Source organism: Salvelinus alpinus, chromosome 13 (assembly GCF_045679555.1).
Source record: "Salvelinus alpinus chromosome 13, SLU_Salpinus.1, whole genome shotgun sequence".
Taxonomy (NCBI): Eukaryota; Metazoa; Chordata; class Actinopteri; order Salmoniformes; family Salmonidae; genus Salvelinus; species Salvelinus alpinus.
The window spans coordinates 14,578,210-14,722,388 of NC_092098.1; the positions used below are offsets into that span (position 1 = coordinate 14,578,210).

The following is a 144,179-nucleotide window of genomic DNA, read 5'->3' on the forward strand; positions in this document are numbered from 1 at the left end:
AAACAATTCTATTTTTGTTTCATCAGACCAGAGGACATTTCTCCAAAAAGTACGATCTTTGTCCCAATGTGCAGTTGCAAACCGTAGTCTGGCTTTTTTATGGAGGTTTGGGAGCAGTGGCTTCTTCCTTGCTGAGCGGCCTTTCAGGTTATGTCGATATAGGACTCGTTTTACTGTGGACTTACATACTTTTGTACCTGTTTTCTCCAGCATCTTCACAAGGTCCTTTGCTGTTGTTCTGGGATTGATTTGAACTTTTCACACCGAAGTACGTTCATCTCTAGGAGACAGAACACATCTCCTTCCTGAGCGGTATGATGGCTGCGTGGTCCCATGGTGTTTATACTTGCGTACTATTGTTTGTACAGATGAACGTGGTACCTTCAGGCGTTTGGAAATTGCTCCCAAGGATGAACCAGACTTGTGGAGGTCTACACATTTTTTTCTGAGGTCTTGGCTGATTTATTTTAGTTTCTTGTGATGTCAAGCAAAGAGGCTTTGAGTTTGAAGGTAGGTTTTGAAATACATCCACAGGTACACCTCCAATTGACTCAAATTATGTCAATTAACCTATCGATAGCTTCTAAATCCATGACATCATTTTCTGGAATTTTCCAAGCTGTTTAAAGGCACAGTCAACTTAGTGTATATAAACTTCTGACCCAGTGGAATTGTGATACAGTGAATTATAAGTGAACTAATCTATCTGTAAACAATTGTTGGAGAAATTACTTGTGTCATGCACAAAGTAGATGTCCTAACCGACTTGCCAAAACTGTCACGTTCTGACCATAGTTCTTTTGTGTTTTCTTTGTTTTAGTGTTGGTCAGGACGTGAGCTGGGTGGGCATTCTATGTTGTGTGTCTAGTTTGTCCTTTTCTATGTATGGCCTGATATGGTTCTCAATCAGAGGAAGGTGTTAGTCATTGTCTCTGATTGGGAACCATATTTAGGTAGCTTTTTTTGTGTTGGGGTTGGAGGGTGGTTGTTTTCTGTCTTTGTGTTCTCTGCACCAGATAGGACTGTTTCGGTTTTGCCACGTTTGTTATTTTGTATTTGTGTAGTGTTCACGTTTTTCGTCTTTTATTAAACATGTTGAACACGAACTACGCTGCGTCTTGGTCCGATCCCTGCTACACCTCCTCTTCAGACGAAGAGGAGGAAGGCTGCCGTTACAAAAACTGTGGTTTGTTAACAAGGAATTTGTGGAGTGTTTGAAAAACAAGTTTTAATGACTCCAACCTAAGTGTATGTAAACATCCAACTTCAACTGTATATATACAGTGGGGAGAACAAGTATTTGATACACTGCCGATTTTGCAGGTTTTCCTACTTACAAAGCATGTAGAGGTCTGTCATTTTTATCATAGGTACACTTCAACTGTGAGAGACGGAATCTAAAACAAAAATCCAGAAAATCACATTGTATGATTTTTAAGTAATTAATTTGCATTTTATTGCATGACATAAGTATTTGATCACCTACCAACCAGTAAGAATTCCGGCTCTCACAGACCTGTTAGTTTTTCTTTAAGAAGCCCTCCTGTTCTCCACTCATTACCTGTATTAACTGCACCTGTTTGAACTCGTTACCTGTATAAAAGACACCTGTCCACACACTCAATCAAACAGACTCCAACCTCTCCACAATGGCCAAGACCAGAGAGCTGTGTAAGGACATCAGGGATAAATTGTAGACCTGTACAAGGCTGGGATGGGCTACAGGACAATAGCCAAGCAGCTTGGTGAGAAGGCAACAACTGTTGGCACAATTATTAGAAAATGGAAGAAGTTCAAGATGACGGTCAATCACCCTCGGTCTGGGGCTCCATGCAAGATCTCACCTCGTGGGGCATCAATGATCATGAGGAATGTGAGGGATCAGCCCAGAACTACACAGCAGGACCTGGTCAATGACCTGAAGAGAGCTGGGACCACAGTCTCAAAGAAAACCATTAGTAACACACTACGCCGTCATGGATTAAAATCCTGCAGCGCACGCAAGGTCCCCCTGCTCAAGCCAGCGCATGTCCAGGCCCGTCTGAAGTTTGCCAATGACCATCTGGATGATCCAGAGGAGGAATGGGAGAAGGTCATGTGGTCTGATGAGACAAAAATAGAGCTTTTTGCTCTAAACTCCACTCGCCGTGTTTGGAGGAATAGAAGGATGAGTACAACCCCAAGAACACCATCCCAACCGTGAAGCATGGAGGTGGAAACATCATTCTTTGGGGATGCTTTTCTGCAAAGGGGACAGGACGACTGCACCGTATTGAGGGGAGGATGGATGGGGCCATGTATCGCGAGATCTTGACCAACAACCTCCTTCCCTCAGTAAGAGCATTGAAGATGGGTCGTGGCTGGGTCTTCCAGCATGACAACAACCCGAAACACACAGCCAGGGCAACTAAGGAGTGGCTCCGTAAGAAGCATCTCAAGGTCCTGGAGTGGCCTAGCCAGTCTCCAGACCTGAACCCAATAGAAAATCTTTGGAGGGAGCCGAAAGTCCGTATTGCCCAGCGACAGCCCCGAAACCTGAAGGATCTGGAGAAGGTCTGTATGAAGGAGTGGGCCAAAATCCCTGCTGCAGTGTGTGCAAACCTGGTCAAGAACTACAGGAAACGTATGATCTCTGTAATTGCAAACTAAGGTTTCTGTACCAAATATTCAGTTCTGCTTTTCTGATGTATCAAATACTTATGTCATGCAATAAAATGCAAATTAATTACTTAAAAATCATACAATGTGATTTTCTGGATTTTTGTTTTAGATTCCTTCTCTCACAGTTGAAGTGTACCTATGATAAAAATTACAGACCTCTACATGCTTTGTAAGTAGGAAAACCTGCAAAATTGTCAGTGTATCAAATACTTGTTCTCCCCACTGTATATATACACTGCTCAAAAAAATTAAGGGAACACTTAAACAACACAATGTAACTCCAAGTCAATCACACTTCTGTGAAATTAAACTGTCCACTTAGGAAGCAACACTGATTGACAATACATTTCACATGCTGTTGTGCAAATGGAATAGACAACAGGTGGAAATTATAGGCAATTAGCAAGACACCCCCAATAAAGGAGTGGTTCTGCAGGTGGTGACCACAGACCACTTCTCAGTTCCTATGCTTCCTGGCTGATGTTTTGGTCACTTTTGAATGCTGGCGGTGGTTTCACTCTAGTGGTAGCATGAGACGGAGTCTACAACCCACACAAGTGGCTCAGGTAGTGCAGCTCATCCAGGATGGCACATCAATGCGAGCTGTGGCAAGAAAGTCAGCGTAGTGTCCAGAGCATGGAGGCGCTACCAGGAGACAGGCCAGTACATCAGGAGACGTGGAGGAGGCCGTAGGAGGGCAACAACCCAGCAGCAGGACCGCTACCTCCGCCTTTGAGCAGGAGGAGCACTGCCAGAGCCCTGCAAAATGACCTCCAGCAGGCCACAAATGTGCATGTGTCTGCTCAAACGGTCAGAAACAGACTCCATGAGGGTGGTATGAGGGCCCGACGTCCACAGGTGGGGGTTGTGCTTACAGCCCAACACCGTGCAGGACGTTTGGCATTTGCCAGAGGACACCAAGATTGGCAAATTCGCCACTGACGCCCTGTGCTCTTCACAGATGAAAGCAGGTTCACACTGAGCACGTGACAGACGTGACAGAGTCTGTAGACGCCGTGGAGAACGTTCTGCTGCCTGCAACATCCTCCAGCATGACCGGTTTGGTGGTGGGTCAGTCATGGTGTGGGGTGGCATTTCTTTGCGGGGCCGCACAGCCCTCCATGTGCTCGCCAGAGGTAGCCTGACTGCCATTAGGTACCGAGATGAGATCCTCAGACCCCTTGTGAGACCATATGCTGGTGCGGTTGGCCCTGGGTTCCTCCTAATGCAAGACAATGCTAGACATCATGTGGCTGGAGTGTGTCAGCAGTTTCTGCAAGAGGAAGGCATTGATGCTATGGACTGGCCCGCCCGTTCCCCAGACCTGAATCCAATTGAGCACATCTGGGACATCATGTCTCGCTCCATCCACCAACGCCACGTTGCACCACAGACTGTCCAGGAGTTGGCGGATGCTTTAGTCCAGGTCTGGGAGGAGATGCCTCAGGAGACCATCCGCCACCTCATCAGGAGCATGCTCAGGCGTTGTAGGGAGGTCATACAGGCACGTGGAGGCCACACACACTACTGAGCCTCATTTTGACTTGTTTTAAGGACATTACATCAAAGTTGGATCAGCCTGTAGTGTGGTTTTCCACTTTAATTTTGAGTGTGACACCAAATCCAGACTTCCATGGGTTGATAAATTTGATTTCCATTGATAATTTTTGTGTGATTTTGTTGTCAGCACATTCAACTATGTAAAAAAAAAAAGTATTTAATAAGAATATTTCATTCATTCAGATCTAGGATGTGTTATTTTAGTGTTCCCTTAATTTTTTTGAGCAGTGTGTATATATATATATATATATATATATATATATAAATGAAATATCACATTTACATAAATATTCAGACCCTTTACTCAGTTCTTTGTTGAAGCCCATTTGGCAGCAGTTACAGCCTGGAGTCTTCTTGGGTATTACGCTAAAAGCTTGGTATACCTGTATTTGGCGAGTTTCTTCCATTCTTCTCGGCAGATTCTCTCAAGCTCTGTCAGATTGAGTGGGGAGCATTGCTGCACACCTATTTTCAGGTCTTTCCAGAGATGTTCAATCTGGTTCAAGTCCGGTCTCTGGCTGGGCCACTCAAGGACATTCAGAGACTTGTCCCGAAGCTACTCCTGCATTGTCTTGGCTGAGTGTTTAGGGTCGTTGTCCTGTTGCAAGGTGAACCTTCGCCCCAATCTGAGGTTCAGAGCACTCTGGAGCAGTTTTTCATCAAGGATTTCTCTATACTTTACCATCTTTGCCTCGATCCTGACTAGTCTCATAGTCCCTGCCTCTGAAAAATATCTCCACAGCATGATGCTGCCACCACCATGCTTCACCGTAGGGATGGTGCCAGGTTTCCTCCAGATGTGATGCTTGGCATTCAGACCAAAGAGTTCAACCTTGATTTGATCAGACCAGAAATTCTTGATTCTCATGGTCAGAGAGTCTTTAGTTGGCTTTTGTCAAAATCCAAGAGGGCTGTCTTTTACTGAGCAGTGGCTTCCGTCTGGCCACTCTACCATAAAGGCCTGATTGGTGGAGTGCTGCTGAGATGGCTGTCCTTCTGTAAGGTTCTCCCATCTCTACAGAGGAACTCTAGAGCTCTGTTAGAGTGACCATCAGGTTCTTGGTCACCTCCCTGACCAAGGTCCTTCTCCCCCGATTGCTTAGTTTGTCCGTGCTGCCAGCTCTAGGAAAAGTCTTGGTGGTTCAAAACTTCTTCAATTTAAGAATGATGGAGGCCACTGTGTTCTTGGGAACCTTCAATGCTGCAGATATGTGTTGGTACCCTTCCCCAGATCTGTGCCTCGACACAATTCTGTCTCGGAGCTCTACAAACAATTCCTTCCAGCTCATGGCTTGGTTTTTGCTCTGACATGCACTGTCAACTGTGGGACCTTATATAGACAGGCGGGAGACTTTCCAAATCATGTTCAATCAATTGAATTTACCACAGCTGCACTCCAATTAAGTTGTAGAAACATCTGAAGGATGATCATTGGAAACAGGATGCATCTGAGCTGTCACGCCCTGACCATAGTAAGCTGTTTTTCGTTGTCTCTGATTGGGGATCATATTTAGGTAGCCATTTCCCTTTTGTGTTTGTGGGATCTTTACTATGTTTAGTTGCCTGTCTGCACTATTTTGTATAGCTTCACGTTTCGTTTGTGCTTTATTGTTTTGTTTTGGTGAGTTTTTAGTTTATTAAAAATATGGTGAACTCTACTCACGCTGCGCCTTGGTCTACTCTTTTCAACGATCGTGACATGAGCTCAATTTCGAGTCTCATAGCACAGGGTCTAAATACTTAGGTAAATAAGGTATTTCTGTTTTTAAATTTGAATACATTTGCAAACATTTCTAAAAACCTGTTTTCACTTTGTCATTATGGGGTTTTGTGTGTAGATTGCTGAGGAAATTATTTAATTTAATCTATTTTAGAATAAGGCTGTAACGTAACAAAATGTGGAAAAAGTCAAAGGGTCTGAATACTTTCTGAAGGCACCGTATGTGTCTCTCCTTCTCGAGATGTCTTCACCACCAGCCAATCATTAGAGGCTTGGAGTAACACATGCAAATGTTTAAAGAAGAATAGTGTGAGAGCCACAGGCATTGTTGAAGACCTGCATCTTGGCGACGTGTCACTTTTGACCCCTCAGGTGTGTGTGGGCGGGAGCTCCGCCGTGATTGGCTACGGGCTGCTGTGCGTTTGAGTGGCAGCCCCTAATGAGAACCCTGGAGAGGTAACCCGACAGCTGTTTGTTTGCAGCTAATGAGAGACTGGAGGAGGAGTGTGGATCAGAGAGGGGAACTCTCTGATAAAGGCTACCTTTACCAGGGCTGGAAAGAGGGGAAATAATGTTTCCTCTAGAGGAAGATGTTCGGGGCTCTCCTTTGTGTCAGAGCAGTATGTTTGAGTCATTGCTCCTGGGCCATTGCTTATGCTCAGCAGCTGCTGTCGGGGTTGGGGGGTGGGACATGGAGGCTGGTTCGTGGAGAGGGACATGGTGTTCCCAGTTGAGTAATGATGATTTATAGCCCAAAGCTATGCCATGTTATATAACTAAACCCACCTGCATCTTCTAATTGATGACACACATTATTAGGAGTTTGTGAGGTGCAGCACTGCAATGCCTTGGTCAATAAGCTGTTGCTAGATGCCTGTTCACAGAGGCCACTGATGTCCACCCCCTTAATCAAATGGGGAATAGGATACACATGAGTAGGCAACTATAGATATACTTCGGCAACAAATCATCACATCAAATAAAGATTTCACGTTTACAGTAGCCTACAGTACAGTAGCCTAGCCTATTATTTCAGACGTGATGTCAGACTGGTATATTAATTTTTTACAGTGACAGAGACGTTTCCCTCTGTAAACTAGTCGCCTGAGGGTGGCGCCAAAAGAGCAAATAGTGCCCCTTGTGCTTTCCTCTGTTGAATTGGATTCCATTACAATCAAACTAATGCCAAAATATGATACATTGAATATATCAACAACTAAATAATCACATATGTGAGTAAATGGTTTTAGAAGTTTGTGAGAAAAAAAATCATGAGGTTAGGGTACTGACACATTAAATCACACCTGAAACCTATCCATAGAAACTCCCATCGGGAGATCGACTAACACATTTGTGTATGAGCTCAAGTAGCCTAAAATCAATATTAATTTCAGTCACCCTCTGTTTTATCATAAATTGTTGAAGTCCCACCATTATGATTTAGGTAGTAAATCCGTGTTTACGTCTCAAGGGTTCAGCCTGTGGCATCCAGTGATGTGGATGAGAAGTTGCTGAGGCTGAGACAGAGAGCGGAGTTCGGTGGAGCCCCACCTCCTACCACGCTCTTATGCGCGGTCTGGAGAGCAGAGCAAGTGCTGAAAAATTATCCTCACTTGATTTCTCATAACAAATACGTGCTTCGTTTACTCTACGCGGTGACATATTCCGTTTTGTGATTAAGACACGTGTGACATTTGAAATACTTTTAAAAAATATCGTTAAATCTGTATTTCGTGGTGTGTGGGTTTTACGCACGACATTCGCAACGCTTGAGAAACTTGGACTAAAGGGATAGATAGATAGATAGATAGGTTGAAGATGAGTGCATATCTTCGCTAAGGTGCAGTTGCAACATGATTTTAGAGTAGAGAAAAGCAATTGAACGTCGTGGCCAGAAGCATAGAGTTCATGACTATTGGTTATTATCTGTAAAAACGAAATAAATTAATTCTAGCCTGATTTGTGTTCTTTTTCGCGGTCAGAAAAATAGCGTTTTTTTTGACAGTGGTATAGAATGGAAGGCTGCACAATGACATGGGAATGGATTCATCGAATTTGAAGGTAAAGTTATCAATGGTACTAATGGATTTGCTCTCAACTGGTGATTTTTTCGTCGTCGTGATACAGTATTTGGATTGATTCATTGATACTGAGGTTTGAGGGTTCTTTACCTGCCTCTGGGACGACAGAAGGAAAAACCACGAGACAATCGCACCCTAAGAAGTCTTTGGCAAAGGTAAATTAAATATATTGACATACAACCAGAATAATGCTTTCCAAGATAAAAGCATGTGCAGTATGTCATGTTTAAAAGTCAGACGTTTCTTATTAAAGGTTAATTGCCTCTTTCTAAATAGGAAAGTATGTCTGGTGATAAGATATTTTGTTGCTGTATGTATACTTTCTAATACAATATACAGTCAGTCATTAAATATAGCCTAGTGTACATTTAAACACATTTAAAAGATGGGTCATTCAAACCACTCCCCAATAGTTCGTTTTCCTGCGAATCCGATTAACCAGGTGCAATAGCTTGAATCGGACACTTGTTTGACTAAAAGCCCTTAAACGTCTGGAGTCGTCACTCTCTCTTTCTCTATCTCACTCTCTCCCTCCCCGCAGTGAAAGCAAGAGATGCTCTTATCGACCAACTATGCATACTGACCAGCCATACAGGCTATATTCGTTTAGCATCGTCCATCAATATTGCGTTCCCACTTCCCACATATTAAACGTAATTTTGACAGTCTACATGCCTCCAGACGCAGCTCTTCAGTGCGTATATACATTTTTCAGAGACTGAGCGCATTTCTTTAGTGATACACGCATATGCTTTATCCATACCCTCCCAAATATTGACAAGCAGTACACATGGGCAGAGTATGGATAAATATTGCTCCTCATGGTGATTAGTATTATTGTTGTCTTGTCATAAAAAGTAACTATGCATCTAACTTCATATAGATTATTAGAGATTACTGAGAGGCAAGGGAGCAGTATGTTATGCAGTCTATTGGCTTGCTACTCAAATCAATATGAAGTGTATAGACTAGCTCTTCTGGAGATAGATTCTCAGACTAAACAATGGCAGACACGTTGTTGGGTTCCCTTTTCAAGAATTGTGTTTTAATAATTATATTTGTGTGTTTATTGGTGAGCTGCTTCTTGTATGTTTTAGAGTCTGCATAAAGTGATGTGTTTCTGCACATATTAGATGTTAAGCATGGGTATGGCTTGAAGCTAAGGCCAGTGCTTGGGAAGGGATTTTCATCTTGGGCCATTCACACACATTGATTCAATCAGACCGCCATGTCTCTGATGTGCAATCTTCAGACATTGATTTATCAAATTACTTCCAATTTCCATCCATTCCCAAAAACATCACTCAACTACAATGCATATTTCTAAGGTAGACAGTTAAAGTATGTTTGAAACACTTTGCGGGATGAAGGCCTACTGTATGTACACATGCTTATTCATGACTTAACTCAAGCTTTCAATGCATGATATACACAAGCCTTTGAGCTACATTCACATTCTCAAATTCAGCTCTGTGTGTTTGTGACAAAGTGATTTCAACCCTTATACTTCTACGGTAACAAGGTGATTTAAAGAGACATGTATTGCCATATGGCATGAACCCAAGGAATGAAACCATTAGTGGCAGAGCAATATAGGCCTACTGTACTGTGTTTGAAATGGAATCATTGTGAGACAGAGGAATGATGAGTCAGTTAATGATGCATTGCTGCTGAGGCTTATCCCAGAACCTGTTGCAGTCTGATGACCATGATCTGTCAGTGACCAGGCTGTGGGGAAGAGAAAAGGTCACTGCCACCAGGAAGGCTGATGTCACCAGGATGCCTTGTAAAAGCTGTTGATAAAAGCTGCTCGTGCTGCAGCTGATAATGAAAATGGCGGACAAACATCAGGATTAGATCATTCTTATGTCTATAATTGTTCAATGCATGCCAAAGGTTATATTCTCTATGGCATTTTGATGAATGGAGAGCCATGATTCTAGAGCACTTCAACACACGGAATCCCTGGGCTGCAATTATGACCCAGTAATGGCTAGTGCTATGGTTCTTCATACATCTGGACTGGGTTCTTCATACTAGAATGGACATTAACCTTCTTATGATGGTTCAAAGGTCAGCCATGTTGGTCTGGGAGTTGGTCAACCATGGGTTGCCAGTGCTGTAATAAGATATTGTGTAAAACAATGAATGTGAAGAATGCATCTGCAATGTACATGTATGTATGTTAGCTAGCCAGCCAGTTTTAGAGGAATGATTCCAGAATGTAAAAAAATTTACTGCCAATATACCAACATTCCATTCAAATAATGCAGTCAATCCACAGCCATATACTGGCTCAAATCAGTACATGTAAGGACAAGTTGTAAATGCAACAACAAGTACTGATATTGTATCATATAATAGCACTCACAGCTTTCCAAGAAAACACAATCTGAGACATTTATGGTCTGTTTGTATATATTTTTGAAGCTATTTATACAGAAAATGTGTATAAAACCCATATTAGCTGTATTTATAGTTATATGGCTATGTTAGGTGCACAATAATTCAATTAGACAATTTCTGATACATCACATGCCTTACTTTAATTTTCCTTCATATGTAAAGCAGGAAATGCATCAGCTATGCCTCTACTGCCATTCATTTCAATAAGACTGCTTTTGGACTTCTCACTGACCATGATGGCTGCTATTTCGCCCCATTGTGGAACTTTGAGGGTTTATGACATATCCCCTCTAGTAATTTAATAGGATCTCTATGGAGTAGTTGATATTCTTCTTCACATATTTTGTCTCACTCAATATGATAGCAATCCAATGTTGTGCATATTCTGAACTCTTGGATTATGTTTTATTAATGTTTACTTAGAAATATGCTGGAACTGCATGAGTAATTTAATATCACAATTACATCAGAATTATTATTATTATATTATTTTTGGGGGTGAATATAGCACAAGCCATTGACCTCATTACTCGTTCTGGCTTTTCCAAAATTCCAGTGCTGTTGAACTCACCCTCTGTTGAGGAGATACACACAACGTGCAGTGCTGCAGCCCTCAAAAGCACACGTTATTACAGTCCAGGTTGAGTTGTAATTGTGTATCTGCTCTTATCCGTTACCTGAAAGTATACGGACTCTTATCTCAAATGGAAACTGGGCTTAGACTCTTCAGTGGAGTAGTCCACTCATAGGTATGAATAAGCTATGTTTGTTACTCTGTGTATTGCTTCTGGAATTGAGGCTTCCATAGACTCTTATCTGAGGATGAATGTATGACTATAGTCTGAGTTGTGTGTGTGTGTGTGTACCTGATCTGGAGACTGTTGAAAGAATATTGTTGTAATTATCTCCTTGGAAGTGATTATGTGATCACTTCTAATGAGTGTTTGGAGTCTCTTATCTAGAGGAAAGTGTGGTTATGGCTTTATTAAGGAGACATTTTAAAGAACCTCTGAGAGACATTCATTCACTGTATGGAGACTCCTGAAGGGCCATATGACACTTATTGGGAGTGAGTTTTATATGATTAGCCTAACTGAGTGAGTGGTATCTTTTTTTCCCTTTAGTATTTAGGATCTCTTGGGGTCTGTTTTAGATACTGTATGTCATCTGAGAAGCTTTTGAATTGTTTTCACGCAAGTCAGTACAGTACTGCAGTCCAATGCTGCTTTCATCATGCTCCTTTGTAAAGCAACAATTTCAAAGGAGATATTGTTATGGATCATTGCTGTTGAACTTGATGACTGTCTTCCTCATCAATGGTGGACATGGAGGATGAGGGTGATAATGTGCTCTGGGTTAACTAGCTGTCATTGTGTCAATACGTTTATTTGTCTCCATATGTTTGTCACCACAAGCTCATCACATTAACAGGTCTATAGGCTGGAAAAGTAATGTATTCTCTGATCTCCTCCAATTTAGTTTATTTATAAAATCTTAATAGATGGCAACATGTTTAGTTTCTATGTAGCTGTAGTCTTAGGTTTTCAAAAAAACGGTGCTTTATGATGTACTCTTTAAACATGCTTTTACTTCACATGCTATCATTCAAGCCACATCGACTGGAGGCTGCCCTGCAAATGTAAAAAGGACACATCAATAACTAAGCAATTAGTGCATCAATAACGTGCACTTCCAATCTTAACGGATTCAAAGGAATTGGATTTCTAATTGGAATTCTAGACATGCTCATGTTTTGCTGTTTAGTTTTAACATGTATTTGATTTGCTCTGCTTTGGAACATTGTTGCATGCAAAGAGGAGCAGAAAAATACTGGCTTACGGCCAAAAATATATGCAGCTATAGGATCGCTAAATTTGTTCACGCATGCTTTTTGACACACACACGCACACACTCACCCACATACTGTACACACACTTTTTCTATTCTTGTGGGGTCACAGAGTAACATTTATTTCCATTAAAAATCCTATTTTCCCTAAACCTAACCCTAACCCCTAATTCTAACCCAACCGCTAAGGTTAAAGCCTTGTTCTTGTGGGGATGTGGGAAATGTCTCCATGAGGAAGAATTTTCCTTGTTTTACTATCCTTATGGGGACTTTTGGGGATTTCAGGTCGAGACCCCCCCCCCCCCCACACACACACACACACACTCACAAAAAATGTCCTCTCACTGTCAACTGCGTTTATTTTCAGCAAACTTAACATGTGTAAATATTTGTATGAATATAACAAGATTCAACAACTGATACATAAACTGAATAAGTTCCACAGACATGTGACTAACAGAAATTGAATAATGTGTCCCTGAACAAACAGGGGTTCAAAATCAAAAGTAACAGTCAGTATCTGGCGTGGCCACCAGCTGCATTAAGTACTGCAGTGCATCTCCTCCTCATGGACTGCACCAGATTTGCCAGTTCTTGCTGTGAGATGTTACCTCACTCTTCCAAGGCACCTGCAAGTTCCCGGACATTTCTGGGGGGAATGGCCCTAGCTGTCACACTCCGATCTAACAGGTCCCAGACGTCCTCAATGGGATTGAGATCCGGGCTCTTTGCTGGCCATGGCAAAACACTGACATTCCTGTCTTGCAGGAAATCACGCACAGAACGAGCAGTATGGTTGGTGGCATTGTCATGCTGGAGGGTCATGTCAGGATGAGCCTGCAGGAAGGGTACCACATGAGGGAGGAGGATGTCTTCCCTGTAACCCACAGCGTTGAGATTGCCTGCAATGACAACAAGCTCAGTCCAATGATGCTGTGACACACCGCCCCAGACCATGATGGACCCTCCACCTCCAAATCGATCCCGCTCCAGAGTACACGCCTCGGTGTAACGCTCATTCCTTCGACGATAAACGCAAATCCGACCATCACCCTTGGTAAGACAAAACCGCGACTCGTCAGTGAAGATCACTTTTTGCCAGTCCTGTCTGGTCCAGCGACGGCTGGGTTTGTGCCCATAGGCGACGTTGTTGCCGGTGATGTCTGGTGAGGACCTGCCTTACAACAGACCTACAAGCCATCAGCCCAGCCTCTCTCAGCCTATTGCGGACAGTCTGAGCACTGATGGAGGGTGTGTGTTCCTGGTGTAACTCGCCAGTTGTTGTTGCCATCCTGACCTGTCCCGCAGGTGTGAAGTTCAGATGTACCGATCCTGTGCAGGTGTTGTTACACGTGGTGCCACTGCGAGGACGATCAGCTGTCCGTCCTGTCTCCCTGTAGCGCTGTCTTAGGCAACTCACAGTACGGATATTGCAATTTATTGCCCTGGCCACATCTGCAGTCCTCATGCCTCCTTGCAGCATGCCTAAGGCACGTTCACGCAGATGAGCACGGACCCTGGGAATCTTTCTTTTTATGTTTTTCAGAGTCAGTAGAAAGGCCTCTTTAGTGTCCTAAGTTTTCAGAACTGTGACCTTAATTGCCTACCGTCTGTAAGCTGTTAGTGTCTTAACGACCGTTCCACAGGTGCATGTTCATTCATTGTTTATGGTTCATTGAACAAGCATGGGAAACAGTGTTTAAACCCTTTACAATGAAGATCTGTGAAGTTATTTGGATTTTTACGAATTATCTTTGAAAGACAGGGTACTGAAAAAGGGACGTTTCTTTTTTTGCTGAGTTTACATACTAACATACAATAGCAGTCAAACGTTTGGTCACACCTACTCATTCAAGGGTTTTTCTTTAATTTGTACTATTTTCTACATTGTACAATAATAGTGAAGACATCAAAACTATGAAATAACACATATGGAATCATGTAGTAATCCAAAAAAATCGATTTTAGATTCTTCAAAGTAGCCACCCTTTGCTTTGATGACAACTTTGCACACGCTTCGCAATCTCTCAACCAGCTTCACCTGGAATGCTTTTCCAACAGTCTTGAAGGAGTTCCCACATATGCTGAGCACTTGTTGGCTGCTTTTCCTTCACCCTGCGGTCCAACTCATCCCAAACCATCTAAATTGCGTTGAGGTCGGGTGATTGTGGCGGCCAAGTAATCTGATGCAGCACTCCATCACTCTCATTCTTGGTCAAATAACCCCTACACAGCCTGGAGGTGTGTTTAGGGTCATTGTCCTGTTGAAAAACAAATGATAGTCCCACTAAACACAAACTAGATGGGATGGCATATCGCTGCAGAATGCTGTGGTAGCCATGCTGGTTAAGTGTGCCTTGAATTCTAAATAAATCACAAACCGTGTACCCAGCAAAGCACCCCCACATCATAACACCTCTTCCTCCATGCTTCACGGTGGGATCCACACAAGCGGAGATAATCCGTTCACCTACTCTGCATCTCACAAAGGCACGGCGGTTGGAACCAAACATTTCTAATTTGGACTCATTTCACTGAAGGGCAGATTTCCACTGGTCTAATGTCCATTGCTCGTGTTTCTTGACCCAAACAAGTCTCTTTTTCTCATTGGTTTCCTTTAGTATTGGTTTCTTTGCAGCAATTCAACCATGAAGGCCTGATTCACGCAGTGTCCTCTGAACAGTTGATGTTGAGATGTGTCTGTTACTTGAACTCTGTGAAGCATTTATTTGGGCAGCAATCTGAGGTGCAGTTAACTTTAATGAATTTATCCTCTGCAGCAGAGGCAGCTCTGTCTTCCTTTCCTGTGTCGGTCCTCATGAGAGCCAGTTTCATCATAGTGCTTAATGTTTTTTTTTACTGCACTTGAAGAAACGTTCAAAGTTCTTTACATTTCCCAGAATGACTGACTTTCACGTCTTACAGTAATGCTGGACTGTCATTTCTCTTTGCTTATTTGAGCTGTTCTTGCCATAATCTGGACTTGGTCTTTTACCAAATAGGGCTTTCTTCTGTATACCACCCCTACCTTGTCACAACACAACTGATTGGCTCAAATGCATTAATAAGGAAAGACATTCCACATTCCATTAACTTTTAACAAGGCACACCTTTTAATTGAAATGCATTCCATGTGACCACCTCATGAAGCTGGTTGAGAGAATGCCAAGAGTGTGAAAATCTGTCATCAAGGCAAAGGGTGGCTACTTTGAAGAATGTAAAATCTATAATCTATTTTAATTTGTTCAACACTTTTTTTGTTACTACATGCATTATTTCATAGTTTTGATGTCTTCACCATTATTGTACAATGTAGAAAATTGTAAAAATTAATAAAAACCGTTGAATGAGTAAGTGTGTTCAAACTTTTGACTGGTGCTGTGCATACATACATACATACATACATACATACATACATACATACATACATACATACATACATACATACATACATACATACATACATACTGTCACGTTCTGACCTTAGTTCCTTTTTTATGTCTTTATTTTAGTTTGGTCAGAGCGTGAGTTGGGGTGGGCATTCTATGTTGTTTTTCTATGTTTTGTTCTGTTGTTCTATTTCTATGTGTTTGGCCTAGTATGGTTCTCAATCAGAGGCAGGTGTCAGTTATTGTCTCTGATTGAGAGCCATATTTAGGTACCCTGTTTTCCTTTGTGTTTTGTGGGTGGTTGTTTCCTGTGTCTGTACCATACGGGACTGTTTCGATTTTCGTTTGTTCATTCACGTTGTTATTTTGTATTTTTGTAGTGTTCAGTTTTATATATTAAAATGGGAACTTACCACGCTGCACATTGGTCCGATATCTCTTACTCTTCCTCAGAAGAAGAGGAAAGTCGTTACACATACATACATACATACATACATACATACATACATACATACATACATCAGCATGCAAAGGCTATAAGGAAGTGTGCTGGAGCACTACAACTATTTAAACCACCCCAATGAACTGTCTCATCCTCTCAAGTTACAGCGAGAACTCTTCTCACACATTAAATAATTAAAGTCTAAAATCATTTGCAGTCTGAAAAATAGTGAATTCTTTTGCTTGGGGAATATGGATCAAAGCAGACGCTAAACTAGCGGGTAGTGATTAATGGGGTGGCGTAGCAGGTTAGAAATCAAACATGAACATTACAGTGTGTAAATTAGCCCATAACAGCAGAGTCGGATGGAGATCTCATCTGCTCAAAAGTAAAGCTGTATTTTCTGATAAGGCGTAGGCCAGGTTACAGATCAGCAACATGTTCAACATGAAGCCAAACACTGGTGTGCTGCTGCCTCTGGGAGACTCTGGGTGCTGCAGCTGGAGCCTTAGGTGGGTCAGACCTCTCTAGTATTAGATCAGTCAGATGATGCATTTTCAGTCTTGTCTTTATATCATATCGTCAAGGTTTCGTAACATACTGTATGGTTTGTTCAACAGTGTTTTTTTTGTGGTGTTGCATCCACAAGCTGCTTCTATACACATTTAATGATGTCTAGGAGGCTCAACCTTGAACCATGGCACTGTACTAGGTCTTTGAGGCTCTGCATTGGATTATACAGCTCCCGTAATGCACACTGGGCCTCTCTCACTTTATCTTCTGTGTAACTCTGTCTGGAAATCAATTCTTTAAAAAATATATATATTCATCGTAGCGCTTAAACAAGTTTTCAATACTGGCTGTTGCCGTTTTGAATATCCTCAGCACTGTGCTGAAGATTTGTTTTAGTGAATGAAAACAGTTACAAACTGCTGCAAAAGCTCAATTTGGTTTTAATTAATGTGGCAAAAATAAGGAGGGGAAATCACCCAACATGCCGGACTGTTGTTACACGATTCCACATTTAGATGAATGACATTATCATCCCTATTTGTTAAATTGTTCCTTTCAAAATAGAAGATTGGGTGCTCATTGCTTTATAAATTCCCTGTAAGTCACTAAGTCGGTGGAGAAAATCTCCACCATCTGAACCATTGCTTTTCAAGCATGGCAAAACTGGTCCTTGGGAGAAACATGTTATGCTCATTGTTCATGTTTCCTGGGTTTTGTCCTGTTGACAGGGGAAAGATAATCCTTGCTCTCTTAACAAGGATATTATCTATTCCACTGTGGAGAGCTTGTTTTTGGTAAATATGCCACATATGATGAATCGTTCCTTGTATTGTCATTGCAGAAGAAACATTATTTTCACATACCTGGGAGAATACATTTTTTTCACTTACGTTAAAATCCCTAGAATTATAAAACATCTTAATTAAACACCAACGAATATACTATATATATATATAGTATCAACAGTTTCCCGTGTGTATCAAGAATAGTCCACCACCCAAAGGACACCCAGCCAACTTGACACAACTGTGGGAAGCATTGGAGTTTAAATGGGCCAGCATCACTGTGGAATGCTTTTGACACCTTGTAGAGTCCATGCCACGATGAATTGAGGCTGTTCTGAGGGCAAAAGGGCGGGGAGTGCAACTCAATATTCCAAAAATGTTCTTAATGTTTTGTACACTCAGTGTATATATACATACTGTATGTATAACTATGGCTGTTGATTAACTATGTTGTTTCAGAGCACATTCAACATAACCGATAAACCTTAAGCCCAAGTATAGTTTTTCATCTTTAATGTGTTATTTTTTTATTTTATTTTTTTTGCTGGCAGGTAATCTGGTGACGGACTTCATGGAACTGCACTTGGGAGCAGTTCTGTTGTGGGTCCTGGTGTTGGACTGCTGTGGTTGGGCTGAGGCTGGTATCCTCTACCGGGTCCAGGAGGAGCAGCCTCCCAGCACGCTGATAGGCAGCCTGGCATCAGACCAGGGCCTGCCAGACTCTGGTCACTTGTACAAGCTGGAGGTGGGCTCTCCGTACCTACGTGTGGATGGGAAGACAGGGGACATCTTCACCACAGAGATCCCCATAGACAGGGAGACACTGAGGGACTGCCGCAGTATTGTCAGGGGCAAGCCCTGCTTCCTGGAGTTCGAAGTGTCCGTCACAGACCTAATCCACAACCAGAGCCCCAGGCTCATTGAGGGCCGCATCGAGGTCCAGGACATCAACGACAACACGCCGCAGTTCCCCTCCCCCGTGCTCACCATCTCTGTCCCAGAAAACACCCACTTGGGCGCTCTGTTCTCCATCCCCCTGGCCACAGACAGGGACTCGGAGAGGAACGGGGTGGCCGACTACGCCCTCACCGCTGGGCCAGACGCGGCGACGCTCTTCGGCCTGCAGGTGGCGGAAGACAGGGGGGAGAAGCTGCCCCAGCTCATCGTCCTGGGCAGTCTGGACCGGGAGCTCAAGGATTCGTATGACCTGACAATCAAAGCTGTGGACGGAGGTAACCCCCAGCGCTATAGCAGTGCCTTGCTGAGAGTGGTGGTTGCTGATGCTAACGACAATGCTCCGAAGTTTGAGAAGGCCACGTACGAGGCAGAGGTTTCAGAAAACAGCCCTGTGGGACACTCTGTTTTGCAGGTAAAACATGATTTTAATATTGCAGAGTGATCAATGTGTTGTGTACGCTACTGTATAGATTGGATACAACTTTGACCGTGAGAAGACTAAGTGTTTTATATCCACAACTCATTAGGGTCCAACATGCGATGCTGGGTTTCTAGATTTTTACCATGATGAAATGCCTGAATGAAGTTACTGAATTTGCAATTTCACAGTGTAGTCTTATTGAACTGCTGCCAAAAGCAGCAAAGCTTGGCCAATTTATTGAACGTTTTTTGAACAATTAGCCCACTCACTAAAGTTTCTTCCCGAGCGGGTATTTTGGTTGACAGTTTTTAAGTCAAATAAACCCTCAGTGTACATTTATTTTCATTACACATGTGTCTCTCTGAAGCTAGGATGGTGTGTTTTCATATTATGGCAAGATATGTTTATAATATGCACATTTAGACTCCCTTGCTTATTGGCCTCTTGCTGTAAACTAACTTCAATGACATCGGGCTGTAAACCTAAACCCCTTACCCATACCTCCATATGCTAACATAATCCCTGAATTCTTACCCTGATCCCAACCTCTAACCTAATCCCTTGTCTCTGATTGCAGGTGAAAGCCAATGACTCAGACATGGGCCCCAATGGAGAGATAGAATATACGCTACACCAGGCATTAGATCCAGTGCCAAAACTCCTGAGAATTGATCGCTCCAATGGCATCATCTATGTCAAAGGGCCCTTGGATCGGGAAGAAATCAGCGATTTGACATTCTACGTAGTGGCCAGAGACAAAGGTCCCCAACCCAAAAGCTCCAAGACCTTTGTGACAATCCAGGTGACTGACCAGAACGACAATTCCCCTGCTGTGGAGATCCGTGGGATCGGTCTGGTGACCCACAGTGACGGGGTGGCCAACATATCAGAGGACATGCCAGTGGGCACGGCGGTGGCCCTCGTCCAGGTGTCTGACAGGGATGAGGGGGAGAATGCAGTGGTCACCTGTGTGGTGGCGGGGGACGTGCCCTTCCAACTGCGCCCGGCTAGTGACTCGTCCACTAACAAGAGGAAGTACTTTCTGCAGACTACAACCCCCTTGGACTATGAGAGGGTCAGGGAATACCGTGTGGAGATTGTGGCTGTTGACTCTGGCAACCCAGCTCTTTCCAGTACTAACTCATTGAAGGTGCAGGTGACTGATGTTAACGACAACTCCCCAGTGTTTTCCCCAACCCTGTTTGAGGTTGCGTTTGCAGAGGAGAACCAGCCAGGGGACAAGGTTGTGGACGTGGTTGCCACGGACGCTGATAGCGGAACTAACGCCGAGCTGGTCTACAGCATCGTAGCAGACACATCTACCAGGGGCCTGTTTGAGATTGACCCCAATTCAGGAGAGGTGAGGGCACGGAGCTCACTGGACAGAGAGCATAAAGAACGCTATGAGTTCCGGGTCACTGCGTCCGATAAAGGTTCTCCCAGTCACAGAGGAACAGCCACGGTCGTGGTCAAGGTGCTTGACCGCAATGACAACGACCCCAAGTTTATGCTAAGTGGCTACAGCTTCTCTGTTCTGGAGAACATGCCCCCACTCAGTGCCGTTGGCATGGTGACTGTGCTGGATATGGATCAGGGAGAGAATGCCAGAGTGCAGCTCTCTGTGGAGCCAGACGGAGGGAAGTTTGTGATTCAGAATGGAACAGGAACCATCCTGTCCAGCATCTCCTTTGACCGGGAGAAGGAGAGCAGCTACACCTTCCGTCTGAAGGCTGTAGACGGGGGAGAGCCTCCCAGGTCCTCCTATGTAGGCGTTACCATCAATGTCCTGGATGAAAATGACAATGATCCTGTGGTCACCAAGCCCTCCAACTCCTCCTTCAGACTCCTGTCCCCTCTAGCTGCCCCAGAAAGCCGTGTGGAGCTAGTGGAGGCTGAAGACCTGGACACTGGGCCCAATGCAGAAATGGTCTTCAGCATCACTGGAGGAAACCCTTATGAACTCTTCAGCATCTCCTCCACTACTGGGGAAATCACCCTGGCCAAGGAGCTGACCCGGAAACATGGTGGGCTCCATCGCCTGGTGGTGAGGGTGAGTGATGTGGGCAAACCCGCACGCCACGCCACTGCCATGGTGCACATCTACGTCAATGAGACGATTGCTAACGTCAGCCTGGTGGAAGCACTGGTGGGACACAGTCTCTACACCCCTCTGGAGACAGACATTGCTGGTGACCCTGACTACGGCCTGGCAGCCCAGCGCAGTAATATTGTGTACGGAAGCCTGGCGGGAGTGGCGGGTGTTGTCATGGTGATCGTAGTGGTGGTGTTTATCCGCCACCGCATTCAGCGGGAGACGAAGAGCGGCTACCAGGCTGGCAAGAAGGAGAACAAGGACCTTTACGCCCCCAAGCAAGGGCCAAAGAATGGCAAAGGCAAGAGGGGCAGGAAAGGAAAGCCCTCCAAGTCCCCTAAGCCCTTGGGAGAGGAGGAGGAGGTCAGTCTCCAGAAGAGTCTCAAGTTCAACCTGGATGGGGTCAACGACAGCCCCAGGATCCACCTGCCCCTGACATACCCCCCAGGCAGCCCTGACCTTGGCAGACACTACCGCTCCAACTCTCCCCTACCATCCATCCAGCTGCAGGCCCAGTCTCCCTCGGCCTCCCAGAAGCACCAGGCAGTCCAGGACCTCCCTGCAACCAATACCTTCGTAGGGACTGGAGGAGACGACAATTCAACAGGCTCAGACCAGTACTCGGATTATAGCTACAAGGCCAGCCAGCCAAAGTACAACAGCAAGCAGGTAAGAGCCAGAGCTTCGAAAGCGAAACAATTATTTGTTTAAATTGCCTGTGACAAAGGTAGGAGGTGGTGTGTTGTTAGTGGAGTGGCTGTGATATTTAAGGCTATGGATGGGGGCCATTAACGTTGGAAATTCCACCCCAAAAATAATCAAGCAGCCGTTTCAGAATGTTGTTGGCTACCTGCTTTTTATTGCCTGATTTACACACACAATCAGTAACTAAAAAAGGCTTTAGTAATTAGGAAAACTTCCATCCACTTGGAGGGAGAAAGGGCACATGGGAGTAATAAGAAACAGCTTTTGGACTCCTCTTTTACCGGGGTGGAGACGAGTCTGCCTCTCCTTCTCCCCCCTCTTCCCCCTCTTCCCATGGATTCATTAATCTAGCTGGTGAACGGAGGAGGTGAGGAAGAGGGCGAGGTTCATGTCTGAGTGACTTACTCTTACACTTCTGCTTGATCTCACACCCTGTGGTCCATACAGGTCACATGCTCTTATCTTCTCACTGCACTGCACTCCACTTCACTTGGCTTGGCTCTGACCCTTCTACCATTGCCATGGAAACAGAAATATTAATAGTCTCAGAGAGGATTAGAATGCAAAAATAAATTAGGGAGAGTATGTCTGCATGTCTCTGTGCATATATGTGTGCTTGCTTGAATGACTGATTGTGTGCCCTTGTGTGTGTGTGTGTATCTACAAGTGTCTATTAGCTTAACCTGACCTGCGCGGTACAATATGTTCAAGAAATTATCCTATTCTTCAGGAGAAATGGGTGACTGGGCTCTGAATATGTGTGGGACACTTTGAGGATAAGGAAGCTTATCTCCAGCACCCAGTCAGTCACCACTGGTTGGCTAGTGCCTGGTGGGTAATTTCAGCAGATGTTGTCTGACAGCTTGGACAATTGCGAGCCCCTGTGGGTTAAGAGAGTCAGTAGTGTGTACAGTCACCACTGTCTCAGTGATGGACAGCATATACGAGCAAAGTGACAATGAACTGTAGCCCTGCAGTGGGTTTGCATGTTTGGGTCTATGTGAGTAAGTCTGTATTTCCAGGTGGGCTTTGTGTTTGGGTTGTATTTGAGGATATAAATGTCTAATCTAGCTATATGCTACTGCTAGTGTCTGTGTTGTGTGCACCTGTGCATCAAGCTAGCCTCCTCACCTCTCTCTGTTTGTGTTTCTCTGCATGAGTGTGTAAAGTGTTTCAAAACATGTGTGAGTTGATAGAAAGGTGCCGCAAAAACACGGACAGATGTTAAAACTCATGTGACATACCTCAGCAGATGTTACCTCATGTATGGCATCCCCTCTCCCATCAGGAAGAACAGATTGACCAAAATAAATAATAAAGTTGCTGCCTATTGGAGTGACAGATGTGGAGTGGAGAGCTTACTCTAGTCAACCATGCTGGTCTAAACAATGACTCACATTTTCAGTGGGGATGTGTTCAGGTGTCTGTGACTAGAACTGAGCTTCCCAACGATTCTTGGCAGTGCTGAATGTAAACACACTGGTGCTACCATTCGCTGTCAGCACATATTCATATCTCTGGCAGTTTCACCTCTTCTCTTTTTAGACCTAGCTCCAATAACTGGATGTAGGAGGGTGTTTCTCAAAATGCATACTGCCATGCTCTGAGCATGAAAATTGGAGCACGGGAGTGTCGTAGTATGTCCAAATCAAAGTACAGTATGCGAAACGGAGCACGGCTAGCACTTCTCTAATGCGTACTACATATTTTGCAGCATGCATCAATTCAAGCTTCAACAGAAAGTATGCACAGAAAAATGATGCAACCAAGTAAAAAATGCCGGACATTATTTGAGCTGAAGTGAGAGACTTCGGAATGATATGTTGCCTATTCACATCTCATATGATGCCTGACTACAATATTTTATCTTGATACATTATCTTGATACCTGCCTACAATAGCTATGGACTTGTGTAAATTGCAAGCCCATAGTAAGTCAATAGGGCGAACTGACTAGCTACTACTGTTAGCTAGCCAAATAGCCACAAAGAATTATTAGCTAGCTAGCTAGCCACAAAGAATCTACCCATTCATTTTAGGTCCTGTTTGCCTGTTAAACTATATGGTTAGCTACATTATTATGATTCACATATAGCTAGCTGATAGTTAAACTTTTGCTTTGTGTATATCTTGTTTCGTTTCTATTGCGATTGTCCTGGCTGGAAGAAGGTTCAGTGAATGGGTAAGTCCATAGTAAATCAATAGCGCTAACTGGCTAGCTAGCTAGCCACTAAGAATTGGCAGCTAGCTACCCACGAATAATGTACATCTAACTTGCATAACATAAGTTTTAGGTAATTTGTGACGGTTAACTAGTTGGCTAGCTAGATTATTACGATTCACATAGAGCTAGCAGATAATTATGAAGTAAAATATTTGCTTTGTTATATGTTGTTTTTTCTCGATTGTTGCCATTGTCCTGGCTGGAAGAAGGTTCAGTGAATGGGGAGATGCAGCGAGAGGTAGGGAGAGTGTGAGTGCTTTACAAATGTAATGTTTTATGCATTCTTCACACTCTTATCCTCACAAGAACGTACTCAAGAGAACATCCTTGGAGAATGCACTTACAGCATGGGAATGTGGAGCAGGGTAGTATGCATATTGAAAAACACCCTTAGTGTACAAAACATTAGGAACGTAGACTGACCAGGTGAATCCAGGTGAAAGCTATGATCCCTTATTGATGTCACTTGTTAAATCCACTTCAATCAATGTAGATGAAGGGGAGGAGACAGGTTAAAGAAGGATTTTGAAGCCTTAAGAGAATTGAGACAGTTTCCCGTGTGTATGAAGAATGGTCCACCACCTAAAGGACATACAGCCAACTTGACACACTTGTGGGAAGCATTGGAGTCAACATGGGCGAGCATCTCTGTGGAACGCTTCCGATACCTTGTAGAGTCCATGCCCCGACAAATTGAGGCTGTTCTGAGGGAAAAAGGGGGTGCAACTCAATATTAGGAAGGTGTTCCTAATGTTTGTACAATCAGTGTATTAGGATCAAGTAAACAACCACTTAATTTCCCAGTGGCGTGATCTGGTCTGGACAGAGCTGTGTGAAGCCTATGGCTGTGTCCCAATCCAAAGGCAGCTGCCTACCTGCCTCCAAAGACCTTAGTAGGTAGGACTTTTCCAGTAGGTAACTGTTATTTGGGGCAGCATCACGTGACAACGCATTCACATTCCACCGAGTGCCAGACATTTAGTTACATTGTAGTCACTGTAGCACCGTGAGCAACTAGTGCTAGCAATTCAGTGAACAACTATCCCAAAATGGAAATATCTGACACAAATAACAAGATAACAAGATAACAAGTAACAGAATTGATCTCCTCAGTACCTGTTCATGAATTAAGTTGACACCGACCAGAATAATTAGCCTACAGTATAGGGTCCTCCTCTAGCATATTGCTTGGTCTGCAGTTCCATCTTTGTGGAATGTGGACATGACAGGTAGGGTTGTATGCATGATACAAACTACAGTTTTTTGAGATAGCTAAGCTATTTTACTGACTATTTAAGAATGATTAATAGTATAGTAGTGTTTCACTATGAAGCTAATACTGCGTTAGAGCTGCTAATGTTTTATTCTAATGAGTAGGCTTGCATTGTGATTCCTAAACTATCACACCCGCACATATTATTAAATGACTCTGAGCTCAAGATAACATGATTTTATATTTGTTGATAACTAATATTGCAAGGTGATATGATGCAATCTAACTAGATTAGATGGCTACTTCATCCTAATGTTAGCTAAATGGATTGAATACCCCAAAAATATACTGGCATGTGATAAAGGATAACATGTCCAATATAACTTTATAAATGTATATCTAACAGTAATATACAGTGCGTTTGGAAAGTATTCAGACCCTTGACTTTTTCCACGTTTCGTTGCATTACAGCCTTATTGGAAAATTGATTCGATTGTTTTTCCCCCTCACCAATCTACAAAAAATACCCCATAATAACAAAGCATTTTTTTTTTAGAAATGCTTGCAAATATATAAAAAATATAAAACTGAAGTATCACATTTACATACGTTTTCAGACCCTTTACTCAGTACTTTGTTGAAGCACCTTTGGCAGCGATTACAGCCTCGACTCTTCATGGGTATGATACCACAAGCTTGCCACACCTGTATTTGGGGAGTTTCTTCTATTCTTCTCTGCAGATCCTTGCAAGCTCTGTCAGGTTGGATGGGGACCGTCGCTGCACATTCGGAGACTTTTCCCGAAGCCACTCCTGCATTGTCATGGCTGTGTGCTTAGGGTTGTTGTCCTGTTGGAAGGTGAACCGTCGCCCCAGTCTGAGGTCCTGAGCTCTCTGGTGCAGGTTTTCATCAAGGATCTCTGTATTTTGCTCCGTTCATCTTTCCCTCAATCATGACTAGTCTCCCAGTCCTTGCCTCTGAAAAACATCCCCACAGCATGATGCTGCAACCACCATGCTTCACTGTAGGGATGGTGCCAGGTTTCCTCCAGACGTGGCGCTTGGCATTCAGGTCAAAGAGTTCAATCTTGGTTTCATCAGACCAGACAATGTTGTTTCTCATGGTCTGAGAGTCTTTAGGTGCATTTTGGCAAACTCCAAGCGGGCTGTCATGTTCCTTTTACTGACAAGTGGCTTCCATCTGGCCACTCTGCCATAAAGGCCTGATTGGTGGAGTGCTGCAGAGATGGTTTTCCTTCTGGAAGGTTCTGCCATCTGCACAGAGGAACTCAGGAGCTCTGTCAGAGTGACCATCATGTTCTTGGTCACCTCCCTGACCAAGCCCTTCTGCCCTGATTGCTCAGTTTGGCCGGGAGGCCAGCTCTAGGAAGAGTCTTGGCGGTTCCAAACTTTTTCTGTTTAAGAATGATGGAGTTCAATGTGTTCTTGGGGACCTTCAATGCTGCAGAAATGTTTTGGTACTCTTCCCCAGATCTGTGTCTCCGACACGATCCTGTCTCAGAGCTCTACGCACAATTCCTTCGACCTCATAGCTTGGTTTTTGCTCCGACATGCACTGTCAATTGTGGGGACATTATATAGACAGGTGTGTGCCTTTCCAAATCATGTCCAATCAAATGAATTTACCCCAGGTAGACTCCAATGAAGTTGTAGAAACAAATCAAGGTAAATGTAAACAGTCTAATGTAAACAGGATGCACCTGAGCTCAATTTCGATTCTCATAGCAAAGAGTCTGAATACTTATGAATATGAAGTATTTCTGTTTTTATGTTTAATACATTTGGAAAATTTTCAAAAAACTTATTTTCACTTTGTCATTATTGGGTATTGTGTGTAGATTGATGAGGATTTTATATTTATTTAATCCGTTTAAGAATAAGTTTGTAACGTAAACAAAATATGGATAAAGTCAAGGGGTCTGAATACTTTCCGAATGCACAGTATATTCAATTAAATGGATGCAGCATTGTAATATTATTGATGTCTTTCTCTTGCAGAGGATTAGTCAGATGAACTGCAGTCACCAGATGCCCGAGACTAAAAACATGTGGAGACATCAGCACTTGTCATTTTGAATAACTGTTAACATTTGTATTGTTTTTTCTGTATCTGTGCATGAGTCGTTAAAACACATGCCATTGTACAAAATAATCAATTCCCAAGTGAGGGACATCAATGAGATTAACTTCCAACATACATAAGCTTGTTCAATACACGAGGGCACATTTTGTCAGGACAACCATGGGTTTTTGTTTTTATAGACAGGCCAGGAGTTTACAGGTTTTTGTTTTTAGAGACAGACGAGGAGTTTTCAGGTTTTTGTTCCATCCCTAGCCCTTCACTAACCTATATCAACTAATTGTGGTCTACATTGAAAACTTGCACACGGTGCATTCCCCTGGGACAGAAAGTGACATCTGTATTTTAGAATGCAAAAGTTACAATTTCCTGACAAATCTGCATGATTAACCATAACATGGGTGAATCTATTTATCTCTAACATTGTGATGTTGCACACTCCTGAATAATATCATTGGATATGGTGATTATCCTGGTGGCCGGGAGGTTCCCGACAAGTTATTTACATCTGTAGGGTGTCAGGGTGGGATGTCCTTCAAACCCGGAACAAGCAGAGACGAGAGGGGAGAAATGAACCTCACTGCTCAAATATCAGTGCTGATTTAAGTTGCTGAAGCCATACCTACCTTTATTAATGTGCAATCGTTTTGGTAACAGTTTTCCATATTTTTAAGCTTGATCAAGTTGTTTACACTACGAGTAGAATAACTTAGCCTCTAATGTAAACTAGTAACACCAAACCCAATGGTGCAACAAAATAGGGGAAGGGAAAGTGACAAGAGAAAGTTAGCTAACGTTAGGTAAACAGACACTGTATGCAGCTTGCTAGCAAGCTAGCAAAACAGAGTCATCAACGGAATGCACAAATTATTTGGCTGGCTAACAAGCCTAGATTGAACGGAACACAGATGGCTGCATTTCCTATAGTTTTCATCAGATGTTGTTAATAAAATGTCTTATCTCCAAACGAGTCGGGCAGAAACGTTTTCTCCTGCCAAGCCATTGCAATGTGGTGCCCACTTTAGTCCCTGAAAACAGATGGGAAAAAACTATTTGCAGCATGTCTTTAGCTGGCTAGCAAGTTCACCAATTCATTATTTAAAATCTCCAGGTCTTCACAATTGACGCAATGCTGAATCTATGATTAGGCCTAGTTAGTTTACATGTTCATCTCTAAACAACCGATAAACAGGACGAAATCGACTACTAACTAGCTATCGCGTCCGGCGTGTTGGCAATACTAGCTTTTTCAAGCAGAAATTTGCTTCTTGCAACACAAACTCAAGAAAGTTCTGGGACACTGTAAAGTCCATGGAGAATAAGAACACCTCCTCCCAGCTGCCCACTGCACTGAGGACAGGAAACACTGTCACCACCGATAAATCCACTATAATTGAGAATTTCAATAAGCATTTTTCTATGGCTGGCCATGCTTTCCACCTGGCTACCCCTACCCCGGTCAACAGCACTGCACCCCCCACAGCAACTCGCCCAAGCCTTCCCTATTTCTCCTTCTCCCAAATCCAGTCAGCTGATGTTCTGAAAGAGCTGCAAAATCTGGACCCCTACAAATCAGCCGGGCTAGACAAGCTGGACCCTTTCTTTCTAAAATTATCTGCCAAAATTGTTGCAACCCCTATTACTAGCCTGTTCAACCTCTCTTCGTGTCGTCTGAGATTCCCAAAGATTGGAAAGCAGCTGCAGTCATCCCCCTCTTCAAAGGGGGGACACTCTTGACCCAAACTGCTACAGACCTATATCTATCCTACCCTGCCTTTCTAAGGTCTTCGAAAGCGAAGTTAACAAACAGATTACCGACCATTTCGAATCCCACCATAACTTCTCCGCTATGCAATCTGGTTTTAGAGCTGGTCATGGGTGCACCTCAGCCACCCTCAAGGTCCTAAACGATATCCTAACCGCCATCGATAAGAAACAATACTGTGCAGCCGTATTCATTGACCTGGCCAAGGCTTTCGACTCTGTTAATCACCATATCCTCATCGGCAGACTCGATAGCCTTGGTTTCTCAAATGATTGCCTCGCATGGTTCACCAAATACTTCTCTGATAGAGTTCAGTGTGTCAAATCGGAGGGCCTGTTGTCCGGGCCTCTGGCAGTCTCTATGGGGGTGCCACAGGGTTCAATTCTTGGACCGACTCTCTTCTCTGTATACATCAATGATGTCGCTCTTGCTGCTGGTGATTCTTTGATCCACCTCTACGCAGACGACACCATTCTGTATACTTCTGGCCCTTCTTTGGACACTGTGTTAACAACCCTCCAGACGAGCTTCAATGCCATACAACTCTCCTTCTGTGGCCTCCAATTGCTCTTAAATACAAGTAAAACTAAATGCATGCTCTTCAACCGATCGCTGCCTGCAGCTGCCCGCCCGTCCAACATCACTGCTCGGGACGGTTCTGACTTAGAATATGTGGACAACTACAAATACCTAGGTGTCTGGTTAGACTGTAAACTCTCCTTCCAGACTCACATCAAACATCTCCAATCCAAAGTTAAATCTAGAATTGGCTTCCTATTTCGCAAAACAAAGCATCCTTCACTCATGCTGCCAAACATACCCTTGTAAAACTGACCATCCTACCGATCCTCGACTTCGGCGATGGCATTTACAAAATAGCCTCCAATACCCTACTCAATAAATTGGATGCAGTCTATCACAGTGCCATCCGTTTTGTCACCAAAGCCCCATATACTACCCACCACTGCGACCTGTACGCTCTCGTTGGCTGGCCCTCGCTTCATACTCGTCGCCAAACCCACTGGCTCCAGGTCATCTACAAGTCTCTGCTAGGTAACGTCCCCCCTTATCTCAGCTCGCTGGTCACCATAGCAGCACCCACCTGTTGCACACTCTCCAGCAGGTATATCTCTCTGGTCACCACCAAAACCAATTCTTCCTTTGGCCGCCGCTCCTTCCAGTTCTCTGCTGCCAATGACTGGAATGAACTACAAAAATCTCTGAAACTGGAAACACTTACATCCCTCACTAGCTTTAAGCACCAGCTGTCAGAGCAGCTCACAGATTACTGCACCTGTACATAGCCTATCTATAATTTAGCCCTAACATCTACCTCTCCCCCTACTGTATTTATTTATTTTGCTCCTTTGCACCCCACTATTTTTATCTTTACTATGCACATTCTTCCACTGCAAATCTACCATTCCAGTGTTTTACTTGCTATATTATATTTACTTCGCCACCATGGCCTTTTTTTTGCCTTTACCTCCCTTATCTCACCTCATTTGCTCACATTGTATATACTTATTTTTTCTACTGTATTATTGACTGTATGTTTGTTTTATTCCATGTGTAACTCTGTGTTGTTGTATGTGTCGAACTGCTTTGCTTTATCTTGGCCAGGTCGCAGTTGTAAATGAGAACTTGTTCTCAACTTGCCTACCTGGTTAAATAAAGGTGAAATAAAATCTAATAATAATACAATTTTAAAAAAGGGCTGATAAACACCAGTTGATAAACATCATATGAAAGTGATCTGTTGATCATTTTAACAAAATGTTGGTGTTAAATAAACGTTATACTTACATTAAGTTATTCCTTATTCTTCTGAGAAATGTTTTCCCAAGTGGGCACAACATTTGGGGAATTTTGGGATGCTGCCTTCAAAATCGCCCCAATGAAGGCACCTTAGAAGGCAGCATTTTAAGTTACTTTAGGATTGGTACATGCCCATTTTGATGTCCTGCCTAGAAATGCTGCCTCAAAGGGCAGCATTCTTGTCGATTGGGACACAACCTATACAGCTTACGTGTGTTTGTGTTTGTGTAAGTGATTGAGCTTGACGTTAAGGCATGGTGGGGTCACGAGGTTGGGTTCAGGGATGCATTTATAGGTTTTCCCAACGTGTTCTCCCTCACTCCGAATGTTTGAAATTACATGACGGTTGCCGGGGAGACCATTAGCTTACATTGAGCCCAGTGTTGATAATTAGCCCATTCAGGCCAAAGATTGGACACCTTTTTACATAGCATTTTAATGATGTGTCCCTCCTCCTTAGGAGAGAAAGAACCAGTGTGAGAGATATTAGCACACAGTGAAAGATCAAGGGAAAGGCCTTCCCAGTTCATTTTTAAGTGGGCGTGATGAGCGCTTGTGAAGCCGTAAATCTGTACTTAAATTAAATCCACACAATTAAAATGCCTTATTAGTCAGAGATAGCTGAGTGTTGTCCCCCTGTGGGGCTCCGCCTTCATCTCAGCACTGCAGTGGGCAGCTAGCTAACTCCATCTCCAGCCAACCTGAAGGATTCTCACAGAGGATTCAGGGCTAGCCTTAATTAACCCTACTTCATTGTTCAACTGGCCATACACTGGATGAACTCTAGGCATCCCTGTGAGCTGGGATTAACCCAATTTGGGTTCGCTATCTGAGAGGTGTAGAGAAGCATTTCAGGGGGCGAGGCCACAAGCAGAATCTCCTCATCTCCACAGATGGTTTACAACACGGTCATGCCTAATACTCAATTTCTTGCTTTCTTCCTGAGACCTCAGAAACCCTCAGATCAGAGCACATCCATGATGTATTTAACTGCAGTCGTTCTCTCGTTCTCTTCTGCTCCCTCGCTTCCTCTCTGTTTTTCTCCCCCCTCCTCTAACTATTTCTCTCTTGATCCATCCATCTGGAAGTCACCCTTATCAGACACATAGTCACACACCCACGCTCAGACACATGGTGCAGATACATCTTCTACTATCTGATTCAAAACATTCTACCAGACACTTCCCACACATCCTCTGTAGCAGAACTTAGTCAGGGAACAACGTAGAATTAGGAGGAAGTATTTGGTAGCAGACCAAGACCCGCCTTCACCCTGAGGGGAACAACAGCAATTATCTGCAAATATTTTGTTCGTAGATACTGGAGAGACATGTCCCACTGAGGGAAATTCACCATGTAATGACTAATTCTAATACACCTGGAGCTACAGCAAGCCTCCCACTGGGGTGATAGAGTCAACACAGTGAGGACAAGGAAGACAGCCGAGAAGCAAACAACTTCAATTAGCACACTGGCTCTAATGAAAGTGGGGGTCTTTGAACCAGGACAAAGGGATTGATTTCATTGGCATAGGATTTTTAGACAGAGTAGTCTAGGTTTGCCATCTGAGATTGCCAGGCCTGGCCTTGCATTAAGGGATTAGCAAGCGTGCAACCTCTCTGAGATGGACTTGTCTGGGCTGGCTGGACTCTGAGACGGTATGTTGGGTGTGAACGGTGAGAATGTAAAGTGAAATCACAGTGCACTCTGTGCTGCCGCTGTGTTGAAGTGGGCAATTTAAAGCTAACTTTCCCTTGATTACCTGTTAAAAGAGATTACAGCTGGAGACCAAGGAGACTCTCGGGGCACATTCAATCCAAACCAAACCCACAGGCTAGCTAGAGCAAACCTACAGATGGGTTGCCATATTAACTTATATATGGCACCTGTACACAGGAAAAAGGAAGACGATAATGATCTTCAAGCCCAACATGCTCCCCTATAACATGATTCTGGCAATAGCACTAATGTATTCATATCTGTGATGCAATAGAATTCTATATCCTTTTCCCCCAACCATAACCTCTGTTGATTTTATCAAATTATCTGACTTGCTTGTTGATGCATTTGGAAAATAATTGGCAAATAATATTAGAAAGTGACACTCCCAGCATCTATCTGAACCCAATGGAAAGCTGAGCCTTTGGTTCCCTATGTTCTCTTCTCACTTCTCTGCAGACAGAGATGCTTTCTGCAGGCTGCCCATGGTCAGATTCCCACTTTTATGTAAACATTTAATGAGAAGCTTCTTTAGGTAAAGCTGTGTGGAGGCTCAGCTCCCTGATGGCATTGCCTTTAGCTCAGATATTTTATCACCACACATCCCAGCCTCCTTACCTTCTGCCAGGCAGATTAGTGCTTTTATCAATAAGCAGCTTACTGCCAAAGCGTCCCTCAATAATGTGCCATGGTATTTTCTCTCCTGCTGCTATAACTCTGAGGCTCCTCTCTCTTCCCCATCTCCCTCTCTCTCTCCCTATGTCTTCCCCTCTCTTGCACTCTTTCTCCTCTCTCTCATTTTCTCTCTCATTTTCCCACTTTCTCTAACTGTGACTATTGTTAACTATCCTCTCATCTGTAAGTGTGAGCAGTGTGAAATCTGCCTGTGTGTAGTTAAGCAGGGTTTGGCTAATTGTCAAAGATTGTTGTTTTCTGAAGGCCATATAACTATCATGTTTATTTATAGGGCGGCACACAATTGGCCCAGCATCATCCGGGTTTGGCCAGGGTAGGCCGACATTGTAAATAAGAATTTGTTCTTAACTGACTTGCCTTGTTAAATAAAAGTAAAAAAATGTAATACAAATTTAGTCAGAGTAATCACTCCCACCTATCCAGTGTGGGAATTGATTAAGATAAAAACCCAGACTAGACTGTCTCTAACCAAGCATTGGGATGGTCAAACCAATGGAAATGTACAGAACCTCCAGAATGTTTAACATTGCAGAGGTGTTTAGTCCCTGAGAGAGAGAGAGAGAGTGAGAGAGAGAAAGAGACAAAGAGTATATTATCTACTTCACTTGCTTTGGAAATGTTAACATATGTTTCCCATGCCAATAAAGCCCCTTGCATTGAAATGAATTGAGATAGTCTACAGGTCAGATAAGGAACCCAGACAGAGCCTGGGAGAGTCAGTAGGAGAACAACAACAGACTCATCAACAGACAACAGACCCATAACCACATTAGAGGTCCTGTATAGAGCACCCAAAAAATCCATTAGGAAAGTATACACCTTTAATGCTACTTAGCCACAGAGTTGCCCAGTTACACAGATTCAATCAAGTTTATTTATTTAATTGTAGATTAAAATGTCATGTTTTGCATAATACCCAAGTCAGCCAAAGGCCACATTTCATTGGAAATCTTTAGACCCAATAGATTTTTATCTGTTCTGCTGTGGTTACACGAGGCTCATTTCAATACATCATTATTAGAAGGATAATTCCAATTTACACAATGTTTCAGTAAGTTAACAGAGACATGGATGTCAGCAATACTTGTTGTGAAGTTGATTTTATCGGTAACCGTTATGCACTGATTCATTTTTTCATGTGTTTACGGTGTTTCTATCTCTGAATGTGTAAGATGGCGCCGGAGCAGAAGGCAGACGGCAGACGTTTTACGTGCCCCCAACCGATTGTGTTTTTTTGTTTGTTTTTCTGCGTTGTTTGTAACTTCTTTTTTTACTTTTTTTGTACATAATGTTGCCGCTACTGTCTCTTATGACCGAAAATAACTTCTAGACATCAGGATTGCGATTACTCACCACGGACTAGCAGAATCCTTTTTCTTCTTCACGACTCTGATAAGCCTGAGGCGGAGGATATATGGCTCCCTCGGGAACAAGCCCCGACCCCAGTGATCTGTGTGAAGAGGAGACGGAGAAAGAGAAGCCGGAGAGCGGGCTGCCTTCTGAGAAGTCGGAGGCGATCGAATAAACCCCCTTTGGACAATTGGACAATAAAATGGACGAGTTACTGGGAAGATTAAACTACAAATGGGATATTAAAAACTGTAACATCTTATGCTTCACGGAGTCATGGCTGAAAGACGACAATATCAACATACAGCTGACTGGCTATACGATGTACCGGCAGGATAGAACAGCGGCGTCTGGTAAGACAAGGGGCGGCAGTCTATGTATTTTTGTAAACAACAGCTGGTGCACAATATCTAAGGAAGTCTCGAGCTATTGCTCGCCTGAGGTAAAGTTTCTCATGATAAGCTGCAGACCATACTACCTACCGAGAAAATTTTCATCTATATTCTTTGTAGCTGTATACATACCACCACAGTCAGAGGCTGGCACTAAGTTAGCATTGAATGAGCTGTATTCCGCCATGAGCAAACAAGAAAACGCTCACCAAGACGCAGCGCTCCTAGTAGCCGGGGACTTCAATGCAGGGAAACTTAAATCAGTCTTACCAAATTTCTATCAGCATGTTAAATGTGCAACCAGAGGGAAAATAACTCTGGATCACCTATACTCCACACACAGAGATGCATACAAAGCTCTCCCTCACAACTCCATTTGGCAAATCTGACCATAATTCCATCCTCCTGAATCCTGCTTACAAGCAAAAATTAAAGCAGGAAGCACCAGTGACTAGATCAATAAAAAAATGGTCAGATGAAGCAGATGCTAAGCTACAGGACTGTTTTGCAAGCACAGACTGGAATATGTTCCAGGATTCCTCCAATGACACTGAGAAGTACACCACATCTGTCATTGGCTTCATCAATAAGTGCTTCGATGATGTCGTCGATTACGTACATACCCCAACCAGATGTCATGGATTACAGACAGCATCCGCACTGAGCTAAAGGCTAGAGCGGCCGCTTTCAAGGAGTGGGACTCTAACCCAGAAGCTTATAAGAAATCTTGCTATGCCCTCCGACGAACCATCAAACAGGCAAAGCGTCAATACAGGTCTAAGATCGAGTCATACTACACCGGTTCTGACGTTCGTCGAATGTGGCAGGGCCTGCAAACCATTACAGACTACAAAGGGAAGCACAGCCAAGAGCTGCCCAATGACACAAGCCTACTGTACGAGCTAAACTACTTCTATGCTCGCTTCGAGGCGAATAACACTGAAACATGCATGAGAGCACCAGCTGTACCGGAAGACTGTGTGATCACGCTCTCCGCAGCCGATGTGAGTAAGACCTTTAGACAGGTCAAAACTCATAAGGCCGCAGGTACAGACGGATTACCAGGACGTGTACAGCGAGCATGTGCTGACCAACTGGCAAGTGTCTTCACTGACATTTTCAAACTCTCCCTGTCCGAGTCTGTAATATCAACATGTTTTAAGCAGACCAACATAGTGCCTGTGCCCAAGAACACTAAGGTAACCTGGCTAAATTACTACCGACCTGTAGCACTCATGTCTGTAGCCATGAAGTGCTTTGAAAGGCTGGTCATGGCTCACATCAACACCATCATCCCAGAAACCCTAGACCCACTCCAATTTGCGTACCGCCCCAACAGATCCCCAGATGATGCAGTCTTTATTGCACTCCACGCTGCCCTGGACAAAAGGAGCACCTATGTGAGAATGCTATTCATTGACTACAGCTCAACGTTCAATACCATAGTGCCCTTTAAGCTCATCAATAAGCTAAGGACCCTGGGACTAAACACCTCCCTCTGCAACTGGATCCTGGACTTTCTGACGGGCTGCCCCCAGGTTGTAAGGGTAGGTAACAACACATCCGACACGCTGATTCTCAATACAGGGGCCCCTCAGGGGTGTGTGCTCAGCCCCCTCCTGTACTTCCTGTTCACTCATGACTGCACGGCCAGGCACGACTCCAAAACCATCATTAAATTTGCCGATGACAAAACAGTGGCAGGCCTGATCACCGAAAACAACGAGACAGCCTATAGGGAGGAGGTCAGAGACCTGGCCGTGTGGTGCCAGGACAACAACCTCTCCCTCAACGTGATATAGACAAAGGAGATGATTGTCGACTACAGGAAAAAGAGGATCGAGCACGCCCCCATTCTCAACGACAGGGCTGCAGTGGAGCAGGTTGAGAGCTTCAAGTTCCTTGGTGTCCACATCACCAACAAACTAACATGGTCCAAGCACACCATGACATTTGTGAAGCGGGCACGACAAGACCTATTCCCCCTCAGGAGACTGAAAATATTTGGCATGGGTCCTCAGATCCCTAGTCATAGACTGTTCCGGAGCGCCAAGTCTAGGTCCAAGAAGTTTCTGAACAGCTTCTCCTGAACATCTAGTCAAATGGCTACCCGGACTATTTGCATTGGCCACCCCCCCTCCCCTCTCCACACCACTGCCACTCTGTTGTCATCTATGCGTAGTCACTTTAATTAACTCTACCTATACAGTGGGGCAAAAAAGTATTTAGTCAGCCACCAATTGTGCAAGTTCTCCCACTTAAAAAGATGAGAGAGGCCTGTAATTTTCATCATAGGTACACTTCAACTATGACAGACAAAATGAGAAAACAAAATCCAGAAAATCACATTGTAGGATTTTTTATGAATTTATTTGCAAATTATGGTGGAAAATAAGTATACGTAGTTGATCACATGTTCTTCATTAAGGCTGATTGGCTTACCTGAGGTCTCGGCTTTGCAGCAAGTGCTGTTTTATAAGGTTACTGTAGTAAAACATCATGTAACCAACAAAAAGGCACAAACAATTCCCAACATAAAAATTTCATGACATGAATAATGTAGAACAGAATGGAGCAGAAATAGTGTATTGTGTGCCTGTCCTGAAGTTTATCCCACTAAACTGCACTCCAACACACAGCACCTCCTCTAGCACCTCCTCTAGCACCTTCTCTATAGCATAATGTCTAGGGAACACTGTATGCAGATGTGAGGGTCTCCCAAAAAAGGTGCTATCTAGAACCTAAAAGGGTTCTTCAGCTGTCCCCATAGCAGAACCCTTTGAAGAACCCTGTTTGGTTCCAGGTAGAATCCTTTTGGGTTCCATGTAGAACCCTCTGTGGAAAGGGTTCTACATGGAACACAAAAGGAACTAAAACGTTTTCTACCTGGAACCAAAAAGGGTTCTCGTATGGGGACATTCGAAGAACCCTTTTGTGATTAGTGCAATGCTGATTACGTTTTTATGTGTTTGACCCAAATCTTTAATAAGAGGCCGACGTGTTTAAGGCAGAGAGTGGGAATTTCTAAATCCAAAATAAAGTCACAGCTGATTCCCCTGACTTGGCCGTAAATTATTGTTTCCTAGTGTATTGCTGTGGATAATAATCCACTTTTCAAAATCCCCTAAAAGCCCTGGAAAAAACACTCTGAAATAAGTTATTGCATAATTCCATTTCCCCTGCTGACCAATGCTAGCTGACATGAGAAGTGATCATTACTCTCTGTGTCTTCACCACACTAGAGACCAAGGATATTAGAATATTTCATGAATATTGAACCCTGCTGGCTCTTGGGTTGCTCCAAAAAGATGTTCACTGCTGTTTCATGTTGGCACTGAAGAAGAACATGGCTTAATTGCATAAATCTCTGAAAATGGGATGAGGGGAGAACTCAGCATTTATGACAATGGGAATTGTTCTGATGGCTCGGCCTGCCAGTATCAGAGTCATACACAGCTTTGTTGAACTCAATATGTTCCAGCATAACAGATGAAAAGAAGCCTTGGAATAGATGAAGACAAAACCTTGCATTCTCAGCTTTAATGGCCTATGTGACCAGGCTTTTAATTGTGTTTTTTAGTCAAAAGGAGAGTTTATTGTGCATACTGAATAGTTCTCTGAGCCATGTTAATGTACTGCGATCTCTTCAGGTTTACGATGCAGGACTGTGGATCTGAATGTACTTAATGGTTTAGTCTATGGCGAAAAATAATGATCAGCTCATGCTTTAGGTGTAGGCCTGTAGGGCATGCAGGTGTCATTTCCTTATTAACCTTCTGAAGAAAACTGTCTGTTGATTAATTGGTATGCAGCAGAATTATGATTATATTGGGGAATAGTGATTTACTGTAGGTGTGTGTCACGCCCTGACCATAGAGAGCTTTTTATTCTCTATGTTGGTTAGGTCGGGGTGTGACTAGGGTGGGTCATCTAGGTGTTTATATGTCTATGTTGGCCTGTTATGGTTCCCAATCAGAGGCAGCTGTTTATCGTTATCTCTGATTGGGGATCACATTTAGGCAGCCATTTCCCCTTTGTGCTTTGTGGGATCTTGTCTATGTATAGTTGCCTGTGAGCATTATTCTAGCGTCACATTTCGTTTGTTCGTTTTGTTGTTTTGTTCGTTGAAGTTTTCTATTCCAAAATAAAGGATGGAAACATACCACGCTGCATCTTGGTCTACTCCTTTCGACGAGCGTGACAGTGTGATAGATAGCTAGTACCTGAAGTCTTTAACATTTCTCAATGTTAAAGATTTTCCTCAATGTTATAGTTTCATCTCAATATCATGTTTGGAAATATTTTTGATACAATATAAAGTACTTTTGTGTTATTAATACATTCCTTCTGTACACCAAATGGAGCGCTTTCCACTGTATTGACATTCCAAACCATTGCCTGCTCAGAAGTTTGTGCTTTTCCTTTTTCTCAGAAGAGATTTGTGCGTCAGTGAACCAAAGCCTACTGAGAGATTATTATTTTCATAGTGGTTTTACAAGATTATCTCCAACATTAAGAGTGTTTAAACACATAGGGCAAATGGAGAGGGATAAAAACAGAGATGGAGTGGGTTTGTGTATGTGAGAGAGGTGGACGAAGCACCAGTGATAATTATCTGTCTAAAAGCACTTGTCTGGATGATGAATTCCAATTAAAGTGCTTTAAAACAAGCAAGAAATTTTGATAAATTGTATGTGAGGCGATAAGGAGATTTAGTGAGTGAATGGGAGAGAGAGGCATGAGAGGGGTAATTTGCCGTAGTGTCTCTGTGTGTCGTAGTGTCTCCTCTCCCACTGTAGGACTAGCTCTAGACTGCAGGAGGCTGACCACTATGGAAGACCCAACCATTAGACATCACAGACACATAACCTCTGATAATGCTCATACTATAAATCATAATAAAAATACTACCGTAGTTGTTTACTTTCTCAGCAGATGTCTTTATCCAGAGTGGCTGGATAACATATCTCTGGGTTTTTCATATTACACAGTTGAGTGCATTCCGCCAGGGCCAGTTCCAGGCATAAGCGACATAAGCAGTCGCTTAGGGCCCCCGGCCACTAGGGGCCCCCTGACCCCAAAAAATGATAAATTAAGATATACTGTATAAATGTTTAGGTACTCAGTCAGGGTCTCAACTTATTATTTTGAGTAAGAATAGTAGAATAGCCCAGGGGCCCTGACCTCCAGTGGGCACAATTTGCTTTTGTTAGTCATTCTCACTCATATATCATATTAACATGGCAAAATGGGAGAATTTCAGGGAATTAGCCGTAAAAAAAAAAACAGATTTTTTTTTATCTCTGCCCCATGGCAAAATGAGTAGAATGGCAGGAGGCATTTTTCTCTCCACCGTCAAGAAGGGGGCCACAAAAATGATTTGCCGCGAGGTGGGGGACCCCCAACCAAATCTCGCTTAGGGCCCCCAAAAGGCTCGAGCCGGCCCTGCACTTCACAGACAATTAAGGTTAATTACCCTCCCTGAAGAATACACAGCAGTGTCCCCAACTGGGGATTAAACCTGCAGCCTCCAGGTCATAAGTCTGGTTGCCACTACGCAATGCTTCCTGAGCCAAATAGGTTTTTTTCTGTTTTGAAAGAGAGGTTTTCACTGAGGAGGCAGACTGCACCATTCATTACATGGAGGTGGTCGCAGTGGACACACAGCCAATAAATGAGTTTGTCCAATTCTGCCTGCGATGCATCCAGGAGTGCTACATCAGCGTCCACTCTGCTCCCGGACAAGGGATACATACAGGGAGGAGGGAAGAGGGGTCCAGGGGTCCTATGGGCAAGCATAACCGCTGTGTTTTTCCAGCATATTAGCTACCACTTCACTAAATCAAAATGTCCACTCATCCTCTCCAACCGCCATTGTAAGAATTAATATGATTATATGAATGTACTTTATTACCTAGCACATAACACACTCCATTATGATAATTCTGCAAATTATCTCTTTACATTTGTATTCTAAATAAGATTTCAATAGCATTAACATCCTTTCATCTATTAGCTGTAGAGTATTTTATACAGACAAGGGCTTTATACATAGAACGAGGCTAAACAGACTAGGGCTTTATACATGGAACGAGGCTAAACAGACTAGGGCTTTATACATGGAACGAGACTAAACAGACTAGGGCTTTATACATGGAACGAGACTAAACAAACTAGGGCTTTATACATGGAACGAGGCTAATCAAACTAGGGCTTTATACATGGAACGAGGCTAATCAAACTAGGGCTTTATACATGGAACAAGGCTAAACAGACTAGGGCTTTATACATAGAACGAGGCTAAACAAACTAGGGCTTTATACATGGAACGAGGCTAAACAAACTAGGGCTTTATACATAGAACGAGGCTAAACAAACTAGGGCTTTATACATAGAACGAGGCTAAACAAACTAGGGCTTTATACATGGAACGAGGCTAAACAAACTAGGGCTTTATACATGGAACGAGGCTAATCAAACTAGGGCTTTATACATGGAACGAGGCTAATCAAACTAGGGCTTTATACATGGAACAAGGCTAAACAGACTAGGGCTTTATACATAGAACGAGGCTAAACAAACTAGGGCTTTATACATAGAACGAGGCTAAACAAACTAGGGCTTTATACATGGAACGAGGCTAAACAAACTAGGGCTTTATACATAGAACGAGGCTAAACAAACTAGGGCTTTATACATGGAACGAGGCTAAACAGACTAGGGCTTTATACATAGAACAAGGCTAAACAGACTAGGGCTTTATACATGGAACGAGGCTAAACAAACTAGGGCTTTATACATGGAACGAGGCTAAACAAACTAGGGCTTTATACATAGAACGAGGCTAAACAGACTAGGGCTTTATACATAGAACAAGGCTAAACAGACTAGGGCTTTATACATGGAACGAGGCTAAACAAACTAGGGCTTTATACATAGAACGAGGCTAAACAAACTAGGGCTTTATACATGGAACGAGGCTAAACAGACTAGGGCTTTATACATGGAACGAGGCTAAACAGACTAGGGCTTTATACATAGAACGAGGCTAAACAGACTAGGGCTTTATACATAGAACAAGGCTAAACAAACTAGGGCTTTATACATGGAACGGGGCTAAACAGACTAGGGCTTTATACATGGAACGAGGCTAAACAGACTAGGGCTTTATACATGGAACGAGTTGGCAGAAGGATGAGTGGGGGAGGTGGGTGGTGGGGGGATGGGTGAATGAAGTGGGGGCGGATGGTGGATGTAGGGGGGGGGTCATGGGGAAGGGCCTGTCCTCGCTCTTATGAAGGAGAAGCAAACCGATCTGACAGTGACAAATGAACCATCTCCTCTCCCCCCAGCCTCATCCCTCTCAAACTCCCCCATATCGCCCTTATACTCTTTCTTTCTTGCTTGCTTTCTCTTTCTTTCTTTTCCTCTCCCTCCCTCAGTCTCCTCCTGCCTTACTTTCACCTCTCCACCTTTTTCTCTGCCTTACATCCACCTGTCCTACATTTTCTACCTTCTTTCCACTTTTCTCTTGCTTTTATTCTCTTGCTCTTGCTTCTGCTCTTACCCTCTATCTCTCTTTCTTTAAGCTTCTCTCTCTCTCCTCTAGCTTGCTCACATTCTCCCTTGTCCTTCCTTGCTGTCTAAGCACAGGAAGCTATTACCATAGAAAAGGTCTCTGTACATAATAATATTTTGTTGACGTTCATTTCTGCACACAAAAAAAGCTTATGATTCAAGCTTGCCTAATATCAGAGCCACTAATACGACATTTAAATACCATAGACTGCCTAGGGATGTATCAACATTTGTATTGCCTTTGAACAGTATGGTCACAGTCTAGTGTTATTTAACTGAAGTGATGAGGAAGCGATACACTGAGTGTACAAAACATTAGGAACACCTGCTCTTGTCATGATGTAAACTGACTAGGTAAATCCAGGTGAAAGTTATGATCCCTTATTGGTGTCACCTGTTAAATCCACGTCAATCAGTGTAGATGAAGGGGAGAAGACAGATTAAAAAATCATTTTAAGTCTTGAGACAAATGTGTGCCATTCAGAGGGTGAATGGGCAAGACAAAAGATTTCAGTGCCTTTGAACGGGGTATGGTAGTAGGTGCCAGACGCACCGGTTTGAGTATGTCAAGAACTGGGACGCGGCTAGCTAACTGGAACGCGGCTAATCAAGAATGGTCAACCACCCTAAGGACATCCAGCCAACTTGACACAACTGTGGGAAACATTGGAGTCAACATGGGCCAACATCCCTGTGGAACACTTTTGACACCTTGTAGAGTCCATGCACCGTTGAATGAAATCTGTTCTGTGGGCAAACGGGGATGCAATTCATTATTGGGAAGGTGTTCCTAATGTTTTGTACACACAGTGGTTTGTTGAGCTTTAATGATCATCCTGCTTTTCGAATATACTTTCTTTGCATGAGTGTTTAAATGGGATGCCACGCAAAGATAATTCATTGCTTGGCTTCCTTTGTTGTTGTTTTTCCCCCAGTCCTGTTTAGAGGTCGACCGATTAATCGACATGGCCGATTAATTAGGGCCGATTTCAAGTTTTCATAACAATCGGTAATCTGCCTTTTTGGACGCTGATTTTGGCCGATTACATTGAAATCCACGAGGAGACTGCGTGGCAGGCTGACCACCTGTTACGCGAGTGCAGCGTCAAAAGGACCTTGTGGCTGCAAGGACCCAAGGTAAGTTGCTAGCTAGCATTACACTTATCTTATAAAAAACAATCAATCTTCACATAATCAGTAGTTAACTACACATGGTTGATGATATTACTAGGTTAACTAGCTTGTTCTGCGTTGCATATAATCAATGCAGTGCCTCTTAATTTATCATCGAATCACAGCCTACTTCAACTTCGCCAAAAAGGTGATGATTTAATAAAAGCACATTCGCGAAAAAAGCACAATCGTTGCAGTAATGTACCTAACCATAAACATCAATGCCTTTCTTAAAATCAATACATAAGTATATATTTTTAAACCTGCATATGTAGTTAAAATAAATTCATGTTAGCAGGCAATATTAACTAGGGAAATTGTGTCACTTCTCTTGCGTTCAGTGCAAGCAGAGACAGGGTATATGCAGCAGTTTGGGCCGCCTGGCTCGTTGCGAACTGTTGAAAGGACATTTATTCCTAACAAAGACCGTAATTAATTTGCCTTAATTTTACAAAATTATGACATAACATTAAAGGTTGTGCAATGTAACAGTAATATTTAGACTTAGGGTTGCCACCCGTTCTTTAAAATATGGAACGGTTCCATATTTCACGGAAAGAATAAACGTTTTGTTTTCAAAATGATAGTTTCTGGATTTTACCATATTAATGAACAAAGGCTTGTATTTCTGTGTGTTTATTATATTATAATTAACTATTTGATTTGATATTGATATTGATAGAGCAGTCTGACTGAGCGGTGGTAGGCAGCAGCAGGCTCATAAGCATTCATGCAAACAGCAGCTCTTAGCAATGCTTCAAGCACAGTGCTGTTTATGACTTCAAGCCTATAAACTCCCGAGATTAGGCTGGCTATTCTAAAGTGCCTATAAAAACACCCAATAGTCAAAGGTATATGCAATACAAGTGGTATAGAGAGACATAGTCCTAAAATTCCTATAATAACTACAACCTAAAACTTCTTACCTGGGAATACCAGCTTTCATATGTTCCCATGTTCTGAGCAAGGAACTTAAACGGTAGCTTTTTTACATGGTACATATTGCAATTTTACTTTCTTCTTGTCACACCCTGGCCTTAGTATTCTTTGTTTTCTTTATTATTTTAGTTAGGTCAGGGTGTGACATGGGGAATGTATGTGTTTTTGTAGTGTCTAGGGTGGTTCTATGGTTTAGGGGGTTAAATAGAGTAGATGGGTTTGTGTTTAATATAGGTGTCTAGCTGTGTCTATGGTTGCCTGAATGGTTCTCAATCAGAGACAGATGTCATTAATTGTCTCTGATTGGGAGCCATATTTTAGGCAGCCATAGGCACTAGGTTAATGTGGGTAATTGTCTATATTGTACGTTTGTAGCCTGTGTGTGCACTTACGTCATTAGCTTCACGATTCGTTTGTTGTTTTGTTTCAGTTTGTTATAGTGTTTGTTGCGTGTTTTTTTTCCCTTTCTCTACAATAAAAGAGAATGTATTTTGCACACGCTGCGCCTTGGTCCACTTTCTCTCAGCAAGACGATCGTGACACTTCTCCAACACTGTGTTTTTGCATTATTTAAACCATATTGAACACGTTTCATTATTTATTTGAGACTAAATAGATTTTATTTATGTATTATATTAAGTTAAAATAAGTGTTCATTTTTCATTCAGTATTGTTGTAATTGTCATTTATTGCATATTTATATATATATATAAATATATATATATATATATATATATATATATATATATATATATATATATATAAAAATCAGCCGATTGGTCCTTCAATAATCGGTATCGGTATCGGCGTTGAAAAAACATAATCGGTCGACCTCTAGTCCTGTTATTCTATGTATTGGCCTGAAGCCTGATAAGAGAGAGAGAGGAGCAGAGCCACCGTGATACCCTTCCCAGATCCATCATGTCCATGCTAATACAGTAGCCCCACTCTGCTGAAGACTACACATTGGTTTGCAATAGTAAGAGGACTATAAAAGGCAATACTCAATATTAACAACACAGTAGAGCAGTTACGGTACAGCCTACACAAAGCCTACACATTCTTGTTAATAAATGGAATACAGCACACAGGCAACTGACAGTATATTATATTGCAAATTGTAGGGCCTATACAGCAGTAGTATACAGTGCAGTCCATACAAGATGAATGCAAATCTATCAGAATCGCCAGAGAAAATATTGAATATATAAAGAAATTGGGATAACAAATTGTGTATATAAATCAACATATGGTCAAGACCACATGGATTATACAGACGGATTCGGACAAATATGTAGCTTTATCGGACCATTTCCTCTCTGCTGGCAAACTATGGAGTGTCATTAAGAAAATGGTCCGCTGTGAGTAATGGGAGGCATGATAAATAACACAAATATCACACAAATATTGTTAATCAATTCTGGGGCAATTTAGCATTGTTATTGCAGGGCTGATAAATTATTTTGTTCATACCTAAGAAATAGAAAATAAACCATATTTTCTTCCTACTTTCTACATTGCACAGTCAATATTGCACAGCGCTAAATTGATTTATTTCTTGGACTGTGTTTTTAGTATTTGCAATTTGCAACCGTTTCCATATAAACTAACATTATATTGACATGCCTACCGATTTAGAAAATCTGATTGTATCTCTCGCCTATCCCTTTTTGATAAATGTCAACGTAAACAAAGCACTCCCGTGGGATTTTTTTTCTCTCAACAAAATGATTATCAGAACTGCAGGAGCTCTCCCCAGGACGGATTCTCTCTGATTTACAGCCATATGAAATGGCACCTGGGATTTGACAAGTATTATATGAAGCAGCCAATCCCCTTTGGAGATTTCCACTGAGCCGCAACATTTGTCTGCTATTGTTCTACTGATAGAATTATGCCCTTCCGGGTGACCCGTGTCATTGTGTGATAAAGCTAATTATTATCCACGGAGATGATTGTCGCCCTCTGTTGATACATGACTGGAGGCCTCATTATGCTGTTTAGCTGTTGGCACAAAAACTGTGTTACAAGTCAACAGGGTTCATATCTCTCATTCATACAGATCACAGGACGGTTCAATTGTCGTTTTTCACCTTGGCAGAGTTTCACCCTGGGTTTAGTCACACTGTTCGCTTACCCCTCCCTCCGGATTTGACTAGGGGAAAGTTAAATTGCCATGTTGTGTGAATGGAGTAATCAGTGAAGCTAGTTTCCACAGCTGCATAAAGTACGGGTTATCAAAACTATTGTCATCAAAATGTACCTACTGTGTTGGACAGCCGAATAGGCACACGTTCATACTGTAGCTATTGCACATGAGTTTAGAAAGTTAAGAGTGTGCTATTGAATTTTACAACACATGGTTAGGTCTTCGAAGTGTTCCATCTGTACGTCGATATTGGTATCAACAGCGAATCCCAGCTGGGGCTGAAGGCGGAATGCACTTCTAGTTCCTTAATTCCGCCATTGTCTTGGCAGCACAGCCGGGGGGTTCAAATGCATGTGTACTTCCCATGTCCTGCATTCTGCCATTGCCATGGTAGCACAGCTGGAGATCAAATGGGTCTGCTGGGCTCCTGTCCTGGATTCCAGCTGCTCCGAGGTTTACTAACACAGTTGGAGTGGGGACTGTATCTACTGTAAGGCCTGCGGTCCTGCACCCTGGCATCTCCATGGCTGCACAGCAGGAGCACTAAGGCATCTTATGCTAGGATGCACTGCTTCCATTATTCTACTATTATCACAGTTTTCTGTGCTCATACAACGGCATCATTGTCAAGTAAGAGACATTTGAAAAACCATCTCAGAAATGTACTGTGTGCCCATATAGTCAGTCTTGGTTCTGTTCCCAATCAATGTGTATCTGAGGCTATAACTAGAAATACTTACCATACACCTTACCTACTGACCTAGAACCGGTGGCGATTTTAGCATGTCAATATTGGTGGGGAAAACTACCCAACATTTTTTTATATGCATGCCAGCCAAGCCACTACACAACACAATACTAAACAATACATTAATTGCACTATAACTGTGACGAGCAGTTAAGACATTAATGAGCGTTTTTTGCGGACGTAGTCAATATAACAGAATTCAGAACATGGGCCATTCTTACAGTATTCTCCCTGTACACAAAGTCAGAACCGAAGGATAAATAAAGGGGCAAATAAGCAGACAATGAAAGCTCTTAAAATATTTGATGATTACTGTAATGAACACGAGGAGAGACAGGGTCCAGGCAAAAGGTCTGGGTCCAGGCAGAAGGTCATACACAGGGAGTCCAAAAGGGTAACAGAACAGGCAGGGAAAAGGCTAGTAACATCGTCAGGGAGTTCAGGCAATAGGTAGATAACAGGAAATCCTCTCCTCTGAGTAGTTGATGTTGAGATGTGTCTGTTACATTTATTTGGGCTGCAATTTCTGAGGTGCAATTAACTCTAATGAATTTATCCTCTGCAGCAGAGGAAACTCTGGATCTTCCTTTTCTGTGGTGGTCCTCATGAGAGCCAAATTCATCATACTTCTTGATGGTTTTTGCGACTGCACTTGAAGAAACGTTCAAAGTTCTTGACATTTTCCGGATTGACTGACCTTCATGTCTTAAATGTCGTTTCTCTTTGCTTATTTGAGCTGTTCTTGCTATAATATGGAATGGTCTTTTACCCACTAGGGCTACCTTGTCACAACACAACTGATTGGCTCAAACAGGAAAGAAATTCCACAAATTAACTTTTATCAGGGCACACCTGTTAATTGAAATGCATATTGCATGCCAAGAGTGTGCAAAGCTGTCATGAAGGCAAAGGGGGGCTACTTTGAAGAATCTCTAATATATATTTTGATTTGTTTAACACTTCATTTGGTTACTACATGATTCCATATGTGTTATTTCATAATTTTGATGTCTTCACTATTATTCTACAATGTAGAAAATAGTAAAAATGAAGAAAACCCTTAAATGAGTAGATGTGTCCAAACTTTTGACTGGTATATATTTATTTTAGCTAAACAGGTGGGTTCTGCCCCGCCTGCCCTGAATGACGGGTCGCCACTGCCTATAACTTTTCAGGAAGAATGTGTGAACTGCCCATGAAAGCAACTTATTTCCACAAAAGAAGCAGCATTATCAGAAAACGTCTCCGACTTAACACCAGATAATGGATACGGCTTCAATTAGCTTCAATATATCAGTGTTGTCCCACATTTAGTCAATTCTGTCAACAAGCCCAACAGCTACTCCCAACAGGTTATCTGTGTGTTTTCAGGCTGTCTTGAAACCATGTCCCCCTGATATCGATCAATCAGCTTAATCAAATGTTGTTTTTGTAGAGATCTTTAACACACTAATTTGTCACACAGAAGAAGCCTTAATGGAAAGATTCAGAACCATGATCCCCCACATGCCTGCCTGTGGTTTCTTTGACTGCTTCTGAAGCATCTTATTCATCACAGTCAATCTCATTGTTTGCTGTCACTTCTCCCGGTGGCAAAAACGACTGTGCTAACAATGACTGTTAACTTAAGTGATTTAATATTGATGTTGGCCTTTATCCATGAACGCAAATAGGAGATACACTACCATTCAAAGTTTGGGGTCCCTTAGAAATGTCCTTGTTTTTGAAAGAAAAGGACATTTTTTGTCCATTAAAATAACATCAAATTGATCAGAAATACAGTGTAGACATTGTTAATGTTGTAAATTACTATTGTAGCTAGAAACAGCAGATATTTTATGGAATATCTACATAGGCGTACAGAAGCCCATTATCAGCAACCATCACTCCTGTGCTCCAATGGCACGTTGTGTTAGCTAATCCAAGTTTATCATTTTAAAAGACTAATTGGTCATTAGAAAACACGTTTGCAATTATGTTAGCGCAGCTGAAAACTGTTGTGCTAATTAAAGAAGCAATAAAACTGGCCTTCTTTTGACTAGTTGAGTATCTGAAGCATCAGAATTTGTGGGTTTGATTACAGGCTCAAAATGGCCAGAAACAAAGGACTTTCTTCTGAAACTCGTCAGTCTATTCTTGTTCTGAGAAATGAAGGCTATTCCATGTGAGAAATTGCCAAGAAACTGAAGATCTCATACAACGCTGTGTACTACTCCCTTCACAGAACAGCTCAAACTGGCTCTAACCAGAGTAGAAAGAGGAGTGGGAGGCCCCGGTGCACAACTGAGGAAGAGGACAAGTACATTAGAGTGTCTAGTTTGAGAAACAGACGCCTCACAAGTCCTCAACTGACAGCTTCATTAAATAGTACCCGTAAAACACCCGTCAACGTCAACATTGAAGAGGTGACTCCAGGATGCTGGCCTTCTAGACCTCACTACACCTATGTAGATATTCCATACGAAATCCCACGTTTCCAGCTACGATAGTCATTTACACATTATCAATGTCTACACTGTATTTCTGATCAATTTGATGTTATTTTAATGGCCAAAAAATATGCTTTTCTTTCAAAAACAAGGAAATTCTAAGTGACCCCAAACTTTTGAACGGTAGTGTATGCTGACCAGGGTTTACACACTAGCTCTGAATGATATATTGCTGTCATATCGGAACAATTCCAGTGTCAAATAATGACATTTTCCCCCAGACAGTTTATTCTGTACTTATTACATAACATGAACTGTGTGTAGAAACCCAAATCTGACAGATTAGTATTGCACACACAGATTTGTGTGTTTGAGGGAGCCTATGTATTTGACAGGGTGGGTCCCAGAGTGTGTTTGACAGAGTGTGTGTGTTTGATAAGGTTTCTGTGTGAGTTTGATAAGCCCGTGTTTTTAATCCCAGCCCTGTGAGTGTGTGATAAGCCAGTGCTTTTGATTATTGCTCTTCATAAAGCCTGTGTCTTTGATCAAGGTTCTCTGTGAATTGGTTAAAACTGTATATTTGATCCTCACTCTGTTTAATTGTCTTAAAGCCTATGTACTGTATTAGGCCACCTCCCTGCCTATAGTGTATCTGTAATCATGGCATCGTGCGTGTGGGTGTGTGTGTTGGTTTAGCCTGTTCATTTAGTTCATGTTCTTTGTGCGTTTGTATTTGACAAAGCCACATTCCGTCTGCCTGCGCGAGCACACATGACCCGTGAATCTGATAATGGCTTTTGGTTTTAGTCATTAAGTTTTTTGTTTTGATACAATCTGTGTATCTGATAACGTCTCAGTGTGTGTCTAGGACTCTGTGCACATTTGATACAGCCTGAATATTTGATTGTAGCTATTTATGCACTGCTTGATTACGGTTCTGTGACTATGTGCTATTTATTTTTCCAGCTGAGGGCTTGTTTGTGTCTCTCAGCCTGTGTGATCTGCTGTTGGCCACGGTCACTGACTCAGAAACAATTACCTATGGGGGACCCTGATGACTTGAACATAATTCAATTAATTCTTCTTGATTTCACTGGTAATAATGCTTACCAGACAGTAGGGGTTATGGTTGCTTGGAAAGCTACCTCCAGAGAGCCCCAGTGAATGCTACAACTTTTCCCTTTAAAGGGCAACTTCACCTCTAGCTCAGCTGCGGCAGACCATTCCGAGAGAGACCGAGAAGGGAATGTGTGGTATTACTTAATCGAAAGAGATGGACATGTACAGTATTTTGAAAATTAGACTTTATATATTTTTAAGGGTATTCATAGCTCTAGACTTTCTCAACTAGTGGCACTGGTGCTACCGATTCTTTTTTCAGTTGATAGCACCAGCACATGCTTTGGTCTCACCAATTTTTTACAACAGCGCGGCGAGAATGACCTGCCTGTGTCCCATAACGTGCCTGCATTCCATACAGAACCAGGCTAATAATGACTAGCCATCTTTTACATTAGCATGCCCTTGTGTTCTAACATTGATTTGGATAGATTTACTCAGGGTTCAATGTTAACTTTTTATCTCACTGGCAGTTTATAAATTGGGGTGTATGTTTTCTCTCTATCTTCAGCTAGTAATAGGCTACATTTGATTATTAATGAATTATGTATTAAAAAGCGGTTTGATATTTATTTTTTAAATGTAACCTTCATTTAACTAGGCAAGTCAGATAACAACAAAGTCTTATTTACAATGGCGGCCTACCCTGGCCAAACCCAGACGACACTGGGACAATTATGCGCCACCCTATGGGATTCCCAATCACAGGCAGATGTGATACAGCCTGGATTTGAACCAGGGACTGTATTGATGCCTCTTGCACTGAGATGCAGTGCCTTAGACCGCTGCGTCACTCTGGAGCCCAATTTGATTCAGCAATGTAAGACATTACTCTATTCTTTAGAATTGCATTGCATTAATTGGATACATTTTTGTTTCTAAAGTAGGCCTGTCAATTAAAGATGTTTTTTACATTTCAGAATTGGACATTGCCCCTTTAAGACAGACTTTTCAAAAGAGATATTGAAACCCCAGATTTTCTAAAACCAGAGTTGAAACATCACCAGACTTCCCGTGAACGCTTGCGAAGAAGATCAAGCAGACCTGACCGGGGTTTGAGAGAAGTGCAAAATTCTTCCTTAGTTGTTCATTTTCTCAAAATCTAGAGGCACAACCTAGATTTGAGCCAATGTCTTCAGTAGTTGAACATGTTACTACTCCAACCTCTTCAAAGTGAAAAACTGACAAGTTAAAATTTTTGTCAAGACAACTTTAAATCGAAGGAGTGCCTTTGATTTGATGGGCTGCAAATGCACAGCTCGGCGCGAGACAACCATTAGACCTGATGACGTGTTTCTGCACATGAGCTTAGCTAGCCAACATCACCATGACATCGCCTACAAGCGTGATTGGGATTTCTATTGGTGAAGCAGTTTCTGCCTATCTTCATACTGTACTGTCTTTGTCGATATGTCTACAATAGACTTGCCAAGACTTGCTAGGTGTCTTTTTGTAGACTATCTATAGTAGCCACTATACCTTTTTTCCAGTGACATGTAAGACACATGAGATGGTGATTAAAAAATAAAGCTATTTCATCTAACATCCCTGCTGAAAATACCCCAGCATAGACCAGTATAAATGTCAAGCTGGTCCATGCTGGTCTATGCTGGTTAGTGCTGGTCGGTTGTTGGTCAAGCTGGTTTGACCAGCATGGTATAGCTGGTCTGACCAATATGGTCTAGCTCGTTATGCTGGCAGACCAGCCTTCGTTATGTTTTGCTGGTGACCAGCTGTCATTGTGTTTTCGATAGTGACCAGTGTTTGCTGTGTTTTTGCTGGTGACCAGCCTTCACTGTGTTTTGGACACCGGTGTCCAGCATAAGTTAAAACAAAACCAGCATCAAGTCACATTATGCTAGCTTGCAAAGTGATGTTTAATTCCTATTGGAATCCAGCCAGAGTAGACTCCCACATTCTGCATTCAGAATTACTGCCAGGGTTATACTGATGTGCAGTTCGTCAATGATGCATCATTTTTGAACAACTCTTTTTACTGACTCGAGTCACATTATGCTAGCTTGCAAAGTGATGTTTAATTATTTTTATTTTGAGTGACTCGTTCAAAATAGGTATTCGTTTGACCTGCTGGTGTTGGCCGCAAGTCCTACAGCAAGATTAATACATACTCCTCTGGCTCAACGGCTCCAGAGCTATCCACCGACCACTAACTGTCTGTCATATGCATACATTAAAATAGACCATGACCATAGAGAAGAGAAAGACATGTTTAGATTTGAGATTTGAGAGATGGCGTGTCAAGTGGAGATGAGAGTGAGAAGAGTTGGATTACAGTGTAGAATGCAAAACGAAATAAGAAAGGTAAAGTGGTAGTGGAATCGAGTAAATCGAAGCCTATTTCAGATTATTTTTTGGTCAAAGTAAGGGTTTTGAATCGATGTTGTTGCCTGGGAGGTCCAATTGAAGTGTCTATAAAATTGTTGAATGTGTTGGATGAGCTGCCATCGATGAGAGTAACGATAAGTGGATTTATTTGAGATTTTTGGGGTATCTATGCGCCTCAAGAAGATATCGGATTGGAATGTGTTGTGTGTGTGGATCTTCGAAGCAGGGCGCCTATCAAGGATGTTATCTCTGGGGTGGCGCTAGAAGTAAAAGCAAAGGATATATGACTGAAGGAATGGGATGCTTTTTGTATTTATTTTCCGTATTTTGTATGATGTCGGGTTCCCTCCCCTCTCCCCAAATTGTTTTTTTTTCTTCTTCAATCCCCCGCACAGTAGGTGGCAGCAATACACCAATAGGTGTAGTCTGCCATAAAACCTTAAAGAAGAAGAAGAAGAAGAAGAAGGTGGAGCCAGCAGATCTTTTGGTTGGTGGCCTTTACACTGGTGATAGTGACCCCACTTCCTCCTTCTATTGAGAGTACTTTTCCTGAAACCAACCAGCTTTCTCTTGTCTCAATATAAACGCAACATGCAACAATTTCAACGATTTTACTGAGTTACAGTTCATATAAGGAAATCAGTCATTGAAATGATTTCATTAGGCCCTAATCTATGGATTTCACAAGACTAGGCAGGGGCGCAGCCATGGGTGGGCCTGGGAGCCAATACAATTCTCTTCTCAATATTATTTCAGCTCATGAAACATGGGACCAGCACTTTACATGTTGCGTTTATATTTTTGTTCAGTAAACATAGCCAGCACTGCCCATCCCCCATCGAAATGCTTGGACCCCAGCTTGGCTAGTTGCTCTTCAGCGAGTGGACTTGTTTTGGTGGAAGACTCATTCGAGCAGGCAAGGAATGGCCTTAATTATGCATTTGAGCAAGCAAGGGATTTTGCTCGACATTACTTGTAAGTAACAATATAGGATATTTGTATTGATTATTGATATAGCTAGAATATGTAGTTATTGCTATAATGTTAGTTACATACTGTGTTCAGGTTTTATAGAATGCCACTGTAGCCTGTGTAGCTAGTAGTTTAGCCTAAAGAAAGGGCTGAAGTGGTAATGTAAGGCAAATTTTAATGCGAAAAAATGATTAGGTACGTCATCCCTTCTAAGAAAATGGATCGCTCCTACAGACAGTAAGTAATGTGGACATGGCTTGCTATATAAAGCAGGCATACAGGCATCAAGGCATTCAGTTACTGTTTGATTGAAAATGTTATAATGGGCAAAATGAGTGACCTAAGCAACTTTGAGCGTGTTATGATCGTCGGTGCCAGGTGTGCCAGATCCGGCATCTCAGAATTGGCTGCCTTCCTGGGCTTTTCATGCACAACACTGTCTAAGGTTTACCGAGAATGGTGAGACAAACAAAACACATCCAATCAGCGCCTGTGGGAGAAAACAGCTCATTGAAGAGAGAGGTTGAAGGAGAAGAGTCGTGCAAGCTAATTGCCGGGCCACAAACAGACTAATAGTGGTGTGCAGAAGTACATCTTGGAACACACAACTTGTTGATCCTTGTCATGGATTGGCTATTACAGCAGACCACCACACCGAGTTCCACTCCTATTAGCTAAAAACAAGAAGAAGTGGCTGCTGTGGGCACACAAAAACCAACACTGGACAATTGAGGAGTGGAAAAACATTGCCTGGAACATGTCAGTGAGTTCAGTTTACTTGAGTGGCCTGCGCAGTCCCCAGACCTCAACCTAGTAGAGCATATTTCATATAAGATTGAACGGGCTGTTCACGTCATGAATGTACTCCTGTTCAATCTGCAGCAACTGTGTGATGCCACCGAGTCAGCATGGACCAACATCCCTGTGGAATGTTTCTGACCCCTTATAGAGGTGCCCCAAAGGATGCAGGCTGATCTGGAGGAAAGGGGGGTCCAAACCGGTACTATATGGTGTACTTAATAAACTGGTCGGTGAGTGTATATTATAGAACACTATGCGTCTGTTTATGATATTGCTTTGTCATTGAAAATGTATAACTTTTGTCGCTAGAGAAACTTGAATCAGAGATGCTAGTCCACCCAGGGACTCAACTAGTGTCAATGGAAAATTAAATGGAAAATTGTCACGTTCTAAGCTACAGGGAGTAATTGAATTTTGAGTCAAACGTGGGTATCTTGTTTTTCTATTTAGCCTAGCTTGCACAAGTTGAGGCTTCTTCTATCGACTATTTTCCATTTCATGCTCAGTTAATAAGCAATAAAAACAATGTAAATCACTAAAGAACACGTTTTTGAAGTTAATTATTAGTATTTTGGCCTGTTCAATGTGGATTCTTCAGTAGCATAACCAGTTTTGAAACGTATTTTATTGGAAACATGTTGTTGTTATGTTACAGTATCTGTAATGTTACAGTATCTGTAATGTTACAGTATCTGTTATGTTACAGTATCTGTAATGTTACAGTATCTGTTATGTTACAGTATCTGTTATGTTACAGTATCTGTAATGTTACAGTATCTGCAATGTTACAGTATCTGTTATGTTACAGTATATGTTATGTTACAGTATCTGTTATGTTACAGTATCTGTAATGTTACAGTATCTGTAATGTTACAGTATCTGTTATGTTACAGTATCTGTTATGTTACAGTATCTGTAATGTTACAGTATCTGTAATGTTACAGTATCTGTTATGTTACAGTATCTGTAATGTTACAGTATCTGTAATGTTAGAGTATCTGCCTTAGCTGCAACTTTCATGGAGTGGGACACTAATCCAGACGCTTATAAGAAATCCCGCTATGCTCTCAAATGAACCATCAAACAAGCAAAGCGTCAATACAGGATTAAGATTGAATTCTACTACACTGGCCCTGACGCTCGTCGGATGTGGCAGGGCTTGGAAACTATTACGGACTTGTCACGATCGTTAGAATAACTGGACCAAAGCGCAGCGTGATCTGGGTTCCACATCTTTTTATTTCTAGGTGAAATTCACAGCAAAACAAAATAATAAATCTCAAAACGAAAAGTGAAGCTAACAATAGTGCTAACAGGCAACTATCCATAGTCAAGATCTCACAAAGTACAAAGGGGAAATGGCTGCCTAAATATGATCCCCAAGCAGAGACAACGATAAACAGTTGCCTCTGATTGGGGACCATACCAGGCCAACATAGATGTATAAATCACCTAGATAACCCACCCTAGTCACACCCCGACCTAACACACATAGAGAATAAAAAGCTCTCTATGGTCAGGGCGTGACAGGACTACAAAAGGAAACCCAGACACGAGCCGTCCAGTGACGCAAGACTACCAGACGAGCTAAATGCCTTTTATGCTCGCTTCAAGTCAAGCAACACTGAAGCATGCATGAGAGCACCAGCTGTTCTGGATGACTGTGGATAAACGCTCTCGGTAGCCGATGTGAGCAAGACCTTTAAACAGGTCAACATTCACAAAGCCGCGGTGTCAGATGGGTTACCAGGATGTGTACTCAAATCATGCGCCGACAAGCTGGCAAGTGTCTTCACTGACATGTTCAACCTCTCCCTGACAAAGTCTGTAATACCTACATGTCTCAAGCAGACCACCATAGTGCCTGTGCCCAAGGACGCGATGGTAACCTGCCTAAATGTTTACCGACCCGTAGCACTCACGTCGGTAGCCATGTAGTGCTTTGAAAGGCTGGTCATGGCTCACATCAACAGCATCCTCCCGGATACCATAGACCCATTCCAATTTGCATACCGCCCCAACAGATCCACAGATGACGCAATCTCGATCACACTCCACACTGCCCTTTCCCACCTGGACAAAAGGAACACCTATGTGAGCATGCTGTTCATAGACTACAGCTTAGCATTCAACACCATAGTACCCATGACGTTCATCAATAAGCTATGGACCCTGGGACTAAACACCTCCCTCTGTAACTGGATACTGGACTTTCTGATGGGCCGCCACCCAGGCGGTAAGGGTAGGCAACAACACGTCTGCCACGCTGATCCTCAACACGGGTGCCCCTTGGGTGGGTGCTTAGTCCCCTCCTGTACTCCCTGTTCACCCACGATTGCGTGGTCAAACACGACTCCAACACCATCATTAAGTTTGCTGATGACACAACAGTGGTAGGCCTGATCACCGACAACGATGAGACAGCCTATAGGGAGGAGGTCAGAGAACTGGCAGTGTCAATGTGAGCAAGACAAAGGAGTTGATCGTGGACTACATGAAAAGGTGGGCCGAACAGGCCCCCATTAACATCGACGGGGCTGGGTGGAGCGGGTCGAGAGTTTCAAGTTCCTTGGTGTCCACATCACCAACAAACTATTATGGTCCAAACACACCAAGACAGTCGTGAAGAGGGCACAACAAAACCTTTTCCCCCTCAGGAGACTGAAAATATTTGGCATGGGTCCTCAGATCCTCAAAATGTTCTACAGCTGCACAATCGAGAGCATCCTGACCAGTTGCATCACCGCCTGGTATGGCAACTGCTCAGCATCTGACCGTAAGGTGCTACAGACTCTAGTCACTCAAGTCATGGACTGTTTTCTCTGCTACCGCACAGCAAGCGGTACTGGAGCGCCAAATCTAGGACCAAAAGGCTCCTTAACAGCTTCTACCCCCAAGCCATAAGACTGCTGAACAATTAATCAACTGGCCACCGGACTATTTACATTGACACCCCCCCTCCATTTGTTTTGTACACTGCTGCTACTCGCTGTTTATTATCTATGCATAGTCACTTCACCCATACCTACATGTACAAATTACCTCAACTAACCTGTTCCCCCGCACACTGACTGTGTATAGCCTCGTTATTGTTATTTTGTTTTACTTTTTATAATTTTTTACTTTAGTTTATTTAGTAAATATTTTCTTAACTCTTCTTGAACTGCACTGTTGGTTAAGGGCTTGTAAGTAAGCATTTCCCGGTAAGGTCTACACTTGTTGTATTCTGTGCATGTGACAAATTTGATTTGATTAGGGCTGGCTAATGCTACCACACATTAATGAATGTGTTTATGGCTATTTTTGTTCTATTGAATATTGTTACTTTTTTTCTATTTTACTTCAGGAATGATGTTGAGCCCTGCTCTGATGTAACATTTCTCCTGTATGAAACAATTGGTCAGTCACTCTCCCCCATCCTCACCTACAGGTACTCCTGGCTGGCTGAATTAGTGTTGTATAGCCTGTAGTTGTATTGCCTATTTGAGCCAATGCAAACATAGCACTATTTAGGATATTTAGTTTATTCAAATGATATACTGACTCGCTTTTGAACAAAATCCTGAACATGGTACACAGGAAGCCTGTTTATAGTGTCTGTATGCCATCTTTAAAAAAAAATAATTCTGAATTCACATTGTGAGTGAATAAAAGTTCACATTTTGGAATATCCCCAGTTAGGCTGCATTCCTATAGGAATTAGACATCACTTTGCAAGCCAGCATAATGTGACTTGATGCTGGTTTAGTTGGTGACCAGCATATGTATCCAAAACACAGCGAAGGCTGGGTCACTAGGGCTGTTGCAGTAACCGCATTACCGCCATACTGGCAGTCATGACCGCAGTAAAATTCTACGTGACCGCTGAGTCACAGTAATCTCCTTTTATGCACTCTGGACATGCATTGGTAGTAGCCAACTAACTAATGATCTGATGGCCTGGTACTCAAGGCTCTATTGTCCTTCTTACCACTCTGACATCAATGCAATCGAAAATCATATCAAACACTCAAACACAGTATCGTTCTTTTAAAACTCACCTCACTGTGATTGATCAATTTGAAGAAAGTAGTTCAACAACAGGTTGAAACTGAGTGGAAAACATGGTCATTGTTGATGTTGTTTCAAAGCCTAACAACGAAATGGACAGTACATTATAAGGTGATGATTAACACATATTAGAGCTTATGCATAGGCCTATTAATGAGCCCAAGCCCCCCCAAAAAACGACATTAGAATATTGATTGTGCCATTCGTTATACAATACTGTCACGATCGTCTTGCTGAGAGAAAGTGGACCAAAATACATTCTTTTATTGTAGAGAAAGGAAAAAAACACGCAACAAACACTATAACAAACTGAAACAAAACAACAAACGAATCGTGAAGCTAATGACGTAAGTGCACACACAGGCTACAAACGTACAACATAGACAATTACCCACATTAACCTAGTGCCTATGTCTGCCTTAAATATGGCTCCCAATCAGAGACAATTAATGACATCTGTCTCTGATTGAGAACCATTCAGGCAACCATAGACACAGCTAGACACCTATACTAAACACAAACCCATCTACTCTATTTAACCCCCTAAACCATACAACCACCCTAGACACTACAAAAACACATACATTCCCCATGTCACACCCTGACCTAACTAAAATAATAAAGAAAACAAAGAATACTAAGGCCAGGGTGTGACAGTACCCCCTCCCCCCAAAGGTGCGGACTCCGGCCGCAGAACCTGAAACAGAAGGGGAGGGTCCGGGGTGGCCCCCATCATGGCGGCGGCTCGGGCGCGGGACGAAGCCCCCACTCCACCATTGTCAATACCCGCTTTGGTGGCGCCTCTGGAGCGGCGACCCTTGTAGCAAGTCCCGGACTGAAGACCATCCCAGAGGGCGCCACCGGACTGAGGGGTAGCTCCGGACTGAGGGGTAGCTCCGGACTGAGGGGTAGCTCCGGACTGAGGGGTAGCTCCGGACTGAGGGGTAGCTCCGGACTGGAAGGGCAGCTCATGACTGGAGGGCAGCTCATGACTGGAAGGCAGATCTGGCTGCTCATGGCTGGCTGACGGATCTGGCTGCTCATGGCTGGCTGACGGATCTGGCTGCTCATGGCTGGCTGACGGATCTGGCTGCTCATGGCTGGCTGACGGATCTGTCTGCTCATGGCTGGCTGACGGATCTGGCTGCTCATGGCTGGCTGACGGATCTGGCTGCTCATGGCTGGCTGACGGATCTGGCTGCTCATGGCTGGCTGACGGATCTGGCTGCTCATGGCTGGCTGACGGATCTGGCTGCTCATGGCTGGCTGACGGATCTGGCTGCTCATGGCTGGCTGACGGATCTGGCTGCTCCTGGCTGGCTGGCGGCTCTGGCGGATCCTGGCTGGTTGGCGGCTCTGGCGGATCCTGGCTGGTTGGCGGCTCTGGCGGATCCTGGCTGGTTGGCGGCTCTGGCGGATCCTGGCTGGTTGGCGGCTCTGGCGGATCCTGGCTGGTTGGCGGCTCTGGCGGATCCTGGCTGGTTGGCGGCTCTGGCGGATCCTGGCTGACTGGCGGCTCTGGCGGCTCCTGGCTGACTGGCGGCTCTGGCGGCTCCTGGCTGACTGGCGGCTCTAGCGGCTCCTGGCTGACTGGCGGCTCTAGCGGCTCCTGGCTGACTGGCGGCTCTGACGGCTCGGGACAGACGGGCGGCTCTAATGGCTCGGGACAGACGGATGGCTCAGATGGCGCTGGGCAGACGGATGGCTCAGATGGCGCTGGGCAGACGGATGGCTCAGATGGCGCTGGGCAGACGGATGGCTCAGATGGCGCTGGGCAGACGGATGGCTCAGATGGCGCTGGGCAGACGGATGGCTCAGATGGCGCTGGGCAGACGGATGGCTCAGATGGCGCTGGGCAGACGGGCAGCTCTGACGGCGCTTGGCAGACGGGCAGCTCTGACGGCGCTTGGCAGACGGGCAGCTCTGACGGTGCTTGGCAGACGGGCAGCTCTGACGGTGCTTGGCAGACGGGCAGTTCTGGCCGGCTGAGGCGCACTGTTTGCCTGGTGCGTGGTGCCGGAACTGGAGGTACCGGGCTAAGGACACGCACCTTCAGGCTAGTGCGGGGAGAAGGAACAGGGCATACTGGACCCTGGAGACGCACATTAGGCCTAGTGCGTGGTGCCGGCACTGGTGGTACCGGGCTGGGGACACGCATCTCAGGGCTAGTGCGGGGAGCAGCAACAGGACGCACAGGACTCTGGGGACACACAGGAGGCTTGGTGCGTGGTGTAGGCACTGGTGGTAATGGGCTGGAGACACGCACCATAGGGCTAGTGCGTGGAGGAGGAACAGGGCTCTGGAGACGCACAGGAAGCCTGGTGCGTGGTGTAGGCACTGGTGGTACTGGGCTGGGGCGGGGAGGTGGCGCCGGAAATACCGGACCGTGCAGGCGTACTGGCTCCCTTGAGCACTGAGCCTGCCCAACCTTACCTGGTTGTATGCTCCCCGTCGCCCGACCAGTGCGGGGAGGTGGAATAACCCGCACCGGGCTATGTAGGCGAACCGGGGACACCATGCGTAAGTTTGGTGCCATGTATGCCGGCCCGAGGAGACGCACTGGAGACCAGACGCGTTGAGCCGGCTTCACACTCCCTTTTAGCCCCCCCCCCCCCCCCCCCCCAATAATTTTTTGGGGTTGACTCACAGGCTTCCTACCGCGTCGTCGTGCTGCCTCCATTCGCCGGTATCCCTCCTCGCACTGCGCCAGAGAATCCCAGGCGGGCTCCGGCACTCGCCCTGGGTCGAATGCCCACCTGTCGATCTCCTCCCACGTAGTGTAGCCCAGATCCTGCTCCCATTGCCATAAATCCTGTTGCCGCTTTACACGCTGCTTGTTCCGGGTTTGGTGGGTAATTCTGTCACGATCGTCTTGCTGAGAGAAAGTGGACCAAGGCGCAGCGTGTGCAAAATACATTCTCTTTTATTGTAGAGAAAGGAAAAAAACACGCAACAAACACTATAACAAACTGAAACAAAACAACAAACGAATCGTGAAGCTAATGACGTAAGTGCACACACAGGCTACAAACGTACAACATAGACAATTACCCACATTAACCTAGTGCCTATGGCTGCCTTAAATATGGCTCCCAATCAGAGACAATTAATGACATCTGTCTCTGATTGAGAACCATTCAGGCAACCATAGACACAGCTAGACACCTATACTAAACACAAACCCATCTACTCTATTTAACCCCCTAAACCATACAACCACCCTAGACACTACAAAAACACATACATTCCCCATGTCACACCCTGACCTAACTAAAATAATAAAGAAAACAAAGAATACTAAGGCCAGGGTGTGACAAATACATATCCTACCGCATATTACACAATGCAGAAAATACATTTAAAAAAATGATTTAAGATGTTTTTAATTGGTCTAGCCTATATTCCAAAATTAAACAAACTCTAGTAATCACCTTTGAGTGTGGACTGTATTATGATGCATACTGGATGGACTGGTTACCTTATGCTACGCTCCAAACTTTCTATCCATGAGTCCAGGAGAGAACGCATAGGCCTAGGTGATGCTGTTGGCTCATTGATGGTGCAGGGCGGCTTACAGAGTTCGCCTACAATAGAGAATTCATATTTAATTTTGAATAGCCTAGTCTTAGAGAATTTGTTTATAATTTCCTAATTAACAGGGAGACACATTAGGCTACCTGTAGCTACAGAATATCTCACCACTGTGCGTTTCCATCTCCTCCCCTCTCTCCATTACTTTCTCAAGCACACAGAGAGTGGAGCTGTCAACAGTTTAATTACATAGGTTTTGTTGTGAAAACATGTTTCTTTCGATGTTCCCAAACAGATTTCACTTGGTTTCCAAAATCAAGCACTTGGTAGCTTCAGGAACAGGGTTGGGGAGTCCATGGCATACAGAGTTTGGACAGAGTATCACCTGTTACGCAGCGAGAGGCTGAATGCTCCTCAAACACTGGTTGGTGTGTGGAGTGAAACAACCAGAGTAGCCTTCCACTCGCTATTCGAATGCATATAACCTGTATTTTTTCCCCTGCCCCTGTTCCTGCCCATTTGATATTGGCCTGTTCTAAATCTAAACTATTTTAACATTTTAGTAAAGAAAATATTAAATTGAGAATAGTCTGATGGGCGATAATATGACCACTTAAAGAGAGAACAGTGTGTGTAGCCTGAGGCTTTGTGTGCAACTTTCTCAAATCATCAATAGCCTGTAGTTGGATCACGCAGCCCATGTATGTTTTGATTTCTAAGACATTCTAAGGTGTGTTTCAGTCACAACTAAAGTTTCCAAATAACTCCAAATCTAGCGTAGCCTATAGGACCTGTTTCAAGTGATCACTTTTACGCTCAACATAGCTTTCAGATGCTCACTCGCTCCGGAATGGGAATAATAAAGTTCAATTATATTCTTCTTTCTATTTTTTTCTTTTTTTTTTACCTTCATTTAACTAGGCAAGTCAGTTAAGAACAAATTCCTATTTTAAATGACAGCCTAGGAACAGTGGGTTAACTGCCTTATCCAGGGGCAGGATGACAGTTTTTTACCTTGTCGGCTCAGGGATTTGACCCAGCAACCTTTCGGTTATTGGCTTTATGCTCTAACCACTTGGCTACCTGCCGCACTATAAAATCATATCATACAAAATAATGACAAGGGACTAATATCTTGTCTGCTAAATGAACAAGCCTACAGCCTATGGCATGCCACATAGCCAGATAAAATACAGTAATACAGACTCCCCATCCCGGATCCGGGATATTTGTCATCAGAAACGCTGACTAGCATAGCGTAGCCTAGCGCGAACGGTATATAATAAAATAGAATTTCATGAAATCACAAGTGCAATATTGCAAAACACAGCTTAGCCTTTTGTTAATCCATCTGTCGTCTCAGATTTTGAAATTATGCTTTACAGCGCAAGCAATACTTGCATTTGTGTAAATTTATCGATCGCTCGACAAAACAATAAGAACACTTAGCGTCAGGTAACTTGGTCACGAAAATCAGAAAAGCAATCAAATTAATCGTTTACCTTTGATGATCTTCGGATGGTTTCACTCACGAGACTCCCAGTTAGACAGCAAATGTTCCTTTTGTTCCATAAAGATATTTTTTATATCCAAATACCTCCGTTTGTTTGCTGCGTTATGCCCAGGAATCCACCGGAAAGAGCGTTTGCGACAACGCCGAGAAAAAAAAATCCAAATTATATCCATAATGTCCACAGAAACATGTCAAACGTTGTTTATAATCCATCTTCAGGGTGTTTTTCAAATATCTATTCGATAATATATCAACCGGGACAGTTGGCTTTTCACTAGGACCGAGAGAAACAATGGCTGCCTTTCACTTTTGCGCAAAAATCACTCGGAGAGCCCCCACCTATCCACTTACGCAATGTGCCCTTTCACGCTCATTCTTCAAAATAAAACCTGAAACTATGTCTAAAGGCTGTTGACACCTTAGGGAAGACATAGAAAAAGAAGTCTGGTTGATATCCCTTTCAATGGGCAATAGGTATGCATGGGAACAGAGAGGTCTCAAAAACAGGGCCACTTCCTGGTTGGATTTTCCTCAGGTTTTAGCCTGCAATACCAGTTATGTTTAACTCACAGACAAAAAAATTACAGTTTTGGAAACTTCAGAGTGTTTTCTATCCTAATCTGACTATTATATGCATATTCTAGTTTCGGGGGCTGAGAAATAGGCAGTTTCAAATGGGTATGCCTTTTTAGCCAAAAGCGAAAACTGCGCCCCCTAGTCTTAAGATGTTTTAACTTAATTGATTAATCTATCAGTAAATGTAAAGTCCTACAACAACTTTACAGCTATAGGCCTATAAAGGCTACTTGATGTAGGCCTATTCACTCAAAATGGTGCACTCCGCTTGGCTCCGCTCTGCTGGCGCATCAAAACCATACTACATAGACACTCTGGTTGCTTTCAACTCAATATTGAGATGTAAGAAGTACATTATACGGTATATACACAGAACGCTGTGACTATTCTCTCTGTAACTAGAGCAACAGTAATTTAAGAACTATATTTTTCACGCAATTGCATTTTGAGCAACGATCATGTGGTTGTGTTTATTAGAATGCACCTCTCTCTCCTCCGTGGGCACAGTGGGTAGAGGGAGTGGCTCGCTCACACAGCAGCCGACAGCGAAACAGGGACAGGCAGATACTTTCATGTGGTTTATTTTTGGTCAATTGCACATTACTGTTTGAATAAATCATGATAATAAAAAAATAAGCAATTTGTGAACCACAAAAACTAATGTGACCAGCTACATATTTTTTCCACTGGCACACTAGCGGCCAATAAAACATTGGTGTCGCACTGCCAAGTCCAAGTGTTGTAAATGCAAGTGTTTTGGTTGCAGTTTTAAGGCCTGGATTGTGTGAAAGGATTGAGAAGAACCACCATGTAGAGTGGGGGGAAGATGGAGACAGACATGGCCATGTGGAGCAGTGGACCTACTGTAGTTTTTCACCTGAGGGTTGAGGTCAGTTAAAGGTAGAAGGATGGAAGTCAGAGGACAGCGCGAGGAGGCGAGAAGCATCGTGACTGGGAAGGTGCAGAAGTGCATCCCTTGTGTCTGAAATGGAGGGGTTGCTAGGATACAGGGGAACAAGAGAGGGGGGTGCTTTCTCAGAGCATACAGAGAGACTGTGTGAATTATATGTTAGGCAGACTAGGGCAAATGATTGCAGAATACTTTAGCCTAGGATTGTATCAGTGGAGACTCCTCGGAGGAGGAAGGGGAGGACCATCTATTTATAAAAATATAAATAGTTAAACGTAAAAAAGTTATCATTTTTATATAATACTATGCTACATATATTCACATCACCAAATAATTTTTTAAAACACACTGTTTTGCAATAAAGGTCTACAGTAGCCTCAGCAGCAATCTGTAGGGTAGCACCATGGTGTAGCCGGAGGACAGCTAGCTTCTGTCCTCCTCTGGGTATATTGACTTCAATACAAAACCTAGGAGGCTCATGGTTCTCACCTCCTTCCATAGACTTTCACAGTAATTATGACAACTTCCGGAGGACGTCCTCTAACCTATCAGAGCTCTTGCAGCATGAACTGACATGTTGTCCACCCAATCAAAGAATCAGAGAATGAATCTAGTACTGAAAGTATAAGCTACAGCTAGCTAGCACTGCAGTGCATACAATTATGTGTGTAGTTGACTCAGAGAGTGAAATACAATAGTTTAACAGTTTTGAACATTAAGCAGAAGCAAAAGGGAGAGAGAGAGAGAGAGAGAGAGAGAGAGAGAGAGAGCTAGCTAGCTATATTTGGTTGTATATTTTAAACTTTCACTTAGCAAATGCAGCTAGCTAGTTTAGGCTACTCAAACCCCCAACTCAAACAGAGAGGGATGCTATGTTAGCTATCTGGCTATTGCTATCTAACACTGGAACTCTTCCAAGTAAAAAGTACGCTTTTGGTTTTATTAATTTATTGCCAGCGGTGCCCGCTCGTGTAACTGCTAAACTGTTTTCTGACTGTACACTGTACTGCATGATTGTAGTGTGTTTACTAAAGCATTAGTTTAAAACAATTTGCCTGGTCACAGGCAGCTGACGTGTTGTGCACTAAAGTCCGCAAGCGAAGGGAAAAGGTGACAGGAGGAGAGCTCGTAGATAGTTGTGAGAAGGAATGATATATACAACGAGCAAAGTGATCATGCTGTTTTTATGTGTCTGCTTTGAAAATGAACTGTTTGCGTGTGATCAGGGGTATATTCATTCCGCCGATTCTGTTGAAAAACATTTGTTAAACGGAAGAAAACGGAACAAAACCGGGATAAACGTACCAGAATTTGGAACTGTTATATCAGCTAGATGCAGGCAAGGCACTGTCTATCACCTTGTTTACTAAAACTTATCTCGACCTGTGCATCTACGTTGTAAACTTTAATTCATAGGCTCGGATGTATCAACCTCATGATGGGTACATGGAGAATTTGAGTATCATGTAGTAGCCTAAACTTATTGATGTTACATTGAGCTGGGTGAAGGGAATATGAATGACAGTCATCCAATATGCTGTAATAGAAATAAGGTCATGCTCATTAAAAAAATATGCCTAGAGTAACACACAGGGTTTTGGGCTATATAGTACTGGTGCATCATGGGAGCTGAAACAGACATCAGATTTCCATGAGCCTCTCCCTATCTCACGGGCGAATTGAACCCGACACACTAGAACACACTAGGATGGTATCAAAAGTAGAAAATCATTACACACCACCTTAGCAGCTCTGTGCATGCATAATTTAAGGGGAAGATGTATCAGTAATTGGCAGGGCTTAAACATCTTGAGCTGAGGTAATTGAACAGTCTCCCCTCTAATGGAAGCATGTCGGACATGGTCTTCCACCCATCAGACAGTGAGTGACAGAGAGCCAAGGAGAGAGGAAGGGGGGGGGGGGGTTGAGAGAGGGAAAGGAGAATAAATACAATTTCCTCTTATTATTCACTGGTCCTTGTAGCTGTGTAGATGAAAATGTCATGATGAGCAGGAGCTGGGTCATGTTGCTCGGCTGTCTAGCTACTGTGGCTTATTCCACTCCTTTTCTTCAGTATTCATCTTAATGATAAACCCGCTGTTAAAAGCTCCCGAGCAGTATTATTGGGGTTTCTGCTATGATCTTAACCCCCTTGACTATTACAGCAGCACCGTTAGTTCTAGTATTTTATGCATCCTCCCATCTTCTTTTCTGCCCTAACAGTGTAACCGTGCCTGCCTGCCTCAGCCGAGCAGTCATGTATTAACACTAGATGGGTGCTGTGCATTTCCAGTGAGGATTAATGAACGAGAAATAGCTTTCAAGATATAACAAAGTGGGGTAGTGTCTCGAAGAAAATCTTATGGCGTTGCTACCCTTTTCAACCACTCAGAAACGCTGTTGATTGGAGTCACATGGAGAGTTAAAGGGGAATAGGAGAGAGTCGTTGTTGGTCCCTTACTAATAATAATTTGGTGGGTGCTTATATTTGTCCTATTTGTGTTTTGACAATGTTTATTTTGCATATCCCAACACTCCAGTGGGGTCACGGCCAGGATCTGCCATTATTAATGACGATCCTAGAACAATTAGGGGTAAGTGCCTTGCTAAAGTGAACATAAACATATATCTCATCCTTGTCAGCTCAGGGATTGGGAACTAGCGACCTTTTGATTATTGGCCCAACGGTTCGACTACTAGGTTACCTGTTACCCTTGTTGAGGATGGTCCCATTGCACCTCTACTCTAATGCAGGCCGGGGCTGTCCAGTCCATTCATGAATCACTGGGGCAGGGAGGGAAGCGCAGGAGAAAACCACCAGCTCTCATAAATAAAGCAGGAAGCTGCTAGCGCCTGCCACTGAGTCACCCAGCCCAGCACTGCTCCGTCTCCCTTACATAACCGGGGGAAAAATAAAGCCTGCAAACCTACCGCAGAGACCAGAGAAAACCTGCCACCACTGCATTCAGTCCAAAAATGAACCACTCTCCCACTGTTTCTTTCCACCTGGGAGTTACCCGCTCTATATCCGCCAAATGCTGCACAATGAGGAGAAATTCTCACTTTATTCATGAAAGGATGGGGGAGTTAGTATAATGAAATGTTAAAGTACATTTCATTTCTTCCTATTGATTTAAGATGGTCATCTGGATTTGGGTTTAGCTATTGATTTGAGATGTTAGGGATGGGATGGTTATCTAGTGCAGAGAAATCGTTATATGTAATGTCTATATTGGATTTCAGCACACCCTCATGGGGACACTCCAGACACCCTCACATCAAAATGCCACTAAAATGCCAGCAGGGATATGGAGGCATTTTTCACAGACTCTACACTCTTAGAAAAAATGGTTCCTAAAGGGTTCTTAGGCTGTCCCCATAGGAGAACCCTTTAGGAAAAAAAGGGTTGTTCAAATGGTTGTCCTATGGGAACAGCCGAAGAACCCTTTTAGGTTCTAGATATCACCTTTTTTTCTAAGAGTGTACCAACGTTTAAAAAAAAAAATTGTCAGGATTGCTCGAGTGGTTCTTCATTATCGCCAGCAAATATCACCGTTCTCCGCTGAGCCACACCAGTAGATCTGCTTTCACTCTTAGAATGTCAGCTAGCAGTACAATGGCAGGAAATCAAATGTAGATTAAAATGAAATGATTTAAAACAAGCCGAATGTTTGTGCAGTTTTTTTCTAGTATTGTCACACGTAGTGGAGTTGGAACAGAAACTTTATTTCAATAGTGGGAACAACATCCTCTATATTTGATAGTGTATCAAAGCACTGCCACACTAGCTGACTTGGGATGTGTTCCTCTCTTTCTTTTCATTATTTATTTCCATCCTGACAAGTTAATGTGGGGCCCTTTGATATGAACTCTTGCAGCGTGTTAGGAGTCTTCTCGTATGTCTGCCTTATGTGTTTATGGTGAAGGCAGATGTCAGGCTGATACGTAGAAAACACTTCTAGAAATGTCACACTGACTGGTTTCATCCTTAAGTAGGATTCTTCTGGAAGAGAAGATTGTGGTCTATGAAAAAGTTCTGTAGTTTTAATGAAAACAGAAGAATCTTGTCAATAAACCCAACCGACCTTCCTCTAGTGATACCTCAGTTGCACTCTGTGTGTGTGTGTGTGCGTGTGTGGACGCACGCGTGTGTGGATGTCTTCGCCCACACAGTTATTGTGGGTGGTGAGACACACCCTGCTGTGTAACAATGTCAAATTTGTTTCTTTCTGTTTCTACCAATAAAAGTGGAGCTCTGTCACTTTTATTACAACTGATGTGCATTTTTCACATTATACTGGTATTGTACTGTACATCCACATCCTACTTCCCTATGTCCTCACTGTGTAGCCTAACATAGCTGTAACAGACAATAATACTTTATGATATGGCAACAATCCATACAATTAATACAGAACTGAAATCACACATGGACTCTTGCAAACACACACACACACACACACACACACACACACACACACACACACACACACACACACACACACACACACACACACACACACACACACACACACACACACACACACACACACACACACACACACACACACACACACACACACACACACACACACACACACACACACTATCCCTTCCAGAAATCCATATCATCCTCACATTTTGAGGCACTTTTGTGTCAGTTGGGTGGATTCCAAAGAGTCTCAGAATGATATCCAAGCTTCTATTTCCATCTCCATAAAAATGCAATGGCAGCCTAAATGACTGAGGAGATTTATGAGGAATCCAAGCAGCCGTAGTTCAGTTAAATTGGCTCTTGTTGTTCTACGGGTATCAAAACTGGTGCTGTTATTGAGAGTGAGTGCAGTGCAGGCCCGTGAATCAGGCCCTGTTAGTTTGCATTGACACCCACCCTATAGTCTGTGACTGACTGACATAGGAAACACATCAATCTATACTGAACAAAAATATAAACGCAACATGCAACAATTTCAAAGATTTTACTGAGTTACAGTTCATAGAAGGAAATTAGTAATTTGAAATACCATTATTATGCCCTAATTTATGGATTGCACATGACTAGGCATGGGTGCAGCCATGGGTGGGCCTTGGAGGGCGTAGGCCCACCAACTTGGGAGCCAGGCCCACCGACCCGCGAGCCAGGCCCAGCCAATCAGAATACATTTTTCCCCACAAAAGGGCTTTATTACAGACATACATCCTGGGCTCTTTTGTTTCAGCTCATGAAACACCGGACCAACACTTTACATGTTGCGTTGATATTTTTGTTCAGTATACTTGGCTGCAGTGGACAGTTAAGAAATCAGGTCCTGTCAATGTGCTGATGGACAGGGTCTAACACCATGGTCTTTATTTACGTGACTCCTCTGCTCTGCTGTGGTTGGCTGGCTGCATGATGCTCCTGGAAATGTGATTTTAAAGCCTCTTCTATCCGCTTTTTAGGATTTGCAGTATAGCGGATCACATCCATTTGAGTCTCGCCACGCTTAAGCTATCAGCAGCCCAATGGGATGCCCCTAACACAGACAGCCCTCCCCTTTTCACTCTGACATCATTTAGACTGGCGTAATACTCCCCGGATACCTTTCAAACACCTAAATCCATCTGCTAAGTGTCTTACCGTCGAAACGTCTGAACTGCTGGTTTAAGTTAATGAAATGTCCTAGTGTAAAAAAGATGAGACAGACGTTGCATCTCTGTCCTTGCAGCCTAACAGGCTATTTCACGGATTACCTGCTCACTCTGAAAATGATCAGGTAATTGGAGATAACACCACTCCAGTCTCCAGATAGTAGCATGTCAATGCTAATATTAAGTTGGCATAATAATTGGGCTTCAGATTGTCAAGGCACATTTAGGACTTCATAGCATCCAAGTTGTATTTTCTAATGCACATGAGAAAATGTAACCAAATGGAGACTTGGGAGAATAGGACTTTTTTATAAATCCATTTGATATGAAAAACAGCTCATAGACATTGATGATGTTTGAACGGTGTGAGGCAGGGACAAGATTATAGTTCCTGTGTGGTTGATAGGCATCAAAGTGAAGGCTAAAGACAGCGTCTTTTTGTTGCTTAATTCATGCGGCCACAGCAAGCATACAACACCCTGTCTAAAATCCAATAGTTAAATCCAATAGCATAATGAAAGCATTGTAAATGTGAAGGGGGAAGGGGGCACTTAAACCCAGTATTTATAGGGTAACAGGCCATGGAGTTGCCATGGTAATTATAAAGCATTTCAATGCTGTTGATATACTAATGAGTGTCCATTTCATTAGGGTTGGATCCAATAGGCCACCTGCTCTCTCCATTCACTGGCCTGTTTTCAGAAGAGGCCTTGTTCACTGCTGCTTTACAAATGGTTAAAAGAAAAGCAGCCTAATTGCACAGGGCACACTGCAATTTAACTAATTCAGTGTATGTTGATTTGAACGTTTTGATGGATGGTGAAATGACCTTTCCAAGAACTGATTACAGATATACCACTAGCGCAGGGTATTCATAAAGGACATCGTTCTAAATAACCACTATACAAATAGGATGTAGCATTCCTACAATAAGGAGGTGTTGATCAATGCATGTGTGTATTGATTGTTATGTCTCTGGAGTCTACATAAAGCCCTTCGCCAATGTCATCCTGTTGTATGGTTTGCTTTCTAACTTGACATTATACAAGCTTACAAAAGCGAAGGTAATACGTAAGTGAATCTAGTTTGGCAGCATGTTCTGTAACCACCCATATACAGTAGACTTCATAGGGAATAAAGAAGTTGGTGAAGCTGGAGGGGGAGGCAGCAGCGACTGAGAAATCATGGGCTGTCAGAACCGTGTCTGTCTAAGCTTTAGGAATCCAGGAAGCTAATGCTGTTTGATGTATTAACCATGAGGGAGGGGGCAGTGTGAGTGTGTGTATGTGTCCATGTTCATGTTCATACTTGTGTGTATGTGGGTACTGTGTGTGCGTGCGTGCGTGCGGTCGTGCATGCGTGCGGTCGTGCGTGCATGCGTGTGTGTGTGTGTGTGTGTGCGTGTGCTTGTGCTTGTGCGTGTACAAGTAAAGGGAGGGGAGCTGATACTGTTTGATGTATTAATCATGCATTTGTGTGATTGAGAGGCTCTGTGTTGGGTTGGTTGGGCACTGAATACATCTTCAATCAATGTCTTATTTGGGTCCCTTTGCGTAAACACTTAGCATTATTCAGTGTGAAATAAACATGGCTTATTTGTGAGCAGCATAGAATGAGACAGGTGTGGGTGTGCGTGGGTGGGTGGGTGGGTACATAGGTCCGTATGTGTGGGGGTGTGTGTGTGTCCATCACTTGTCAGCTTGTCAGTTCTGTATTCATTTTATGGACAACAGCCTCATTGACAGACGTACAGTTGTGTTTTCTGATGCAGCCATGTTTTGATGTGTAATTTATGGGCTAGTTATTGGGAGACACATATAGAATGAAAATACATATTAGTGTTACCTCTAGAGCTCTGATCAATTATTTAAAAGAATGGAGGGGCAACAGCCATTCATCCTATCCTGCCTATCACTTTCCACTATCTCTTACAGTACATCCCCCCGGATCATATTCGTTATCTCATGCTATATAATCCTGTGTGATGACAAAAACGGTAACCCTGCAGGCCTAGGTGCACAATAGGTAGCAATTACAGCCAGCTACTGAAAGCCAATTATTTGTGTTGCTGCGTTGCTTTGCCACCTACAACAGCATTGCTTTTTATTGCTTTGCTCCCATTATAATAAGCATGCAGAGAATAGAGGATGCTCTTTTTTGAAGTCTTTGCCCACCTTCGCTAATAGTTTAAAGGCTTCAGTCTAAGGAATTCCCACTGTTTAACAGTAAATCAATGTTGTAGCCTGTGGGTTACAGGGACGTGTTTATAGTTTGGCACTTTAATTCACTGTAAAGGAATTGGATTTATGAGCGCTGTGATAACTTGTACCTCTAGAGACCCTAATGTATCCAACGTTGTTCATTAAAAGTTAAAGTAAAACTTGACATGCTGGTTATATCAACTTCAACGTGATATCGAATCAAAATCAAATTGTATTGGTCACGTGCACCGAATACAACAGGTGTAGACCTTACCGTGAAATGCTTACTTACAAGCCCTTAACCAATAATGCCGTTTTTAGAAAATAGAGTTAAGAAAATATTTACTAAATAAGCTAAAGTTAAAAAAGTAACACAATAAAATAACATTTACGAGGCTATATACAGGGGGTACCGGTACCGAGTCAATGCGCGGAGGTACAAGTTAGTTGAGGTCATTTATACATGTAGGTAGGGGTAAAGAGACAATGTGTAGATAATAAGCAGCAGCTAGCAGCAGTGCGTGGGGTTGTTCATATGCAGTGAACTTGGATAACAACCTTTCCCCCTTATAAAACAGTATGTTTTGACATCTCTACATTGGCTTTGTCTTATGATTACTCCTGTAAACTACAACCCTTATACACCATAGACAGTACAACATGTTTTAACATCTCAGGACTACAGTCCACACCCTGTCCTACTTGACCCTACTAACCACTCACTAAATCCACAGTGATAAAATTAGCTTCTCACGCAAGCAGTAGTCTGAACATCAGACACTCAAGTTGTTCCTGAAGCATCAGCAGTGTTTTTCTAACAGGAGATGACAGAATGGCCCTCAGTAATTATAGGGTTCATCGTTCTTGTCCTCTGATGACCAGAATTTGACACGATGAGCCATGAATATGTCACATAGGTTTCAAATGAGCTGTGAAGGGACATTGGGATATAATATTTTTGCCAGATATTGTGCTTAGGGACTTCCACCATGGCCCAGTGTTATTAGTTCAGCCATCATTTAATCAGATCTGTCATCAATCTTATGCTGGATCTATTTCAACAATAACACATTATCCGACAGCCTAGCCTGGGCACTGTTATTAGTTATTGTATCCAACTCAATACTACTCTCTTTAAGACATACTGTGTTTCATTTTTAAGACCATAGCAATGCTCTCAGCAATCTTTTTAAAAAGACAGTATTACTGCATGTCTCTCCAGTTAGGTTGCTTGTGGCTTTGTGGCCAGATGATAAACAGTTGGCGTGTTGGTGTGAGTTTATTTAACATACTCTGGGCACATCACTAGAGAAAAAAATGTGATTCATGTTTTAGAGAGAGATATTCAAAATCCTGTCTTAATTACCAAGCCCTCATCAGAGCTTTACTGCACCCTGCAAACACGACCGCGAGTGAGCACTTCTCCAAACTTTTCACCCCAACATCCATTCCCACTTAATTGGAAATGCTGGATCAATGCATTCTGATTACAAGGCTTCATTGGATAGTTTGTTTATTGTTTATGACAGTGATTTTCAACCGTTGACCTGTGTTTTTCCTCACAAAACCTCTTCTTCTATGATGGGGCCTAGCACCCCTTCCCCCAACAGCCAGCCCTGTCCCTATCGATCACTAATCAGCTTTTAATTCATTAAGTGGAGAAAGTTGCAGATTCATCAGCCTGGTATCTATCTGAGCCTGGCCTCTTTACAGGGTGCAGGATTAACACTAGTGATGTGCGGGTTGACTCATAACCCACAGTCCCCGCGGTTATATCCACGGGGCGGGCGGGTTTAGTGTCATGAAATATTGTGTTGATGAAAGAAGGGTGGGTGGCGGCGGTTTGAACAAAGAGAAAACAATACCTTAAAAAAGACATACATGTATAATTCTTGTGCAATTTATATCTATAGGCTACATTTAAGGTTTTTCTTTCATTATCTTAGGCTATCTGGCATTAGTGTGTCAGCCTGAGATTCAGGGCCTAACTGTTCGTGCTCCAAATATCCTACACATCCAATCGACAAATGCTTTTGGGAACGGGCAGAAAAAGTTAACGTCGATCCAAAAAGGACAATGTCGGAATTTAATTCAATAAAAGAAAAGCTGTGAAATGGAGAGTTAAAAATAAAGAGAAGGGAGGGACAGAAAAGTCATCTTTGGGAAATATTTGGTGAAGTTGTAAAAGAGGATGATAGCAGTGCCTGCTTTGTTATGTGTGATGATTGTGAGGCGCTATACAAATTCGACAGTCACAAGATGGGGACTTGAAATAGGCCTGTGGCACGTCAAGGGAACTGTAGCCTACTGTTCAGATGGGTTCAACGGAAACTGAAATCTGGACAATGACAAAAGGTCTATATTCTCTCACATAGCCTTAATATGAACTCCTGCAGAATTAAGCAATTCTTGCTTAATTTCATGCTTAATATGCTGAACTGAAATCTTATCAAAACATGTCGTTTTTAGAGCTTTCTATTTCCTTACAACCAGTCAAACTAAGGTCATAAGTATTTTTCTCTCCAGTCATTAAACATCTTTGCGCCACGAAAGATGACAGAGAACTTTACTGATGTCAACTAGATTGAAGCGTTTATTTGATCGATTTATGACATTATTCTGCTGAGCAAGGGTTTATGTAGTCTTCTAGGGCAACATACTGTATAATGACAGAAGAGAAGCTGCATGTATCTAATTATAGTCAAGTTGACTAACAAATCGCCTACCAAAATGTTGGAAATTATAAGCAGAAACATATCTAAATCAGGCAAAAGAAAATCATGCACCCTCTGTCAAATAAATCATTACGCGGCCTGTGACTGTAGCCAACAGCTCATTGTGTCTTTGCGAGTTAGGGTCGGGTGCGGGCCTCAGATTTTCCCTTTATCATATATAGTTGGGGGTTGCGGATGGGTTGGGATGTTTGCAATTGCGGTCGGATGTGGGTGAACAAACAGCTAAGCCTCACACCACTAATAAACACTGCTACAGTATGTATGTACCACTGGATCATCTGGACTGTTTGTTTGCTAGGCTTTGATGCTTCTCAGCCTTTGATACCTTTAGGTTTTTTTCCGACTACATTCTATCTAGCCTGCCAAGCAATGTGATTGAGAGGCAATAGAGGACACACAGCACATCTGGCTAGCTCAGATAGAATAATCTCTTGATCTGATGATTTTTGGTATGTCGTTTTTTTTCTGCCTCGTTTCACAGTGTTAGGGCCCTGCTGAATCCCCTGGTCTGCTGAGATAGATCAATGGAGGGAACATGTCCCACTGCTTTGGCAGTGGCAGGGTGCTTGTAGCCAGAGATGAAAAAGGCAGCTCCGGATCTAATTAAGCATGATTTTTTAATGTCATCAGTTCCTTGATTTGATAAGATGAAGGGACACATGGAAAACCCGTCAAGTTGTTTCCAACGGATTACTTAGAGCGCAGGAGTGAGATGCAGATGCATTTCCAAGATCCCCTTCCTCATAAAATGACTTGTCAATCAGAACTTCCATCTCCTATGTAGGCTAACAAATGAAGTCGATCACCAAGGATGTGAGAAGCTATTAATAGACATTCCGTAAAAAAGACTAAGAAGGGAAAAAAAGGAAGAGGAAGCCCAGAAAAAAGTTTTAAGCATGCTTGAAGGCTTTGTCATCTCACTTCACAACCCCATTATGTTCCACTTCTTTTAAGCAATTGGAGCTCCATGCATGCCTTCCAGCCCGATAGTGCAGGAATAGAGATATTCACCCTGAAAGAGAGAACTTTGAGGGGGACTAAGGTACCCACTAGGGAGTGGATATTGTGGATTAATTTCTCTGGTGTCTGGCTTTCTCCATCTCTCCTCTCCTCCACACCCTCTTTCTGGCCTGATTGACAAAGCCTTGTGTGACTTTATTTCATATTCTACAGGGAGGTTTTTAACATTTCCCGTTGCTTGGAATGGGTGAGGTATTGTAAATGATGACAATTACTGTCATTTTCTCATTATGTTAATGTAGACAGCATTTTCTCATCTTCTGTAAAAGCCTACCTTGTTTGTCAATAAAACAAAAGGAGTGGAGATTGAATGAGACCCACTACCTCTTTATTTGTACACAGTACAGTTTAATATAGAAAAAACACAGAAAGCCTCATATGCCCAAGGGAGAGGCAGAGACAACAGGAGTGGGAGAGAGAGAGTGAGGTTAGGAATAAGACACTCAGCTCCACTAAGGTTTGAATGAAGTGCTCCAAATGGGTTGTGAAGGCAAACATATACAATTCATAGTACTGGTATGCTTTTACCTTTGCAAGTTGCAGAGATCTATGCTGCCCTTTGTTATCATTCAGTGTTGAGGAATACATACACTGCTGTTGGAAGTAGAACTTTTCCCCATTGAATCACAGTTTGTGCCTTTTGGATGTTATGAAATGGGTTTTCTGCCCATCTTAAAGGAAATGGCAGATGTCTCCGTGGCCTTGTGATATGAAAAATTCAATTTAAAAGGATGAGAGAAAGAATTGTGCACGGCCTATTTTCATTCTCCCACACCGAGAGATATGAGAATGATGTTTTATTGTGAGGGGGGAAATTATGCCAATCGTACTGCAGAGAAATTCCTTCATAATTCAATTCAATTTCCTCTAAATCCCAATGGCAAGCTACTCTGCCAAAGATAGGGAGAGTGACAGAGAGACAGAAAAGGATGGATAGAGGAAGATGGAGGGAGAGAGAGCAGTGCGGAGAGAGATTGAGACTGAGACAACGGGGAGAGTATGGTGGGAGAGTAGGATTTTTCCAGGGAGGTAGAGAGAATTGCAGGGAGCATTGAACAGACAGCAGAGAAAGAGAGAGAAACGGGGATAGAAATGGGTAATGGTCTAGCTAGGACAATCAGAGCCAAGGTAGAGATTTTAGAAGGAAGTGGGGGTAAATGGGCTTGTAACAACTACCAATTCCAGTAAGAGGAGTTTAGCAATTTACCTCTTTTCTAACTGATCAAAGTCAGATGCTTTACTGCAAGGCTAGTTCTAGTATGGGAGTTGCCTCTTGTGATCTATTTTGGTTCACAGTATGTGTAAGGGAGTCCAGGATTTTTCTTGAAAGTTAATCTGGAGATTCATTACATAATCATTTGACATAGTTTTGCCAAGATCAATTAAATCCTAGCATAACAAAATGCAATGCATGTGTGTCTGTAACTCTCTATCCAATACTGTCGTATAGGTTTATAGCAGTATAAACAGTGCCTTGTTCAACTCAAGCTCTGGCGTTAGTTAGAGTCCCTGTATGTTTTGTAAACTCTTGACAGTTTGTTAGCCGCCCTGCATGTAAATCCTAGCAGCATTCCCAGTTAGTTACAGTGTGTTGTGAGTACGCTGTGGCTCTGGCAGTCTGGGCGTGTACGCGGGGATCAATGAGCCGCGTTCTCTGAAGGCGTGGAGGAGAGCACAGGAAAGATGAGCTGCACGAACAAATATGACAATGAAGGAGTGCACCTCTGAAGAGATGCAGCAAGCATAAAATCATATAAAGTGAAGCAGAAGTGAAAGAATTGCATTCAGATGTGTTTTTATTTTTTAGATTTCACTCCCGTCTTCTCTGTTGCTGACCGAACCCCCTCTTGTTTTCTCTCTTGCTCTCTCTCCCTTTCTCCCTTTCTCTATCATATAGTTGTTTTTGTATTGTAGGTGCAATAGCTTGGAGGCAAGTAGTGTGGAACTGGAGTCTTCAAAACTGCAGACTTATCAAAGAGACACAGCTACCAGAAAACTAGAGGACAAGAGACAGAGGGGGAGAGAGGGAGGGGGACAGGGGCAAGAGGCAGGGACAAGAGGGAGCCACTATACGGGGGTCAACATGAATTAGGGTAGAGGGAGATGAGACTAGATAGGATGGAGAACAGAGGATAAGGATGAAGGAGGAGAAAACATTATTTTTTATAAAGAAGGGGATAGAGACAGAGAGGAGAGAGCGAGCACATAGTTGGCTAGATTAACAAACCCTTATATATTGCCATTTGGTGAGTTATATTCATGTGTATTCATGCTCTTCACTGTCTCTGAGACTACATTTCTCTCCATGGGAAAACCTTTCTATACCCAGGAAATCATGCACTTAACAATGAGTGCAGTGGCCTTGAAATGCCATAATGTTGTCACAGTGAAGCCCTGCATTATTGTAGCCAGCATCAGCCAGTGTGAATGTAGCTGCCACTAATGACAAATCTCACTGTTCACACCGTTTCAAATGACAGGATGCAGGAGTAATGGTGTGAATGAATCACTCACAGACAACAAAAACGCTCTCCCACCGGCCTCAACAGGCCCATGCTGAACTGAGAATGTCTCTCCTTCCATTAGAGCAACACTTCTCACCAGACCACACCTACTGTGAGAAGAACAGCCAGCTCCATCAGTCAGCTACAGGGCATCATTTACGCTCTACTGTGCCAGGCCAGACGAATCCTCAGTCTGGGCCTCAAACTCTCTGATTCAGACAAATCCCATCTGTATATTCTTTTGCACTCATATCATGATCAAACCATGTGACATTGAGCAAGGAAGGATCATTCTATGTGACACTGATCAGATTGATTAGATATTCACATTTACATACAGTCCTCTCTGATTTTGCTTTAGCCCCACCCCCAGCTCTAAGTCTTTCCGAGTTTCCAGCCTCCAGTCCTCTAGAATCTCCTCCAAGTCGCCTCTAGCCCCAAGCGTTGATCCCGACTACCAGGCTGATTCCCCCTCCACTGCTCCACCCCCCTCTCTGTCTCCTCTTTGTACCCCCTCCAGGCCTGGTGGAGTAGTTGTGTTCAGACTAAAAGGGGGAATCTTATTTCCCATCTGCGTAGCCCCAGCCTCTCGGCCTCCCAGCCTACCAAAATGCTGACTCTGTAGCTATGCCTGGAGGAGCAGTTTAAGCAAGAATCCATATTTAAACAACTAAATGCCCCCTTACATTTAAATAGTAATGTGTCTGCCTTGGAGACCTTTAATCACAGTCTGAGAGTTCTCCTTGAGAATACCATTACCTCGGTTCGTCCTAGTAAAGCAAACCAGCAAAGAGGGGATGTCCTAAGGACATTAGATGACATTCCGATTAGGTCCCATTAAGTCTTGGCCAGACGTTATCCCACTGACGTTCTGAGAACGTTTTGATGTCAATTAGACAATGTTGCAAAAAGGTTCCTATTTGGTACCTACAGGACGTTATCTGTGGGACATTCGATGACCACAAGGGGACGTTGCATGATGGTCCCAAGGGAACATTCTCTGGGGAACCTTTTTCTAGTTACCTGTAAGTTTCCAGGTTGTCACAGAGGACCATGTCATTACCTTTTTAGGTTGTTCTCAGGACTTTAATTTTACAAGTCTTCAGGACGTTGCGTGAATGTCCCAAAGGAACATCCCTGCAAACAACATTTTCTGTTAAGATGTCCCTAGAACGTCACAACATGGTCACCTAAAGTAGTTAGGACGTTATGTTATGGTCGGCAGGGGCGGCAGGTAGCCTAGTGGTTAGAGCGTTGGGCCAGTAACCGATAGGTTGCTAGATTGAATCCCCAAGCTGACAATGTAAAAATCTGTCGTTCTGCCCTTGAACAACCCACTGTTCCTAGGCCGTCATTGTAAATAAGAATTTGTTCTTAACTGACTTGCCTGGTTAAATAAATAAAAATAAATGGTCCCCTGGAGCTTTTGTCTAGTTCCGGAATCATTTTTAGGATGCCAGGGGACCATGACACAACATTCCGAGAATGTCCTAAAAATGTCCTTGGGACATCCCTGGAACAAAACTGGGAACTAGAAAGAACCTCCAGGGGACCATGACACAACATCCCAAGAACATCCTAAAAACATTATTGGGGACATCTCCGGGACAAACCGGGAACTAGACAAAACCTGCAGGGGACCATGACACAACATCCTGACCACTTTAGGCAACAATTTTGTGACGCTCCAGGGACGTCCTAACAATACATTTTTGTTTGCAGGGTAGGACATCACGTAATGGTCCCAAGGGAATGTTCTCTGGTGGACCTTTGTGTAGTTCCCTGTCATTTACCAGGACGTCATTAAGAAGCATGTTAGGACGTTTGTAAGAGGTTCTCAAGACATTTGTTTTACCAGTCGTCAAAACGTCACATTATGGTCCTTATTTCAAATCAAATAATGTAATTAAGGGAGGAAACACATAAAAGATTATGCCCTAAGACACACTCACAAACACACACAAACACAGTGAGAGAGAGAGAGATTTTAGAAGTAGGAAACATCTCACTCAGTAAGGCTTAAATTGATGGATATAGCTCACTAACTTTTCCCGTGCAAATGTTAACGATGGGCTTTTTGTATGGCCATGACCATTTGCACTGGGGCATGTGGGAGGAGGAAGTTTACACACAGCATATGTTGGCCAGCACTTCAGAACACAGATAGGATGTACTGATTGTGAGTGAAATAAAGAAAGAAAGGAAGACAGAATGAATGAAAAGGGAGAAGAGAGAGTAAATTAAGAATTGCTAGATTATAAATGATTGATAATAACAAAACCATCGTGGCAGCATTAGTGGTCTGGTAGGCCTGATTAACAACCCAGTGTTGATGGTAATGTATGCTCTAAAAGCTGGTTCCTGTACAGCATACGTGCTAAAATGACTGTCCAAATGCTTCCAATCCCTGCTAAAATGGATCTGTTTAGTTTGCCTGAAAGAAGAGGGGAGGATGGAGAAGGGGAGAGTGGAGTACAGACCTGGGTTATTGATCTCCACCACAGACTCTTAGCAGCACAGAATAGGCAATAAGGCATTTTCTGCTGTATCAGTGGTTTCCTCAGTGTTACGAGGGGTGTGCGTGGGCGAGGGATTGTGCTTGTGTGTGTGCCATGAGAAGTCATCTTTCCATTGTTGAAGATGGCAACTGGCCATTTCGTAAACTTATCTCTGTAAGAGGGAGATTCCCCCTGCAGTCAACTCCATTACAGCTAATAGAGTTGAGTCTATGCTTTATATAGGACATGGTCTTCTGTCATTTATCATTATGCTCCTCTATTAAGAAGGTTTCTGTTAGACTTTTATGTTGATGGAGCTCTATTCTGTTTTCAGCTCCCCCATCGCAGAGTGACATTCTCCACAGCCAATCCGGTGCAGGATCTGCAGGATGCATCTCAGCACAGTTACTATGACAGTGGCCTGGAGGAATCCGAGACGCCCAGCAGTAAGTCATCATCAGGCCCCCGCATCGGGCCACTGACCCTGCCTGAGGACCACTACGAGAGGACCACCCCGGATGGCAGCATCGGGGAAATGGAGCACCCTGAAAACGGTACGATCCTGAATTCTCTGTGAGTTGCAGTGTGTGTGTTGTATCTAATAGTAGTTTGTAGTCTGGTGTTTTGTGTTTGTAAAGTGTTTTGTGTTTGTAAAGTGTTTTGTGTTTGTAAAATGAGCGATTCAGGGTTGTGAACTAAGGCGGGGATTTGTTTGGGCTATTTGTGTGTTTTTTAGAGGGTAGACATGTGCAGACAGTGTTAGTGACAAATCAAATCAAATCAAAATCTAATTGTATTAGTCACATGCGCCGAATACAACAGGTGTAGATCTTACCGTGAAATGCTTACTTACGAGCCCCTAACCAACAATGCAGTTTAAAAATAAATAGCAAAAGCGAGACTATATGTACATGTAGGTAGAGTTATTAAAGTGACTATGCGTAGATGATAACAACAGAGAGTAGCAGCGGGGTAAAAGAGGGGGGGGGAATACAAATAGTCTGGGTAGCCATTTGATTAGATGTTCAGGGGTCTTATGGCTTGGGGTAGAAGCTGTTTAGAAACCTCTTGGACCTAGACTTAGCGCTCCGGTACCGCTTGCCATGCGGTAGCAGAGAGAACAGTCTATGACTAGGGTGGCTGGAGTCTTTGACCATTTTTAGGGCCTTCCTCTGACACCGCCTGGTATAGAGGTCCATCCAGGCAGTGATGCAACTAGTCAGGATGCTCTCAATGGTGCAGCTGTATAACCTTTTGAGGATTTGAGGACCCATGCCAAATCTTTTCAGTCTCCTGAGGGGGAATAGGTTTTGTCGTGCCCTTTTCACGACTGTCTTGGTTTGCTTGGACAATGTTAGTTTGTTGGTGATGTGGGAACCAAGGAAATTGAAGCTCTCAACCTGCTCCACTACAGCCCCGTCGCTGAGAATGTGGGTGTGATAGATCCTCTTTTTCCTGTAGTTCTTAATCGTCTCCTTTGTCATGATCACGTTGAGGGAGAGGTTGTTGTCCTGGCACCACATGGCCAGGTCTCTGACCTCCTCCCTATAGGCTGTCTTGTCATTGTCGGTGATCAGGCCTACCACTGTCGTGTCATCGGCAAACTTAATAATGGTGTTGGAGTCGTGCCTGGCCATGCAGTCATGAGTGAACAGGGAGCACCGGAGGGGACTGAGCACGCACCCCTGAGGGGCCCCTGTTTCGAGGATCAGCGTGGCGGATGTGTTGTTTCCTACCCTTACCACCTGGGGGCAGACCGTCAGGAAGTCCAGGATCCAGTTGCAGAGGGAGGTGTTTAGTCCCACCTTATTGATTGATTGATGCGCTTTTAGGGCACTATGGTGTTGAACGCTGAGCTGTAGTCCATGAATAGCATTCTCACATAGGTGTTACTTTTGTCCATGTGGGAAAGGGCAGTGTGAGGTGCAATAGAGATTGCATCATCTGTGGATCTCTTTGGGCTGTATGTAAATTGGAGTGGGTCTAGGGTTTCTGGGATGATGGTGTTGATGTGAGCAGGGTAGGAGCAGGGTCTGTTTGCAGGGTAGGACATCACGTAATGGTCCCAAGGGAATGTTCTCTGGTGGACCTTTGTGTCTTCCTCTGATTTTTCATCCAAAGGGTCCCAGAGATATCATGTAGTGTCATTTTGTTAGATAAAATATTTTTTTTAGATCCAAAAAAGTCCGTATATCGATTTGAGTAATCCACTCGTTCAACTTGCAGAGAAAGGAACCTGAAAATCTACCCCTAAACTTTGTTTCAACAAGTCAAAATACATTTGTATTTACTCCTCAGACACCCTAAAATGTAATTAAAATATAATATATCTTTCGGAAAGAAGTATGTTCAATAGGAAACCGATTTTAGCAGGAGCGCAACTTCATCATGGAGCGCGAAGACACTGATTTTCAATACTGTGTCCTCATACAAAAACTCTTATTTCATATTTGTTTTTTACAAGCATGAAACTTTGAACACAGACTGCTGACAATCTGGGAGCTATTTTACATTATGAGCTTTCTCTTGCATTAAAAAAAAAATAAGAATCCGGTTGGTTTTTCTTTGGATTTTCTCCTATTGTGTTATATTCTCCAACATTATTTTAACATTTCTACAAACTTCAAAGTGTTTTCTTTCCAATGGTACCAACAATATACATATCCTGGCTTCAGGTCCTGAGCGACAGGCAGTTTGCTTTGGGCACGTCATTCAGGCGGAAATGGAGAAAAGGGGGCCTGATCCCCATGAAGTATTAAAGGTCTTACTTACATCTGCTGCGAAGAGCGTGATCACACAGTCTTCCAGAACAGCTGGTGATCTCATGCATGTTTCAGTGTTATTTGCCTCGAAGCGAGCATTGAAGTAGTTTAGCTCGTCTGGTAGTCTCGTGTCACTGGGCAGCTCTCGGCTGTACTTCCATTTGTAGTCTGTAATGGTTTGCAAGCCCTGCCACATCCGATGAGCGTCAGAGCCGGTGTAGTACGATTCGATCTTAGTCCTGTATTAACGCTTTGCCTGTTTGATGGTTCATCGGAGGGCATAGTGAGATTTCTTATAAGCTTCCAGGTTGGAGTCCCGCTCCTTGAAAGCGGCAGCTCTAGCCTTTAGCTCAGTGCGGATGTTGCCTATAATCCATGGCCTCTGGTTGGGGTATGTTTAATCGGTCGACCCCTAATTAATGGCTGATTAATTAGGGCCGAAATCGGTATTTTTGGGCGCGGATTTGCCGATTTTTTTTGAATATTTTTTTTTACACCTTTATTTAATCTTTATTTAACTAGGCAAGTCAGTTAAGAACACATTCTTATCTTCAATGACGGCCTAGGAACGTTCTACCTCGTTCAGGGGCAGAACGACAGATTTTTAACCTTGTCAGCTCGGGGGATCCAATCTTGCAACCGTACAGTTAACTAGTCCAATGCTCTAACACCTGATTACATTGCACTCCACGAGGAGCCTGCCTGTTACGCGAATGCAGTAAGCTAAGGTAAGTTGCTAGCTATCATTAAACTTATCTTATAAAAAACGATCAATCAATGACTGTCATTGCTCCAATGTGTACTTAACCATAAACATCAATGCCTTTCTTAAAATCAATACACAAGTATATATTTTTAAACCTGCATATTTAGCTAAAAGAAATCCAGGTTAGCAGGCAATATTAACCAGGTGAAATTGTGTCATTTCTCTTGCGTTCATTGCACGCAGAGTCAGGGTATATGCAACAGTTTGGGCCGCCTGGCTCCTTGCGAACTAATTTGCCAGAATTTTACGTAATAATGACATAACATTGAAGGTTGTGCAATATAACAAGAATATTTAGACTCATGGATGCCACCCGTTAGATAAAATACGGAACGGAATAAACGTTTTGTTTTTGAGGTGATAGTTTCCGGATTAGTCAAAGGTATATGGTTTAGAGAGAAATAGTCGACGCGTTATAATTCCTGTAATAACTTGCGGCTGAACTTGAAAGGGGTTCCTTTGTTATTTTACCGTTCATGTCTTCCATAGAGAATGTCTTGATCTACTTCAAATAAGGTCTGTGTTTCGCGGAGGAGTAGACTGACAGGGGACCATGCAGACAAGCTCTGCTTTCTGCACTACAACCTAAAACTTTGTTTTAACATATGTTCTCATGTTATTTGAGACTAAATTGATTTTATTTATGTATTATATTAAGTTAAAATAAAAGTGTTCATTGTTCATTCAGTATTGTTGCAATTGTCATTATTACAAAAATGTGTTTGTGTGATTATGATATATATATATATATATATATATATATATATATAAATACATACTTTTTTTTAATCGGCCGATTAATCGGTATCGGCTTTTTTTGTCCTCCAATAATCGGTATCGGTGATGGCGTTAAATTCATAATCGGTCGACCTCTAGTATGTACGTACGGTCACTGTGGGGATGACGTCATCGATGCACTTATTGATGAAGCCAATGACTTATGTGGTGTACTCCTCAATGCCATCGGAGAAATCCCGGAACATATTCCAGTCTGTGCTAGCAAAACAGTAGTTTAGCATCTGCTTCATCTGACCACTTTTTTTTATTGATCGGGTCAATGCTGCTTCCTGCTTAAATTTTTGCTTTTAAGCAGGAATCAGGAGGATAGAATTATGATCAGATTTGCCAAATGGAGGGCGAAGGAGAGCTTTGTATGTGTTTCTGTGTGTGAAGTAAAGGTGGTCCAGAGTGTTTCCCTCTGTTTGCACATTTAACAGGCTGATAGAAATTTGGTAAGACAGATTTAAGTTTCCCTGCATTAAAGTCCCCGGCCACTAGGCGCTCCACCTCTGGGTGAGCATTTTCCTGTTTGCTCATGGCGGAATACAGCTCATTGAGTGCGGTCTTAGTGCCAGCTTCAGTCTGTGGTGGTATGTAGACAGCTATGATAAAAACAGATGAAAACTCTCTAGGTAGATAGTGTGGTCTACAGCTTATCAAGAGATACTCTACCTCAGGCGAGAAAAACCTTGAGACTTCCTTAGATATCATGCACCAGTTGTTGTTTACAAAAGTACATAGTCCACAGCCCCTTGTCTTACCAGACGCCACTGTTCTATCCTGCCGATACAGCATATAACCAGCCAGCTGGATGTTGATAATGTCGTCGTTCAGCCACAACTCTGTGAAGCATAAGATATTACAGTTTTTAATGTCCCTTTGGTAGTTTAATCTACCGCGTAGGTCATTGATTTTATTTTCCAAAGATGCACGTTTGCTAGCAGAATGGAAGGCATTGGGGGTTTATTCGATCGCCTTCGAATTCTCAGAAGGCAGCCCGCCCTCCGGCCCCTTTTTCTCTGCCTTCTCTTCACACAAATGACCGGTGTCTGGGCCTGTTCACGGGAAAGCAGTATGTCCTTCACGTCGGGCTCGTCGGAGTTGTTAAAGGAAAAAAAGGATTCTGCCAGTTCGTGGTGAGTAATCGCAGTTCTGATGTCCACAAGTAATTTTCAGACATAAGAGATGGTAGCGGCAACGTTATGTACAAAATAAGTAAAAAAAACATAATCGATTAGGGACACGTAAACCGTCAGCCTTCTTCTCCGGTGCCATCTTATGTGTGTTGTGTTTGCAGAGCGTTGTATTGACATTTTTGCTGTTGTTTTGGCTGGTGGCACAGATGGATGGATGGAAGGATAGATAGATACCCACTGGGCACACACTGGTTGAATCAACGTTGTTTCCAGGTCATTTCAATGAAATTACATTGAACCAACGTGGAATAGACATTGAATTGACGTCTGTGACCAGTGGGTAGATAGATCTATGTGTTGTGGTGTCAGCAGTGTTTCTGCCTTTTCCCTTAGCAGGCCCTCTCATCCCTCTCTCAGAGCTGTAAGTCATTCCTAATGACCCTCTCTCACAAGTGTGCTAATTAAAAACCTCAACTAATGGAGCGTTTGGCCTCCAAATAAATCTGCCCTGTGATATCTGTGTAGACAACAGTGTGTTTGCCGTAAACATTTTCCCCTCCTTACGCCGAGCTTTCTCTCTGCAGCCAAGTGTACTTAGGTGTGCCAGATACAGAGATATGCTTTCCCTTTGCTATGTAAAGAGTGCTCAAACCACAATACTACATCCATATATGCTGTGCACCAGTAGAGGCTGTTGAGGGGACGACGGCTCATAATGATGGCTGGAACGGCGCAAATGGAAAGGCATCAAACACATGGAAACCTTGTGTTTGATGTGTTTGATACCATTCCACCTTTTCTGCTCCAGCCATTACCACGAGCCCGTCCTCCCCAGTTAAGGTGCCAACAACCTCCTGTGCTGTGCACTATGCCTAATACACACAGACATCTAGGTCCATGGAAAAGCCTTTAACCATGGCAAAGAGCAATAACCCTATTAAGATTATCCATGCATGCACTGACAATAAGAACCACGGGTCCTTAAGGCTCAGCGTAGTGCATTGTTAGTCCTGTACCACAACGCACTAAATCATACACTGGATGCAAGCACCAGCCAGAAGGGCACTGCTTCAACTATGTTTGCCAATAGTTCACTGTTCCACAACATGTCCTCATTGGTTTCGTCTCCGATATTAAGCCTCTTTACCTATTCCACTGCTTTTACTCCAAAGCATGGCTTCGTCTTCGTTTCCTTTTTGTCTGGGTAAAACATGGCTTCCTATGGCTTTCTCCCAGAGCCTCAGTCGCCCCATGTGGGGAGTGGCTGTCAGCCGCCCAGCAGCAGACAGGGAAGAGAAAGGAAACGTTAGGGAGAGAAATGTCAGCTCCACCCGGGAACGATGTGTGTTGGGGGAGAGGATGAGTGACACGCTAACAGGTGGGACCAGTCTCCTGCTCTGTGCGTTCACAGCCACTTCCCTCACATATGATATATTATGCATGCTTTATTTTCTGTCTCTGTTGTTGTGTTGTATTCTTTCCAAGGAAGCATATTGGTTGAGCAAAAAAACAAAACTCCATTTAAAGAACAGAGGACTTTGTTGTCTGGTTTGTTGTTGGTGGCAGGAGGACAAGATTGTGATCGGAGCTGGAGCGGTTAAAGAATGAAAAGGCAGAGAGATGAGGGAGATGTTCGATGCTGACAGGGAGCTGGGACTGTGTCGTCTTTGACAGAGATGCAAAGCCAACAGGGTGAGCACGTAGCAGCATGTAGGGACTGGGAGCTGGGAGATGAACGCTAACAATGGATAGACCTAATTAAAATGTGATTCTCAGTTCAGGGAGATTACAGAGAAGGCCCACAGAAAATGATGGATGTGAAAGGAATGGAGAGAGACAGAGGGATTCCTCCCTCCCCAGCTCCACCTGGTCTTTTTCCTTCTCTTTAGAACAAAGTTGAGCGACAGGGTGACCGGCTATACCAATGCCGGGCTTTATTCATGGCTCCTGAGATGATTGACAGGTGGAAAGCAGGGAGGTGAGCACTCTGTGTGTTACTGCATTTAAGCTGGATGAAAAGCAATATGTGAACTCGAAACATTCAGCGTGTGCGTCGTTGGCCCGCAGATGGAATGACGTGGATGTGGTTTACCATGCAGGCTGGCCTTTTGTTATGGACAATATACATTTTAAAAGTGTGTCTATGGTCCACAGCAGGACGAACTCTGGCCTTCTGTTCTATGAACTCTGGATTTTCTGTATCCGTCTGTATCAGTGCTGCTGCCTGCTATAATGGTTGATGTCCTGCTCTGTCCTTTGCTGGGTGAACTGATAGTCAGTCTGTATTAGCAGATTGAAGTTAGGATGACTCAGTGATGTTATGATTCACTGTTGTCTTTTGTAACACTTCCCCCTTTGTTCATGTTGTTCAGGAGGCCTCGAAGGTCGGATGAAGTTAATCTTTCTGAAAAGAAACTGAAAATAGACCTTCAATTTACTTTGCTAACCCACACTACAACAATCACAAATCTGCTTGAGTGCCGACGTGAATCCCAAACTACTCTGGTAGAGTTCTCAACACCCTTCAATATCATAAAGCTATCTTATACAGAAATATCTCTCCTGCTCACCATTTGTGAGAAAATGTAATGCAAAAAACTAATTTCCTAGGTTTCCCTGTCTGATTGACCTAAGAAACTGTGTGGTAGTTTCTTGTGGCTTTTTAATTAACCACTATATTAATGCTAGTTTTGTGAAAGCAATTGGGGTTGATACTGTGTAATGGAATGTCTTCTCTTGCTCGGGTGGTATAAGCCTGTGTGGTGTGGGTGGGAGTGTGTGGTCTTTGACTCAGGCTCTGGATCACTGATAGAGACGGAAGCATGCACTTCCCTGGCGCTAAGCCTCTTGTCTTCAGAGAGCAGGTTCACACAGCGTTCGGAAGATCTGTGATATTTGATTTGTATGCTACATGATCTGCAGCTATTGATTTCTCCAGTTCCTTTCTTTGTAGGCCTCCTCTGTATTTCCATTCTTGACTCCAGGCTGTGTTGGAGTGCTCTACATTAGGTTCCGTTCTCCCATGTGCATTCTCCACTGGGGTGTATACATGTGCATGAATTCTACTTTATTCAAATGCCTTTTTCACCCTTTAGCACATCTGCAACAAGCGTCTAAAGCAGTGGGAGTGAGTGTTTGAGTGTACATGTGCACACACGTGTGTGTGTGTGTATGTGTGTGTAGTGGGGGTGTTCACAAGCTAAGTCTTTGCAGATGTAAAATAGTATCTTAATATTTAAATTTCTGAATATTCTGATAGGCTTCCTAATCCTAAAGCCAAACATCATAGAATATCGTCACTGATCTACCATTGTCTAATTGTGACTTTTCTCAGTTATCATTAGTCATATTAGACATCGTATACCTGTCAAAACAAAATCAGTGATGAAAGTTAGAAAACAGCGTCCAGCTACTCTGAGTGACAGCATTCCATTGCCACTTTCTTCAACGCTTAATTGAGTTGTTTTGATTCTGCTTCAAATGAGTTCTGAAATGCCGCCAGTCTTTCTGTCATGACTATGAGAAGCTATGCTCATCGCAGCTTCTATTAGCTCATTTCCATCATATCTAAACCAACGAGGCAGTAACCCAGACCAGTAACGAGCCCCAGCGCAGCCATTGCCTCACATTATCAATGACCTCAAGTGTTTGACACTCCACTGTCCCCATTACATCCCCTCTGTCCGGGTCACTGGGGACCCTGAATGGGCCCACAGCCCCCACTCATAGATGATACACTCTAGGTCAGTGACTGCTGCAGCATACTCTGGGTCAGTGGTGACCAGCAGTATAATCAGAATGCTCATAAACTCTGGGTCAGTGAAAACATTACTCCCAGTGTTCTAGTCATGTCCTCTTTCCCCCGGGTTGGTGATGATTCCCACTAGGATCAGTGCTCAGCCCCCTGGCTGTGGTGGCATGGGCACTGGCACAGATGGGACCCCTTGTGTATTGGAGACAGGTACCAGGGCATGCTCACACTCACACACACATACACTGACACACACAGTCTCTCTGGGCACCCCAGATGGAGGTATTTCCATGTGGCTAGGTGCTTAGCATGGGGCCTCACTCTGTCTGCCTCTGTGCGGACTCACTGCACATATGGGCCAGTGAGAGAAAGGGATAAAATTGAATAAAATGGCATTTGCATAATAATGAGGACCATTAGCGATGCTGTGTGATTTTTCTCCCTCAGATGTCTCCGATGATGCATGTAGCCTTATATTTCTGTTCTTTTGAACTCCTATCAGAGATTGTTTTGTTCTGTGGTTGTTTCAAAAGCTCTGCACCCACCTTCTGCCCAACAGACTACATGTAACTAATTAATGTCACACTATGGTGCCATACGTGGATGCCACTGAACACCTGTATGTGTGTCTGTGCGTGGGTGTATGGGTGCATGTTTTTCTGTCTGTGCGTGTGTGTATGTGTGTATGTGAGTGCAGTGTGTGTGGGTGCGTGCGTGCGTGTGTGTGTGTGTACTGCACCGATTTTTGTTGTGTTTGAGGGAGAAAGAAGGAGAAAGAGGGAGAGAGAGGGGGACATGGAGAAAGAGAATGAGACAGACTGAGAGACAGTGTGAGTCTGAGGGGGCTTGTTTGTCTTGCGGGTGCCAGTTTGGGCTGCTGCCCGGGTGCCAGTGTGGCGTGGCGATGCGGGGGCATGGTTTTGCCCAGACAGATGGTGCTGGGCCTTGTCAGAGTCCCTGCCTGTTAGTAGAATTGATTGCAGAGGCCTGTGCCAGCCTCTCCCAGGACAGTGGTCTATGCAGGCATATCATGGGACTGCCACCACCTTAGAGGCGATAGGTCATGTGACTCACAGCTTATTTTGGGCCTGGTTGAAAATGTGTGAACAATGCAGTCCCATGCAAAGGGTCCCCGTGAGGCAAGTTGTCATGAGCAATCTGGCCTTAATACAGAGCACATTCTGGCACAGCTATTGTACTCAGTTCCAATCAGCTGCCGCTGTTTGTTGCCCCCAATTTTTTTAGTTGTTGTTGGTATCTTTACTGCAGAGCAAGCAGGTCAGTGGTAGAGAAGTTTCAGTGATTGCATTCTCTAAACTGCCACGAGCTTTGACACTATGGACAATGTTTCACAATATCCCTTTTGGTGATGCGTTTATGAGGCAATGGAGTTGAACACAAAAGGCTAGTGTAGTGATGATGTTTTAGGGTGTCAGATGTCTCTAGAGGCCCCTTGGCTCCAGAGTGGCACAGTGGTCCAAGGCACTGCATGTCAGTGCAAGAGGTGTCACTATAGTCCCTGGTTTGAATCCAGGCTGTATCACATCCGGCCGTGATTGGGAGTCCCATAGGGCGGCGCACAATTGGCCCAGCGTTGTCCCGGTTTGGCCGGAGTAGGCCGTCATTGTAAAGAAGAATTTGTTGTTAACTGACTTGCCTAGTTAAATAAAGGTTAAATAAATAAATAAAATATCAATCTGGAAAACTCCTATCTGTCTGTGATCACTAGGAACATGGCCTATCCTACAACACAGTCAGTGCATCGACCCACTCACTGCAATGGCTGTAGAATGATACCCCTAAAGAGAAGAGAGACCATTGGGATGGACTAAGTGAGGACAGGGTATCAAGGACCAAACCATTGACCGTATCATATAGGCTCATTGTCCTTCCTGGAGGATTGGCATGGAAGTTTATAAAACAGATTGCAGCCACAACATGCAGTAGCATCCACATTACGATGCTGTCCTTATTATTCTACTACCCATTGCCGGCAATTTCACAAATTTTTTCTTCCACTTAAAAAGATTTCCCCAAAGTTTCATCATTCAGTGAGGCCAGTCCAGTTCGCTGTAAGGCTTTGATAATACTGTTGATAACAGTGCTGCTTTGACAGAAACTTAAATTCATTTTGGCTATATTCCATGTCGCATTTGAAATGGATGTCAGGGAGATTGTTCTGTATTTCCATTTCTTCACTGTTGTGTTCATCAAAGTCACTTTTGGGGTTTCAGCCACAGTATTATGAGAAGAGCGTAAATCACGAGGGACGTGATTGAATCAAACAGTGCTTATTAACATACTCATATTATTCACATTTTTGACATTCTTTCTGTTTCTATTGACAAAATCCCCAAATCCTTTTCACTTGAAATTAAAACTGGGTGAATGAATAAGCCTCTTTAAAGCCATGCCAGTGCTGTGAAACATAGATGATCACTATGAATTAGTGTAGCTATTTGTCAGAGTCAGAGCACACGGATATGAATACACATTAGGTCCCTTAAATAATCTTTCTAACTACACTCTCCAAGTATTAAATGACTGCTCTTAATACCACGCACTCACTGTAAATGTACGGTTTTACGGCTAAGCTTGTAAAGTGCACGAGTGTGCCAGTATCTCGAAGCTCTATTTACAATGTGTGTGCATGTATTACTTTAATAGAAATATATCATTCTCTGTCCATAGAAAGATCTCGGACAGGATTGTGTCTGCTCGCACCTTATCAGCAGGAACCGGCGAGCTGAAGCTGCAGATTTGGAAGTGATGATATCTGTGAGAGCTGGGACCTGAGAGTATGTGGTTATAAAGAGAAAGGCAGAACAATGTCTCCATTAGCCTATCTCTGCTCTCAGCCACTGGAGAGGGCCCATTCGGCTGGGGGTCCCACCACAGCAACAGGGGGTCCAGGGCAGGCAGGGGGAGGCATGGGAGGGGGTCATTAGAGGATCAGATATAGAAAGGGGTGATGGAGTTCTGTGGGTCTTAGTGGCGTTGGTTTGCCAAGCCCAGTCTCACCATCCCTGGGTTCATAGAGCAGGTAACACGCAGTCATTTGGGGAGGGGAGCTGGCTTGGGGCCACATCGTCTTCCGCCCCAGTTGGGCTGCTCAGACGGGCATTAGAGAGAGGCCCCGGGGGTCATCTCTCCATCATAGTGCGACGGGGACCGAAAGCCGCTCAACAGCTCTCGAACTAGTGCACTGCCCTTCCATGATGGATAGCACTTGAGGGACTGGAACTGTGTGGGTCTGACATGTACTTCCTTATTTCCAGCGAGTCACTGTGGAATGGAGCCGCTGTGGCCTTTAAGGCTTTCTCACAGCCAGTGGAGTGTGTCCCACAATTCACTGGGGTTCATGGCCACTGCCTCCTCAACAAGGAACAGCGCAGCATTGCAGTCACACAGAAGATCTCCCCCCCCTGCTCTCCAAACACACTCAAACAAAGCTCTCACCAAACTGACAAATATTACTGAAGCATCATAAAACCAAAACATAGGCTACTATCATAACCAAATATAAGTAGCATTGATCTCAAAGATCCCAAGATACCACAGTAGGCAAATATCAGTATGATAAGCCTCAAGTTAGAGCCAGTATCCTTACTCAGCCAAAGCACATACAAATGTATTACGACAAAACAAACCATTCCAAACATCCTACTAGTGTAATAAGGCCAATATCATGCCAATACTAAAAATAGCATGCTGCATTGAATGTAGGCCTATATTAAACTACACTCTATAGTGCATGATTTCTTGCAGCAGTAGACAGCTGATCCCACAAAACCATCAGTGAAGGGCAGTTGGGAGCTCTGTTATGCACTTTAAAGGTCATTTAACCAAAATATTTGGCCTCACAGAAACACCTGAGCCTTTGTGTCTCTCCTCTCTTGCCCATTCTGCCACATCTGAGCCACTCTTAGATCTGCCGTGGTTTTGTACTTTGGTTATTTCTATCTAAGGATTCCAAGGCTTTCTTCAAAGGACCTTTGCGCTGACCTCTCTTCCTCATAGCTAAAAGTTGGTCAGAAACACAGGAAGCTGAATGAAAGGGATTAGTCCACAGACAGGAACAACTGGGGAGGGTGGGAGGGGTAGGCAGGGGCCGACTGGCCTTCAGAGAAGCTCTACTGACACTTTCTTTCTTCAAGGAGATCGTTATCGGTGAGAAAGTAAAACAGACACAGGTTCAATAATTAATCAAATATTCTCTTGAAATGTACCCACTTCTCTTTTTTTTTTTGTAAAAAATTCACAAGCTGAGGTTTGCTTCCTTAGCCTGAGGAAAGGCTCCACAGAGCAGCTAAAGACTGGAGGATGGGCAGGGATGATCACTGGGAGGATATGCTGTTTGCCTCTCCTCTCACTCGAGTGTCAGCCTCTCAAAGAGAATCCCCACAATTCCCATGACAATTTGACTGTTATATAATGAGTGCGTATGCAGAATGTACATGCTAAATGATCCCAAACACGTCAAAACAATATTTCTAGAAAACAAGGAAAAGTCCCAATTTCATTCGTGAAAATTGTGTATTCCTTGTGTACGTGTGATATATTTAGCGTTTGGTTGTGTTTCTGTTTAGCCACATATTTTATTTCCCTCTTGTTTTCTCACTCCCTCTTTTTGAGGGAGACAAAGTGTCAGGTATCACTGCTAACCGAAGGGAACTGTTGTGAATGCTTTAGTAAACACGCTCAATATGTCACTGAGAAACAAACACGACCCCGGAATTGTATTTATCCTACTATGCATGAACAGATCACTATCTAATCACAGCCTGTTTGGATAGCAGACTCCATCTCTGTTGAGAACGCCTAGAGTATGTAAAGATATGTGAATACATTGGGTGTTGTTTCATAAATGAACATTTTAGCATTAACCACAATTATATAATTATAAGACCACACAGTCAATTTCCAGCTATAATGACTTTATTTTGTTCTCCTCCATCTTTCTATGAACTGCGGGTCTCTAATGTCTGTTCCCCATCGATCACAAGCGCTGTGGCACACACTGGAAAGCAGCCGGTGGGGAGAGGGAGGATTTGCAATCAAACAGAGAGGAGCAGTGTGAAATCTCAGGAAGAGCAGCTTCCCCCCATGCCCATGGGCAGGGGATCAGACGGAGAGGAAGCCTGGCTCAGACAGCCAACACCTCCCACTGGCACCCTGATGCAAGCAGCATGCAAACCCACCCCTCACATGTGTATCAGCTGGGGGGTTAAGTTCTGCACGTACTCCCCTTCTCCTCTCCTCCGTGGTCGTGCATGGTAGAGTGTGTATTACAAAAGTGTGAAGGAAGTGCATTTGAAATCAATGATGAAGTTCACTGGGAATCAAAAAGCGAGAGGTGGATGGGATATTGACAGGGTTTCCTGTTGTTCATGGCTAAGTGTGTCTGATGTAATGAATGGAATATATGAAATAGATATGCTTAAAAATGAAACAGACTGTAAGTGAATGAGCGACAGCTACATGGGCTGCACTGGGCTGTCTCCAGATCTGGAGAGTTCAGGACTTGCTGTGTAGGGAGAAAAAATGGCATTGAGTCACCTTTCTTCAAAACCCAATCACCTGCTCTCTAAATCCAATCACCTCCCTGTTAAAGCCAGTGCCCTGCCAGTGCTGCGGCTCACCCATCCACTCTCTGGGCTGCCCGCTCTCTTCCTGCTCCCGGCCTTTTGGAGCTGCACTCTCCATCCGTGACACATGAGACTGTGAACTCTTAAAGGGTTTGTTTCAGGCCTATTCAGCTTGATTTATTCCAGGCTCCACTCCAGGAGAAAAAAATCTTCCTTTTCCCTCACCTTTCTTTGGCTGCTCCTTTAACCTACTGTGCAACTTCTTTGATGTATCTTCCATGTCCACTGTGTGTTTGGGGTCTGTTTATTTCAGCAGTGTGAGCTGTGCTGAGCTGAATATGCACAGTAGGTAAAAGGGTCAATACTGTGGCTTTGTGTTGTGCAGGTGGAACAGCCCAGAAGTCCTACATAATGGCTGCATTAGAGCTAGCTGTGTGTACAGACAGAGAGACCAGTGGGGAACAGGTCCCCTGGGCTGCTAAGCAGGCCTACAGGCTGCCGTCTGCAATTTCCAGGCAAACACATGTAAGGGCTGCTCTGCATGCTTGTTTCCCTGTGAGCTGCACAGAAAGCTGAACTGACAGAATATCTCTGTTGTTTTGTGTTTTGAGGTTCATAGGTGCTATAAAGTTACTGTACATATTGACTGAGAGGGTGTTCCCTGTGACCCAGTCACCATACCGTGTATTTTCTGTGACTGCCCAAGAAGGGCGTAGGTATGCAGTCCAGCTATTGATTTGGATCTGTGCTGTTTGGAATGAGGTCAGTAGGTCGTGGACCTATTTAATTAATTAGGAACGGTAGAATGGAAAATGTATTACAATCAAGGACATGGACTCATTTCAGACCTGCCAGTCAATAACAACCACACCACAATGGGTTTACCCTGGGGCCCTGCAGGGATCCCTGTGGAGCCACATGCAGCATTGTGTGTGGGTGTGTTGTCTGATCATGCATGCGTGTTTGTGTGTTCAACTTTGTTTTCTCCCTGGAAACACATTGGGGGCGCCATTTACACCCACTGCATACTAGATGGCAACCTACATACAACGCAATACAGCCACGGGGGCAGCACAGAACATGGCAACAACAGGAAAATTATGGCAAATATCAATCACCACTAGACACACAGTCGTAACCCTTGCTCAATGCTTAGCAATGATTGCCCAAATCAGTGAAAAGACTTCATAGAACACACCACCGGACTGCAACTACTGTAGCATCCATGGCAAAGTGCATAGCAACAGCTACATAGCAACAGCTGTACTGTGCATAGCAACAACTACAAGGGAAATAGCAGACAGAGCAGGAAGGTTTTCACAGACTGGGCGTTGTTATATCAGCTGTGAAACCCCCTCTATTGTCTTTCTTGTCTGTTAACATTTGAACCTCTCTGAACATGGGTGTTCTTCTCTCCTTGCAGATATGCGATCCATTCCTGATGTGGCCATGACGGGGAACTGTACTCAAGAGTGCAGCGAGCTGGGCCACTCAGACGCCTGCTGGATGCCTGGGCAGCCCTCCCCAGTGCGCAAGACCAGAAACCCCCCTAAACTCTCCACCTTCGTGCCTTACCAGGAGAGAGGCAGCCTGGGCCGCTTGGCCAACGGGAGCGCCAGGCTGGGTGGAGAGGAGCACCGAGCCCACCTTCCACCCTCCCGGAGTGCCTATTCCAACAGCGGCCACGCCCCAAGTCAGGACTTTCCCCTGGAGGAGGTGCCCCTGAGCGTGGCCACCGAGTTCCCGTCCACCTCCCCTCCTAGCCACACCCCCAAACGAGAGATCTACCTGTGAGAAAGCCCCATCTCCCATGTCTGATTGGTGCACAGATAGAGGAGCCACAGAGACATACCCACTTTATAAAAAGAAACATGCTCTTATGCTGCATTCATAACCAAGTGGGAAGGAGGTAATTACCTCATAAGATTGGTAAAAATCGTCTTGAACGCCCCTCCAACTGGTAATTACTAGTGGGAAACACATATATCATCCCTAAACTTCGACTTCTCCTACATGCTCACCTCTGTCACTTACTAAGGAAATTACCTTGATAACAGCATTTCCGGCAGTTAAATGCAACAACAAATAGTATTTAAAAAAAGCAATCTATTCATATGGTTTTTTAACACTATAGTTTGTTTACAAGCATGATAGCTGTACTTTTAGTTTATGGTTGAAGCAGCTTGTTGGCCTTTAGCCAATCTGCATTTTTCAAAATATTTAAAGCATGCGAATGCATCCAACTGGTATTTACAACTTCACAACGGTAATTACCACCTTCCCACTTGGTTAAGAACTCAGCATGAGGATCTGAAATGTCCATTTATTTAAATAAATATCCGTTCTGTAGGAAATATGGTCTGTAATTCGTGGAACCATTGGTATGTGCAATAGGAGTTTTTCAGTTTATTTATTTTATTTATTTACATATTTATTGGTTCAATAATGTATTAATTAGTTAATGTATTCATTTATTGATGCAGTTTATTTGAAAGCATTGGTTGAACACTTGTGGTAATATCACACAAAAAAATATACAATCAATCCCTCAAACGCTACTGATTTACTTAGCTTAGCCCCAGCCTGTGGAATGTTCTCTGGATCTTTAATGTGTGATCAGTGCTTTAGTGCCATAACCAGATAACATTCAACCGACAGGTGATAAATCCCTAGGGTAGACTTAATGCTTTTGATTACAAATCAAATTGAATGGTCTTTCTTAATGTACAGTGCTGTAAATACATTTGAATGGTGTACACTGTATCCTGTATATATTTCTGTCTGGCTCAAGCTGATAACAATAGCCTCAGAATTTTTGCAGTTGAGCTTTTCTTTCATTTGAGCTGCTGCTGTTAAAAACTTGATTGAAATGTTTTCCTAAAGCTTGGACGGACTGTGTGGAAAAGCTCTTGATTGAATTCTACACATACACACCCGTGACCCCCAATCATGATAGAACCATGGCCTTGTACCTCATGCTCTCTGGAGAGCTCTTCAGCCAGTGAAGAGAGCTGTGTGGCAGCATTTAATCGGACAATGTGTGTTTCACTGAGTCTCAGCACTGTGACTTGTCTCTTTTCCTGGAAACAGTACACTTAGAGGCCACCGCCCCTGGTCGCACTGACCATTCCCAATCCTTGATCCAATCCTTTATACTTTACTTCCTTTAGAACCTGTGGTTCTCCACCTAGATGAGACTATATTCTCTGTGTGAAAAGCTCCTCTCCAATGCTAGGCCTCCCTATGCCTGAACAACACTAAGCTAATCAGTGGCTCTCCACGTAGAGGTCACCATTAACTTCAACCCTGTGTCTCCAGCCTCGTTAGGGTTTCCCGTCACGATCCGCATGAATTTCAATGGTTCTGATGAATGCATGAGGAGTTATTCACCCGAGTTTCAGCACAGAACTCTTCAGTCCTGAGAACCACTGAAGTGACTGAGTGCTGTGACTGAACTCCCCTGTCTCACAGAAACTAAGCTTTTTACATTCCCAGGCTGACTCCTGAAAGGTTTCAGTAATCTGGGACTAAGAGACATTTCAATTTGCAAAGAAGGGAAGCGGTTGTCAATGCCTTAGAAAACACTCTGGTCACCATTTTGTTTGAATAGACCTGTTGCATCCATTGGTGCATGTTATAAACAATGGTGAAATGGTGCCATTTCAAATAAAGTTAAGTATTGGTAGCAGGAGTGTATTTACTGTCCCATATTTCCAGTCCATTTCCAGTTGACTTTCATTGAGGCCAACAGGTTATGTTACCTTGTTAGCTGTTGTTCCTCACTCTTCAATTGAGTACGATGTAGATAGAGGACATTCCTGTAGGCTGCAGCAGCTATCTTTTACAAATACATAATTTCAAAGTCATTTAAAATCAGACGTCTGGAGGACACAGGAATATTAGTATGTAATTGGATGATGATAATGCCACCAGCCCGCCTCGCAGCACAGTAGCATTACTCATAGCTTTTGATTTGTACACTGATTCGATTAGATTTGTACCTTAGTTTTGACCGCAGTGTATTTCTATAGAGAGAGAAACAGTGGGTATGGTCTGAGTAAGGGTGGAAGGGCCTAGAATTGATGCTCCGCTCCCCTAATTACTGTGAGTAATGAGTCCTGAGCCAGGGCATATGTGAGCACTGAGCACACACCCTGAGGACAACACAGCAGCCAGATAATCCAAATCCATCCGCAAAATCAGTTAAAAAGGGGTATTTTTATCTGCACTTACCTCATCGCACTGCCGTTGGCAGCACATGTAGAATAATTAAACTCAGAACATATGGAAATTACTGGACATGGCAATGACTAAATAAGGTGGGTGATTATCCTAGCCTTGAGGGAAAAATTCACATTATGCTGTTTTCAAAGCCCTTCCCTTATGACATAAAAAAACGGAGAAAAAAATCCCATGTGAAAAAAATGTGGTTTTGGACACGTGTGAATAAATCACATACAAAATGTACATGCGAAACTGCAACTTGTACATGTTTTTATTTAGCAAGGGTTTAGCCGCTGAAAAAAAATACAGCGCGTCATGATACACTGTGATGAAGCCGCTTCGCGGTCCCCCACACCCTTCTCAGTGTAGAACAGAGCAGCTTTACAGAGCTACAGCTGCGGGTGAGTTCACTGACCTGGAATTAATGATAAGTGTGAAAGATAGCAATGAGTGATAAAGCCAATGTCACACAGACTCAATCACTGGCTTTGGCTCCTACGCTATGTCGGACTCCTTTCAGATTCACTGGCTTTGACTCGTCTGACTACTGCGATTCACTGACTCCTCTGACTCAAGCCTGAATCTCCTGAGTGATCTGGCATGAATCACCAGTTTTATCTCTTTACTAATGACAGTCTGAATCACTGGTTTTGACTCAAGACCATATTAAAATCAAACCACTGAGTTTGAGTCCTTACCAACACCGGTCTTTGCATCAATTTTCTACTTTTTTCAGCCTGAATAACTGTGTTATACTCCTTTTCTCCAGCCTATATCAATTGTTCTGAGTCGTTGAATATACTGAATCACATGGTTTCACCTGTCTTTTGAACTCATGCTGAATTTATTATTTGTGTCGACTGCTCTCTAGAGAAAGCAGGGTTGTTGTCCTTTATCAAAGTAGAGGACAGCATGAAAATCTTTGATACACTCCACAGTATGTCCAGTCATGTTTAGTTTGTATTTTTGATATTTTATTTCATGTGAAGTTCACCTGAGTATCCTCTGCCTCTCTGTAGTGGTATTATATGGTGATTGTGGCTATAGATTGTTGGGACATTATAAAACACTGGAGAATGGGCAAAGGATTTTTCTTGCAGGTGTTACATAAGACTAAGCCTCCTTACATAGTGAATCAAAGTGAGCTGTATGTGACAAATCTCTCCTGAAGGTGAACTGTACATATGTAGATCTACACGTCCCCGTGTGTGCTGTCAGGCAGGCTATGAGTTTAGCATGAATTCCAAAGATAATTGGTAGAAATTGTTTACTGTTTTGCTGAGGTGTTAGTGCTGGTTTCTGTTCAAGACCCCTCTCCCCAAATGAGCTGACATTCACTTCACTGCACATTTCATCACTGTCACAGACAGTTCACACTAAAATAAAGACAGCTACCTTGAAAGTATGTCTTAGCAGGAGAGTACCAAGTTGTTATCCTAATTGTTGGTTATATTTATATAGGACAAAATGGTTGTGATGCCATGTTTTTGTACAGTTTTATGTACATGCAAGTGAAGCTTTTTAAAACGTATGACAAAAGCCGATGGCATATAAACATTGTAATGTGTTTCTTGAGATGTGCACATCTTGCCTTGGTTGGATTGATCTTTGCTGAGTCAGTGTGAATGTGGCCGTTCTATGCCTGCACCGTAGTCATTCACTGGCTCCCTGCTCCCGAGGGCTTTATCAGAACTTATGTTTATCGTGAACAGTGGATTGTCGGATCCTACCTGTTTGTTCAATTCCCATGTGTTCCGTTTCGTTCTGTTTTCGCATGTTAAGGAAAAATCCCTTGTAATAAGTCCTCAAGAACTTTGTAATAAAATGAGTCCAGTAAAAACAATGGTTTCGGTGACTTATTGAGTGTTGAGTTATTGGTAGAATATTGGAGTAATTGTTTATACTGGTACATAAAAAAAACATTACATGTAGCTTGGTAGTGTTTACTATTCTTATAGCATCGATAGGTGATGACTCATACCCTTTGCTCTTGCAGTTCGCCATATTTTGATTTTCCTTCAAATTTTCTCTGAAAAGCATGTTCTCTGACTGCTAGTGTCTATTGCTTTTTGGACATGGTAGGTATTGCATTTCAGCCTTGGGTGAAAGATTTATCTGACACCTCTAGGACCCATCGTGCTGCAATGTGGCTCATGTATGAGGGCAAGCCATCGCATTTCCGAACTACACCGTAGTGCTGACTGTCTATCAATCAATTATTAATGTGTCTGCACTCTGCAAATATGAAGAAGACCCTCTCACTTGAGGAACGTGCTGGCTCAATGTCAAGGATATTACCTGATTTTAGGACTCATGGAAGTCTCTACATTGCTATTCAGAGAAGTCACTCACTGTTTTGTCAGCTAACCAGATAGAGGGACAGACCTAAGACCCCACAATAATCAACAATACAATAAAGCCACGACTATGAAGATGGCACTGTAAAACATTAGTTAATAAGTGAATCCATATTACATGTGCAGCATTTTAGGCAGTGGTTCCAATACTTTTTAGTACGTAAATTATTACATAGTCTTAAGTTATGGTGTAAATTGTTTACACCAACTCATAAGTAGGAGAGTGTAAATTCAAACTGGTCAGAGATTTTAAACAGCAGTGGTAAGAAAAGCACAATGCAGCCTCACGGGAAACACTCTTTCACTGCACTTCGATACCGAAGTGACTTTTTCATAACAGGTTATTACGCAGCAGGTTTGCAGAATTACCGCTGCAGGTTAAGAGACTGAGGTTAAGGTTAGGAATATGGATAGGGTTAGCGAAAATGCTAAACCTGCTACAAAATCACTTGACACAATGCAGGTTGAGGCAGACCAAACTGACCCCTTCTGGATGCTGAAGAAACTGCATTGTGAACTGTTGGACAAAAATAATGAGGATATGGAGGAAAGATACAGTCGTCCAATCTTGGGACTCCCAGGTTTTCCTGAGACATATTGCATTTATTTCTCTCTCTCTACTCATCCTTATCCATTAGGTTTCTCAGATTGAAGATAGAGTATGAATACCATTATTAGAAGACTAGTTATGGGGATGCAATGACAAGTCTTTGATGCATGCAGGGACAGTTAGTACTGTGATTCAACAGCTCCGGCAGGGAAAACACTGTGCTCCTGTAGCCATTTCCTCAAGATGAAACTACGCCTTGGCTACTGCTGCTGTAGATCTGCCGTTGCCGTGGAAACCTGGCCGCTCTCTCTCTTTCTCTCTCTTTCACCCACGCACGCTCGCTTCGTTAAACGCTCTGCTGCTGGCAATTAGAAATAAAACCAGCGGCAGGGCTGGCTGCCTTGAAACACACTCTCCAATTAAACACTGTCAAATAGCAATGTTTCTTAGAGCTACATCCACTCTCTATATAATAAACCATGTGCCCCACAGCCATGTTTCTAAAAGCCTGAACTGTGTGCTGCTTGCTTTGGAAGATGAATATGTCCAAAAGCCATCTTTCTTACAAATATACTAAGTACATTTACAAAATGGATCAGGTTCCATTTTAGGATGTTATTGTTCCAAATGCTATGTTTTCAGAAGCATTATCCATGCTCCTTTAGGCAGGAACGTGTTCCCAACAACATTCAACACCATCTGAACATGATTTGTAAAAAAAAAAACGTGATGGTTGATTGATACACATCATCATGTGTGCCCTGGTAATGCACACGTGAACATTTGTTTTTCTTTTTTTCCTTGAGGATTCATACAGGAGTTACAGTACATTCCACACCCAGATACACATTCATTCCAACGTGCCTTCAATTACCATATATTTTATTATGCACGACTGTCCTCGATACTAAAAGAGCATATATTTCAGTGAAGTAAGGTTTGTGGTTCATAAGCCCTTAACTCCCATAGAAAATCACTGGTGTATAGTCGTAGCCAGCCATTTGTATTACTGTCTTGTGTATTGACTTTCATACACTAAAGATGTAATTGCTGGGTTAAAATCAATGGACCAATTTAAAGTGCGTCATAATTACAGGAGTTTTTTTGGTGTAAAGTCGATAACTACACTTGAGAAGACTCCGCACTGCATGTCCTACATAAACCAACTTCATTATTTAAAACGCACAAACCCCCATACTACACAAACACACACAAAGACACACACAATAACACACACACACACACACAAAGGTTCTGTGAGGAATAAAAACACACACTTATCAGCCCATCTCTCTACTGTGCTGAAAGCGCTGTCGTACTCATGTGACAGTTTATTACCGCCCACCTCAATCTCCCAATCGTCTCTGATTCCTGAAATACCTGTGAGCCTTCCATTAGCTGTGACACAGCTCCCGCGTTACATACACAGGCCACTCGGAGAGAGGCCCCCAGCTCAAATCCAACACTGTACCCTGCCTTATACACAACCATAACCACTAGACCCAGACACATCAGGAATCAATCACATAATCATCCACATATCCATGTGACTTTGACCATCCAATGGGATCACCCAGAGTCAGGATCAGTCTGAGGCACAGAGCCAGGCCCACACATTCAGAGTTGTTAGATTGTACTACTGAAATATTCACCAATGAAAATGCACACAGTGATAAATCCCTCATAAATCCCTTATACCATTGGATTGTTAGATTGATGGGGGACTACATAGATATTTTGTTAGGTGTCCCCAATATGTAGACGTATTGCTTTTTCATGATGATTTTAAGCTGTAGTCTGTCCTGTTCCCGCTGTGTGCTGTCTCCCATCTGTTCCACTCCGTTCCCCCACTGTTTAACGCTGTCTGTATTGCTTAATCGTTATAGGTTCTGGATACATGGTGTATGAAGGAGGGCTGGCTGCAATTCCCAATTTACTTGCAAACAGCTAATGTTAGCATATTGGCCATTGGAATTCTATGCCTTGCTACACTAATCAAAATATATGAAAATCACCATACAAAAAACACAATACATTTTTTTTGCAACATGATCCTCTTTCCTCTCGAAAGCTGTTGCTGAAACATTTTCAATTTTTACAGTACTTGCCGATTCAGCAATATTCCATTCAAATTTGGCATTACACAGCTGATTAAGTATAACAAATGACTGTTACCCTCAATTTCCAATCCTACAGCCTCCAATAGGATATTGTCACACACAAAAAAACATTGAAGCATCTGTAAAAGCATTTCTGTCCTGCATTTCATTAGCATATCAGGGCCAATGGTAGCAAAAGGCAACATTTGCTGTTTGTGTAGTAAAGTAACCCAAAATGGTGTTTTGCAGCCAGTCCTCCTCCATTGTAACGTTACTATTTTTAAAGAACAGAGTGAAACAGTACATCTTTAGCATAAATATGGACAGACTTTGGCGTTAATGAAAATCATCAATATCCTGTGATTCAGACAGAGTTAGAGTTAGAAAAATGTATTTAAAACCCTCCAGTTGTGCTCATTTCATGTTTACTAGTTCTAATGTTTACTAAATGACCGCCCCATTATAGCTGATTATAAATCCATAATAATATACGTATATTATCACCTAATGTTGTGTTAGATCTTTTTATCAACTTAAGTTCTTGTGAACATTACACGTTTTGAACTTCTATGTGCTATTTATGGCCTGTAGGCCTCATTGACCTGAGCTCATACAACTCGTTATGAGTTAAAAAAAAAAGCATAATGTATGGATTATTTTTACTGTAACAAACACTCAGATGAACATCTTGTGCTGTTAATCACAGACTACTTTGTGTCAAAGTTTAACAAAGATGTTTGTTTTGAAACGATTTCACATTTTTCAATAGTGGCAGCATTTTATGTCATCATCCCGGGATATGGCGTATCTCGTTGGCCCTGGGATCATCCTGGTAACATTGTCAACCGACAGCCGATCTCTCCTCTCAGGTGGGGATGAAGACCAGGACAAATTCCCATTCTTTGACCGGAATGTAACATCAACCTCAGCAGGGCCCTCTTCCTCATCACTGGATTGTTCCACATCGGTTGTTTCATGGTCTGGATCATATTGTGTTGTCTTCAACTTCTGACACTTCCTCCTCTAATACATCTTCACTGTCAGTTTCCTGGCCTCTCTCCTCCTCACCAGGGTCATGATCAAATATATTATCAAGAGCCTCACATACTGTCACGCTCGTTGAAAGATGGATTGGACCAAGGTGCAGCGTGGTAGGCGTACATTTAACTTTTATTTTAAATGACACCAAAAACAACAAAATACAAAATGAACGTAAAGCTATATGCAGTGCAGAAGGCAACTACACACAAACAAGATCCCACAATCTAAGGTGGGAAAAAAGGGCTGCCTAAGTATGATCCCCAATCAGAGACAACGATAAACAGCTGCCTCTGATTGGGAACCATACTAGGCCAACAAAGAAATAGAAACATAGATTTGCCCACCCAAGTCACACCCTGACCTAACCAAATAGAGAATAAAAAAGGCTCTCTACGGTCAGGGCGTGACACATACAATATATCTTTGGTCATTGTGCTGCCACAGAATGAACAAGGCCTCAAAAAAGCTTTTATATACCAGAGCTGCGAGAAAAGTTAGATATATTACGGAAACAATGTTGTGATTGTTTGTGATAATGCCAACAGGTGTGGTTCCCGTGGGGGAAAGATTCTATTGGGGAAAGGTTCCCGTGGGGGTTGCCATGGAAGCCAAGAAGGAAGGTGAGGTGTGTGTGTGTGTGTGTGTGTATGTGTGTGTGTGTGTGTGTGTGTGTGTGTGTGTGTGTGTGTGTGTGTGTGTGTGTGTGTGTGTGTGTGTGTGTGTGTGTGTGTGTGTGTGTGTGTGTGTGTGTGTGTGTGTGTGTGTGTGTGTGTGTGCTCAAACACACATACATGTGGGGGTCTGGGAGAGGAAGTGTGTCCATCTGATGAATGGGCATGTGCCTGAACTCAATTTTATACACAAATTGTAGTCTCACCCATTCATTTCTAATGACCGGAAACATCACAGGTGTACAAAAGTTAAATTAAACACCCAAATTGTAATGAAAATCATCAAAACGTATGTTGTGTGTTCAAATGCCCTGTGTGGACAAAGTCATGGAACCTTATGGCAATCAGATTAAATGAACTACATTTTTCAGAGAGAAAACTTGTAAATTGGTCCAATTTGACCGGAACACAGCAGGAGGTTAAGTGTCACTCCAAAATGACACAACAATACAACATACCGATTTTTTTTACAACCAAATTGTGTCTCACCCAAATTTAGTTTTAAGACACTAAAAACAATCAGGGTCAAACATGGTACAGCCGTCATCTATAATACATTAAATAATATAAACACATATACAAATAAATAAATTAAAAACATTTTTTTTTTTAAGTACAGTGGAAAAAATCTCCTTTGGGAGATAGGGTGGCAGGCTTTGGCACAGACATCTACATTATTGTTACCTGATAAAATTTCACATCAACTCAGCAAAAAAAGAAACGTCCTCTCACTGTCAACTGCGTTTATTTTCAGCAAACCTAACATGTGTAAATATTTGTATGAACATAACAAGATTCAACAACTGAGACATAAACTGAACAAGTTCCACAGACATGTGACTAACAGAAATGGAATAATGTGTCCCTGAACAAAGGGGGGGTCAAAATCAAAGTAACAGTCAGTATCCAGTGTGGCCACCAGCTGCATTAAGTACTGCAGTGCATCTCCTCCTCATGGACTGCACCATATTTGTCAGTTCTTGCTGTGAGATGTTACCCCACTCTTCCACCAAGGCACCTGCAAGTTCCCGGACATTTCTAGGGGGAATGGCCCTAGCCCTCACCCTCCGATCCAACAGGTCCCAGACGTGCTCAATGGGATTGAGATCCGGGCTCTTCGCTGGCAATGACAAAACACTGACATTCCTGTCTTGCAGGAAATCACGCACAGAACGAGCAGTATGGCTGGTGGCATTGTCATGCTGGAGGGTCATGTCAGGATGAGCCTGCAGGAAGGGTACCACATGAGGGAGGAGGATGTCTTCCCTGAAATGCACAGTGTTGAGATTGCCTGCAATGACAAGCTCAGTCCAATGATGCTGTGACACACCGCCCCAGACCATGACGGATCCTCCACCTCCAAATCGATCCAGTTCCAGAGTACAGGCCTCGGTGTAACGCTCATTCCTTCGACGATAAACGTGAGTCCGACCATCACCACTGGTGAGACAAAACCGCCACTCGTCAGTGAAGAGCACTTTTTGCCAGTCCTGTCTGGTCCAGTGACGGTGGGTTTGTGCCCATAGGCGACGTTGTTGCCGGTGATGTCTGGTGAGGACCTGCCTTACAACAGGCCTACAAGCCCTCAGTCCAGCCTCTCTCAGCCTATTGCGGACAGTCTGAGCACTGATGGAGGGATTGTGCATTCCTGGTGTAACTCGGGTAGTTGTTGTTGCCATGCTGTACCTGTCCTGCAGGTGTAAGGTTCGGATGTACCGATCCTGTGCAGGTGTTGTTACACGTGGTCTGCCACCGCGACCAGCTGTCCGTCCTGTCTCCCTGTAGCGCTGTCTTATGCATCTCACAGTACGGACATTGCAATTTATTGACCTGGCCACATCTGCAGTCTTCATGCCTCCTTGCAGCATGCCTAAGGCACGTTCACGCAGATGAGCACGGACCCTGGGCATCTTTATTTTGATGTTTTTCAGAGTCAGTAGAAAGGCCTCTTTAGTGTCCTAAGTTCTCATAACTGTGACCTTAATTGCCTACCGTCTGTAAGCTGTTAGTGTCTTAACGACCGTTCCACAGATGCATGTTCATTAATTGTTTATGGTTCATGAACAAGCATAGGAAACAGTGTTTAAACCCTTTACAATGAAGATCTGTTAAGTTATTTGTATTTTTACGAATTATCTTTGAAAAACAGGGTCCTGAAAAAGGGGCGTTTCTTTTTTTGCTGAGTTTAGTTAATTATTTTCATCAAGACGGTTAAAATTTTCATTTTAGCTGGACAGACCAATGGGATGCTTTAAATCTCTTTATAGGGTCTATAAAATATTTTTACACAATGTTTTTTAAGCCCTCTACGCTCCTAAAGGTTTAGTATTATATGCTTTAAATCATGGAGGCCTAGCATCTATCCGTTAGGGATTAACGTGCAGTACTATAGCCTGTATAAAGGCTACAAGATCTCTGTGTCAGCTGTGAGAGCTCGCTTATCACTTCCCTGCCTGCCCGTCGCCTGCCTCCTAGGATACACTTAAACCGCTCCCATTTACATCTCTCAACCTGACAAACATGACACTTAAGCAGTAATCTAATTAGCCATAACTATAAATCCAAATGGAATTAGCGTTGTTTGCCTTTTCCATCGTCGGCGTAGATGAGCATTTTCTTCCCTTCCACCTCACACTCTTCTAGCCATTAGAGGCTCATACTGTGCACTCACAATGTCTACTAGTGTACGCAATAACACACACAGGCCCAGGAGATAGTGTTCTGACTGTCACAGGCTCTCATTGACTCACATACTTTTCAGGGCATAATATTCTCACATATACTCATACCTTATACCCGAAGAGGTAAATCATCTACCATCACTGCCCATTATGCAATCTGTTCTACCTTCATAGTCTCGCATCCTCTCATGGCCATATGCACCTGCCTCATTATGCTTTTCCCAAGCCTCATATCATGTATTCGTAGTTCCTTCTAATAGATTCACAGTCAACACAGTCACAGCTGAAGAGCTACCGACTCTACCAACTTGTATCAGCTACAGGCCTTTGTCAGTGACACTCCACAGACTTTAAACATCAGTAGCCGATTGATAGTAATCTCTTCAAACAGCTGACCTGGCTTCTCTGGAGTGACAGACTCCAACCTTTAGGAGTGGCTGACCCATATCTTCAGGGACAGCTAGCTTGGACTAGGAGTTGAGACTGATGCTGTACTCACAGTAGAGCCACTGAGTTGCAGAGCTCAGTCAGGGAGTGCATGCACAGCCCACGGCTGTCAAGCACTCTGCGTTAAGCCCACTCCTCACTTGATGGTCAGTCATCTAGTTTCCCTCCTGTGGTCAATGGTTTAGTTCCAGCTCTGTGCCCAATCATTTATTTCTGGTCTAATGGTCACTCATTTATTTCTGGTGCTGTGGTCAGTTGTTTCCTGTATTTATTTCCGGGGCTGTGGTCAGTTGTTTCCTGTATTTATTTCCGTGGCTGTGGTCAGTTGTTTCTGTATTTATTTCCGTGGCTGTGGTCAGTTGTTTCCTGTATTTATTTCCGGGGCTGTGGTCAGTTGTTTCCTGTATTTATTTCCGGTGATGTGGTCAGTTGTTTCATGTATTTATTTTCAGTACTGTGGTCAGTTGCTCTGTGTATTTATTTCCGGTGCTGTGGTCAGTTGCTTAGTGTATTTATTTCAGGTGCTGTGGTCAGTTGCTTAGTGTATTTATTTCAGGTGCTGTGGTCAGTTGCTTCGTTTATTTATTTCCGGTGCTGTGGTCAGTTGCTTCGTGTATTTATTTCCGGTGCTGTGGTCAGTTGCTTAGTGTATTTATTTCAGGTGCTGTGGTCAGTTGCTTCGTTTATTTATTTCCGGTGCTGTGGTCAGTTGCTTCGTGTATTTATTTCCGGTGCTGTGGTAAGTTGCTTCGTGTATTTATTTCAGGTGCTGTGGTCAGTTGCTTAGTGTATTTATTTCAGGTGCTGTGGTCAGTTGCTTCGTGTATTTATTTCAGGTGCTGTGGTCAGTTGTATATTTCTGGTTTTGTGGACCATTTCTGGTTTTGTGGACCATGATGGAGCCATGTGCTGCAGTATGTTGTCTTACCAGCAGTGTGCTATCTGTCTATGGCAACCATTTTCCTGGTAGCTTTAATTGCATGTTTTTCTGAATGCTTAAACACTAACAGTGATTCTTGAAGCACCATCTCTGAAACCATTAACACTTGTAGCCAATGCATTTACCAAGTGTACCAAACTGAATGCATGTTCTCTGCTTTACACACAGTTTGCAATTTAATAACACACTTCTATCAAAACTGTAAACATTGGTCTCTGCACTGCTACACTATTTCGCCAATTGCCTTTCCACATTGACACATTTTAGATAATGAGTTCACTTACAAATCAGAGATGGAGCACTATAAATAGGCCACAGGTAAACATTTGGTTTGGACAACAATGGAGGCCAATATTGGACAGAGAGTAAGAGGGGTGAGAACTAGAGGAGGACGAGCACGGGGAGGAGGAGGACGAGGAGGACGAGGTGAAGTAGGACGGGGAGAAGGAGAGGACGTGGAAGAGGAGTCAGGAACACAATAACTGATGAAATCAGAGCGACTGCGGTTGACCATGTTGTCAATCATGGGATGAGCATGAGGGAGGCTGGGAAACGGGTTCAACCATATCTGAGCCGCTGTACTGTTGCAGGTATCATCCGGATATTTAGAAATGAGAACCGGTAAGTAGCTGTAAGTGCTATAGTCTTACTGGTACAGTAATATGTACAGTACTGTACTTTCATAATGAGAAGGATCTATCACTAAAACCATTCAAATGTTTTTACACAACTGCAAGAAAACCAGTATCTGGTGGAAGAGGTTGACTGTTCACCTCAGAGCAGGAGACCCACACTGTAAATATGATCATTGCAAATAACTGCATCAGACTCAGAGAACTGCAGGACCACATAATGGCAGATAACACCATATTCCAAAACGTCAACAGAGTGAGTCTCTCTGCACTGTCTCGCCTCCTGAAACACAATAGATTTAGGATGAAGCAGCTGTACAGAATCACTTTTGAAAGAAACTCAGTCCGTGTAAAACAACTGAGATATGAATATGTGCAGGTAAGCTATACTATCGTATCATTGGTACTGGATCTGGAAGTGTATGGTGCTACATCATATTGACTGATCCCTGTCTTTTCCTACTGTGCTACATTGTTTTGTCTTGTCTCTTTCAGAGAGTCATGGAGCTAGAAGCAGATGCAGTGCATCATGAGCTAATATATGTGGACGATGCAGGTTTCAACCTTGCAAAAACAAGGGGGCGCGGAAGAACTATCATCGGACACCGTTTCATCATCAACGTCCCGGGACAACGTTGTGGCCACTTAACAATGTGTGGCTATTAGTCAAAACGGCGTCCTTCACCATCATGCAATCCTAGGCCCATACAACACTGCACACATTATCACATTTCTGGACACCCTCCACAACAGACTAATCCCTAATGACCAGGGGCCAGAGCAGCCCAGGTATGTTATCATCTGGGACAATGCTAGTTTCCACCGTTCTGCTGTGGTCCGCAATTGGTTCACAGGTCACCCACTTTTCATCGCACTCAATCTCCCCCATACTCTCTGTTCTTGAATCCTATCGAAGAATTGTTCTCTGCATGGCGTTGGAAAGTGTATGATCGCCAGCCCCACCAACACATACCCCGTCAACAGGCAGTGGTGGAGGCTTGTGGAGACATAAATCAGGGGTCATGCCAGGCCTGGATACGGCACCCCAGGCGATACTTTCCACGCTGCCTAGCTCAAGACAACATTGCATGTGATGTGGATGAAGTCTTGTGGCTTGACCCACAAAAAAGGCGAGATGTAGCCTAATGTTTTTGTTTTTATTTTTCTAGCACAAATGTTTTTGTTTTCTTCCGCTGCGCTTTTGTTGTTTGAGGAGTGTTAAAACATTTTGAGAAAAAAATAAAAACTTTACCCCCTTATTTGTATTGATAGTGTGTTATATTCGGAATACACATCCATACTTTACACATTTGGATACCTGTGTATATGTGTGTTTACTACATGTATGACAAAACTTTATTGCAAACTGCTATGCCCTGCACACAGAAAAAGAAAAAGCCACAAGTGTTTTTAATTTATACTATCAGTGCGTAGTTGGTGCTTCGTGTGCTTATTCAAATGATGGTTTGTGTCTACTGAATTGACACAAAAACACAATTGTTTAAAAGAGTTCTGCAAGAATTGTTTGCTTTTGCAAGAGATGTATAATGTTTTGCTGGTTTGGTGTAAGGTTTTGTGGTTAGTGTGTAGAGTTTTGCAAAAATAGCCTATAGTTTCAAAGATAGTGCCTAAGCAATCAGAAAAAACTGTAATCGGCAGGGGACTTATTTAATCCAGTGAAAACATGGTGTTCTGTGAAAAGTGGTTCCCCAGGGACGCTGAAAAGCTGAAGCTATAAACGTGAGTGGGAGCAGGTGCACGTTGGGAAGAAAAAAAGACATATAGTGGGAGTGTGTGTGTGTGCGCTCGCGCGTGCGTGTGTGTGTGTGAAAGAAGGGATTGTGTGTGTGTGTGTGTGTGTGCATGCGTGCGTGTGAAAGAGGGTGTGTGTATGTGTGTGTATGTGTGAAAGAGGGAGTAGGTGTGTGTGTGTGTGTGTGTGTGTGTGTGTGTGTGTGTGTGTGTGTGTGTGTGTGTGTGTGTGTGTGTGTGTGTGTGTGTGTGTGTGTGTGTGTGTGTGCAAAAGAGGGAGTGTGTGTGTGTGAAAGTGAGACATAAGGAGTGTAATCCACTACATTTTCCCTGACACCCAAAAGTACTTGTTACATTTCGAATGCTTAGCAATACAGGAAAATGGTCCAATTTACGCAGTTATCATGAGAAAACGTGGTCATCCCTACTGCCTCTGATCTGGCGGACTAAGATAAACACTCCACCATGATAGCTGATTTGTTGTGAGCGTTCTAGCGTTCAAGTGGGTGCTACACATTGGTGGTGGAAGAGGTGAGTTTCTCCCTTACTATGGAAAGTGATTTGAGCACCTTCTATAGGTGGAAAGACGTTATTAAAATGCAATCAATTATTATTACTATTAATAGTAAATGATGCCTGAGTATTGGAGTGTGCCAATGGCTATCCGTAAATAGATCAAGAACAAGAAAATCGTGCTGTATGCTTTGCTTAATAATATAATGAATTTGGGTAACAATTTAAGGGGTCCTTATTGCAGTGTAATTACATGTCTAAGTACATTGTAACAAGTATTGTAGTTAATTGTAATAACTTATAACAACATGTAACTGGTGATAATTGCAGTCTGTTATTAAAGAGGTTTAACACGTTTGTTTGTTGCCAGGCTTGTTACAAATGGGCAAGTTCCCACTAAATTCACCAATTTAGTGTTTAGCTTCTTCTCAGCTGCATCCGGTTCAGGAACAACTGTTACAGGGTTGTAATCTTTCATGGACAGATGCGCTGGGTGTCCAAGATTAACACGGTTGGAGGCTCAATAGGCTCTAAGTACTTACCCGTGAATGCGTACTCTTCAAAATCTTTACTCAATGTTGTTGTTAGAAATTGCATATAATCTGGGTTAACTTGGTTGAGTTCACAGAAACAGATCAGATATAGATCAACCTCACTGACTGGGGTCTACCATACGGGTGTCATCCCAGATTATATATATTTTTTACCTTTAATTAAGGTGTATGTTACCCATTATGACAACCTGAACCTCCTTGCCATCCAAGTGGGATGATAAACACATTAGTACACCCCAGAGTACAATGTAATTACCAGATGTTACACAGGACTTCTCTAGTTTAAATGTAGTGTAACCTGAGGGCACTTGTAATTATTGTGGACCTACATAGTACGTTACCTACATAGTTACCTATGAGCAATTACCATATACGTACTTACTATCAATCAAATCAATCAATCAAACCTAGAGAGGAACCAGGCTGAGGGTTGGCCAGCCCTCTTCTGGCTGTGCCGGGGGAGATTGTGAGAGTACGAGGCCATTTAAGGCCAGATTGTTCTTCAAGATGTTAAAATGTAGATGACCATTAGGGTCAAATAACAATCACAGTAGTTTTAGAGGGTGCAACAGGTCAGTACCTGAGGAGTAAATGTCAGATGGCTTTTCATAGCCGAGCATTCAGAGGTCGAGACAGCAGGTGCTGTAGACAGAGAGAGAGTCGAAAACAGCAGATCCGGGACAAGGTAGCACGTCCGGTGACCAGGTCAGAGTTCCCTAGCCACAGGCAGAAAAGTTGAAACTGGAACAGCAGCATGACCATGTGGACTGGGGACTGCCAGGAGTCATCAGGTCAGGTAGGCCTGAGGCATGATCCTAGGGCTCACGTCGTCCAGGAGGGAGAGAGAGAATTAGAGGGAGCATACTTAAATTCACACAGGACACCAGATAAGACAGGAGAATTACACCAGATATAACAGACTGACTCTAGCCCACAGGCACATAGACTATTGCAGCATAGATACCGGAGACTGAGACATGGGTTGGTCGGGGGACACGTGGCCCCATCCGACGATACCTCTGGACAGGGACAACCAGGCAGGATAAAACCCCACCCACAGGACACCAGATAAGACAGGAGAATTACACCAGATATAACAGACTGTGACGATGAACTTGTTACCTGTGTAAAAGACACCTGTCCACACACTCAATCAAACAGACTCCAACCTCTCCACAATGGCCAAGACCAGAGAGCTGTGTAAGGACATCAGGGATAAAATTGTAGACCTGCACAAGGCTGGGATGGGCTACAGGATAATAGGCAAGCAGCTTGGTGAGAAGGCAACAACTGTTGGCGCAATTATTAGAAAATGGAAGAAGTTAGGTTAACTTCTTTATGAAAGGGGGCAGCATTTTCACTTTTGGATGAATTGTTTGCCCATAGAGAACTGCCTCCTACTCTGTCCCAGATGCTAATATATGCAGATTATTATTACTATTGGATATAAAACACTCTGAAGTTTCTAAAACTGTTTGAATGATGTCTGTGAGTATAACAGAACTCATATGGTAGGCAAAAACCTGAGGAAAAATCCAAACAGGAAGTGAAAATTCTGAGACTGGTCAATGTTCAACTCATCACCGATTCAATTCCCTGTAAGATATGGATCTGTTTGCACTTCCCACGCCTTCCACTAGATGTGAACAGTCGGTAGAACGTTGAATGAAGTTTATACTGTGTTGCGGGGCCGGATGACAGGGGAATGAGTCAGTGGTCTGGCAGATTGCCAGTTCCTGGTCACGCGCTTTCCTCATGATATCGCCTTGCGTTCCATAACTTCTACAGACATGAAGGAATGCTCCAGTTGGAATGTTATTGACAATATATGATAACAACATCCTGAAGATTGATTCTCTAATTAGTTTGACCAGTTTATTCGACCTGTTAGATAACTTTTTGAAGTTTTCGGCCGAGTTCGCCTGCATCTGCGCGAACGTTTGGACATGTGCACTAAACATGCTAGCAAAAGTAGCTACTTAGACATAAGTATCGAACAAAACAACGATTTATTGTGGAACTAGGATTCCTGGGAGTGCATTCTGATGAAGATGATCAAAGGCAAGGGAATATTTATGATGTAATTTTGTATTTCTGTTGACTCCAACATGGCGGAGAAATTTTGTTATTTTTTAGCGCCGTCTCAGATTATTGCATGATGTACTTTTTACGTAAAGTCTTTTTGAAATCTGACACAGCGGTTGCATTAAGAACAAGTGTATCTTTAATTATATGTAAAACATGTATCTTTCATCAAAGTTTATGATGAGTATTTCTGTTATTTGACGTGGCTCTCTGCAATTTCTCCGGATATTTTGGAGGCATTTCTGAACATGGCGCCAATGTAAACCGAGATTTGTGGATATAAATATGCACATTATCGAACAAAACATAAATGTATTGTGTAACATGATGTCCTATGAGTGTCATCTGATGAAGATCATCAAAGGTTAGTGATTCATTTTATCTCTATTTCTGCTTTTTGTGACTACTATCTTTTGCTGGGAAAATGGCTGTGTTTTTCTGTGGCTATGTACTGAGCTAACATAATCGTTTGGTGTGCTTTCGCCGTAAATCATTTTTGAAATCAGACATGTTGGCTGGATTCACAACATGTGTAGCTTTAATTTGGTGTCTTTCATGTGTGATTTCATGAAAGATTGATTTTTATAGTAATATATTTGAATTTGGCACGCTACATTTTTTCTGGCTTTTGGCCAAGTGGGACGCTACCGTCCCACATATCCCAGAGAAGTTAATAAATATATTATATAAATAGACGTTGTCTCCCTTTTTGGCTTCGAGCCGGTTCGTGACAAGTGGGGGCTCATCTGTGATTTTGAAGGTATGTTTCTCGTGTTGTAGTGCGAGTCATCTGGGATCATAAGGTTGGTTCCTAGACATTTTAGCGTATAGCACATTGTTGCATGATGAAGGACTAATACTAGTGTTGTTAGGCTAACTGGTATGAGTATTTTGTTTAGGAGAAAATATGGAGTTATTGTTCGAAAAACTCTGTAGGTGCTTTTGTTCGTTTTTTTGAGTTGTAATGTTTGGTGTCCAGTGTTGGTTGCCTTTATTTGTTTGGTGAACTTGCAACTGCGGTGGAAAGTTGGTTGTGTGCTGCGTTGGAGAGAGTACATTGGTTAGTTTCCAGGCCCCTACCCAGGCTGGCTCACTGTTGGGACATCGGTCTGAGGTGAATGCAATCTGTTGTTTACCTCAATGGGAGATTTGGGTAGGGTAGTGCCATTTGCTACCCGGAACTATAGCCTTTCTTTTCCCCTGTTAGGCTTAGCGACGTGTTCCACTTTGGAATACGTTGGGCACGGTTATTTTGTTTGTTATTTTTGTGTGGTGTCCGTGGACTGAGCAGTTGCTCGGGGGCATATCCGTGGCTTGGGGGGAATCTGCCAGCATGCATGGTCTTTTTTCCTTGCCAGCAGGCTATAGTGCGTAATTACCCACCGCAAAACTGCATGAAGACTAGGGTTGAGTTATTGTAGGATTTGGGGAAGCTCCATATACAGTTGAAGTCGGAAGGTTACATAAACCTTAGCCAAATACATTTAAAATCAGTTTTCACAATTCCTGACATTTAATCAGAGTAAAGATTCCCTGTCTTAGGTCAGTTAGGATGTGAAATGTCAGAATAATAGTAGAGAGAATGATTTATTTCAGCTTTTATTTCTTTCATCACATTCCCAGTTGGTCAGAAGTTTACATACACTCAATTAGTATTTGGTAGTATTGCCTTTAAATTGTTTAACTTGGGTCAAACATTTCAGGTAGCCTTCCACAAGCTTCCCACAATAAGTTGGATGAATTTTGTCCCATTCCTCCTGACAGAGCTGGTGTAACTGAGTCAGGTTTGTAGGCCTCCTTGCTCACACCGGCTTTTTCAGTTCTGCCCACAACTTTTCTATAGGATTGAGGTCAGGGCTTTGTGATGGCCACTCCAATACCTTGACTTTGTTGTCCTTAAGCCATATTGCCACAACTTTGGAAGTATGCTTGGTGTCATTGTCCATTTGGAAGACTAATTTGCGACCAAGCTTTAACTTCCTGACTGATGTCTTGAGATGTTGCTTCAATATATGCATTATATGCATATCCTAGCTTCTGGGCCTGAGTAACAGGCAGTTTCCTTTCGGCACACTTTTCATCCGGAGGTGAAAATACTGCCCCCTACCCAAGACTTTTGTAGGGATTCCCAATGAGAGCGCGCAGAGTTTCCCAGAGGTGTTTCCCAGAGGTGTTCTCTGCATGTGCGGTGACGCGTTCTATGAGCCATGGCGACCTGGTCACTGCCCCGGCTAACAAAGTTGGCACAAAGAAATCTGTCACTACTTTCCCTGTTATCTGCTTACCTGTGCCCCACTTTGATCTAATCAAGGAGCAACGGGCTTACCCTACATTAGAAGAGTTGCATGACCAAATTGTGTCTGTGGAACAGTTGGGAGATGTCGCCCATGGCTATTTTCTCCAGGATGATGTCCTGATGAGAAAGTGGGTGTTTCATGGTAGTTGTTTTGTGGGGGAGGCTATTAGTCAGGTTGTAGTACCAGTTAACCTTTGTGAGTTGGTGCTGAAAACTTCCCATAATGATGTTGCTGGACATCTGGGTGTGAGGAAAACCTACAACCGCATACTAAGACATTTATTTTGGCCTAGGTCAAAGAGAGATGTTTCAGAGTTCCTCAAAACCTGTCACACCTGTCAATTAACTGGTAAACCTAATCAAACTATTAAGCCGGTAACACTGTTTCCTATTCCCGTGATCAGCCAACCTTTTGCGTATTATTATTATTATTATTGACTGTGTTGGTTCCTCTGCCTTGCTCTAAGAATGGTAGTAGTTACCTGTTCACTGTGATGTGTCAGACCACTAGGTTTCCTGCTGCATATCTTCTCCGGTCTATCACGACTAAGTCTGTGCTAAAAGCTTTGAGACAGTTTATCTCACTGTTTGGAGTCCCCAAGGTCATTCAGAGTGACCAAGGATCTAATTTCACCTCTAATCTGTTTGGTCAGGTTCTCCAACAGCTCCATATTAAATACAATTTGGCTAGTGCCTATGATGTGCAGAGTCAAGGAGCACTGGAACGTTTCCATCAAACACTTAAGTCTTTGTTGAGAGCTTATTGTACTGAGATGTGTAATGATTGGGAGGAGGGGTTGCCTTGGTTACTGTTAGCCTCTTGGGAGGTTTCACAAGAGAGCACAGGTTTCAGTCCAAATGACCTTGTGTTCGGACATAGGGTGCTTGGACTTCTAGCGGTACTCCAGTATGACTGGAAGTCTCCCGAGCCACCTCAGTCCCTGTTATTTTATGTGTGTGATTTCCAGCGACGCCTGTATGCCGCTGGTGAAATGGCTAAAGAGAAACTATCATCTTCACAGGGGAGGATGAAGGGCATATTTGTCCGGCGAGCTGAGCCTTGTCACTTTAGTCCAGGTGAACAGGTGCTGGCTCTGCTGCCAATTGTTGGGTCATTTGGGATGCAGGCTGGGTCATTTGGGATTTAGGCTGGGTCTTCTACTAGGATCCAGGGCAGTATTTTGTTGTTTGTGTGATTGGTGTGGTGTTCCGGGGTCCTTGTTCGTCCACGGTTTTATGGGGGGATGGCTTGCTTTGGCATCTTTCAACACTCCTCATGATCACATCTATACACGCAACCACTCACTTACACTACTGATTACTGACTACACACCATTGTTTATTTGTATATAGGTTACCTCAGTTAATAAATATATTTTTGTTATTCCTTAACTCCACGTTGTCTCCCTTTTTGTTACGGGCTTCGAGCCGGTTCGTGACACAGACTGACTCTAACCCCTCGGCACTGTAACGTTCGTCGTATGGAGGAAGAGAGGAGGACCAAGGCGCAGCGTGAAAAGTATCCATTTTAATAGAATACGTTAAACAAACAAACTAAATAACGATAAACGAGAAATAACACGAAACGAAACAGTTCTGTCTGGTGCAGACACACAAAGACTGAAAATAACCACCCACAAACCCCAACAAAAAACAGGCTACCTAAATATGGTTCCCAATCAGAGACAATGACTAACACCTGCCTCTGAGAACCATATCAGGCCAAACACAGAAACGGGAAAACTAGACACACAACATAGAATGCCCACTCAGCTCACGTCTTGACCAACACTAAAACAAAGAAAACACAAAAGAACTATGGTCAGAACGTGACAGGCACATAGACTATTGCAGCATAGATACTGGAGACTGAGAGGGGTTGGTCGGGGGACACTGTGGTCTTGTATGACGATACCTCCGGACAGGGCCAACCAGGCAGGATATAACCCCACCCACTTTGTCAAAGCACAGCCCCCACACGACTAGAGGGATATCAACAGACCACCAACTTACTACTCTGAGACAAGGCTGAGTATAGCCCACAAAGATCTCCTCCACCGCACGACCCCGAGGTTGCGCAAAACCGGACAGGAAGATCACGTCTGTGACTCAACCCACTCAAGTGATGCAACCCTCCTAGGGACAGCATGGAAGAGCGCTTGTAAGCCAGTGACTCAGCTCCTGTAAAAGGGTCAGAGAATCCCATTGGAGAGAGGGGAGCTGACCATGCAGAGACAGCAAGGGCAGTTCGTCGCTCCAGTGCCTTACTGTTCACCTTCACACCCCTTGGCCAGACTAAACTCAATCATAAGACCTACTGAAGAGATGAGCATTCAGTAAAGACTTAAAGGTTGAGACCGAGTCTACGTCTCTCACATGGATAGGCAGATCATTCCATAAAAATGTTGCTCTATTGGAGAAAGCCCTGCCTCCAGCTGTTTAATATTCATTACTATAGGGAAAACATACTAAATTTGGGCTTCTACTGTTGTCAACTTTATTGCAATATGTAAAAATACCTTAATATTCTTCCAAAATAAGAATTGCTATTGTTGGATTTATAATTTGATTAATTAGAATACACAATGATATAGGCCTACTCAGTAACAACAATTTTATTTAATCTCTAGCTAAGCCTACAATATGGTTATTAGCCAGCTAGCAAATTAAGAGAAAACAGGATTGTCTTTTCTCTCCTTTTTAACATTACAGGTAACAAAGGAAATTGACAATATCTGTAACAATACCATACTATCATACCATATAAAAAAAGATGGAAACAGAAAGTTTGGTACAATTTTATAAATGCCGATAGATCAATTGTTTGACATGGTGGGGTCTTTTTGTGTCTGAAATTAATTATGTGAGAAATGGCAGTGTAAATGCCTTTACACACAAATATTTATATAATAACCATTCTATTGAAGTAAACTTCAAGTCACACAACGAAATGGTGTGTGGTCCTCCTACTGGAACTCTGGAAACCATGCAGTTTATGAGGCTACAGATTAAACAAGTTATGATAAACTTCCCCGTGCCCGTTGATCTTGATGCTCCTTTCCAATAAATGTTGAGTGTCTAAGTCTGGTGACATGATGATCGATGCTAGACGCACATTTGACAAAATATTAATATTCCTTATCCATTATAATCTCATCATGTAGACTAGCCTCCCCGCACAGTCTACCCACACTGTGTCTGGGAGCTGTTATCTAGAGCGCACGGGCCAAAACCAGAGTAGGTACATTTGCTATTTAAAACTATTGGTAGAGTTGAAAATATGATGAAAACTTAAGCAAAAAAAGTAAATTTTGTGTGCATATGTCATCGCACACTGATTTTTATCTGCAACAAGTCGTTTGCTGGAAACAGACCACTGTTGCGAAAATGCACATATTGTCTTTTTGCAGATTTGAGAATATTTGCATGAAAATCTGTTGGCCATCGGATGGAAACCTAGCTTGTGTCTTCATCTGTCTCTTTCTTGTAAGCAATTTCCCATCCCGGAGTCTAAGATAGAGAAGAAGAATGTATGACAATTTAACAAAGTCACTTTTAAATTAGCGTACTAGCTATCTATCATCGGAGATGGTGTAGAAACCTTCTTCCAATATCTCTGCTATCATCATTATCATGATTTCTATCATTTAGGGTTTAGGCCTATAGATGGGCCTAGCTACCAAGTTGTTGTGTTATCCAGCTAGCGTTATACTGATAATGGTGCTTGCTAACACTAATAAGCTAGCTAGTGTTTACATTGAAAAGGAATTACTCATAGGTGTATTGACACAAGTAGCTAGCTAGTCAGCTAGCTGGCTAATGTTAACATGCTGGAACTGTCTGGATATGGATATGGGTATGGATATCCTGGGAACAAGGTTCAGGGAAGATAAGACCACTGAGTCCAGCTAGCTTGCTATTTAGTAGCTTTTGGTAACTGGCTAGCTAATGTTAACTGCCAAGGCATGGAAGGTCTATTCTGTAGATGTTAACTAAGCTTGCTAGCTAGCCTAGCTTGTAGACCTACCAAAAATGTCCGCCAGCGATTTTTTGATATTCTGTTGCACAATTTAGCATAGGCAGTTGGCAAGCAAAGCCAGGCTACCTAGCACAATCTGTATCTAAAAAGCTAAACAAATTGCATGGAAAACCTACCTTTTCTCTTCTGTGTGAACGTTTTTGTCTCTTCTACAACACTTTGCTTCATTTGCTGCAATCTCAAACACTACAGTCAAAAGTTTTAGAACACCTACTCATTCAAGGGTTTTTCTTTATTTTTGACTATTTTCTAAATTGTAGAATAATAGTGAAGACATCAAAAATATCACATATGGAATCATGTAGTAACCAAAAAAGTGTTAAACAAATCAAATCAATTTTATATTGAGATTCTTCAAATAGCCACCCTTTGCCTTGATGACAACTTTGCACACTCTTTGCATTCTCTCGACCAGCTTCACCTGGAATGCTTTTCCAACAGTCTTGAAGGAGTTGCACATATGCTGAACACTTGTTGGCTGCTTTTCCTTCACTCTGCAGTACGACTCATCCCAAACCATCTCAATTTGGTTTGGGCCGAGGGTACGCTGACCTCCTGCTCATGTTCCGGGAAGAATGGAGGCTGATACCCCATGGAGCACCCGAAAGGCGAGAGTCCCGTGGCAGACCTGGGAAGGGCGTTCCGGGCATACTCCACCCAGACCAGTTGACTGACCCAGGTAGTGGGGTTGGTTGAGACCAGGCACCTTAACTTCTTGACGCACGGATCCCTTTACGAAAATGATCCCGCTAAACATCCGCTGAATTGCAGAGCGCCAAATTCAAAAAGAATACTAAAAATATTTATAATCATGAAATCACAAGTGAAATATACCAAAACACAGCTTAGCTTGTTGTTAATCCACCTATCATGTCAGATTTTTAAAATATGCTTTACAGCGAAAGCAATCCAAGCATTTGTGAGTTTATCAATCATTAGACAAAACAGTAAGAACAGCTAGCCGCAAATTAGCTTGGTCACGAAAGTCAGAAAAGCAATAAAATTAATCGCTTACCTTTGATGATCTTCAGATGTTTGCACTCACGAGACTCCCAGTTACACAATAAATGTTATTTTTGTTCGATAAAGATTCGTTTTATAACCAAAAAACGCCATTTGGTTTGCGCGTTATGTTCAGAAAACCACAGGCTCGTACCGGTCCTGAAGGGCAGGCGAAAATTCCAAAAAGTATCCGTAATGTTCGTAGAAAAATGTCAAATGTTTTTTATAATCAATCCTCATGTTGTTTTTAACATACATAATCGATAATATTTCAACCGGACGGTAAACTATTCAATACTACAGAGAAAGAAAATGTCGAGCTTCAACTCTCGGGCGCATGAACTAATCAAAGGACACCTGACGCGTTTTGATAAATCTCGCTAATTTTTCAAAATAAAAGCTTGAAACTATGTCTAAAGCCTGGTCACAGCCTGAGGAAGCCATTGGAAAAGGAATCTGGTTGATACCCCTTTAAATGGAGGAGGGGCAGGCTATGGAACAGGGATTTTTCCAAATAAAAGGCACTTCCGGTTTGGATTTCCTCAAGGTTTTCGCCTGCGAAATCAGTTATGTTATACTCACAGACAATATTTTGACAGTTTTGTAAACTTTACAGTGTTTTCTATCCTAATCTGTCAATTATATGCATATTCTAGCATCTGGGCCTGAGAAATAGTCCGTTTACCTTGGGAACATTATTTTTCCAAACATAAAAATAGTGCCCCCTAGCAGAAAGAGGTTAAGGTGGTCTCCAGGTCTTGGTTGGCTCGCTCCGACTGACCATTAGTTTGGGGATGGAATCTGGATGACAGACTGGCCGACGACCCAATAAGGGTGCAGAATGCCTTCCAGAACTAAGACGAGAACTGAGGACCCCGATCGGAGACCATGTCTACCGGGAGTTCATGGATCCGGAAGACATGCTGCACCATAAGCTAGGCCGTCTCCTTGGCAGAAGGTAGTTTGGGGAGAGATGAAATGGGCGGCCTTGGAGAACAGATCAACTACCGTCAGAATGACAGTGTTGCCATCAGACTGAGGGAGTCCAGTGACAAAGTCCAGAGATATATGAGACCAGGGACCATGAGGGACGTGATGGAGGCCAGCAGGAGCTTCCCGTGGAGTCTTGTTTTGAGCACACGCTGTGCATGCGGTGACGAAGGCAGAGACGTCAGGGACCATTGTGGGCCACCAGAAACATTGTCGGAGGAAGGCTAGTGTAAGACGGGACCCGGGATGACAGGTCTGCCTGGAGGAATGAGCACATTCCAGGACCTGGGACCTGACTGGATTAGGGAAAACATCTGGTTAGCCAGGCCCCCTTCAGGTCCAGGCTGGGAGCGTTGTGCCTCACAGACCAGGTTCTCAATACCCCAATCCACAGTGGCAGAAAGGCATGAGGTAGGGAGAACGGTTTCAGAGATCGAGGGTGTGGCAGAGGAACTGTATAGACGGGAGGGCGTCAGGCTTCACATTCTTTGACCCTGGGCAGTAGGAGATGGTGAAGTTAAATCTGGTGAACAGGAGGGCCCACCGGGCCTGCCTGGAGTTGAGGCGCTTGGCTGTATGGAGATATTCCAGGTTTTTATGGTTGGTCCAGACCAGGAATGGCTGTTCTGCTCCTTCCAGCCAGTGAAATGTCTCCTTCCAACGCTATCTTCACCGCCAGGAGTTCTCGGATACCAACATCGTAGTTCCTTTCAGCAGGATTGAGACGATGTGACAAGAAGGCACAGGGATGAAGCTGGCCCTGGGCAGATCGCTGGGACAGGATGGCCCCCACCCCAACATCCGAAGCTTCCACTTCCACCACAAATTGACGCGAAGTGTCCGTATGGATGAGGATGGGTGCTGTTGTGAACCGATGCTTCAGGTCCACAATGGCTTTGTCGACAGCAGGAGACCATTTGAACGGTACCTTGGGAGAGGTGAGTGCCGAGAGGGGGGCCGCCAGGGTGCTGTAGTCCCGAAAGAAACGGCGGTAGAAGTTTCCAAACCCAAGAAACTGTTTCAACTGCACCCTGGACGCTGGTTGAGGCCAATCCACCGCTGCTTTCACCTTTCCAGGATCCATCTGAACATTGCCCTCAGCAATGACATATCCCAGAAAGGTGATTGTAGAGCGGTGGAACTCACTTCTCGGCTTTCACGAACAGTTGGTTCTCTAGGAGGCGCTGAAGGACCAGTCTGACATAAAGAACATGTTCTTGTGCATATCGGTAAAAAAACAGGATGTCATCAAGGTACACGAACACAAACCTGTTTAGCATGTCCCGAAGCACATCATCTAAGCTCTGACAGTAGGTCTTTAGGTTTGGGGGTGTGTCAGATGCTTTTGGGCTATTCTCTCAACCAGAAATATGGGCGCAGTAGCTGGCAGTGGTGTGAAAGGGCTTGCTTTTGATGAGTAAACAAGTTCAAGGTGTGTCGAGGCTTGACTCTCAATGGCCAATCAGAATGTGTGTCATGGCTAAATGTGTGGTTGTGTATTTACTCCAATTCAAATGTTAGTCCTGTATAGCCTATTTTTGTTAAATAGTCTACACAAACAAAATGTAGGCCTGTCCCATATTTGCTAAATAGGTTGAACTTGTTTTTGAACAGTAATTGATTGGCTTTAATATGGAAATACCATTCACACTGATATAGTCCTAGGCCTACTGTAAAATGCATTTTGTCCGAGCCATGGACATGCCAAATGTTGTCAAGAAGCAAGATTAAATTCACTATTGATAAGATATTTGAAAAAACAGTGAATAATTCTAATACAATTCTAATAAAATGAAACAACAACTTGTTTTAAATAGGCTATCTCTAAATACAGTAACAGACATCATAATTGCTCCCTGTGGGCATACACTATTAGGACTAAGACAACATAGACTATGGAGGGTTTTATGCATATCCAAACTTTCACAGGAGCTGGAAAAAGATCCAATATAAAGAGAAAGGAGAATGTCCACTCACAGTTACTGCTCCCAAATATATATATAGCTATAACTTACCATTGCTGTTGATATGGCCCATTCTGACTGTGCCACGTTAAAACTTCTCTCGGATAGGGGACAGCATTTGGAATTTTGGATGACAAGCGTGCCCAAATTAAACTGCCTGCTACTCATGCCCAGAAGCTAAGATATGCATATTATTAGTAATTTGGATTTGGATAGAAAACACTCTGAAGTTTCTAAAACTGTTTGAATCATGTCTGTGATTATAACATAACTTATTTGGCAGGCAAAACCCTGAGGACAAACCATTCAGATTCTTTTTTTAGGTCACTTTTTTTCTTTCTTTTCAATGGGTTTTCATTGGGAATCCAGATTTTTAAGGGACCTTCTTGCAGTTCCTATCGCTTCCACTGGATGTCAACAGTCTTTAGAAATTAGTTGAGGTTTTTCCTTTGTGAAATGAAGAAGTAGCCATGTTCAGAATGAGCCTCGAGGGAAGTGTACTCTTTGTTAGAGGCGCGTGACCTGAAAGCTAGCTACACATTGTTTTCCTCCAGTATTGAACACAGATCATCCCGTCTTCAATTTTATCGATTATTTACTTAAAAAAATACCTAAAGTTGTATTACAAAAGTAGTTTGAAATGTTTGGACAAAGCTTACAGGTAACTTTTGTAGTCATGTTGAGCGAGTTGGAACCGGTGTTTTTCTGGATCAAACGCGCCAAATAAATGGACATTTTGGATATATATCGACGGAATTAATCAAACAAAAGGACCATTTGTGATGTTTATGGGACATATTGGAGTGCCAACAGAAGAAGCTCGTCAAAGGTAAGGCATGAATTATATCTTTATTATCTGCGTTTTGTGTCGCGTCTGGAGGGTTGAAATATGATGGTCTGTGTTTGTTTGCTTGGGTGCTATCCTCAGATAATAGCATCGTTTGCTTTCGCCGTAAAGCATTTTTGAAATCTGACACATTGGCTGGATTCACAACAAGTGTAGCTTTAATTTAGTATATTGAATGTGTGATTTCATGAAAGTTGAATTCTTATAGTAATTTATTTGAATTTGGCACTCTGCATTTTCACTGGATGCTGGCCAGTTGGGACGCTAGCGTCCCACATATCCCAGAGAGGTTTTAACTAGTTAAGTCAGTTAAGAACAAATTCTTATTTACAATGACGGCCTACTCAGGCCAAAACCGGACGACGCTGGGCCAATTGTGTGCCGCCCAATCACAGCCTGATCACAGCCTGGATTTAAACTAGGGGCTGTAGTAATGTCTCTTGCACTGAGATGCAGTGCCTTAGACCGCTGCGCCACACGGGAGCCCAATACTTAAGACATTTCAGATTTTTGTTTTTGTATTAATTTGTAAACGTTTTGAAAAACATAATTCCACTTTGATGTTATGGGGTATTGTGTGTAGGCCAACTCAATTTAATCAATTTAATCCAGTTGTATTTACACCACTTATTTTGCACACTCTTACACTATGGGCTCTATTTTCAGCTGGCAGTAAGTTGGTGCAAGTGTCAAACACACTTTAGTTTGAAATTTCATCATGTCAAAAATGGCACACTGGCATACTCCAGCAATTTACAAGTCTAATATGTCAAGAGGTGGAGATGCTTGATGTTTGTCCTTGAAAACTTGCGCTAATATGACAATTTCAGTGAACTCAACTAGGGATATACTGTATATAGCGCAGGGAAGTAGTTTGGGGGTGGGGTAATGGTAACGCAATTGGTTATAGCATTGATTTTTGCCAGCAAAGGCGCACACAGCAACCGTATGTGCATCACACATTTTTTATTACAATCAGAAAAAGAGTAACAGATATTACACTTTTCTATTTATATACTTTAGGACATGGTTTTTGTCTAGCTTCTGTAAAACAGTTGGCCTCATTATGTGCGATGCCCAAAGGTGTCAGTGACTGTAGGAAGCCTGTTTAGGAATATTACGTTTTTTTTTAAATGCTTGTTTTTAAATTATAATTCTTTCATAAACGCATCTTCCACTTTCCGCTGTTGGACCTAACTGTCAAATTGCTGTCCGTGGTGCTGAATCTGCTTGTAGGCTATATTTTCCTGTTTGTTGGTTTACCTTTAAATAAAGGTTAAAAAAATGGCAAGCCTAAATAAGTTCAGGAGTAAACATTTTCTCAATAAGTAGCATCTACTCCCTCTGTGTTTAACATGATTTTTTAGCGACTAAATTATATCTGTACCCCACACATACAATTATCTGTAAGGTCCCTCAGTCGAGCAGTAAATTTCAAACACAGATTCAACCACAAATACCAGGGAGGTTTTCCAATGGCAGTCACTACAAAGATACAAGCATCTTTCCTAACTCGGTTGCCAGAGAGGAAGGAAACCTCTCAGGGATTTCACCTTGAGTCCAATGGTGACTTTAAAACAGTTACAAAGTTTAATGGCTGTGATAGGAGAAAAATGAGGATGGATCAACAACATTGTAGTTACTCGTCAATACTTACCTAATTGACAGAGTGAAAAGAAGGAGGCCTGAACAAAATAAAGTTATTCCAAAACCTGCATCCTGTTTGCAACAAGGCACTAAAGTAACACTGCAAATAATGTGGGAAAGCAATTCACTTATGTCCTGGTTGCAAAGTGTTATGTTCAAGGCAAATCCAATACAACACATCGGTGAGTATCACGTTCCATATTTTCAAGCATAGTGTAGGCTGCATCATGTTATCGGTATGCTTGTAATCGTTAAGGACTGGGGAGTTTCTCAAAATTAAAAATAAACGGAATGGAGCTAAGCACAGGCAACAACCTAGAGGAAAACTTGGTTCCGTCTGCTTTCTGTAGTATCGGTGATCTATATCTGTCTATATTAGTTACTATGCTGTTACTAAGCAGTTATGTATTACAGGCAGTGTTATGTTACGACACCTAATAGAAAGTGCACATGTCCACTTTTGGTCCGGAGGCTGTATGGCAAAATATGTTTTTTACTAAACAACAATAAACTGTACTCCTGTCTCCTGTCTGGTGATATTCTCCACAACACAAATATTACACTTTCCACCAGACACTGGGAGATTAATTCACTTTTCAGCAGGACAATAACCTAAAGCACAATGCCAAATCTACACTGCAGTTGCTTACCAAGAAGACAATGAATGTTCCTGAGTGGATGAGTTAGAGTTTAGACTTAAATCTACTGTACTTGAAAATCTATGGCAAGACCTGAAAATAGCAATGATCAACAACCAAATTGACAGAGCTTGAAGAATTTTGAAAAGAATAATGAGCAAATCTTGCACAATCCAGGTAATGGAAGAGACTTAGAGACTTACCCAGAAAGACTCACAGCTGTAATCACTGCCAAATATGCTTCTTCAAAGTATTGACGCATGGGTGTGAATACTTATGTAAATGAAACATTTATTTATTTAATTTGCAATAAATTTGCAAACATTTCTAAAAAAATATTTTCATTTTGTCATTATGGGTTATTGTGTGTGTAGATAGGTGAGATAGAAACATATATTTAATCCATTTTTAATTCAGGTTGTAACACAACAACATGTGGAATAAGTTAAGGGGTATGAATACCTTCAGGAGGCACTCTAATCTTAGGGCTCTGGAAGTGGATAGGGGAACATTTGAACACCAGCAGCTTCGTCTGGCGACATGTTTGTTCAGAGAAGAGGAAGAGCAGCGTGTTAGCTCTTAACGTTGTATTTATGGAGACAGGTGGGGATTTCAAGCAGCAAAGCTGTGCTTGGTTGATGTCTGGTTGGTGGGTTTGTATAGACGTTTGTGAGGGATTCAGATGGAGAGCACTGCGTTAGGTTAGGGATGCTGTAACTGCCAGAGAAAGCAGAATTGGCAGCCCCTGCAGAACGATGCATTGCCTTCATGATGGAGGGGAGAGGGGATTCTCATTTAGAAGATGAATGCTGAGGGAGGTTCCCAGAGGACCTGCTCTTTCTGTCCAATCTGAAATCAAAAGGAGAGACTATGCACCTGGGCTGTTAGGCAGCTTTAGATCAGCCTATTTTCTACAGGCCTGTGTGTATGTATTCATTCTCAAATGGAAGGTGCACACCCATCCTTGATTTGATTGAAGTTGTGAAAGTTGTTGAAAGTTAGACTCTTTTGACTTCATTGAAGTACTACTTGTGTGATGCAGGCACAATCCTTGTTTTTATTCTTTAATGCATCTCAGTCTACTGTATTTCTCTGTTATGAATCAAAAGGTTAAAATTTCCAATTCATGTGAGCAACAGTGCCCTGATTTTTCAGGGAGAAATTACTTATTTCCAAGAAAGGATCTTTCTAGAAAACATGAAAGATCTTTATGGTAACGCGAATCTCAACACATGTATTAATAAAGCTGACACACTAAACAAAACACAATCCCTTTCTTATATTATGACAGGTTTACCCCCATATGTCAGCTGTCAACAATGAAAAAGATGCCAAATAATGTCATTTTTACAGTGACGGAAGAACACTCTCTCATCTCTCCCTCTTTATTTCTCTCTTCTCACTCTACCAACGTTCTGCTTCTCTCTTCTCACTCTACCAACGTTCTGCTTCTCTCTTCTCACTCTACCAACGTTCTGCTTCTGCTTTCTGATTCTCTCTCTCTCTCTCTCTCTCTCTCTCTCTCTCTCTCTCTCTCTCTCTCTCTCTCTCTCTCTCTCTCTCTCTCTCTCTCTCTCTCTCTCTCTCTCTCTCTCTCTCTCTCTCTCTCTCTCTCTCTCTCTCTCTCTCTCTCTCTCTCTCTCTCTCTCTCTCTCTCTCTCTCTCTCTCTCTTTTTCTCTCTCTCTCTCTCTCTCTCTCTCTCTCTCTCTCTCTCTCTCTCTCTCTCTCTCTTTTTCTCTCTCTCTCTCTCTCTCTCTCAAGCGATCTCCCTCTCAGAATGAAACCCACTTTCTTGCTGTCTATCAGATCTAATCAGACCTCACACTTTCTCTCTATGTCGATCTTGTCTAATTAAAAGTCTCATTCTTCCTCTCTCCCCGTGTGTCCATCTCCCTCTCCCTGCAAGTAAAGGTCTCACCACTCTCTTCCTCTCCCTGCAGCTCCTAACTGAATAAAACTCCCTCTTTCCCCTCTCTTTCTTTCCTTTCCCATGTCCTTACTAAATTAGACAGAGAGATATTGGTAATTGAAGATCATTGTCTACCTCCTTGGGCTTTGAGGAGTCTCAATAGCCTAACAGTACACCTCTCTCCTCGCCACCCAACCAATCTAAACCCAGCTTGTTCATTTGCTTTTGGATTTATCCTCGGGAACTCCAAAAAGCCTTTTTGAAATTGGACTTTTTTCTTTCATAAAAACTTGCGTTGTGTTTATCTCTCACTCTCCGTATGTCTCATCTGTTTGCTGCACCACTGCTGGTGGCTTGGATCCCCATTGGGAGGCTTCTCTTTGTGGTCTCAGTTTGGGACTTGTCTTGCATTCTGTTCATCTAGGGAGACACAAACAGTCTGTTCGACCAGGGAGATACAAACATCACACCTAACTACTTACCTACCCACACCACCATGCCTCTGTTGCAGGCTCCACAAAGCTGTGGAGTAAAATTCTAATCCGATAGGGTATTAGATGTGTTTCTCTCAGTACCATTATATTCCACATGCTGTGAGATGTTTTGATGGAAATGTGTTTTTAGTGGGCCTGGGAATTTTGGAGTTGGTTTACAACCGCTTCTCAACTGCTTTAGCTTCACAGACATTGTTGTATTACATTATCTTCACGGGTTCATTTTTCTGGGTTTATCCACGGGGGATAAATTGTAAAATTTTATGGAAGTGAAAGAGAAAAGGGCCTTAACCTTCTGACTTCCTCTTCACAGTTTCTTGGAGGAATGGAAACATATCCTCATGGGTATAAGTTGTCTGCATAAAGAGTTGAAGAGTTCCCTTTTCTCTGTAACACTAATCATTTATCCACAAAGTTCTCCATTGTTGGAGAATATGTGAAGCCAAAATTCATTTTTAAATTATCATTTTTTGCTGTTGCCGCCGAACTGACATGTTTCACTTTTATAATGAGTTGTTCCTTCACACTTGACTAAACTTCTATTTTCTCCCGGCTCTTATGAGGAGGATGTTTTAGCTCTCTCTGTCTCTCATCACAGCAAGAGTGAGGAAGATCTGACAGGCGTGGTCAGGTTCCTGTGATTCAGCCTGGAAATTACAATGAATAAAGATACAACTTCTAAAGTCAATTAAATATTGCCATTTAACTTTGCTTCTCCTTTCAGGAGGAATTTCAGTGGACTTGGTGATAGTGTTTGTTGTTATCACACAGTGATGATGAATTGTCCAGTCCGTTCCCATGTGAAGAGTTTTCATCTCATTTTTTGTTTTCTCTAATCACCCTTCATGGTGAGGTAACTTTAATGCCCTGTTGTGCCTTAGCCTGTTCCCGTGGTGACGAAGCGTGCAGATAAGGAACATTTACTCAGACGGTCTTTGCAGTGTTTCAATGACTCGCTGGATGCTGGTGACAAATCAACTGCATGCCTGTGGCGGTGGGAGAGCAGAGCAGAGAGCTACAGTCGCTCATGCAAAGCAGTGTTTCCGTCCTGCCAAAATGAGACTCATTTCATGAGCAAACACTCCTTCCTGAGAGCAAGAAAAAAGCAGCACCACACCAAAACATCCACTCAAAACCAGTTGAAGGGGGAAAAACACAGTAACACACTAAACTGTAGATGTGTAGGTTTGACCATTTTAGATTTTTTTTGCTCTTTTCAAAGATTATGGTCTGTTTATATACAGTTTACATACACTTCGGTTGGAGCCATAAAAACTAATTTTTCAACCACTCCACAAATTTCATGTTAACAAACTACTTTGTTAACAAACTACACACTAACAAATCTACTTTGTGCATGACACAAGTCATTTTTCCAACAATTGTTTACAGAAAGATTATTTCACTTATAATTCACTGCATCACAAATCCAGTGGTTCAGAAGTTTACATACACTAAGTTGACTATGCCTTTAAACAGCTTGGAAAATTGTAGAAAATGATGTCATTGCTTTAGAAGCTTCTGATAGGCTAATTGACATCATTTGAGTCAATTGGAGGTGTACCTGTGGGTGTATTTCAAGGCCTACCTTCAAACTCAGTGCATCTTTGCTTGACATCATGGGAAAATCAAAGGAAATCAGCCAAGACCTCCACAAGTCTGGTTCATCTTTGGAAGCAATTTCCAAATGCCTGAAGGTACCACGTTCATCTGTACAAACAATAGTACGCGAGTATACACACCATGGGACCACGCAGCCGTCATACCACTCAGGAAGGAGATGCGTTCTGTCTCCTAGAGATGAACATACTTTGGTGCAAAAAGTGCAAATCAATCCCAGAACAACAGCAAAGGACCTTGTGAAGATGCTGGAGGAAACAAGTGCAAAGGTATCTATATCCACAGTAAAACGAGTCCTATATCAACATAACCTGAAAGGCTGCTCAGCAAAGAAGAAGCCACTGCTCCAAAACTGCCATAAAAAAGCCAGACTACGGTGTGCAACTGCACATGGGGACAAAGATTGTACTTTTTGGAGAAATGTCCTCTGGTCTGATGAAACAAAAATAGAACTGTTTGGCCATAATGACCATTGCTATGTTTGGAGGAAAAAATGGGATGCTTGCAAGCCGAAGAACACCATCCCAACCGTGAAGCACGGGGGTGGCAGCATCATGTTGTGGGGGTGCTTTGCTGCAGGAGGGCCTGGGGCACTTCACAAAATAGATGGCGTCATGAGGGAGGAAAAATATGTGGATATATTGAAACAACATCTCAAGACATCAGTCAGGAAGTTAAAGCTTGGTCGCAAATGGGTCTTCCAAATGGACAATGACCCCAAGCATGCTTCCAAAGTTGTGGCAAAATGGCTTAAGGACAACAAAGTCAAGGTATTGGAGTGGCCATCACAAAGCCCTGACCTCAATCCTATAGAAAATGTGTGGGCAGAACTGAAAAGCGTGTGCGAGCAAGGAGGCCTACAAACCTGACTCAGTTACACCAGCTCTGTCAAGAGGAATGGGCCAAAATTCACCCAACTTATTGTGGGAAGCTTGTGGAAGGCTACCCAAAACGTTTGACCCAAGTTAAACAATTTAAAAGCAATGCTACCAAATACTAATTGAGTGTATGTAAACTTCTGACCCACTGGGAATGTGATGAAATAAATAAAACCTGAAAATAAATCATTCTCTCTACTATTATTCTGACATTTAACATTCTTAAAATAAAGTGGTGATCCTAACTGACCTAAGACAGGGAATTTTTACTACAATTAAATGTCAGGAATTGTGAAAAACTGAGTTTAAATGTATTTGGCTAAGGTGTATGTAAACTTCCGACTTCAACTGTATATATATATATATATATATATATATATATATATATCGTTTTTCACAATGCCTGACATTTAATCCTAGTACAAATTCCCTGTTTGATAACCTTATAGGACCACCATGTTTAATGTGGAAATAAACAACTATATTTGGGTGGTTTATTCTTATCGGATAATGTTTGGAGGAGTCAGAAGGCATGCTCATTGGGGGATGAGGGAGGAAGTAGAACAGGCTAGATGCCATCTGTCTGTGTCCTCCAGCACAATGACGGACAGTCTTTCATGGCACTTTATTATCTGTGGGAGTAGTTGTGAAAATTACAGCTGTGTTTCAAATAAACGTTCCATTACTCATGTCAAAGTGCTCCCAAGTTAAAACATCATCTGTTATTGATGGGGATATTGTGTACTGATTTTTGGGGATGATGCGTGTGGAGAGGCTAGTGCATTTTGAGCAACCTGTGGGAGTTGTGTGCAATGTCATCCTTGTTGGAGTGGTGTAAGTTCGGTGGATGCAGCAAGGTTGTGGTCAACGTCATTCCTGGATGGATATTACTTTAGCAGATTTTTTCAGGAAGTATGTGGCTATTTGTTGTGGATATTTCAAAATGTGGGAAGCATGGACTTTTACAATAATGGGTAGGGGGTTGGTGCGATTTTCTTTGAAGTTAACTGTTAAGTGTTTGGGTGAATGGAGGTAGACCATATTTATTAAACTTCTTATGGCTGCAGCCCGACACCGGTACACTTATGACAACATCCAGCTCAAGTGCAGGGCGCGAAATTCAAAATCTATTTTATTTTAATATTTAACTTTCACACATTAACAAGTCCAATACAGCATATGAAAGGTACACATCTTGTGAATCAAGCCAACATGTCCGATTTTTAAAATGTTTTACAGGGAAGACAAAATATGTAAATCTATTAGCTAACCACGTTAGCAAAAGACACCACTTTTTTTACTCCATCAGTTTTTTACTCCATCAGTAGCTATCACAAATTCGACCAAATAAAGATATATATAGCCACTAACCAAGAAACAACTTCATAAGATGACAGTCTGATAACATATTTATTGTATAGCATATGTTTTTTTAGAAAAATGTGCATATTTCAGGTATAAATCATAAATTACATTTCAGCTACAATCAGAAATTGCACCGAAAGCAGCCATAACATTTACAGACACCAACGTCAAATACCTAATTACTCATCATAAAACATTTCTGAAAAATACATACTGTGCAGCAATTGAAAGACAGGCATCTTGTGATTCCAGACAATATTTCCGATTTATTAAATGTTTTACAGCGAAAACAAAATGTAGCGCTATATTAGCATAGCCACAATAGCCAGAAACACTTGGGCGCCCACGACCAGTTCACATGCACGACAGATATATGAAATAACATCATAAATTGGGTCTTACTTTTGCTGATCTTTCATCAGAATGTTGATCAAGGTGTCCTTTGTCCAGATGAGTCGTTGTTTGGATTCAGAATGGCAACTTTCCCTCTTCATTTAGCATGGGCACTAGTCGAGTGGCACGGATCTCTCCAACGTAAAAAAAAGTCAGAGAACGGAACACGGCAAAACTCCCGAAAAAATTCAAATAATCTGATTAAACTATATTGAAAAAACATACATTACGATGATATGGTCACATTTATCAAATAAAATCAGAGCCGGAGATAGTTGTCGTCCGAAACGGCAGCAAAACAGAACGCAATCTCACTTCCAAGTCGCGCGCTTCAGAGTTCCGGAAGTGGACGGTCACGTCAAAGAAATAGCTTTTATTCCACCTCAGAACAAGATGAACACAAAATTTCTTCTCTCACATCCTCTTGACACCCAGAGGAAGGCGTATGAAGTGTACGTAGGGTCCTACGTATCATGACCATGTATAGGCAGAACGTTGAAGAGAGCATAGATTTCTGACATTCTACTTCCTGGTCAGGGAAAGTGCTGCCAAATGACTTCTGTTTCACTCAGAGAAAAAATTCAAACGGTTTTAGAAACTAGAGATTGTTTTCTATCCAATAGTAATAATAATATGCATATTGTACGAGCAAGAATTGAGTACGAGGCCGTTTGAAATGGGCACCTTTTATCTGGCTACTCAATACTTTCCCTGCAGCCATAACAGGTTAAAGGTTTTGTTTAAATAGGGCAAGGCATCCCTCTAGCGGGACAACTTCCGGTGAAACTGGAGGGCGCGTAATTCAAATAAATAATCATAAAAATTATGGATATTATACATTTAGGTACATGTAAGTGTCTTATATCGGTTGAAAGCTTAAATTCTTGTTCATCTAACTGCACTGTCCTATTTACAGTAGCTATTACAGTGAAAACATGCCATGTGATTGTTTGAGGACGGCGCCCCACATCAAAATCTTTTTCCACCTGCACAGGTTTCATAAATTCACAAACAGCGTTTAAATATTCACTTACATTTTGAAAATCTTCCTCTGATTTGTCATCCAAAGGGTCTTAGCTATAACATGTAGTGTCGTTTAGTTAGATAAAATCCTTCTTTATATCCCAAAAAGTCTGTTTAGTTGGCGCCATCGATTTGAGTAATCCACTCATTGAACTTGCAGAGAAAGGTATCCGAAGATCTACCCATAAACTTTGTTTCAACAAGTCAAACTAAGTTTTTATCTACTCCTCAGATACCCTAAAATGTAATCAAACGATAATATTTCTTACGGAAAGAAGTATGTTCAATAGGAAACCAATTTTAGCAGGTGCGTCCTGTCTTCATGGCGCGCGCAAACACGAATTTCCAAGACTGTGTCCCTGTACTAAAACTAATACTGTGTCCCTGCCTGAAACCTTGAACATCGACTCCTGACACCCCGTGGAAGCCATAGGAATTACATCCACGGAGCTAATTTTCAATATGACCTTATACTTGCCATTTTAAGAGGACGATCTATCTAAAAGAAAAAACTGGTTTATTTTTCTTTGGATTTTCTCCTACCATATCTATTGCGTTATATTCTCCTACATTATTTTAACATTTCTACAAACTTCAATGTGTTTTCTTTCCAATGTTACCAATTATATGCATATACTGGCTTCAGGACCTGAGTAACAGGCAGTTTACTTTGGGCACGTCATTCAGGCGGAAATTGAGAAAAAAAAGGGCCTAGCCCTAAGAAGTTTTAATTGAGCATAGATTGATCATGGTGTGAAACAAGCATGAATCAAATTACATGTATGTCAATTATTTTGGATTTCTCAGGGTGTTACTAGGGTCAGGATGCGGATGTATTTTCTAATGTCACGTGTACCTAACATTAATGGATATATGAAGGTCATTGTGTATCAGGTGTTGGCTGAACTAATGTCCTTGCGTAAGGAGGGATGCACTATTGCAATGGATTGACTATTCTAATTTGAGGATGTTTATAGGGTTATTCTAATGGATTGACTATTCTTATTTGAGTACGTTCATAGGGTTATTTTAATGTGATCGTGAATGGAGTGCAGGCTAATCTAATGTGAGTGTGTATGAGATGTCGGCAGGCTCTCCTAATGTAACTTGGCATGCAGCGTTGTTTCCAACACAGAGGCAGAAGTATAGAGATGTAACCGTGGAGGAGACTTGCACCACTGTAATGTATTTACTCTGTAATTTGTGTCTCAGTGCGAGGCCATATATCCTGTTTAAGAGTGACACCTCTCCTCCCCCGCTTTACGAGGCAGCACAGCCACTCTGACGGGGACTTGAGCACGCCGCGCTGATGGATGAGCTCGTCAAGGCAGCTCCAGACTGATCTGCTCCCCACAGAAGGCACAGGGCTAGAGACACAACACAATCACAACGCATCACAACAATCACTCCTCCTCATCTATGTGTACTGCTGCAGGTCTGCACACCGCCTAGTATGTACAGTCCCATCCGGAGGTGAGGAACATAACGTCTTCATGACAACATGCATATATCTCAAACATATAACTTTGGGTATATATTCAACTACTTTGAAGTAGAAAGTGCATGAAATAGACAGTTGCATTAACAAGAAAGATATACAATGCATAATACATGGAGAAGGAAGATGTGCAGAGATGCAGTATGCTGGACAGGTTACAGCACTTGTGTTAACCTGATGCTTCCCTACAGTACGAAATATCAGATGAACAGTACAGTAGCATGCTGATATACAGCATGGTACTGTATTGAGTTGCAAAGTGATGTTTCTATCGCTAAACTTGACCTACAGTTCAATCTGAAACAGGTCACAGAATCTGTCATGACTATTTAACAAGTGAATCCCACGGTCCCTGTTATGTGTCGCTATGGAAACATCTGTGACACTCATCTTTTCACATTGAATGTAATGGAATGACATAAGCATCAACCCTGTGACACCCATCTTTTCCCATTGACTGCAATGTATTGGCGTAGGAGTAATATGTTGTGACCGCTCACTTTTTGCAAAATTGTCACGTTTTCCTATGATGTTATGTTGGCTGATCATCTTAGCCTATATCTTACATCACTGAGCGACGCATGACATTACCAGGATACAGCCAAGTCCAACATGACAGTCTCTCAACGTCCACATTAGAAGATCAGGATCCCTTTTATGATTCATGAAGGTGAGGAAGGAAAGCATGCTAATTGGTGCACGTGGAAAGCCCGGGCAACGGTCGGCTTTCCCTGCAGGATCAGTGGCTGTGTGATCATCAGAGGGGGAGTTGCATGCGCCAGCACCAATGCTACTGCTACTCTCCCTTTCTACTTGTGTCATGTGCACATCAAACTCACACACCAGGCAAGGTGTGAGCGTGTGTCACTGATGAAAGTCTAAAGTCTCTGTTGCCCAACACTGGTGAGTCCCAATCATCTCATCATCGCCAGTCCTGTCAGCCAGTTTCTTCTCGTATCACAAGTTTCTTCTCATCTTAGCCACACTTGCAAAGACTTTGAGACATCAGGGGATAACGGGCCAATGCTTGGACACAACAATTTGTATGCCAATTTTTGACCTTTCGATTGCTTCACTGGAATTGTATTGCTGCTAGTAGGGATTCACAAAGACGTTGATATACTGACCCCATTGTGATAACTAGTGCTGTTAGTCAGGGAGTAATCTGATTTGAGAGAGTGAGTGACTACAAACACTATCCTCTTAGCAGCATAGATCACACCCAATGAATGACTGGAGCATAGAATCAGAATGCATTATGTATGATCAAAACGTAATGTCTGATTGTTTGCACACCCTTAGTCTCCAGATTACCTGCATCCTTCCACCACAGTTTCATATCTCAGGCCCAAGAATCTATGTTTTTGTGTGTGGTTTTGTTTGTGTGTGTTGAAAGTGCCAGTAAAATCAGCAAAGAAAACATATACATCCAGGACAGAAATCGATGAGTCCTGTTCACCGGACGTCTCAGGTGAAATCTGGGAGAGTTGGCTGATTGAAGATTGATCATACGATAGAATCAGAGTGGACCATCATCAGACAGCCTGTGGTGTTTATGGCCTGTCACATGTTCCCTCTCAAGGTCTGCCAATAAAGTTGTTGTACCAAAACATTTACTGGACTCCAAAGTCAGGAGACGTTTTGTACAGGACCGTTATGGAGTGACACTGGAGGATGACAAGACTCAGGGGTACTCGGTCTATACTGAGTTTAAAAATACAAAAATACAAAAACAATGGTGGGCTGCAGAAATTATACAAGTCCTCAAAATGGAATGCCAAAGTGTGCATAATGAACCATGGGGCATAGAACTAAAATGTATTTTTTAAACATCTCATGAAGATTAAAATGTAAAGATCTGATAAAAAATGCTCACAGAGTGTTTTAGTCACTTAAAACTCATGAAATGTTTCCCAGGATGCAATGAAGCAGCCATATGAGCGGAGTGAGGAACTCCTCGCAGGCATTGCCACAGCACTCACATTAGACAGTCCATCAACAGGCACATTGGTGCACAGAGTTAGGACTCTCAAGTGGTATGCAATCTTCCGTTTCAGTGCTAAGCCAGCAGCAATTTATACTTTTTATATTGAGATGCACTGTCCAGGAATATACACTCCCCTACAGATTTATTTGGACGGTGAAGCTAAAACTTTTAATTTGGATCTATACTCCAGAATTTTGGATATGAGATCAGATGTTTCATATGAGGTGAATTTTAGGGTATTTTCAGGCATACCTGTTTTACTATTTAGAAGAAGAAAAAAAGCTATGTTTCTAGTCTCCCCATTTGAAGGTGCCATAAGTATTTGGGAAAATTCAATGATATGTGCATTCAAAATTTTGTTTTCGGTCCCATATTCATGGTAAGTAATGACTACATCAACTTTGGATGCATTTGCAGTTTGTTTAAGTTGTGTTTCAGATTATGTTCTGCCCAATAGAAATTAATGATAAAAAATGTAATGTGTCATTTTGGAGTCACATTTATTGTAAATAAGATAATAATATGTTCCTGAACACTTCTACATTAATGTGGATATGACCATGATTATGAATAATCATGAATGAATCGTGAATAATGATGAGTGAGAAAGTTACAGAGGCATAAAAGAATGTTAATAACCTGTTCCCAAAATAACAGTTCTGTTCTAGAAAGTATAGATCACTTTCGTTTCCGGTTCAGATTCTGTTTGTCTAATACTTTTGCTATTTTCCAGTTTTCTGTACTGTTCCCTGAACCTGTTCCAACCCTTGGAAATTACACATTAAAATGTGTCATGTATTGTTTTTCATGAGCATTAATATACTGTATTTTTGGGGGGTGTATTATTTCAATGAAAAATGCATCACTACATAAAAAAAAATATAACTACATAACGTAACAACTGACAATATATCTTCCCTTTCTTTCTGATAGGCTACAGCATACTTTTTCTTTATGGTTTTATTTTTGCAGACGTCACTGTTTTCGTCCACAAAAGACAGTTACGTTTCCCATTGTTTGAGATCACAGGCCGTGGTGCGATCACTTTGGTCAGCACTTTCATAGAATAATGACTGCGGGGGGGGGTCTCACACATGGCTCTGTTTAATGTGGCCCGTTCACAACACACTCTATTCCAAACACAGCCGTGCCTCTCAATGCTGCCATATGGCACCTGGAGATGCCTAGCTTGAGACATCAGTGAACATCCTCAGATCAGCATCCAAATCTCTCCCGGAGAAGAGCCAGTGACAATCAAGATAGAACCTTCTAGTATGGAATGTTCCATTCCAATTTATATTAGACCTCAGGATTTGGTGATCAAATATTCCCTAACTCTAATACGAAGTCTAACACGAGGACATACAGCACATGTATGCATATAGAAAGGGTATGTTGCACATATTCTGTCCAAAAAATACCAAAGCAAACATTTTGCTTGTATTGCGTGCTTTGGGAACAAGAATGTATGTCAAGGGAAATAGTCCAATGATCCTCTGGCGTACAATAGTTATTTGGACTGCAGGCAGCAGGCCTCTTGTCTGTGTGTGAGTGAAGAACAGCCATGTGTTAAATCAGCAGACTTGTAATTTGGCCTATAAAGAGTGTCACCATCAACATGTTGGGCCCAGTGGGGAGTGACTTGGCTCCCGGTGAAGCTGCAGATGTTGGAGTTTCAGAGACTTGGCATTCAGTACACGGTGAGCTGTCTGTGTTTCGCCTGCGTGTCAACATTCATAGATAAGCGTACACTTGAGTGGGAAAAAAATAAATATAACCACATAGTGAGCGAGAGAGAGAGAGAAAGAGAGAGAAAGAAAGATAGAAAGAAAGAATGGCATCTAGAGAGAGAAAGAGAGAAATGGAGGGCAGAGAGAGGGAGAAAGAGAAAGAGAGAGATAGATGGGACGCAGAAACAATATGTAGAGGGGAGAGAGTAATTGTTTGAGTGCCTATTAGATAATCACTGAGTAATAATT

The 144,179-nt window shown here is 42.7% G+C and overlaps 1 protein-coding gene across 2 annotated transcripts; it reads left to right on the plus strand.

Moving 5' to 3' along the window:
• Nucleotides 1-7,475: 7,475 nt before the first annotated feature.
• LOC139537177 (protocadherin-1-like) lies at nucleotides 7,476-103,130 on the plus strand. 2 transcript variants are annotated; one of them, XM_071338191.1, is made up of 5 exons: nucleotides 7,476-8,177; nucleotides 17,957-18,774; nucleotides 19,361-21,544; nucleotides 82,615-82,853; nucleotides 98,487-98,617. In XM_071338191.1, exons 2-5 carry the CDS (start codon nucleotides 17,977-17,979, stop codon nucleotides 98,503-98,505), a joined length of 3,240 nt encoding a protein of 1,079 aa, XP_071194292.1. In that variant the 5' UTR covers nucleotides 7,476-8,177; nucleotides 17,957-17,976; the 3' UTR covers nucleotides 98,506-98,617. The 2 variants fall into 2 exon arrangements, with proteins under 2 accessions (XP_071194292.1, XP_071194291.1); XM_071338190.1 differs by having other exon boundaries at nucleotides 7,478-8,177; nucleotides 82,615-82,834; nucleotides 98,487-103,130.
• The last annotated feature ends 41,049 nt before the right edge of the window (nucleotides 103,131-144,179 follow it).

Excerpts from the sequence above, each read along its gene's own strand:
- LOC139537177 (XM_071338190.1), top strand. The coding sequence starts at position 17,977 with ATGGAACTGCACTTGGGAGCAGTTCTGTTGTGGGTCCTGGTGTTGGAC. Across the intron at positions 18,775-19,360 it reads TGGGACACTCTGTTTTGCAG|GTGAAAGCCAATGACTCAGA; the intron begins GTAAAACATGAT and ends CTCTGATTGCAG. Across the intron at positions 21,545-82,614 it reads CAAAGTACAACAGCAAGCAG|CTCCCCCATCGCAGAGTGAC; the intron begins GTAAGAGCCAGA and ends TTCTGTTTTCAG.